At 36.8% G+C, this 144179-nt stretch overlaps 9 protein-coding genes across 13 annotated transcripts; 2 read left to right on the plus strand and 7 right to left on the minus strand.

Annotated features, from left to right (window-relative positions):
- Positions 1-12250: 12250 nt before the first annotated feature.
- On the plus strand, positions 12251-47728 carry LOC128021229 (Kv channel-interacting protein 1). 3 transcript variants are annotated; one of them, XM_052608284.1, is made up of 8 exons: positions 12251-13018; positions 44373-44497; positions 45229-45298; positions 45412-45482; positions 45575-45682; positions 45761-45865; positions 46253-46315; positions 46651-47728. In XM_052608284.1, exons 1-8 carry the CDS (start codon positions 12931-12933, stop codon positions 46696-46698), a joined length of 678 nt encoding a protein of 225 aa, XP_052464244.1. In that variant the 5' UTR covers positions 12251-12930; the 3' UTR covers positions 46699-47728. The 3 variants fall into 3 exon arrangements, with proteins under 3 accessions (XP_052464244.1, XP_052464246.1, XP_052464245.1); XM_052608286.1 differs by lacking the exon at positions 12251-13018 and adding an exon at positions 31079-31315; XM_052608285.1 differs by lacking the exon at positions 12251-13018 and adding an exon at positions 35670-35906.
- A 465-nt stretch (positions 47729-48193) lies between these two features.
- LOC128021228 (nucleophosmin) lies at positions 48194-52495 on the plus strand. Of its 2 annotated transcripts, none has more exons than XM_052608283.1 (10): positions 48194-48344; positions 49712-49791; positions 49884-50003; positions 50104-50197; positions 50298-50404; positions 50493-50560; positions 50671-50746; positions 50838-51032; positions 51237-51311; positions 51747-52495. In XM_052608283.1, exons 1-10 carry the CDS (start codon positions 48305-48307, stop codon positions 51786-51788), a joined length of 897 nt encoding a protein of 298 aa, XP_052464243.1. In that variant the 5' UTR covers positions 48194-48304; the 3' UTR covers positions 51789-52495. The 2 variants fall into 2 exon arrangements, with proteins under 2 accessions (XP_052464243.1, XP_052464242.1); XM_052608282.1 differs by having other exon boundaries at positions 48195-48344; positions 50832-51032.
- A 3251-nt stretch (positions 52496-55746) lies between these two features.
- Positions 55747-60622, minus strand: LOC128021230 (T-cell leukemia homeobox protein 3-like). The gene is made up of 3 exons (XM_052608287.1): positions 59965-60622; positions 57700-57937; positions 55747-56860 (listed from the first exon to the last, which is right to left on the minus strand). The coding sequence occupies exons 1-3, from the start codon at positions 60407-60409 to the stop codon at positions 56647-56649; spliced, it is 897 nt and encodes a 298-aa protein (XP_052464247.1). The 5' UTR covers positions 60410-60622; the 3' UTR covers positions 55747-56646.
- A 14633-nt stretch (positions 60623-75255) lies between these two features.
- On the minus strand, positions 75256-78822 carry ugt5g2 (UDP glucuronosyltransferase 5 family, polypeptide G2). Its single transcript, XM_052608288.1, has 3 exons — positions 78734-78822; positions 78417-78552; positions 75256-77603 (listed from the first exon to the last, which is right to left on the minus strand). The coding sequence occupies exons 2-3, from the start codon at positions 78537-78539 to the stop codon at positions 76035-76037; spliced, it is 1692 nt and encodes a 563-aa protein (XP_052464248.1). The 5' UTR covers positions 78540-78552; positions 78734-78822; the 3' UTR covers positions 75256-76034.
- A 314-nt stretch (positions 78823-79136) lies between these two features.
- Positions 79137-81340, minus strand: LOC128021689 (placenta-specific gene 8 protein-like). 2 transcript variants are annotated; one of them, XM_052608995.1, is made up of 4 exons: positions 81308-81321; positions 80100-80196; positions 79624-79811; positions 79137-79538 (listed from the first exon to the last, which is right to left on the minus strand). In XM_052608995.1, exons 2-4 carry the CDS (start codon positions 80179-80181, stop codon positions 79293-79295), a joined length of 516 nt encoding a protein of 171 aa, XP_052464955.1. In that variant the 5' UTR covers positions 80182-80196; positions 81308-81321; the 3' UTR covers positions 79137-79292. The 2 variants fall into 2 exon arrangements, with proteins under 2 accessions (XP_052464955.1, XP_052464956.1); XM_052608996.1 differs by having other exon boundaries at positions 79138-79538; positions 80100-80191; positions 81308-81340.
- A 623-nt stretch (positions 81341-81963) lies between these two features.
- On the minus strand, positions 81964-82840 carry LOC128021706 (placenta-specific gene 8 protein-like). Its single transcript, XM_052609004.1, has 3 exons — positions 82735-82840; positions 82468-82655; positions 81964-82390 (listed from the first exon to the last, which is right to left on the minus strand). The coding sequence occupies exons 1-3, from the start codon at positions 82826-82828 to the stop codon at positions 82130-82132; spliced, it is 543 nt and encodes a 180-aa protein (XP_052464964.1). The 5' UTR covers positions 82829-82840; the 3' UTR covers positions 81964-82129.
- Positions 82841-86180: 3340 nt separating this feature from the next.
- On the minus strand, positions 86181-88993 carry LOC128021670 (cornifelin homolog B-like). Its single transcript, XM_052608983.1, has 4 exons — positions 88926-88993; positions 87735-87848; positions 87248-87402; positions 86181-86944 (listed from the first exon to the last, which is right to left on the minus strand). Exons 2-4 carry the CDS (start codon positions 87838-87840, stop codon positions 86822-86824), a joined length of 384 nt encoding a protein of 127 aa, XP_052464943.1. The 5' UTR covers positions 87841-87848; positions 88926-88993; the 3' UTR covers positions 86181-86821.
- A 5367-nt stretch (positions 88994-94360) lies between these two features.
- LOC128021232 (claudin-7-B) lies at positions 94361-98597 on the minus strand. The gene is made up of 4 exons (XM_052608289.1): positions 98149-98597; positions 96078-96242; positions 95681-95765; positions 94361-95539 (listed from the first exon to the last, which is right to left on the minus strand). Exons 1-4 carry the CDS (start codon positions 98369-98371, stop codon positions 95380-95382), a joined length of 633 nt encoding a protein of 210 aa, XP_052464249.1. The 5' UTR covers positions 98372-98597; the 3' UTR covers positions 94361-95379.
- Positions 98598-107019: 8422 nt separating this feature from the next.
- On the minus strand, positions 107020-138526 carry LOC128021233 (fibroblast growth factor 11-like). Its single transcript, XM_052608290.1, has 5 exons — positions 137983-138526; positions 121376-121486; positions 118462-118565; positions 110152-110350; positions 107020-109166 (listed from the first exon to the last, which is right to left on the minus strand). Exons 1-5 carry the CDS (start codon positions 138173-138175, stop codon positions 109033-109035), a joined length of 741 nt encoding a protein of 246 aa, XP_052464250.1. The 5' UTR covers positions 138176-138526; the 3' UTR covers positions 107020-109032.
- Between the last annotated feature and the right edge of the window lie 5653 nt (positions 138527-144179).

The raw sequence follows: 144179 nt of genomic DNA on the forward strand, positions 1-144179 counted from the left end.
CTTGATTGACAGGTTTCCGTGTAGACGTTGGAAATTCAAATGCTAAAGGAATTGCGATTCCATTTGAGTTTTGGCAGTTTACATGCACAGTGCAGAGAGAGTGAAAAGGCCAATGTGGTAATTAATATTGCTATTTAAATATGACAGGCTCATAGCTTGTAAGATGTGGAAACACAATTGCAAACAGACTTTGCATTTCCATTTTAAATTTTGCAGACACTGTGTGTTCGCTTAAACGAAAATGCAAACGGTAATGCACGATTTGCATTTGCGTTTGGATTATGTCACATTTTATTCCATATCACTGCTTGGATAAAAGCGTCTGCTAAATGCATAAATGTAAATGTAATGGTACACTAAAACCAATAGATGGCAGTATAACCTTAAAGGGGGGGTGAAATGCTCGTTTTCACTCAATATCCTGTTAATCTTGAGTACCTATTCATAACTCCAAAAAGTCTTTAGTTTTATTATAATTATAAGAGAAAGATAGTCTGTACCGATTTTTCCCGGAAAAACACGGCCGGCTGGAGGCGTGACGTGTGGGCGGAGCTAAAGAATCAAGAGCGCCAGTACGCGTTTGCGTTGAGAGCGTTTGGAAACTGTGACATTACCGTGAGGGAAAAGCCATCATCCAAAACAAACCATGGCTTACAGTCAGATTCAGCCGTTTATTTATGATCCAGAATCAGATCCCGAGGCTGAAACTGAACGAGAGCAGCAGCAGCAATGACTCGATCCGAGTGGGGCTCGAACCCGGGTCTCCGGCATGGGAGGGGACGCACTAACAAGGGGGGAGAGATATTTTAAGCAGTTTTACTACGGTTCCAACACACGATCGTGACCCTTTTTCGTTGGGATTGCATCATCCTTAAGAAATAAATGATACGCAGATCCGTCATCAAACTGGGCCTTGTTTGTAAAACAAGCATCTTCGAAATGCAGGGAACAAACAAAAACACTTGCACAACTCCGTTGATGCTCTGTAAAAATAAACTCCACTGGTCCCTTAATGCTGTTTTTTTTTTTGGTAATCTGTGCAGGGTTGTCTTGCCCTGGCAACCAAAAACACACTTCTTTTGTGACTTTTCGCGACGCTCTCGCTCTGATCAGTGAAGTCTGTTGTGCTCTCAATGCTCTGCTATACGGGAGCGCGCGCTCTTCCGGCAAAAGTGCCCTAGGACCCATATAAGGAAATTCCGCTCCATCTAACGTCACACAGAGCCATACTCTAAAAAAAAACTTTCCGAAACTTGTGACAAATCGGAAGAAGTATTTTGGGAACAAAAATACTCCTTCAAACGTACAACTTAATTTTTGAAACTTTGTCCATGTTTAGCATGGGAATCCAACTCTTTAACAGTGTAAAAAACTCAGTATGCATGAAACAGCATCCCCCCCCCCCCCCCCTTTAAGTCTGATTACACTGAAGTCACTTTTGTCCAAATTCAGAGTATTCGTAATGCAAGGAACATACATATCAATGCCAGAATATTAAGATTGAGTTTTGAGGGCTCTCCAGTTTCTGGAGGTGAAAAGAGTGCCCAAGTATGATCCGTTAAGTTCTTTACAGAAAACAGTTCTTATCACACTGATTTACATTAGTTTAAGAAAAAAAATGCTTAAAAAAATTAGATGTTTAGGAAAAATAAATAAATAAATAAATAATAAATACATAAAGAAATAAAAATATTGGTTCTTTACACTTTTATTATTAGATATAATAATATACTATAGTATATAATAATATACTATAATATACTATAAATTATTCACATGTATGGTCATGTATCATTTCATTTTCAATTTTGTGAATTAATTGTTGTCATGTGCCGTCAATTTATTTTATTTTATTTTATTTTATTTATTTTTTGCATGTGAGGTCACACAAAGTTCAGTAAAAGCCAGTTTCCAGAATGTAACTTTTATACAAGTCCCTTAATTAGATTTGTTAAAGTAATAGTACCCTACAACCAACAGGTGGCAGTACAGCTTTATCCTGACTCTCTGGCTTCATAAAACTGAAGTCAAAACACATCCAGTTAGTATGTAAAATAGCATTTCCATGTATAAAATTAGAACTAGAATATTTTAACACAAATTTGTAGCATTCAGATATTTGCTTATTAGCTTTTACAATACACTTTCATGGCCACTCATTCGTTTCAGGGTAGCTCGGTGCTTTCCTTCCACAGTCAAATGTAGCAGGTTTAAAAGTTTAAGTCTCTTCTCTCTCTTCTGTAATTAGACCTGAATGCATAATTACCATTCATCCAATCACATTAAAGTAAATGCAAACTTTTATAACAAAATGTACCTCGTGAGGTTTGGGCAGCTATTAGTTCTTTGATCTTCTGTCACCTTTTACAGTTTAAGTTCAGTAACAGCTGCTCAACATCATTAGCCTTTATTCACCCAACTATGAGGGTCAGAGAAGGAGGGCTGTGTTTGTCTGAGGTCTGGTATGGTACTGCTTCGTGTGCAAGCACAGAGTCCTAAATAAATGATTATTACCAACAGCACTGAGTCCCGGCACAACACAAAGCTCCAGCAATTACCTCCCTCCACACACAGGAAAAGAAAATGGAGCATGGAATTCACAATCAGTGCAGGTGCGACTAAAACATGCAGTTGTATATATGCACAACATAAGCATGCAACTGTTATGACCATAGCTTCATGAAATATTGAATTTAGCTATTCGTCTACAACTGAGAAATGAAGCAAACGGAGAGAGAGAGAGAGAGAGAGAGAGAGAGAGAGAGAGAGAGAGAGAGAGAGAGAGATCGACTGTGCTTCATTGATTTTGTGTGCAGTGTTGTTACAGAAATCAAAGGAAAAGTCAGCACAAAGTTTTCTTGAGGAAGGTACGCTATTTATGCTCTTGGTTTTAGGGAGTAATGGAATTATCTTCCAGGATCAATTAAGATATAGAGCTCTGGTAAAATGAACCTCCACAATGGACTCCAAAATAAAAAGAAGTAATAGTAAATCTAGCAAAGTTTTACTTATTTTTTTTATTTAATTTTTTTGTTTATACAAAGTACAATGTACTTTAACTATTGATTGTTTCTTATACAATGACTTTGGGTGTGCAGGCAAATTTGACATCTTTCTCTCTTCTGATTACTGTAGTCAAACTTTCTTTCTTTCTTTTGTAAGGGCATATAATAATATAAGGGCATATACTATTCATAGATTTTCTTTTCTTTCACTGTTTGTTATAGTTTGTTCACCACTATAGAAGTTTACTCAACTATGACAATTTCGGCTTTTGAGAGCCCAGAAATGTGAAAAGTGTCCACAGTTGAATAGAAATAACATGATGTCATCATTTAAGAATTTTTGTTCCACAGCTGACTTTCATTTATATGTGGAACATAAAAGAAGATCCTCATTAACTTTCATTACATTGAAAAGAGCAGTCAGGGTACAAAAGAAAATGCATACAGGTTTGGAACACCATGAGTAAATGATGACAGAATTCCATAATTGGATTAACTGAATGGTTTTGTATTTCTGTTTCTATTAAATACATAAATACACAATAATGATAATAATAATAAAAATCCTATTATTTTTGTGGCTGCTTTGCTTTTCCCCCAGCATTTTAGACTCATGTCAGGGAGAGCTCTCAACATGTTTTTTTTTGGTGTGTTTTTCTTGTACATGAACACTAAGAGTACTGTGTGGATTACTTTTCTTTTTCAGAAGATGAGCTATGACAGTCAAAACCAAATATTAACAAGAAGGGGTATGTAAAAAAGAGAGTGAGTTACTGAAAATGTCCTTTGCCCAGTGAGATATGAAACACTGTGGTCTAAATATGTCTGTCTCCTTCAGTTACATAACTATGTACTACATACCTTTAACCCAAACACTTACAATTCTCTCTTGAATCCCCCTGCCCTTGAACCTCACAGCAATGATTTTCATGTAGATTTCCTTATGCCAGCATCTCCATTGCTTACTTTTAGTCTTTCATATTTAATGATCGTAAAACTGTGCTCTATATTGCACACAAGGGTAAAACTTTGATGGATTCACCGTTTCTGTTATGAATGTGCAAAATGTGCTGATATAAGGGGTCACATGATTCGAAGGTCCAATCATCAGAGAGTTTCAAGGAGCACTTCTACTGCAATATTCAAGTAACACAAACTATGAGTTCCATAAATGCTGTCAGTACATTTTTTAAATAAATAATAAAATTAACAATAAAATTAACAAAATAACCGACAAACTGGAAAACACCAGAAAAATGCAAATCAAATAAGACCAGCAACCAGAAAAAAAAATCACCATGGTGAAAGAGAAAAGAAGATTAAGACAGAAAGAGTCCAGAGGGATTCATTCTGGATTTGGATGGTCAGAGTGGTGATGAAAAGCAGCATGATTAAAACACATTATCTCCTTTCTCAAGGGAAACATGAAGAAAACAATTACCTACATGTGAATATGAGTGAAACAAGCAAAACGTTATGTCTGTTACTCGTAATGAAAGATGAGCTCTAGAAGCCTGTTTTTTTTTTTCTTAACTGGGTGGGGGAAAAAAAGAAAAGAAAAGAAGAATCCTGCACAGTGGATTGCACGTGTCTTGGAATTGTTTGTATTGTATGAAAAGAAAATAAAGAGGAGGAGAGAGAGGAAAAGAGGGAGCAAGGAGAGGGAAGGGAGCAGTATCACATGGTTTCATTCAGGGGCATGCATGCGAGTCAGGATCTAGAAGACAGTGTCTATTTTTACTTCGGGTGACATCAGGTTTAGCACTCTGTTTCGTCCAGCGCACAAGGAAAAAATGGATACATGTTGCATTTCCATCATCTTCCCCAATCCTTGTATTTTGTGAGCCATGGAGACCATGATATGCTAGAATTTTCTTCAGGTATTGTTGCCCATGCTTCCTGAATCACAATGTCACACTGATTTCGATGGGTTAACCATTGTTCAAGCAAGCCGTTGCCTAAAGATGCTTGATCCTTAACTAAATAAAATAGGTTTATGAACATGTCTGGGCCATTATGGACCATGTTGGAACAACTCTTGGCTTTAAAGGAATAGCTCACCAAAAATGAAAATGTACTCATTTTCAGTCCATCCAAGATTAGTTTTTGTTTCTTCATCAGAACAGATTTGGTGAAATTTGGCATTACATCACTTGCTCACCAGTGTTGGGGAAAGTTACTTTTAAAAGTGATACATTACAATATTGCATTACTCCCTAAAAAAGTAATTACTTATGTTACTAATCAGTTTTTATTTTTTTTTTATTTTTTTGCAAGTGGAATGAATTAATGCACATTCTAGAACTACATCATGTTCATACAGTGCACACAACGCCTCTGTACTTCCGATTGCTCTCAATATGGGGACAGGAGACTTGTCAGTCAATAAAAAGGAAAACAAACTAACCGGCTTTACTTTTTTGAACAAATAACTCACATATTTTCCATTTAAATGAAAAAGTAATGCCTTACTTTACTAGTTACTTGAAAAAAGTAATCTTAGTATGTAGCTCACGTTGTAATGCATGACCCCCAACACTGTTGCTTAGCAATAGATGCTCTGTAGTGAATGGGTGCCGTCAGAATGTAAGTTCAATCAGCTGAGAAACACATCACATTAATCCACAAGCTGTGTGTTTGTAATAAACAAATCCGTCATTAAGAGGTTTTTAACTTAACAAACCTGTCCATAATATTGCTTTCTTCAGTGAATCAGGAGAGAAATATGCACAGATCAAGCACCATTTACAAGTGAGAAATAAATATGTAAGTGGATTTTGATGTGAGAGGACAACAGAGGATTTACTTTTTTTAACTGGAGGAAGCATTATTCTGGATTATGAACTCATATTCTGGGCCGAATCAATGGTTTAAAGTTAAAATATCATGATGGATTTTTTGTTTGTTTGTTTGTTTTTGTCTTACAAACACAGCTTTTCACCTCACAAGACATTAACTTAAAGTCTGTGCAGTCATGTGGATTATTGTGATGTTTTTATCAGCCATTTGGCTTCTCATTCTGATGGCACCCATTCCCTGCAAAGTATCCATTGGTGAGCAAGTGATTTAATGCAAAATTTCACTAAATCTGTTTCAAGAAGTTTTGCTTCCTTTCTTTTCTGCTCCACTGTAAGCCTGTACTTGTTCATTTAAAAGTGTTAGGGGTCTTGACAAAATCTGAACTTACATTAAGTAGTCACAGGAGATCATTTGAAACACGTTAATTGCCTAAACTGGTTAAAAAGATGTAAATCATAGCAGTGGTTCTAAAATAAGCAATTTGAGCCCTTCAGACCTTCACCATAGCACTCTCAGCTAACGGCATGCATTGCTCTGTTGAGCGTTCACTTGGTCCGTATCTTCCTGTCAGTTTGAAACCTTCTTGCAGTTCGCTTTTGAGATGTGGTGCCACAACTGTCTGGCAACTGCTATCTGTCACCTATCAAACACACTTGAATCACACATGCTTTGTCCATTATCACATAAAATGTCTGTCCTATGTGCATCTATAATTGTCTGGATTGGCTCAGCTACCAAGTCAGACATCCACAGACTACAACGGACAGTGAGGACTGCTGAGAGGATCATTGGTTCCCTTTCCCGAACCTCCATTATCTTTACACTTCCAGATTGATGAAAAGGGCTAAGAAAAAAACACCCAGCCCACTCTCTCTTTGAACTGTTGCCTTCTGGTTGGCGCTACAGAGCACTGACCACCAGAACAGCCAGGCATAAGAACAGTTTTTCTTTTTGTTTTTGTTTTTTTACCGCAGGCAATATTCAGCCTGAACAATTAAAATGTTCACAACTACACACTTTCCATCATAGCTCACACTTTTTATACATAGTATCTGGAAACTGTATATTGTAAACTACATAATCGGTACACTTATCGGTAAATAACATATCTGTACATTAATTTAAACAATAATATGTTTTTTCTCTGTATTTCAATTCCATATATAGTGCATTATTTATTTTTCAGCTTTTCTTATATTATTGTTATTTCATCTTCACTATGTAATTCTATGTATGTCTTCACTATAATGTATGTTTGCACTATGTGTGTAATTTCTTCTGCACTGGAAGCTCTTGTTGCCAAGTCCAGTTCCTTGTGTGTAAACATATTTGGTAATAAAGCACCTTCTGGGTCTGATTCTGATTCAGTGACTGCATTTTCAGGTATAGCAGGATAGAGGAGGGGTAGGGAACTGTAATATATAATGTGTCATAGAGCTTTATCATTCTGGCTTGTGAGTGCAAATTAGTCTTGCTTTATAACATTATATCCCAATGTATTATCTCTCTTCATAAATTACACTACATTTATGTCATACCACTACCTCATTTTATCATATTAACTCTCTCTAGATCATTAACTTTCTCCCATGAACTAACTGAAGTGAATTAGAAGCCATTGGTATTCCGAAGGTATCAACACTGCAAAAATACTTTTTTTTCTTCTTCTTCTTTTTTTTTCAGTAAAAAATAAAATATTATTATAAAAATTTTGAAGCAATACGTATTTACTCAAAAAGCACAAAAAAGTGTACACAAATAATTTCAGATAATATATCTGATTAATTATTTATAATTATATTTGCAAATCAGTTTGTATTTCTTTTCTCATTTGTTTTTGTTTTTTCAAACAAACTTTGTCTTGCACAAAATATTGATGCTTAAAACTAGAAAAAAAAAGTTGATTTGATGTTTTTGTTGACCGTTTACAGACACCCGTCCCGGACAAATAGAGAGAAAGACAGCCTGCTAGTTGCTAGTGTATTCTGGGCATATGCAAATTTCATTTACCAAAAGCAGCATAGCTAAACCATTAAAGAGTGTAAACTCTTGAACTAGAATGATGCCTTATTTTTCTGTTTTTGTTTCTGAAGATAAACTTAATAGATGAGTAGACTGATGTATCTGTAATTTCATGGGTTTTGCTGGATCTACTGCTTGTATCTAAATCGGAACACAGAAAATGTTCAGCAGTTCTGTCTCACGGATGATATTGTAGGTTTGGCAGGTAGCCTGTATCAATCAAAGTCATCACTTTTGTAGATTTTTTGCATGACCTTGCTAAGTATTTTAAAGAGTTTTATTCAGATAGATTTAGTATGTTAATTATAAATTAAAAAAGTAAGAAGTCTAGGAGTCTAGTTCAGAGTTGTGGGATTGAACAGGTGCAGGGGAGCTACAGAGGAGTCTGAAGGTTAATTCAACAGTGCCGAGTGCAGTTCTTTGCCCTAAGCATGTGTGCGTGTATCACTGAGTGTTTGTGTGTAAGTGTGAGTCGTGGCAGCTTCATTAAAGGGTTAGCAGTAAAAATAGCCTGAGATGTGTGTGCTCAGACAGTGTGATATAATGGCAACTGAATCGCTGGTGTGAGTCTATGTGTGGCAAAGAACATTTTGAGGTGCTCAGGCTTTGTGGGATAGATTGGGATGTGATGGCATTTTTTTAATGGGCACACTGGAGCATAGTTAGCTGTATGCAAACCAAAAGTCCTTGGAGGAACTCTGTGTTTGGAAAGAAGCATAAATATTCAAGCAGAATTTTTGTTCCCTTTTTTACTGTGTGTGTGTGTGTGTGTATATATATATATATATATATATATATATATATATATATATATATATATATATATATATATATATATATATATATATATATACAGTCTATGAGCATTATATATAATTGTATGAATATTTTATGATTATAATTATTTATCTAGTATTTATTATTTAATACAGACATGAGATTGAGCAGTTTACACAAAAAAGTAATACAAAATAAAATAAATAATAAAATAAATATTTCTCTCTCTCTGCATATATAATTTTACTATTATTACTCAATGCAAACACATGACACTAAGCATTTTACAACAAAAAATAAATATAAAAACAAATATTATATCTTATTTTATTTTTATTTATTATTATTTGTGTGTGTCTATATATATATATATATATATATATATATATATATTTTTTTTACTCTGTATCATTCGAATATACAATTTTATTAAAATTATGATTTATTTTCCTGGTTGATATATCAGCCTCACTAATCATTATGTATCCAAATATAGAGGAAAGAACACAATATGAATAAATAAGCATGCATTAAGCACTTATCTAAACATGCATGTACATATGCAATATGCTTTTTTTCTGAATATGTCATTTATGACTCTTCAAATGCACTTTGACTAAATACATTACTTTATCTGCATCTGTGCTAATAAAAGATTCACTTTCTTACAGAAGCAGAACTGAAATATAAAAGGAAATCTAGACGCTGAAGTCTATCTCTATTCTATTATATCGGTTATGTAAATCTTCTAATCAATAAAAGCAAAACTCTCACTCTGTCTTGCTTGCTCTCTATCCACTTTGCACTTCCACCCACACAGTCCAAAAATATTTCAATATGCAACGCAGGACATAAAAGGGCTTTTCTGAGCATGTCTAATAGAATAAGAAGCATCTGCTCTGGGGACATGCTAAACCTAACCTTTACAAACTTCCCACTGGCAGAAATAATTCAAATAAAGAAACAAATATTCAATTATCACTTTATACTGCTATATTTAAAGCCATATTTAAAAATACTAAATAAATAAAATAAAGTGTTGCATTATGCCTAAAGGTAAATTCTATCTCCAGAGATTGTTGTTTTCTAAAAGCTCTCAGCTATTTCATTGCAGTATAACCAGATGTGCCTTCAAAAACTGTTATAGTTGTTGGTTAGATATAACTAATGTGGATGTCATTGCACAGTTTGTTTGGACTCATATTGAGATCTCTTACTTTGACTGCAGACTTTGGTATCTTGGCACATCTGAGCACAGTTTGAGACATTGTTGAATTCTTTTCTGGGACATTAGTGGAGTCACATGTGAGATTATGGGTGTATTTTTCAAATCTTCACATACGTCTTTGCATTGCATCTTTCCGTCATATTTGCATTTAACTTTATCTATCTCATTCCTCCGGCATCATCCTGCCATCTATCACAGCTGTCACTTCTCATTACCTCTTCCCTCTTTCTCTCTCACTTTCCTCTACTTCTGTCTGACTATTTTGGGTTCCCCTCAGCCAGGGCTAGAATGATAAATGAGGGCGAGAGATTGGAGTGGGCTGTGTGAGAGAGTTTAGGGGTGGAAACAATGATATTTCAAAGAAGTAATATTATACCTAACAGCACAGTATTGATATTCTGTTTAGTTACTATTATCACATTAATATTTGTTTTTGTTTTTTTTTGTGGGGTAACTGACTGATATTAAGTCTCTAAGAAGCCAAAATGTTAAACATTTTAGATGGTTTAGATTATTAGGCTTGTTTAGGTCAAAATTGTTCTAGAACAGAGACTGTAATTGAACAGAATCTAGTATTATAGAGCAGAAAAAATATGTATTTAATAGAATACAATATTTGACAGTATCTACATTATTTTTTTAAGCAATACCAGGTGTAGCTGTTTGTCACGGCAACACCATTGTGCAAGGCTTTCAATGTCATTTGCTCACATTTATATTAGTTGTACAAAAACAGTCTGTTACCCTGCTTAATCCATACTACAGTATTTTAAATAATTACTGTAATCATAAAGATGCAAATATGAAGATGCAATAGAATAGAATAGAATAGAATAGAATATGATATTAGAGAATAGAGATTATAATAGGTTATACAACAAAAACTTTAATTGAGTAGAATATACTAGTATAGTGCAAAGCAGAACACAATAGAGTACAATGGAATAGATTATTATATATTATTTAATACAAACATGAGATTGAGCAGTATATATATATATATATATATATATATATATATATATATATATATATATATATATATATATATATATATATATATATATATATATATGTATGTATATATAAATTACAGAGAATTAAGACAAAATAGGAGCAAAGACCAAGTTGTTTAAAAAAAAAACTCACACAAAGCTCCACCATAACACCGAATTCAAGTCGAAAGAAGATCATCCATATCTCTAAAATAATGAAAATTCTAGATTTGAAAGAATTGAAAAAAAAAAAACACAATCAAAAAGCATAATAGAAACAGTCTCACCAAAACACAAAAATAAATGATGTAAATCAGTAAACAAAGGCTCAAGTCTAGAACAGAGATACAGTGTCTCTCTGCAGACAGAAGGGGCAATCATGACCGTGACCAAGCCACAGTTGTCCGATTTTTTTAGTCTGTTTACCATTGTGCTGTTGCTTTAATCGTCTCTGCTAAAGCTTTTTAAAAGCAACATCGTCTAAATCCATCATAGAAATCTGATCCTGCTCTATATTGAGAGACGTTTGCTCCCCAGCTGTAACAGGGTTACTGCTATCTCGCGATTCATTCACCAGAACCTGCACCAGAACCCTCATCTACCACGGCAGACCCGTGTCTTTCTGTGTCACCTACAGCATTCTCTCTCTCATCAGGCATATCAGTCTATCAGCATTACGTCTGTAATTATTTTGTCAACTATGGTCTTTGGTACCAATTTCTAAGTCATGTGCATCAACAGAAGCAGCCAAAGCAACAATAACATTAACATAACTGATTTTTATCCGGCTCATTTTATCTACCTGGACAAGTGAAAATAAAGTGACCTGTTTCGCCACAAGCAAAACATTTCATGTCGTTTGTTGTGACAAAAATTACATAGTTAAAGTCATCCTGATGAAAATTTAAAGACAAATCCAATTCATCCAAATTGTCTTCATATAGACATAATGCCTAAAAGACACAACATGCTTCATTAACTGGAACTTGCACCCAATTGGAATCATCTGGATCGGAGAAACACGTTTGCCTTATCGAGAAAGCATTCCAGTCAAAACCTCATTGAAGATAAAAGGTGGCACATTAGACAAAGTTACTCTTTTCGATGGAGTAGAGAGAGGGAAGCATTGGGGTGAAATTTCCATTGATCACTACACCTCTGTCTTTAGAAACACTACAATAGCATTGTTCATACGGGATGCAGACAGTATGTTTTCAGTATGAATCATTTGACAATAAACACAAAAGGAAAGAAAAGGATTAAAATAAAGTATACCACTCGTACCTGCACATGCCAAACGCTTGCACTCAACTGTCCCCTACTCACTCAACACATGCGCACAGAGAGAGACAGAAAGAGAGAGAGAGAGAGAGAGAGAGAAAGTCTTCTGTTTTATGCTGCAGGGATCTGTCCAGTAGCACAGAGCAGTTGGAAACGCTGCAGCAGACCACAGACTTCTCGCCACAACACCACACAACACACACTCACACACGCATGCACACACATACAACTAGAGGATGAGAGAGGCAGAGGTGTAACCAGGAGAAGCACCGTCAAGACAAAGGAAAGCCACTCTTTTGTCTCCATGGACACTCAACTTCCTCCAAGCAGTTCTTAGTCCGTGTAGCGCAGTAGTGGGATCTTGCCATCCACTTAATAATTCATCAGGTCGGTCTCTGAGCTTTGAGCCTGCAGCGCTCACCAACTTTACCTTCTCTAACTTTTGCACAGCAGCAGACGGCTGTTTCAGCAATTCTCCTTTTATATTTGAAACTGTTGGCACAGAGGCAGAGGAAAACAGGTTTAAGGGCTTTGTGTGCATCTTATGTGTGTTTGTGAGTGTGTGTATGAGGAGAGTGGGTGAAAGGTGTGTGTGTGTTGTCTGGACTGAGGGCATCCTGCTCATCTCATTCTTGGACTTGGGACCCATTGTTAAAACCGCAGCTCTTGTGGGACTGAACGAGCAAGAGGCTGTGTGAGAAGCACTCTGGAGGCCACGGAGAGGCTCGTATGGAACGTACATCGCGTCTTTGAGTACCGCTGGTGAAAGCAGTGTTTAGGCTGTTGAAGGGGCAGACTGTGCACCCTTGGATTCTCAGTCATCATGGCTGGCTGTTCCAGCCGCTGCAGACAGGGTGTGCTAAAGCTCATTCAGTCCCTTCAGAGGCTTGTCTCGGGAACTCTCAGCAAAGGTAAGACACCTGCATTAATATCAAATTCAAAGAAAAAAAGGAGACAAGACTGTTTAAAATAGTAAAGTACAGTTAAAGTGGGACAAATTATGAAGTTTTTTTCATTTTTATTATTATTATTATTATTGTTTTTTTATTTGTAAGAATTTTTTATGAATTCTATATTTAATAACATTTTAACTTTTAATATTCACAATAAAATAGTTTTAATGTTATATTCAATATAAAGGTTTTTTATATTATATTTATTATAAAGTTTTTTTAAAATATTGCTTTAAGTAATGTTTTCATTTTTGCATGATATTTAATATAAAGATTTTATCTTAAGATCATTTTCAATATCATGTTTAAAATATTATATTTATTGTAAAGTATATGTTATTAATGGCAATACTTTTTTATTTGTAATATTATATTAACTATGAAAATAATAAAAAATATATTTTATACAATGATTTTATATATGTTATAAATTATTTGTGTTTAATATTTATTTATTATATATGTATTATATGTAATATATTTATAAATTTAATATTTAAAGGATTAGTTCACCCCAAAAATGAAAATTCTGTCATTACTTACCCTCATATTGTTCCAAACCTGTAAGACCTTTGTTCATCTTCAGAACACAAATTAAGATATTTTTGATGAAATCCGAGAGGTTTCCCTACATGTTTGGATTGACAAGACGAGTAATTAATGACATAATTTTTGTTATAGTATTTAGTTAATATAAAGATTTCATGTTAATTAATGTTATGTTAATAAGTCTCTTGACTGACTTGGACTCGGACATGTTTTGTAATTGTGAGGGAATTTTCTGACAACTAAGTTGAATCATATTGTATCATTTATTATTTTATTCCATTTTATTTTATCAATATAAAGTTATCCATATAAAGTTTTTATATATTTAATATAAGGTATTTTATATAAATTTTATATTCATAAGTGTTTTTTTTATATTCTATTAACTATAAAAGCATTTTTATATATTTATATTTAATACATGTATTCTATAATATATTTAATTTAAAGTTTGTTTTAATAATATTTTTATTTGTATATTTGTTTTTATTCACAACAGTTGATTTTAATATTTTAAGTTTATATTTAATGCAAAGTATTTGTTTTTAATTTTTCTTCATTTTTCCTTTGTATAGTGTAGAGGAGAAATGTAGCTATTTAAAATGGTATAGGGACATGAGCCATTTGGCATCATATTTTAAAACAACGCCAATCACAAAACATTTGATAGTGTCCCAGTTTACCTGTTTTCACATTGATTGTTTTTACTTATTTGTCTGTTGTTTCTATTTTGATATTTCAACCTTTGTATCATATTAGTGCCAAATAGTAAGTCAATATTAGGATGGAGTTCCAATGGTTCACTCTTTCACGCTTCACCTGGAATCTTTCATCAGCACACATTTATACTTCCATGCAACTCCTATAGAAAATCCTTTTTATCATTCTGTTTTCTTTTTTCTTTGTTTCTCGAGTACCATCGCACTGTGTCAGCAGAAAAATCACTGCATGGTTTATCTCAATGCCGACGGGGCCCGTGGAGATTCTGGCACCAAGCAGTGGCTGTTTATTTGCTGTCATTGAGTGCGGAGAGCCGGAACCTCACCGCGCACTGCATGATGAACCCCAGTTATCTCACGACTACTTCATTATATCTTCCTCACAGATAGATAGTCTTTCTATACACAGGGGAGTAGGAAGTTAATTCAAAGAGGATATTGAGGATTTGAAGCCACAGCATATAATCTAAACAAGTTCCTTGACCACTATAGAAGCATAGTAAGAAAATCAGACCAGAGAGCACTAAAGCTGTGAAAGGAAGCTGTGACTCAAATATTTTGTATTTGTGTGCTCTGAGCTTATCTTAGTGTTATCTTATGCTGTGTGAATAAAAATAAATAAATACTATTCTTCATTGATTAAATTAGAATAGTTTTGAAACTAAAACACAATGAAAGAATCTTTAATGGATTAAAATAGAATACTTAGCAAGATACAGCAAAGTAAAATTGGATATAAATATAATAAATAGATTTTTTTTTTTCAGAATATAATACAATAGAACAGAAACTTCAACAGAACAATGTAATTACATTTTAGCTCAATAGAATAGCTTTTCTATAGAACAGAATATAATCAGTATATCAGGCTGTTCTATTCTTCTCTATACAGAAGAACGAAATGGAATCTTCAATAGAATAGAATCTTTATCAGAACAGAGCTTAAAATAGATGTACAGAATCAAATATTTAGCAGCACAAAATATTGATAGGATTTTAAATAGAACAGTACAAAATTATTTTATTCCAAAGAATAAAAAAAGAAAAAAAACAAGTCAGAATTGTGCAATAAATATTCGAATTATTTCTTTTTTCTTGAAAAATGATGAGAATCAGGGAAATGTAAAATCTTAAATCTGAGATTTTGGTCAGAATTGGTCAGAATTGCGACACATAAATCTATTTTATGACTTTTTTTTCTCATAATTCTGAGTTTATATCTCACAATTCTTAACACTGCAGGAATATTGCAGTAAGAAATACTGTTGCCCATGAACAACCAATCAGAAGCTTTTTTGTTACCAATAGCAACCTTCAGTGCACGTGAAAAGGCCAGTCAAACACATGGCAGGGTGTAAGTGTTTTTTTTAAGTGCAGGGTGTGTGTGTGTGTATGTGTGTGTGTGTGTGTGTGTGTGTGTGTATGTGTGACTATGAGTGACAATGCGTGACAACATGCCTACTCGTGTTACTGCAGTTTTATGTTTTAATAGAATGAGCATCTGGGGGAAAGAGAAAGAGCATTTGACATTTTAAAAGAGTACAAGGTCGATCAATCCTTCCAACTTCCCTTGACATGCTGCAAATTTTCCCTGTTCTCTGTAGAAGAAATGTAGCACACATGAGAGAGTACAGTAAATCCTTACAACAGCTGACGTGAACCCTTGTGATTGGAGGAATCAATACTGATGCAGATGCACTTGGAGTTTTGTACCAGGTTGAGTGTTTATATGCCAAAGAGCATTAGAAAAATAGGAATGACATACCTATACTTACAATATACCATGCAATCTGTTTTAATTCCTAAAATTAAAAATGTAAAATTCTGTCAACATTAACTGAACTTCATGTTCCAAAATTGTCTTCCTCTTTTTTCTTTTTTCTTTTTTCGCATTAAAGGCCATAGAATCAGTGCAGATGATTTTGGTTGTCACTTCACCTTTTCTCTTCTTCGGCTCAGCACATAGTTCGGTAATTTGAACTTCTCTGCATGTCCAAACACCATGACCAGAGGCGCCTAATAAGCATTGCTTATAATAAGTGGACATGGCAACCCAATGTCTTCCAAACATAAACATTATGGAGCCAAAAGAGTCACAATAAAGATAAATGCACACACTACATTCACATATGCACACATAGGATTCATACATGCACACACATAATTCATAAATACACACACAGGATAAACAAATGCGCACAAAATTCACAAATGCACGCACAAAATTTTAAAAGCACAGAGGATACAAAATTCAGAAATGCACACACAATTCAGAAATGCAAACAACATTTACAAATGCACCCAAGATTCACAAATGCACAGGACAAGATTCAGAAATGTATTTCTGATGCACACACACATATATCTTGATTTACAAACTGCTTGCAGTCTGTGAACTTCACTGCTCTTGTGTGTGAATTTTGAGACTCCCCTGACTTGGCTTGACATACAACTGCCTTTTCAAACAGGGAATGAATATCTCCCTTGTTTTAGCCAATCACAAGAATGCACCCCACGTGGGGGGTTGTTTACTTATAAGCCAATCAGCGAACGAATCATTTTCCTCAGCGAACAACTCACTTACCTCACGCAGCGAACGACTCACTTTCCTCAGCAAACGACTCACTTACCTCACGCAGCCGGACACCCACTTTGCGCAGCAGGAGACTCACTTTCCTCTCACAGCGGACCACTGACTCTGTCTTCATGTAGGGACCGAATATTATAATTAAAGTGACTTCTATATTGCATCTAAAAGAATATTTAGATAAATTTAAATATTCAAAAAGTTGTACATTTTTTTTTATTTTTTTTTTTTACTTTCATTAAAATATTTCAATAAAATGAAATAATTGCCTATTGAAAATTTATGAATCCATGGTTAACTTTTTTTCTGCAGTCACTGGGCTATATGTATTGAGACATTTTTTAATTAATATTTTGTAAAAAATAATAAAAAATAAACCTGAATTGTAATCTAAACATCTGTATTTTCATACAATTTCATAAATAAGTAGGCTATAATATGCCACACCACATGCATATCGTGCTGTGTGAACGCGTTCATGTGATTGGCATATAAGTAAACAATCCCCCACGTGGAGTGCGTTCTTGTGATTGGCTAAAATAAGGGAGATATCTGATTGGTTGCAGATCATTCCCTGTTTTAAAAAAAAAAGTAATTGTGTCTCGAGCCAAGTCAGGGGAGTCTCAAAATTCACACACAAATGCAGTGAAGTTCACAGACCGCAAGCGGTTTGTAAATCAAGATATGTGTGTGCATCAGAAATAAATTTCTGTATCTTGGGTGCATTTGTAAATGTTATTTGCATTTCTGAATTGTGTGTGCATTTCTGAATTTCGTGTGCATTTGTGAATTTTGTATGCATTTGTGAATCTTCTGTGCTTTTTAAATTTTGTATGTGCATTTGTAAATTTTGTGTGCATTTGTATATCCTGTGTGTGTATTTATGAATCATGTGTGTGCATATGTGAATGTAGTGTGTGCATTTATCTTTACCTATTGAGACTCTTTTTGCTCCATAGTAATATGTCTACAGCTAATATCTGTGTATCTGTAAGCTACTGAAAGCACACATGAAAACATGGAACACGCTAGTCATGTATGTGTAGAACAATGTATCATGTGACAGACATGGTTTAGTTCACACATTACAAGTTTGAGTTCAATTATAGAATGGGGTTGCACTGTGTACTGTATTGTGCTGCTGTGTGGGCACGGCCAGAGACAAAATTCCACTGCGTCTTCACCTTTAATCGATTTTGATGAATTATATCACATCTGAAGGCTGATGCTGTGTTCACAGTCCAATTGCCCTGAGGACTCTAAACAGAACATTTTCAGAACAGACCAAGATGTACACACACACACACTCACACACACTTAGTAAAAAACAAAGAGATTTGGGAGAATGACTCAGTTATTCAGTGTCTCATTACAGTAAAGGGATAGTTCCAGTGTTGTAGTCGAGACCAGCTCATTCGAGTCCGAGTCCAGATCGAGTCCAGAGAGGGTCGAGTCCGAGTCAAGACCGAGTTCAGAAAGGGTCGAGTCCGAGTCAAGACCGAGTTCAGAAAGGGTCGAGTCCGAGTCAAGACCGAGACCAGAGAGATTGGGTCTGAGACAAGACCTAAAGAAATCTTCAAGAGTATGTCAAATGTTTGGTGGAAACAATAAAGGTTAAAAGGGCCACATAGTATGTGGTGTAAATGTAATTTTATTAGTATTATGAAGTGTTACTTGTCAATATTAAGTGCTCATTTTCACATAACATCGTTGTACCACTATACACATCCATATAACCTTTCTAGTACACATAATATTACTGTACGACTCTATATTGTAATTCTACATAACACTTCTAGTACAAGTAACATTACTGTACCACTATACCTGTAAATGTTCAACTGTAACAGCTTTTACATAACTTTTAACCCTGAAGCTTAACTAATGACTGCTAATATCCTTACAATGTCTTGGATTATGTGCACTTTAGATGTTGTGAAGATTACAGATGGGCATAATTACTTTTCAAAAAAATAAGTGAGGAGACCATCCAGCTACCCAACCACGCACGATGTGGTCTCATGATCAATCCACCCCAACTAAAAACTCTCTCTACTGGCGCAGAGGAAGCGGGGACTGACAACAGTTACCATTTCATCACTTTCTGTAACAGCAACGGATAATCTAATGCTAATTTCCCTGGATGGTGCGTTTTAATGCAGGGTAAAATACACACTAGTCGAAGTTTTTTTAGTTACGGAGGCAGGAGGGTAACTTAAGGCCGGTGACACACTGGCTGCGTGGCGTCTCTGCTGCGTGCTAGAAGCGTGGTGGCTGCTTCGCGTTTTCTGTGTCTTTACACACCAGAAGCGTGCCTGCACGCGGCGCTTGGCGCGCTGCTGCGGCTGTAGGTGACATAGAGGGAGGCCGCCAAAAAACCAGGCTCTTTATTTTTTTTATTACAATATCAAATTTATTTTTTTATTTTTTTTACACACCTACTGATAAGACACCGTCAACAGTATTGACGGCAAAATAGAGTATGTTTGACAGGTGCAATATTTGAAAATCGATCATTATTAATTTATTTTTAAAATTACATTTATATCTGAATTTATGTCAACCTATAGACTTTCAAATATCAAAATGTCATGAATTAATATGTATTTGTGTACAAAATGACATATAAACATATTTTCCTAGTATATTTTGCCTGGAAACGCTTCCAACATGCACGCGTGTCGCGTGAAAAATAGGCGTCGGTTCTATTTCTAGCATGCACGGGTTTTCCGCGCGTCTCACGCAGGCAGTCTGCAAGATCTAACCTGTTAACATGGGAGCCGAATTAAAAACAGACACGCCACGCAGTTGAGGCGCTTGCGCCACGCATCCAGTGTGTTGCTGGCCTAACGTCTCACGTCAAAAGAAAATCACCAGTCATTGGATGTGTCAATCATACATCAATTTAAATAAACATTAACATACAGTAATAATCATGAAATATTTGGATTGGGACTCGAGTGGACTCGGGCATAAGTCCGATTCCTAATATGTTCGAGTCCGAGTCAATACCGAGTCAAAATGCACACGAGTCCATGACAAGACCGAGACCATTAAAATACGGTCTCGAGACCGAGTCCAAGACCGAGTCCGAGTCTCGAGTACTCAACACTGGATAGTTCACCCCCCAAAAAAGAACATTTCTGGCATTATTGACTCTCATGTTGTTTCTAACTTGTAAGGCTTTCATTCTTCTGTGAAACACAAAAAGGTGAATTTTTGATGGATATCTTGCAAAGCTCTTTTCATCATAATGAAAATGAAATGGGGGTTGGATTTGTCATGCTCCAAAATGAAAACAAAGCACCATAAATGTGTCATGATAAGATATCCCAAGTCTTCTGAAAAGATACAATAATTTTGCTTGAGAAAATAAACAAATAAACTGAAATGAGGACTAAGATTAGTCAGAGTACTTTATTATGCAGTGCTCTAATATGATATATTTTTTATTTACTTATTTCCAGAAAAGTTTTTCCTCCCCCATCTGATTTCAGTCAAACTCTTTAGTTGACAATAGTTTGTTACCATCTGTCTGATGCCAGTGCAATTTAATTCTCCCACACTCTTTCCCTCCTTCGCACATTTTCTCTTTCTATTTTACCTCCTCCTCTGTCATTCGCTGAATTTCAGTCTCTTTTCAGACTCTGGCGTTTTCTCAATGATTCTGTTTCGGTTTAGCTTCAGCAGCTCTGGAGGTGCCAAATGTTTCTCAACATCATCTTATCTAAATGTAACATTAGATGTGGAACATTCACAACATCCCCAGTACATTCAGACCTGTTCACGTCCTCCTCCTCCACCTCGGCCTCCAGTTCCTGCTGAGCTGTTGATAATGTGTGTGTGTGTGTGTGAGGTTCATAATACCTTGCGGCAACAACACAGGCAATTCCAGCAGGACACAACCTCTAATAAATTTCCTTTTATTTAAAGAAGGCTAAAGTAATTAAACATTTATTAAACTTATTAAACGAATGTTAAACACTCTTACATCCCAATGACCTTGGGATGACCTTGGGGAAATATGCCTGAATTTGCATGTGTTTGTACGTGTGTGTGGGAGAATGAATGTTGGAAAAAAACATTGCAGTCTGGAGCAGTTTTGTGTGTGTGTGTGTGTGTGTGTGTGTAATCTGTATTTTTTACTTTCTAGTTTACTTAGTAACACAAAAGGAGATGTGTTGAAGAATGATCAAGCTACCTTTTTCCATTTTGTTTCGTCCTCAAGAGGATATTTTTAGAAATATTTGCATGCAAATTATGTCTCACCATGGAGAACAGAGAGTTTATTTAGCTGGACTCTTCCTATAATGTAGTTTGCTCAGACAATGTTCATTTAATGTTCAATGCACCATGTTTCATCTTAACTGAACAAAACCTGGTTTCTGACCATCTTTCTGACTGCAGGCTTTGCACAAGCAATGTGAGGTTTGCATGCATGTGCAACCATGGTTACCTCGGTTGATGTTAACAGAGGCCCTTTAATTGACTTTTAATGGAAAGATAAGCTGGAACCAGGAGAGATGAGAGCGGAACAACACTGCATGTGTATGAGAGCAGAGTCCACCTGACTGTAGTGTCCCAGAGGTGTGTTTGAGTCTGTGTGAGTTTGAGGAGAGATAGGCAGCCTCACAGACACACACCCAGCCGCAGAGGCATTCAGCACTCTTCAAGGGTCACACATGCACATTGGCACACACTTGGATGCACTTGTTTCAGAAACACCTGGACTGAACTTTCTCTAGAGATAGCAGTCAGCTTTTTCTTAACGTACGTATGACCTCTCTCTCTTTTTTGCCGTCCTTTCTGTCCTTTTTTCTTTTACACAAACACACACACACACACACACACACACACACAAATAGAAACCTTTAGCTATGAACACACGTCTCCTTTTTCCCTTTTTTCATCTCTCTCTCTCTCTTGGGCTAAACATGAAGAACTTGCTGCTGGCTGGTTGGTTTAGATTTATATATACTTACACTGCCTCATTAATAAATAAATAAATGATATTTGTGTGCAAAAACAGCAAAAATATGTTCACCAGCTGGATACCTTTATCATGGTAAGCAGAATTCACAATGCCAATGTTTAAAAGATTATGGTAAACCAATAAGCGTAAAGTTTGCAAGACATGAAAATGTTTGGAGTCAGTAATTATTAGATAATCGAGTGAATATGCATTAAATTGATCAAAAGTGACAATAAAGCAAAAAAAAAAAAAAGTTATTTTAAAATTTCTATTCATCAAGGAATCATGGTTTCAACAAAATATTAAGCAGCACAGCTATTTTCCACCTTGATAAATAAGAATCGTTTCTTGAGCATGATTCCAAAAGATCATGTGATGCTGAAATTTCAGCTTTACCATTACATCGCTAAATTATGTTTTAAAATATATTAAAATATAAAGAAGCCATTTAAATGTAAAAAATATATATAATAATAATATTATATATATATATATATATATATATATATATATATATATATATATATATATATATATATATATATATATATATATATATATATATATATATATATATATATATATATATATATATATATATAATTACTTTATTTAAAAAAATCTAATTTGCAATTTTCATCTATTATTTTTATATGGACATCCTCAAAAGTACAATTTAGCTTTAAGGTACTTTTTTTTTTTTTTTTTTTTTTTTTCAAATTTGTTAAAAATTACAAACAAACATACACCCATTCTTTTAAAGTAAAATAAGTTAATATGAGACTCTCAAGACAATCCACTTAGACTAAAGACTAAGAAACAGCAGTTAAATGCTGCCTGTCCAGATGTCGTGCTGCAGAGGCCAGATGTTAGACTCGGAAGACGGAGACTCTGTCTGGTTGGTGGCAGATTTTCTCTTCCCTGCAGAGTGAACATAAACATCTACTACGATACTCTAACTCATGTTATCCCTTTCCTTCTGCCTCTCTGCCTTTCCCTTGCTCTCTCTCTCTCTCCTTTTAACAGCAGATCGAAGCTGACAGTGCACGTCTCCACCTTTAATTTTTAAATCACTTGTCCTGTTTTACGTAATCTACTTCCTCCTCCAGTTTATTTTTATCCCCAGCGTCCCTATCCATCTATAGCACTCTTCCCCTCCATCTCTTTCCTCCTTTACCCATCTTTCCTCCATTTTCAGGACACTTACCACATTCACTTTATTTTCTCTCTTTCTCTTCTCTTTTTTTTTTCCATCCATCTATCATTTCCTTCTCTCTTGTCATATGCGCGCTGACCCAAAGCTTGAGAGCGGGTCGATGTTGCACAGCTCTTACTGAGGCAATCATTGTCGGCTCGAATTTGCTCGCTGAGGAGTTTACAAGCCTCCGAAACAAACATTACAAATCATTTAGTTATGAGACCAATGCATTATATCAGAATAGCAGAATAAGCACCATTCACACTGACAGCGAATATGTCTCTGCTAGTCACTGTACTCTCACTAGTGGGCTTTCTAGCAATATTTCAGGCAGGACAGGGCCTGTTTAAAGTGGCTCCCCAACTTGCATTTTGTTTGCAATGAGTAGTTTACAATTGATGTTAATAACTTCAAACCAATAGATTATTGTTATCATTATTGCCAGGTTTCACTGAAAATTGTTGGCTTTGTTGCCTCAAATCAATGCCAGTGTAAATGCCCTTACTTGGTACTTTGGATGTGGCATTTTATATGATTTCACTGAAACCGTGATGAAGGACATCTGCTGAAATACTAACAGTATGGGTAAAATAATGAAAATAATAATAATAAAATATACAATAAAAAACTAACAACTGTAACAAAACTGTAGACTATTGAGATCTCTGACACTAAGTCAGGTCGATGATCATGCAGTGAATGTAAAGAAGCTCTTGGGTTACATTGGAAAAGCATGACAGCTTATTGGCAGTATTTACTGGACAGATGCATTTATAGTTTATGTCAATATGTAGCCTACACTTACAGCTGCACAGCATGACTGTCTGACAGCAGAGGCTCCGAAGTAGATTATGTGTAAAATGCTGCCCTCTTCTGGTTAATTTTTAAATTAGCCTTTTAAAAAAAAAAAAGCTTGTCTGGTTTGCCACGTAATCACTCCGTCTGGCATATTTCATAATAGCATAATTGGGTTTTTATTTTTATTTTATTTTTTAAATAAACTTTCCATTCCAAATTCCACCCTCTCACTGGGCGCAGGTGTCCTTGTGGGGACATTATAGGCCTACATCAAACTTGTTTATGCTATATCTGTCATATTCATGGAAGCTACCCAAAGTTCTCTGGTTCACCCAAATTTACTGGTACTGTCCAGTGGAAAGCACCTGAGACTCGTGTACTGAGACATCCAATATTGAAACAATCATTATATTGATCAGTCTATTGATTATTGCTGTAGTCATACATCATACTTTTGAATAAACTAATACAAAATATGAAAGTATCAGTGGCTGGGATAGACGTTCAGTAACATCATCACTTAAAATGGCACAATCTACTGTAATCCTGTTTATGTGAACTGAGCCTGCTCCCAAGCAGGTAACCACCAGAAATGAGTAACCACAAGATGGCAGTATATCCAAAATAAATGCACTTGTGCTAAATCTCACGAGCTGTATTAGGCTACAGTTAAAACACATTTCTTGAAACCGCCACTCATTTTTTTGAGTACAGTACAATATAGCAAACAACAACAACAACAAAAAATTATTCTGCTCCAGTATCCTGTTTTTGGTCTGGAACAGGCCAAAGAACCTCTTCAACATCACAGGATCATGGACTTGGACAGGCAGCAGGGGTAAATTCCTCTCGCATGCCTGATGTTCTTGTGTCATTGTTCATAAACAAGAGAGAGAAAATGCTTAGTCATGTTGTCAGTATAACACTGCACTCTGTTAGTATTACCTGATGTAAACTGTGACAATAGTTTAAATGACAGTTACCATATTGGAATGCAGAAGGCTGCACTTCTTATGCCATATATCCATTTAAAAAGTACTAATATGTACATTACTGTATGTGGGTTATTGATTAAAAAAGAATGGATATGATTCATGAGATATACCTTTAAGCTATTTCAGAGAACTATATAATACATTTTAAGCAACATGACAAAAGCAAATAGGAAATCATAGACAAATGTGCATAATCAGTTGCATGAATAAGCAATCACAACTTGATCACAAGATCAAAACTTTTTAGGATGTGCACAAGGGACTAAATAAAGTGGAGGTTGAAAAGGTAGTTTTGAGAATTTAATTTCTGATTCGAGAAATGCACCAAAGCCACTGAGAGAAACTGTAAGCTGACTCTGGCCCTTTATCCATCGAAGGTTCTGATTGGTGTGTGATCAGTTTTGACTCCTAGTGTTTCCACTTGGGTAATTGGGTGGTGCTTTTTAAAAAATGGCGTTATGGTTTTCAAACTTTAGTTCGAAAGCCTGGTTATAGTGTTTTAGCAATTGAGAAAAACTGTAATAGTTGCTGATATGAACAGCTCATTCCTCTCACACGTGCAGAACACACGTGTTAGTTTGCCGTCAGCTGTAGTTTGTGTGGTGTGTTCCAGAGTAGCTTTTTGGTCTGAAGCTGCCAACGCGAGGTGACAACACCGTCACTTTTGTTACAACTAGTTCTTTGAAGTCGGCTTGGTGTGTCCCAGCCTTAAGTCACCACAGGCCAGATCTTCCGTGGTAGTCTAGCAATTCTACACAAGATTCTTTTCCACTCTTCTTTTGCTGTTCTTTTGAGCTTTCCAACTAATTATGGGGACCACAGGGTATCTCAAATTACTGAAGGTTGAACTCTGTCTTGACTCTGTCCTTCCATGCACAAGAACATGGTCAGCTCTGATTTAATCTGAAATTACTGTTTTTGGTCTTGCTCTTACCCATCCTCCTCTTCCTCCACCTCATATACACTGTCTTCTGGACCTCTGAGACTGATGAATGCACCCACGCCATCTGTGCACATTGAACTGGCTTATATTTTGTACCTTCACATAGATATACCATGAAATCTGATAATGTGTGTTTATGAATTACACGGACTGGGAGCACGGCGTGATAAAAATAATGACATAGCTGGTCTCATGGTTCCTTCGCATGCCATCAGATTACGAGCTTGACAAATTCAAGTGGTCGACTTCATATTGCTTTCATATGCATTTTTTAACTACCTCATTTCTATTTTTATTCCTATTGACGATCATTCTGCTAGCACGTGAAGGCAGCATCAGTGGAAACAGGCATAGACATTATCCTTAAAAAAGTGCCAAGAAGCTCTTCCGGAAAACAACAAATGAGGGGAGCTGACATTCAGGTGCTGAACTCCGGCGCTGAACTGACCCTCATTTTGATGCATTCTGGCATAAAATGATTAGCACAAACATATAGGACTTTTTAATGTTTTTTTTTTTTTTTTACAAAAATGTTTGTTGATGCATCCCATCACATGACACTTTTAATACCTCTTTGGTGCTGCTATTGTATCTCCAGCAGCTACAGCAAGAAAACAGTAATGGCGGACTGCTGTTTCTCACTCAGGGCTGGGTCTATGCTAATACGGCAGAGATCATCACAAATGGGTTGGACTTTTCCCTAGTATGAAGTTAATATATGGAGAAATTTGGAACCGCTTGTTTGGAATGACTGTTTATGATTTATTGGGATTAATAAAAAATGAGTGGGTGGATTTTTACTATTTTACCACAAAACTGTGCTCAAACACATTTTCAAAGGGATTTTTGCATAATAGGCCACATGTAATGCCTCTGTAAGCATTCCGAATGTGGCTGGCAAAATAAGATATGACAAGGAAAATATATCTGAAGCCAACAGCCTCAACAAATTGCCTACAAGGCAAAAATGTGTAACAGCTATTCATAAAGAAAATGACTTAAAGTAAGAAACCTGAAAAACTCTCCACAATGGGATATTCAGGTCCGTAAGTAGATTTTTCCATAGCATAAACAGCATGTCATGTATTTGTAGCATTTGTAATCGCATCACACTTGCAAATCATACTGCAGTCCTTACGTGGTCACGAGGGACTGTGTTTATACAGTCAACAGCAGGCCTGAAGCAGAAGCTGACTGTGAACTGTGGGTATATGAGGGGGCACAGGCTGATGATCTACCCCAGGCAGTAACTCACATACTGTGAGCTGCAGCTGCCGCTGTCGAGCGACTGATACATTAGCTTTGTAAAATATATAATGAGCTAAATAACCTCAGTTTAACAACATCAAGCTGGTACAGTGCTTTAACTCTTTTCTTTCTTGTTAGTGTTACAGTGTGGAGTATAGCACATAGATACCCAGAGGAAAATTTGCCTGCAACTAAGAGGTTGCTCTTTCACAGCTTAGGAGACTTAATCGAGTACTCAGTAATGTTTCATTTAAGTATCGATTCTGGCTCAGATGTTTTATCTAATCCTTAGGAGAAATACAAATTGAAATAAATGATACAATTACCATACAGAAAGAGTTTAGTGCTATAAAAGTAATGTGAATAGTATTGGATTTCTGGAAAAAAAAAAAATTACTATATATATATATTATAATTGTTATTATTATTATTTATTTATTTTTTAAAGAAAGTTCATAATGAGATTTGCAGTGTCACAACAGACACTTTTGTGAGAACGACTCACAAAAACACAAACATTCGCATGACATCAATGTGACAGAATTCTTTTTATGTATTCTAAACTCTTTTCAACTGCGAAGAACTGGCAAACCAATAAAATGTGCACTTTTTGTCACAAACTGCTCCTGTTACAGAAAAAACTATGCAGCAGTAAATAGCAGAGGAAGAATCCGGAACTGGCTCTAGTCTCTGGTGTTATTTGATAAACACAGTAACAAATAGAAAAATCTGATCGGCTGTTTGAAAACATACGGTTTCACTTTATTCTCAGCGACAAGCAGGTGACAAATTCTGTGTGAAAATTGGACAGAATTTTCACACCAAACATTAGTCTTGCTGTGAACAGGCCTTGATACTGATCTTATTACCCTTTAAAAAAAGGGGTACAAAAATGTGTAGCATGCCAGGTGGAAATTGGGAAGTTTGGGTTGAAGATTAAGAAAGTAAAGAAGAAGAAGAATGTGATTGGCAGATGAAAGGACATGGAATGATGTGCAAGCACATTTCTGAGATGTGTTTCAGTGATCAGCTCTTGACAGAACAAGGCTTTACTCAAAATCAGCAGCTCAATCTTTCTTTCCCATCAGTATTTCCCACTATTTCCTTTTTCTTTTGCTTCACGTTCATCCACTTCTATCTGTCTGTCACACATTTCCTCCGCACGCAGAGAGGAATGACAGAAGAGAAGAGAGATTTGTGAAAATCAAGGATACAAGCCTCGTCCTCACAATTCCTTGCCGTCCTCACATCATCCCTGTTCTTTCTATCCTCTTCTAAGCCTTTTTTTCTGTTTTTCACTCCCCCTCTTGAACACATGCTTCAGCTCTGCTTTGTGTTTATCCAGAGTTGTTTCCAGCCCAAGGATTTTATGCTTTTAAAGCTCTCTTTTTAATAGCCCAAACACTTGTATTTTAATAGCAGGGGGTAATTGAATCTCTAGTCTTTTCCCTCTGTGTGTGAATGAGTCAATATGGAGTGCTGCGCTAAAAGATATCAATGTTTAAGTGGCCCAGATAGATAAGAGTCCAGCATGTTCTAGAAAGCGAGCGAAAGCTCTTTGGTTAAAGTGATTATCTTAATCCTCACACTGCGACACTCTGACCACTGATAGAGCCCATAAACCCGTGTATTTGAGCGAGAAAACCAATCGTTCAGTCAAATTTATATCTTAAAAATATTTAACACTTCAACATGAACATATGTAGAGATAAATATGAATCAATGCAATAATTAATAACATACATTTAAATCAACAACTTTCACCATTCAAAAGTTCATGGTCTGTGAGACTTTTGTGTGTGTGTGTGTGTTTATATTTTTATTAATACTAATTAATTCTAATAAATTATTTTATTCAACAAGGGCACAATAAGTAAATCAAAATGCTGTTCTTTTAAACCTTCTATTTGTCATTTATTTTTGCAAAAGTATTAAGCAGTACAACTGTTTTCAAGATTGATAATAAAACGAAATGTTTCTTGAGCACCAAATCATCATATTATACAGAATTTACACTGCAAAGGTGGCGCAGAAGCTCCTCTGAAAGTGGCTTTACACAGACTGTTTATGCTGCTTAGAGGTGGCATAAACTCATTTACACAGCAAATGAACCTTTATAAAGTACTTTAATACTAGTGATGAAGGTGGGTCAGGGCAGCAATAATTTAGCCTGGCTTTTTACACACACTTCTGAGCATATGTAGTGCAGCCTTAACCCAAAAATTATTTACTCACTCTTAAGCCATCCTAGGTGTATATGGCATTCTTCTTTCAGATGAATACAATCAGAGTTACATTAAATAATGTTCAGGCTAATCCATGCATTATAATGGGTTTGATGGGAGTCCAAAAAATTGCATCCATCCATTATAAAAGAAGTCCACACTGCTCCGAAGGGTTAATAAATGCCTTCTGAAGTGAAGCGATGCGTTTCTGTAAGAAAATATCCATATTTAAAATATCCAAACTTTATGAAACTTAATCTCTAGCTTCCGCTAACTGTTGTATGTTCATGAGGGTGTAGGTGTAACCCTCATGAACAGTAGGTGTAAGCTCCACTGAGAATATGATAGTCTCCCAAGAAAAAAGATTTGTTTAGCAAAATAATTCCTTTGTCCTCTTGGCTTATATTGAAAGACATTTTTCTTTACAAATCCTCGTTTTGTATTTCTAATTTGTGGCCGGGGTTTTGTTTTGCTTTCCATTTGCGCTTTAATCAAATGCAGAGAGTGTTCAAATAGGTATAATTTATTTTTTAAACCACTTAATTCTTAATTTCTCAACATTTAGAATAATATTTGTAAATACATTATTTTGTTTAAACTGCATGGAAGACCACCAACACGAGCCACAGGGCAAGCTAGCAAATTGAGGTAAGACAGGTTAAATAAGGAATAATTGATGACAGGCCAATGGTGTAGCAATTCAGCCCTGGGCCTATATTCAAAAAAATTGTAAGCAACTTTGTGCTTTTATACTACAAAGTCTCAGTCTTTAAACATCAAACAATAAACATGTTTTTACGCTTTTTAATGTGTGAAATATTTTTCCTCAGTTCAAGCTGCATGAATTAATGATATTTTCCTCTTCAGTGAAATAAACATGAATATTTGAATCCATGTTGAAAAACAACAACAACAACAAAAAAAACAATTTAATACAAAATAATGTCCCATAAATCGATTAATCAGAGTTTTTTTTTAAAAGTCAAAAGAATGACAGATGCCACAGTTTTTTTTTTTTTTTTTTGGAGGAGTAGGCCTATAGGTGAAATTTTCACATTAACTCCACACAATATTACATGATTTTACTATGGTAATTTATACTTTATTCTTAAAGGTTAATCTTATTTTTATTTTGTTTTTTATTTTATGCTGCCATATAGGCTACTGAATGCAAACACAATTTTGTTTGCATTCTTACTTAACTAGTCTAACCTCAATTCGCAAGCTTGCCCCGTGGCTCGTGTTGGTGGTCTGCCATGCAGTTCAAAAAGCAAACAAACAAACAAAATTTATAAACTGATGTTTTCTGAGTAAATGTTGCAAAACTCACCATCTCTTCATTGGACATTCGCTCATTTCAATTAAAAGTTCCCCCAGCTCGGTAGGCCCCCAAACTTCCCGTGCATATATGCACCTGCATATGAATTTGGGGTGGGGCAAAATGTTTGATCAACCAATAGTAGATAATGTTTAGGAAACCTGTTTGGAAATCATGTCTTATTTTTATCTTCATTGATGCTAATGCCACAGAATGACACTTCACTTTTAAAATCTCTGACTGAAGAAGATCTTCTTTTTATACCTGCTATAGACCAAGTCTGATATTGTTTTCACGAGTCTGCTCTTACACCACTGGATAGACCTATTAACTACGCAGTTTTATCACTCCCTCATTCTCGACTAAATGAACCACTCACCATCCCTCTCCCTGTCCCTCCCTCTCTTTCCATGTCCCTCTCATCCCCCAATAAAAGCTCAGGAAATGATGAGAAGCCTTCAGAATCCACATGATAGACAGGCAGAACGCAAAGGAAAGAGAGAGAGAAAGAGCAAGAGCTAAGTAACCAGCAAACCTGAGAGTAAAAGAGAGTTGAAACATCAAGAGATAAAGACAGGGACCAGTGCTTCTTTCAAGCCAAGATCTAAAGTGAGGAAAGTGTAAAAGTGAAGAACTCTATTGAAGATGGGTGTAGTGTTCGGGACCTTCTCTATGCACACCAAACAGGTCACCTTCAGAACAGGTAGGATCCAATGTACATATTATCCAGCTTTTAATACTTTCATTAATATGTTTTTTGTAAAATTAGGCTATTTTTTTGTGAGAATGAAGGAGTGAAGGATGGGTAGATGAGAAGATCAAGATAATATATTACTTTTTTTTTTTTATTCACGCATCACTCTTGTTCTACTTAATGTGTAAATTGAATGTCTCTAGGTGTGTGTTTAACCTAGAATATTTGGACAGCAAAATTGCAACAGAATGCCACTTGAAGTTGGCTAAAAACTTCTATTGGGGTTGTATTACAAATATGTATATCTCAAAGCGCTAACAAATAGTAATTTTAATTAGCCTGTAATTTAGTTTCGATGAAGTCAATGTTTAGTATGTGCATGTGTGAAGGAAGAAGTGAATGTGTTGGCTAGCATGGGCTCCATAAAAGGCATAATGGGTTATGAAAGTATTACATGCCCATTTATTCCAAAATTATTACCTCCTGTAACGCTCAGAGTTAGAGCTGAGAGCACGGAGGAGGCAATTTGAAGGATTTGAAAAGTGGAACGATCAGGCTGCAAGTATGTGATAAGAAAATGCATAAATAGAGGAAAAAGAGAAGGCGGTTTGTTAGTGATTATTTATGCCTTGAAGGTTAATTAACGTGTTCTCCATGCAAATTTACCATTTCTGATTCTCCACAGCTTTTATGTGCTACAGAATATGCTAAAACAATACTGCAACAAATCAACACAACATCAACACCACCGCACTCACATGTGGTGGCATGTGTTCTTACTCGCTCATAAGAGCAAAAGAGGGAGCCATATTTCATGTGCACACATATATACACACGGGAGACCTGAAGAAAGATTATGGAGCCAAGAGGATTACGAGTTCTGGGCAGGAAGACAGAAAGCTTGTTTGAAGTCTTCACTAAAATCCCCAGGAGTTACAGGAGTTGCCTTTGAGTTTATAACTAGAGATACAAACTGTGTGTCGGCTTTGGCACTCAGCCCTGACGGGTTAGAAATTCTTCTGTATTTCTGAAGAGCATTGCTTCAGGTCCATGAGTTGGGGATAAAACAAATATGAGGATGATAACTAGGAGATTTCAGTTTGAACTCAAGTGTATCTCTAGGAATGGCATATAAAGCCCAGCAGCTGTACTGTTTCATTACTAGATTTGTATTTGTGAATTTGTTGAACTCACAGGTTTAACTCACTAAGTAAAAGCTGTACATGGTGGACTTTCCTTTTAGATGCCTTGCAAACAGCCTAGTGATGTTGAAGACTTATGTCTAATCATTGGTTAAAGACTATTCTAATCAAAACAACACAAAGAGCTCAATAATTGACACACAAGGCATGATAATTTTAACAATTAGCGGGTAATACAATTTTGTTTTTTTGCATAAAAGAGGGCATTACAAAATGAATTCCATATTTCACAAAACAAGTTACTAAACAATAAATAAATAAAGCTTTCAAATAGAGAAAACCTGAAGTCTAATTAGTTATTCATGACATGGTACAAGAAAAATAAATTAAATTAAATTAAATTAAATTAAATTAAATTAAATTAAATTAAATTAAATTAAATTAAATTAAATTAAATTAAATTAAATTAAATTAAATTAAATTAAATTAAATTAAATACATATCTGTGATCAATACTTGAGAAATAAATGATTAGCATAAACAAACCCAAATTATATGTAATTCCACATGCTTTAATCAATTTATATGCATGGTTTATATTGGTTGTATTTTATTAATTTTAAGCTACCATGCTAAGCACTATAAAAACAAAACAATATTATAACAAATAATAGTTATGTTAATATTTAAATATTCATATATGTTAATGTTAATGTCAATATTAATATATGTTAACATTTTCAACTCATACTTTTTATAAAAGTTGAAAGTTTTCCGTATTTTTTTTTTTTTTTTAAATATCAAAAGATCAGCAGCTTAAAAAATACAATTACAACACTACCAAATATTATATATATATTTGTTAAGAAATGCTGTGCAGAAACAATGGCGATCTGCACACACAGGAATAGAAGAGATTAATTATTAATAAATCCCAACATACATAATCCAAATGCTATTTTTTTTTTTTATTACCGCACTGCTGTTAAAATTCTGTTATGCCATTTCTTCCTGTACCAAAGTTGCAAAACTTTATTCAACAATATCACCATGACTATAGGTTCTCAGTGATACAAGGTTTCAGGCTGTCATTCAAACCGCTGAATATTTTTTCAAATGTAAGTCAATCATCTGTAACCATCCAACGGTTGAACCATCTCCCAAATGCATTAGCAGATTCAGTGAGGCGTCTGCAAAGCAACGTCTAACGCAGACTGAGCAAGAAAAGAGGCTTACACCTGCCTGCGTGGATTTCATGCATGCCAGTCGTTTGCTGGATATCATTGTTTCTCTTCCAAGGACGAATGCCAAAGTGAGAAAAGCATTACAAACGTCTTACATCAAAAAAAAAAAAAAAAAAAAGTGTTCTGAGGAAATTTGAATGTTGATACCAACATCTTTATCCTGTGTAAAGCAGATGGTTCAACTTCAGGGTGTTGTGTTTTGTGCAGACCGGGTTGTAGTGATGAAGTGCAGATTGCTGGATATCTTGGCCTGATATTCAGGTCAGTCCTGCTGGATTTGCGTAACACAGAGCAGTGCGGGTTGATATTATGTAATTACTCATTACCTCCAACTTCTCTCCACACTCTGAGCCCAAAGCTCGTCCGTCTGAAGTCTCATCTTTTTTGGATTATTAATAAGGTTTCAGACCTGCTGTTTTGATACTCAGACATCTACCGACGGCAATATGTTTTCCGCTGTTTTTCTTTCTGTTTCCCCTTTCTGTTTACTTGATCTCTGTTTCCATCTCTTTAATCTGAAAAGTTTGTGGGGTCAGTTCCCCACTAATGAGAGAGAATACATAAACAAACAAGAGTATATGGGTCACTTATAAAGCATTAAAATGGTATATGTACAGTGCACAAACTCAAATTTAGAGTACTTGATCCATGAAATATTCTTATCTGAGTCACTAATTTTCAAACAAACACACGCACAAAGGCCCATAACTGGAAATGAACAGTGGAAGGTGAAACAAACCACTCACAGTCAGATCACAGCTCATTTGACGTATCTAGATTAGGTTGCGCCTGCAATATGGGGACTAAATGTGTCCAGAAATGTAGTAAAATCATCAGCACTGGGTTCCCAGCAAGTGGTACACTGAAAAACGTTTGTAATCTTTCTACAGAAAAAGGCTAAAAATGCTACAATAAAAACCTGTTAATTAGTTAATTGTACATATTCACTGTATTGGTTATATGTAATATTACTGTAAAATTATGTAATTTTACAGCACAAAACTATAAAATATATGTTTTTCACAATGTATTTATTTATTTATTTTTAATTACCATATAATTTATGGTGAAAAACAGTAAAAGGGCATTCAAATTTTAAAATTAAATTTTTCTTACTTTTTGTTCAGTTTTGTGACATTTTCAGTTTTTTACTTAATATTTATTGTTTGTAATATTGTTTTACCTAATATTGTATTGTTTGTGAGATATATGATTATAACATAGAAAGGCACCAATATTACACCCTAATATATGCTAAACATCACTAAATTTTTAGGGTCAATTTCTGGCAACCATAGCTATTTTACTATAAACTGAACAGGATTTTTATTTCTTTGTATAAACAAAAACACATTCTTCAAATTATCTTTTGTTTTTTTTTACAGAAAAAAAAAACCCACACGTGTGAGTATTAAATAATGGTCATTCTTGAGTGAATGATCCCTTTAAAATGAGGTTTAGGTGTAAGGTTAGAGCAGGGATAGGCAACGTTGGTCCTGCTGTCCTGTAGAGTTTAGCATCAGCACTCCAGGACCGACGTTACCTATCCCTGGGTTAGAGGACACAAAACATAATTTGTCTAATATAAGAACAACAAAAATCAGTTGAACATCCCCACCATGATAGAACAACAAATGCCTGTGCATTTAAGAGCAGCAGAGTGTGAACTAAAGTCACTATCCATCTTGCTATATTCAGTTTGTTTGGAAATTTGCAATTCCATAAGGAGCAGATCTGCTTGTGTGTGTGTGTGTGTGTGTGCGTGTGTGTGTGTGTGTGTGTGTGTGTGTGTTTGCGTGTGTGCAACACAGAGAGGAGCATTTAATCCAATACATTTCCTTACTGTTTCCCATCATGTTGATCCGCCTGCACAGCAACAGTTCCTGACACTGAATAACAAACGGGACCATGGAGAAACAGCAAGAGCATAAGCCAAAGAAAGAGAAATGAAGAGAGAGAGAGAGAGAGATTTGTGGGAGGGGCATCAAGGAAGGAACCATATGCTTTTAGCAAGAAAAAATTCCAGCTTGTCTTTATTCGCTGAGAAGTTAGAGGAGAGTGGAGAGGAAAACAAGAGCAGGGGCTTCAATAAAGAAACACAGACTGGCAGACTCAACGCTTATTAGCTTGAGCACGCGTGTCTCTGCAGTGACAACATGGGAGCAGTAGTGGGCACATTGACTTTGCAGACAAGACAAAGACAGCCATCCAGAGGTATGTTAACTAATGGCAGATTATCCAAATTGTACTCAACAATGCATAATTGTTAAATGGTTCTGCAATGGAGAAAGACTGGAAGAGTTTTGAAGAATCAATGACAACACTGAATCAATTACACAATGGCTAACTTAGTCGCTGAAAGAGCTCTTAGAGAAAAGAATGAGTGTCCTATTTGTGTTCAAAGACAGATAACACTTTAAAAAGATGAGATTTATGTACAGACAATGTTAAACTAAAGAGCTGAGAGAGGATAGAACGGATGCGAGGTTGAGAAGATATGCAGTTGACAGGCAACACATCACGGTCTGCTGTTTACAAATGATGGTTTAACCTCATCCCTCGCAGATAAACATCATCGACAGTGTGGGTGTGTGTGGCATGTTTGTACATGAGCGGGTGTTTTAACACTCTGCTCACATATCAGGCTCCGTACTGTTCACATGCGCCATGGTGTAGTTGTCATGGAGACAGCTTTCTAATGCTTGGCACAGCAGATGATGGAATGCTATGATCGACATGAAGCAAGGGCAGCATTATACACAGGAATATTATACAGCACTGCTACTGTTCTCGATCCATTCACATATCACACGTTTATTCATGATTACATTTGAGCATTTATTCATTCAGTCAAGCACTAAATTAGAGGCCATCAGCATTTCAAATTGAAGGGACAATCTAAAAAACACTGGAACTCTGTCCTGCTTATACATTTAAATATAAATTATTGCATTATTATTATTTATTTACAGAATACCTAATTTATGAAGAGCTAAATAATAATTCTTCCAAAAATTATTTCAATTTTATATTTCACCTTTATGTCATTGTGATGTTCTTTTGTGAAACGCAAAAAAAAAAAAATATATATATATATATATATATATATATATATATATATATATATATATATATATATATATATATATATATATATATATATATATATATATATATATATATATATATATATATATATCGTAAAATGTCCAAGCTGCTCTTTTACATACAATGCTGGTGAGCAGCTCCAAAAACTAAAAAGCTGCTCCACAAATAAGAAGTGTCCATACGATGAACCTGAAAGCATTTTAATATAAATTCAAATATTAAAGCAAAAAAAAAATGAATTAATAATAATTTGAAGTACAGATATAAAATAATTGTTAACTAAAAGCCAAGACTTGAAAGTGTTTTAAAGCTTCCAGACGGAGGAAATGATAGAACAATAAATATAACTTATTTAGATAAAATGTAAACACATTTCTCTGAAATGCATTACCTGCCTTTTGATAATTTTTCAGTAAATTCCACTTCATGTCATTTCTATTCAACCTTCTGCAATCAATTCAGTTCTGATTTATAATCATGAATTGAATTCTCATGAATTTAAATTCTGCACAATCACTTGCGAAGAAGAGTAAGAAGAGTAAATTATTTGAATGAACAGAAATGCAATTTTGGGGGTGAATTATTCTTCTACAATCTCCTAAAATTGTCTAAAGCAAAATTAAATTACTTAATAAATTTCTGCCATCTGGCAGATGGTCTTCTGTTCCCTTTGCTCCAGCCAAACAGTTTACCGTATGACAAATGCTTTGAGACATTAGGCTCCAAGCAAACCATTTCACCATTCAAAGATCAGTGATCCAAGACGTTTGACTGGTCCGGAGGCCTTTGCTTGGATTCTCAGCTCTATATGTGTGGAGTGTGACTCCAGTCCCAACCCCAGTCCTAATGAGAGCAGAGTTTAGAGCTGTAGTAACAAGTGATCTGCACTGCCTTACAGCAGCTGCTCATGAATATTCATCCTGCTGTTTAACTATTTCCTTGCAATTTGTCGCTGCTCTCTGACATCTTCCCCTATAAATCTATCAGATCACTGAGGTCAAGTACTCCCTGTGGTTAAATGTGGGCGGCTTGCTTTGGTAAACTACGTTTTAGAAGGATATAGATTGTTGAGTTTGACGTCAAGGGCTGGCTTCAAATGACACGGTCTTCTTATACGTACTGTCATGGTGGTGCTGAACTGCAATTTATTATTTTCTTCTACTTGTCTTTTACTGAGAATAAATGGTAGTAACATTGATAAACTCGACCTGATTGTTTATACTCGGCTCATTAAAAATATGTATAAATAGATACATAACTAGAAAATAAAACTAAATAAAACACTCTCCAGTCATAATTACTGGTTTTCATTTCAACCAGTGTTAAAGTGTGCCATTAAATCCAGCTACATTTCAATCGGTGATCTCTGCACTGATAATAACATCAGAGGAAGCAAAATAATAGTTGAATACATGAATCTTACAAGAGCTAAAACGATTTTTAATTTAAGCAATAACTAGTCAGAAACTGTACTGCAATTGCATCTAGCTAACACATTTAATCTGCAGTGATTTTCCTAATGAGTTCAGTAGGTACATAATCAATCTCAGTTTTAAAATCTGTAAAGACAAGGCTGACAAGAAGACGTGTGCTGTTGTTGTTTTTTGACTTTCCTCCATCTCTGTGCTAGAGGAAGCAGTCTAATGGCACTAATAGCTGTTTAAATAGAGGATGTGTCTTTAAAGTTAATTTTAGTGTGTTCCTACTTCCGCTGTTTTCAAGGATTTTGTAGCTTTTTTAAGCATTAAAGAGGAAGAGATAGAAATAGATGGAAGGAGATAGTTTCAGCATGATGTGCTCTGTTACTCTTCCACTCTACCAGTTATTTTTTTTGTTTTGTTTTTTTATGTAATGACATTTTACTCCTCCATTCTCTAATGATCCTTATCATAATCCTTCTTCTTCTGATAATTAAAACTACTTTCTTAGGTGTGTTCCCCATCATTTTCTCTCACCTTCCCTTTTCATTCTCACTATTACATCAGTTTGTATGTGTTAAAAAGAACATTAAATCTGTGAGAGAGGTGATAATTAAGAGTGATGAGATGAGGTTGCTGCCCTGTTGAGTTCTTGCATTAGCAGAAGCATCTCTTCCAGTCATTCCAGTGAGATCTATCCATTACATTCTCATCACAGTTATCAGACAGATCATACAATATCTGGGAGTTGTTCAAAATACATTGCTAATGGATGCAGTTTGCTTTGTTGTTATAATTCAGTTCAGCTTATTTTGTCAAGCTTGTTAAAATGGTTTGCAGTCTTTCCAAAGAGACAGAATTTGTTTGATTTGTCTGACAGAGATTAAGACTGAAGCAGAACTGGCCAAGAAATAAGGAGGATGTTGTAGAATCTGAAGAAATGAAGAAAACACTGATATTTGACTGTGGAGAGTTGTGTTTTAGATGGCATTACAGTGATGTTTTGAAAGAATTTGTGTCATCATTTACTCACCTTCATGTTGTTCTAAACCTGTGTTACTTCCCTTTCTCTGTGGAACACAAAATAAGATGCTTATCAGAATGATATTGTTGCTCTTTTCAATACAATGAAAGCAAATAGTGACCAGCAGCTATTAAACTCTTAAACTCATTAATAAAGCAGTCTATACAATTAATGCACTATTTTAACATAACTGTAAAATATTAATTTTATAGTCAATACATCAATATTATTACAAATTAAAAATACCTGCTTTGCATTTCAATGTTTTATATAACATGTTTTATTCCTGTGATGTCAAAGCTGAATTTTCACCAGCAATTACTCCAGCCTGAGTTACATGATCAAAGTGTGATGCTTAATAAACGTTTTATATTATTATGGTGAAAACAGTTGTGCTGCTTAATATTTTAGTAGAAAATGTACTTTTTTTCAGAAATCTTTGATTAATAAAATGCCCAGCATTACTTGTTATGATTTTAAAGCAAATCAAGATCAATTAAATGGGACCTTGCTGAATAAATGTATTACTTTTCTTTAAAGGTGCCATCTGTAATGTTTGGCAAAAAAAAAAAAAAATCAAGTCATACTCCACATTCCATAACAGATGGGGGCAGTATGCCTCAATAAAGTGAATTGGTCTACTCTAGAGTAACAAACGAGAAACGGCATAGTCTCTATGCTCCGCCCCTACTTTCACAACAACACTACAGCCATAGCCGAAGCCTAACTGTGCGTTCACACCAGGCGGCAAGGAACTCGACCGGAAGTTGAAGTCGGGTGGGGGCTGCCATCTTTTAGCAGAACTTCACTTGCGTTAGCATTCCCATTGACTCCCATTCATTTTGGCGTCACTTTGACAGCGAATAACTTTACATCTGAGGCGTTTAAAGACTCCGTTTGTCCATTATTTATTTCTAAAGATACACGACAATGTATAAAGGGCTCCATTACCTTCTATGTTACATTATGGCCCCGTATAAACAGTTTTTGGAAAAAATAGGCTAACGATTGCGTCATAACCACTCGACTCTCTGTCGCATTACCGTACAGACAGGAGGAGAATCTCGCAGGCATTTAACTTAATATTGCGTACTGGCGTTACATTTTAAAATACTATACAAAATAATTAATCAGAATACTTACTCCTGCTCACTCACGCCAAAGAACTCCCCGCTCAAGCTCGCCGTCTCTGCAAGATTAACAATGGCAGTTTGCACGCACAGCTACTTAGAAGATTTACATCTGTCAGACAGGTTGCTGACGTCGTCAAGCTTCGTTTGAGTCTGAGCGTCAGAAACGGAAGTGCTAAAAAACGCTAAAAATGGGCTTCACTTGTCTCAATTGAGTTCCAATGGGGTCGCTGTGTCCATTTCTTTTACTGTCTATGGTTCACACCGCCGGCGTCGAGAGCGTCAGAAATCGCTCTTGCCGCTCTGCTCATGACGCTGCAGAAAGATTTGTGAGCGCTCAGATGATCTAACGTAGATCGAATGCTTATTTTGTATTTAAAGCGGCCACAAAGCAAACAAGCTTGTTGATCTCGTGCAGACTAACCACAAGGAGTTATAAGTTAACCTCATTATATATTGTTGTGGACGAAATATTAGGATCCTTTACTTAAAATGAACAATCTCAGACACCTTAGTCCACGTATCACTTTTAATTTATTTTTTATGTTCCTGTACGCAAACAGGGACACATCATAGATTAATACAAACGCTAAACAGCAATAATCAACCTGTCCTTTATTCTGCTTGGGAAATAATGTGCCAACTCTCAAGCATTCAGCGTGAGACACACGCAATTGACTCTTTTCACACGCTTTCACGCCACACATTTTTTTTCACGCACAGAAAAACCACGAAGCAAAGAGGACACGGAGACCAACATACTAGACAGAGCAGGTTAGTTATGATATAATAAAATGGGTAATGTTAAGTTATAGCTAGCTAATTATCAAATGCAGCTACGGTTAGCCATCGCTAACATTAGCACGTTTATCGAACAGCCTTCGATACATTGCTATGTTATAACTTCCCAAAAACAAAAACACAAACATATAAAACAAACTTCTAGCGAAATACTAACAGCATCTAACTTACTGTTAGAAATGTTGCAAGTTCGGAGTCGAGCCTCATTTCTTTATGGTCCATCAGTTGTCTCCAGTGATGGGAAGCAGTGCCGATGTTTACTCTGGTTCGGCTCCTTTGTTTATTGGATTTGATTTGTGATTCCGAGCGTGGTTGTTTCCCTGTAGCGGGTGGTGGTGGTAGGGGTCTCTTGCCAAGGGCTTGAGACATCATTTCTCTCTCTTCCCTGGACTGAAATGAAGTAGGGAGCTGTACTTTCCACATGATTGATATCAGGTTCAAGTACACGCCCACAAGCCGTGCGAGTTATTCGTGTATTGCAGGTTGGCTGGTGGTTATGTTGCCCGCATACCGCCTCCCATGGCTGAAACTGGTATTACGACACCTGTCGGGCCGCGGCTAGTAATGCTAATGCTAATTAAGGTTGATATCTCTGCAGCACTATAACTTGACATTTTTTTTATGACATCATCGCCCTTATTTCTTCTCATTCTTTTGATGCGTGTAGGTCATGTTATGGATATTTTTACCTCAATTTTTGCATATAGCACCTTTAAATATCAACTTTTTAATAGTAGTGCATGTTATATTTTGAAAGCTGATGTCCAAAATCTACAAACCTGCATTGTCAATCAGTTTCACCAGAAATATCATGCGGGTGAAATTTTGCTGATGAAAAGCATAATGGTTTCTCAGCCACAAATTACCAACCAGCATAAGACAGCCTGATAGGACCCCAGACATTCATACTAAGCAGGTCTTTAGCTGGGAAAATCTGCTAAACATGACGAAATCTGTTGTTTTCCATAAAATCCGGAAATGGCTAATGAGGTCATTCTTTATCTTCTTGTGTGACTGTGTTGGTGCTTTTGTGTCTTCAGAAAATGCTGAGCACTATAGGAAATAAAGAATGAATAAAACTCATTAGTGGCTGAGAGTTGTTTTGCTGGCTCTGCTATACATCATAAAGCTGATGTGACCATATGTTGATTGCAAGGGGAAATTTGAGGTAATAGTTTGGCATTGAAAGTTTAATTCAAAATAGTTCAATCTTTTCACCAACAAATGGTTTAACCACAATATGGTCCAAATCCCTCATTAATTTAGGCACACGCCCCTAACATTAGCAGCCAATCTTTTATAGGTAGCCACACACACCCCAAAGTCACAATATTGGTAGAGTCAAAGGTGACACAATCAATTCCTCAAACGAATCAAGCTTTTGAAAGCTGCACTATGATCATACTCTTCAGGGAAATGAGCCTACGGATAGCTTTCTTACAGTTCCCTCTGCACACTTAATCAATGTAACAAAATGAGAAAGTATTTTAACATCTCGAATATTATAAACCTTTACCCGTTATGTTTATGGGTATATATGCACATGTGTGTTAGAGGATATATGGGAGGTTGTATGAAAACCAGGGCATTTATAAAGGGCTGGAGCATTTATATTGAGATGCAATGGCTCTCCAGTGTTTTGAGAAAGATGAAGGACTTCCCTCAAGCCACCCATGGCCATTTTCATTCATTTTACTGATTTCCCCCATCACCCCATCTGCCTCTCTGCCCACAACCAATCATTCTGCAGGAGCTGACACAGCAGCAGCAGAAGCAAGGCCTGCAGGGGGCGAGTGCACAGGTGTGAGCCTGTGTGTGTGTGTGTGCATCTCGAAACACATGTCATCCAAGTTTCTTTCCTACCAAAGTGAAAGTCTTTGAAGTGGAGGGGTACATTGTGGGTTTGCCCCGAGCACAGTTTCTGGTTTTGCAAAGGGAAACGGTGTGTGTTTCTAATCACCACTGACATTCATGCTTCCATAATCTCACCAGCTACATCTGAGAAGAATTTTATTATGCGGTCAAATTTATGGTTGTTCAACGCATTTTGAAGGGGAAAATCCTTTCATTAGGAATCCACACAATCAGGAATTTTGTCTGAGAGTAAATGATTTAGCAGCAGATTTTCCATCAGGTTCAGGATGGTCACATGGATTCTCATGCTGACCAACTGAAAGCTTCTTTGTTTGAAAGTGACTTTTGTGTGACCTGTGCTTCATACATTAATACCCTATTGACTATAGACAATGGACCTTTTTCACCTGCAAATTTCTGACCACACCTTTAGACATTGTACTGTCATCTATGAATGTGGAGCAGCATGATGGTCTCTGAATTTGATGCAAATTAGATTACATTATAATGTAAAATGTGTTACTATGCATTACTAAGGATTTTCTCTGTGATTAAATCTTTCTAATTTGTATTTACAATTTTTCAATGTTTATGGCGGTTTTTTTTTTTTTTTTTTTTTTTTTTGGCTTTTTCTGCTTATTTATCCTTGCAGCTACTTATTCTCCCGTTGTCTCCAGTTGTAAAGCACAAAGTGTTCCATTGTTTAATATTCATCAAACAACACTACGCTACTGGCATATTTACAGAGGTGGCAGCCAGTTAGCATGAGGATTCTTTCCAACACTTAGGAAATGACTGGCATACAAAAAAAAAAGAAAGAAAAAAAATTGTGTGAAAGTACTTTTCTTTTTTTCTTTTTTTTATTGAGTATTATGTACTTTTGAGTGAACATTGGTAAAATTACCCACAAACAAGTATTTTTTTTTAAAGGCCAGTCATTTTCAGGGTTATTTATTTATGTATTTATATAGCACCATGGGGTAATTACTGTATAAGCACCTCTGATTTGGAGTCATTTAATTTCAGATTTTTTTTTGTTTAAATCAAATCTTGGTGAAGTAGGGCATGATACAGGATGTATCCGTGGCACCATGCTTTATTGGGACATATAATTGCATATCATCTGCGTAGCATTGGAAAGCAATGTCATATGCATAATTTGACCCAGAGGTGTAAGAAAAGGAAAACTATTAAGGTTAATGTGTAAAAATAATTTCTCTTAAGAAACTTGAGGAGGAGCATCCGAGAATAAGTTTTTATTTACTGTACAGTGAAAGAGCAACTTCTGAGCAAGCAGTGGTCATTTCTCAGCCTGAAACTGACGTTGCTTTCTTTTTCTCTCTAGATAATATAGATGATGAATTAGAGATGACAATGGTCTCCCATCGGCCGGAGGGTCTTGAGCAGCTTGAGGCGCAGACAAACTTCACCAAACAAGAGCTACAAGTTCTTTACAGAGGCTTCAAAAATGTACGCTGCGCGGTATTTCTCATCCTTTGCATCACTCCCACATCTGCACATTTACTTTACACAAATATCTTTTGACACATTTTGGAATCTGATAAGAAGCTTATAGTGTTTATGCAATGCATCCTTGTGCCTCAATAACTTCTCTTATGAATCATCACATCTCATCTGCATATACTGTCCCCGTGGTTCTGTTTGCTGTGTCTCATCTGTCTTGAAAGCTCTTATTATTCCTCTATGCATTATCCAACGTGTCACTAATCACTGTGTGCTAGCCTCAAGCAACAGTCAGCTATTTCACAATACCAGCATTCACACTCTATTAAACACACATAAACAGTAAGGCTTGACAACCCACATAAATCTGTTAAAAAGCTTTACCAAAAACACTGTGTAGTATTTTATGGCAATGTTTCTCAACCCTTTTTTGTTCAAGCATTGAAGCCCATCATATTTTTCACCATTCTCATGAAAATAAAATCTGTTACATAACTGCAGGTGTTTTTTGTTGTTGTTTTTTTTGTATTTTTTAAATGTGTAATAATAATAAATGTATAAAGATCACATTTATAATTATAATAAAAAATATTCTATTTTATTATTTAACTAATCCAATTATATCTACTAAGGGCCTGTGGCGCTTCATTTATTATATCATATTTGCATGTGCAAGACTCAGTCTCAAGTCAATAATATGTTTATAATTTTAATAATGTGTTTTCTTTTCCTTTCAGGAGTGTCCAAGTGGAGTGGTGAATGAGGAGACATTTAAACACATTTATGCACAGTTTTTTCCACATGGAGGTACTTAAAAAAAGAGAAATCCTTAAATATGACATGCTTCTTTAAAGTACAACAGCTACATTTTAGAGAATTAAAGTGTTTAATGCTTCCATCTGTTGTCATTGCTGTACCAGATGCCAGCACATATGCACATTATCTCTTCAATGCGTTTGACACCAGAAATAATGGATCCATAAAGTTTGAGGTATGAACAATGTGCTGTTCTGGCAATATATATATATATATATATATTAGTGACATTACACACAGGATTTATTTTCTGTCTCTCTCTCTCAGGACTTTGTGATGGGACTATCTACACTACTGCGGGGGACGGTCAGAGAGAAACTAGAATGGACGTTTCATCTCTATGACATTAACAAAGATGGACTTATCAATAAGGAGGTATATCATATTTAAATAGGCAGCAATAATTAACACAACTTAATTCAATAACCCACTCAGTCTTCATGTACCTCCCAGGAAATGACAGAGATAGTGAGGGCCATCTATGACATGATGGGGAAGTACACGTATCCGGCTCTAAAAGGGGATGTACCAAAACAGCATGTGGATGCCTTCTTTGAGGTCAGTATTTAGGAATTAATTATTTACTTCATGTTAAATAAAAGTTTAAGTTTTGCAACAAAATGAAAAAAATTAAAATTAAAAATTAACTCTCTCTCACACACACACACACACACACACACACACACAATATTTCCATTATACTCAATTAAATTGGTGTTATTATAATGTGTTATTGTGTTGAATGTGTTATTATAATGTGGTTCAAAATATACTTATGTTTATTGATTTATACATTTCTTTTAATTTTGTGATAAATCATTTGCTCACGATAACATATTTACTTATGTTACGTTCCTCCATAGCAATTATCCATGTGTGATTTTTACAGACAAAAAAAAAAAAAAAAAGTCAGCGCAACCCTAATCAATTTTCTCTCTCCTACAGAAAATGGACAAAAACAAAGATGGAGTTGTAACATTAGAAGAGTTCGTCCTTGCCTGTCAGGAGGTTTGTTCATACACATGCTGGAATTTATTTATCTTTGCCTTATTCTTATGGCATCCGGTCACTATTTGACATTTATTTCTGCTAGAATAGTAATCTTAAACTTGCAAAATGACTCATGGCTCAAAAACAGCATTAGTTAGCCTACTTGAAAAAGCCACATACTGTATGATTATAAACGAAAGAAAGAAAGAAAGAAAGAAAGAAAGAAAGAAAGAAAGAAAGAAACAGTCCTCTGCAATGGTCATATAATAGGATCAAGTGTGAAAAGGTTATACTGCCGCAGTGTGGTCAAACTAATGAATTACATCTAAAAAATTCTTATTTTTTTTCACCAGGATGAAAACATGATGAGATCCATACAGCTCTTTGAAAATGTGATGTAGAGAAGAAGAAAAGAACACGCAAGAATGCAAGAGGGATTTTACGTTTAAATATATATTTGCTATATTTCACTGAACTGAGTTCTGGGGGAATGATGGCCAGAGAGGGATGAGAGTCTGCTTTGTTTTTCTCTCTCTGTTCAGTTTTTGTAACATATTCCATGTTTTTTCTTGCTGGCGTTGTGGGAAATTGCCATCACAGAATCCACTTTAATCCAGCCATGGAATAATATGTTTGAAAGGCATTTCCTTAGTGGGTGGTGATGGTCAACGTCCGTCTTCCCTATACGAAAAAGAAAGCCACTCAAGCTTTTTTCATTTGCTTGACCCTAGATCTCAGGACTCTACATTTGTTGTACTGGAACTGCATTCAGGAGGAAATACAACCTTGCGTTCTTTGCCAAAAGAGCTTGCATGAGAAAAGCCAGCAGATTTGTTCCCCATGAGTTGCTTGAAAATAATGCTGGCCTTCAAAAAAATAAAATAATAATAATAATTTTATGATGTATTTATCTATGACATTGGGTTTAAAGGATACTTAATTGAATGTTGATTGTCTTGTGTTGTAACCGTTGTTTATTAGCAATTGCTGTTTCCAGTCCAACCGCTTAATGTACATTTCAGTACTTTCCAAGCCATTTTTGCCCACCAGATCTGAATGAATAAGGTGGGACAGAAAGTAAAAGTCTGTGTGTCTAAGTATGGAAGTAAGTCAGGAATATTTAGGAAACTACTAAATAACAACTGTATTCAAACCCAACAAATGACAATCTAGTCCCTGGATACCCTTCTGTCCCCAGATACCTCTGCATACTTTCAAGAAGGACAAATAGAAGAAAGGAAAAGGAAAAATAATTATGTATGGGTCAGTGTCAGTCGGAAGACATATAAGCTATTTATATACTTGCAAGTATGGTGCCACATGAAGAAATGTCCGATGAGGCAGATATAAACTGTGAAAACAAAGTATTAGAAATATGCTGTGCAATTCATATCTCAGTCAAAACCGATTAAAAACATTTGTGGAATAACATTCAGTTGTGTTTTCTTATTTTATTGTGTATACTCTGAAGATTTTGGGTCATTCGTTAGGGCTATTATTTTTCCTAGGTGCTGGTAGAGTATATGAAGGGCACCACTTTATTGTGAATTATTATAATTTATTGATTGACATTTCAAATTCATTTTGTTTAATGTTAATCATTTATGTAAACGTTTTATTAAAATGTTTCACAACTTGCTTCAGAGACAACAGAAGAAAAAAAAAAAAATATATATATATATATATATCTCCTAATAAAACCACGGTACTTGAATAGTATTTTTGTTTTACTTCGAACAATAATGTTTACAGCGCATTTCTTTTATCACTGCACACAATTCGCGAGAGGAATACATTTAATTTAAATCTTCCAACACGCTTATTAGCCGGATGACTGTCAAGCTCTACTTGTATCTCAATGCAGCCCCAGCCTCCGTGAAATGGAGCGGATTCATTGGCTGAGCAGAAGGACCGTCCTAGTAATGGGCGTGACATACTGTATCCATCCTGCTCTCGAGCGCGCGGCACTGTTCAGTCTACTTACAGCCACTCATATAGCCTACAGAGATGGATCTCGAACAAATGGGACCCCAAACCTTCCTGTACGGTATGTGATGCTAGAAATACTTACCTTGATCTGTTCTTGTCATATAGTCTATTAGATCCCACGTATTGTACGTAAACGTGGCAAAATGCACTTGTAAGAGCATGGCGTAATGTAGCTTGCCAACCAGCCCAAGTTATAATTTCAGGTTTAACTTGCTTAAAAACACATGTTGAGGTGGTAACTAGTATAAATGCATTGTAATATAGCTATTAAATGGCCGTATGTGGAGTGACATTCAACTACAGCACGTGTAGAGCATGAATTCACACTAGCTAATCGGTTAGCACTACCGTTAGATCGGGGTAAATTAACCAACCCTGCTCCTGGAGATCGACTGTCCTACAAAGATAAGCTCCAATCCTAATCAAACACACCTGAAGCAACTAATTACGGTCTTCAGGATCAGTTAAAAATTAAAGTCGGGTGTGTTTGATTAGGGTTGGAGCTAAACTTTGCAGGACAGTCGATCGGCAGGAGCAGGGTTGGTTGCCCCTGCTAGATTATACACATAGTGGCAGTTAGCAATTAAGCTGACAGCTATTTGTGTTCGTTCTAGCCTTTATGGTCAAATTCATAATAAACGTATTGGATAGGTTATTAATAAAATGACTCTTTCACAGTTCGTGTCTCCCTTCACGCGCTCTCTAAACACGTGTGCTAGCGCTCCAAAATGGCGTCACTGTGCTCCACGTGTTAGATGAGACAATGCATCAAGTGTCGGAATCTCGTTTTCTAGCATTTCACTTAAAACTGTATTCTTCATTATTTGTCATAAATCAATGGAATGTTATTGGATACTTTTTCTAATTGTCGTTTTCCTAACAAACCCAGGTTATTTTCTCTAATTATACCAACGCTAATGGCCTCTGAAACCATTGGTATCCTTGTTCTCCATCATCGAAGTTACTTGCTTACAATGGAAACTCGGCCCTGGTTTAAAATTCGTCTGCATTGTCGGACCTTAAACAGTACATTAAAATTTCAACCTGTAGAGCATCTCACAAACCTTGCCACGTGAAACCATGACTGTGTTTTGTTGCATTAGAATGTCGTTTTAAATTTAGTTTTTAAAAAAACGATGCAGTGAAATGAAGGCTATAAAATTATTTAAATTAATCGGTACAGGAAACCGGGCACTCTTATGATTCATTCACGAATCGGATTGAATCGAGCGGTTCACTGACTCGTTTATAAACCATAGTCTGTATTGTGGACCACGTGCCAAAGTAAATGAATCACTTCATTGGTTTGAAGAGAGATTTGCTTGAGAATATAAGCTTACAGAAGTAAGTTAAATTTCTAATTAAAGGAGGGATCTTAATGCTTTTTTTATTTTATTTTTTTATAAACTTTGTTCGTTTTTACAGGTTGTGAGCTCAAAGCAGGCAAAGAGGTCAGTTTTAATCCGGAAGATGACGATTGTGATCATCAGTTATCAGTCAGAATGGTAAGTGGCCTTTTTTAAACAGTCCACCGATTTTCAGTAACTTGTAAATTTCAAATTTGTTGTTTCATATTGTTTATCTGTTATTGTTGCAGGTCTGCGTTGACCCCAAAACAAAAGATGAACTGAACGTCGTGGAGATCGAAGGGGAAGATTCAGAGGGTCAGAAGGTCAAGGCAGTTCTGGCCACGCTCAAGCCGTCCTCTCTCCCCAGTGTAAGTACAATGTCCATCCAGTAAGCAGTGTCATTTCACACATCTTTTGGGTAAACTTGAGTTGATCTCAATGAATTGCTCTTGGTGATTTTCACTAAAGGTGTGTTTGGGTGGATTTGAGATCACTCCACCTGTTGTGTTCCGTCTACGCTCTGGTTCCGGTCCGGTTCACATTAGTGGACAGCATCTCGTCAGTGAGTATTTCATTAAAAAAAAAATAATAATAATAATGGAAAACTGCTTCAGGAATTTTCAGGAAGCTTCATATTTATTTTTTTATATTTTTTTTTTCAGTCATGGGAGGAGACCAGTCCTTTGATGAAGACGAGGAGGAGGAAGAAGAGGAGGAGACACTGACCACAGCTAAGAAGAGGCCAGCGTTGGCGTCTCAGAATCCTTCAGTAAGTTCTGGAATGAATTAGGATCTTATAATTGAGATATATGTATGTGTAATTTGTGGCTCATTTTCTAATCGGCTTTATCTCATAGAAAAAAATGAAGTTGGAAGCAGAAGAGGAGGAGGAGGAGGATGATGATGATGACGATGATGATGATGAGTAAGTATAGTCTTTGCCATTGATGTAAGGTCATACGTATTTATTGTTTTAGAAATAGTATATTTTTTTTAAAATAAGAAATTAAATAATATTTCCATTTTACCTTCCAGGGATGACGATGATGATGAGGAGGAGGATGGTGAAGATGATGAGGAGGAGGAAAGTGAAGAAGAAACTCCTGTAAAGGTAAAAGCAGTTAATCAGGCCCTGCATCTTGTAGGATGTTTAAAAGTGTGATCAGAAATGCTTATTGTCCCGATTGTTCTTTGAGGAAAAGAAGGCACCATCCAAACCACAGACCCCTGCACAGAACGGAAAAGGACCCAAGGCCAATACGCCTGCTAAACAGAACAAGACTCCTGAAAAGAACAAAAAGGATGACAAAAAAGCACAGTCACCCAAAACGCCACAGACGCCACGGGTTTTCACTGTCCCAGAGATCAAATCCAAGATGATGGCGAGTGTAGAAAAGGTATGCTTCCTTAGCATCCTCTCTGCATACAGAGTCACAATGAGTTATTGTGTTTATTAAGAAACCATTATCATTCTGTGCTTTGGGTATTATGGGAAAAGGTTGGTTAGTGCATGATATTTATGAAAATAAAGAAAAATAGCACTCTAACCCCTTTCTCTCTCTCTCTCTCTCTCTCTCTCTCTCTCTCTCTCTCTCTCTCAGGGTGTAGCATTGCCAAAATTACAGCCGAAGTTTGAGAACTATGTAAAGAACGGCTTCAGAGTCACAGATGCAAAGGTATGTGCACTGCTATTGTGCTTATGTTGTTTTGATGTAGATATTTGTGTCAACAACAAATAAGAATGTCCAAGACTGATTGGTAATTTTTTATATATATATATATATATATATATATATATATATATATATATATATATATATATATATATATATATATATATATATATATATATATAGATTTGCCATTTAGTAATTTTTGTAATATTTATTAAGTTTTACATAAATGCTTCATTGCTTTTCATCTAAGAATTGAGAAAAGTTGACTTTCATAGTTTTTTTTTTTTTTTTTTTTCAAATGTTAAAAAATAAATTAAAGTAAAAAATTTAATTACCGAAGAGGTGTATTCAAGTCGTTGTATGCTTAAATTAATGATAATAAGTTCCTATCATGAAAGAAGGTCTTACCTGTTCTTCTGTTTTGTTTCTCCCAAGGTAATCGAGGAGCTCTGGAAATGGAGACAGAGTGTCAAATAAAAGAACTAAAACCCCTTTTATCTTGCTTAAATTATTAGGCACCCTTTTTTTTACCCTTTTTTTTTTTTTTTTTTTTTGAGCATGATTTTACTTTTTGGTTAACTTCAATTTTTGTCCAAAATATTCCTCAGTTTTTATCTAAATCCGTGCCATTCTTTGAAAAGAGAGTCTCAGAACTTGACCTTTTTCATCCTTTGCAATCTGGCCTCCCTCACCCCTGTGGTGTTGTCATGTGCAGGGAGTGTGGCCTTCATTTGGTGGCTTGTTGACTACCCGTCCATGGTTTCTTTAAAATGACATTGAAATGTGTATGGCATTCTGATTAGAGATGTGCATGAGAATCAATTTACTGAAATCATCTTAACGTGATTTGTAATGCAGGATTCATGGGTTTCAGAATAGTATCAGTGATGAATTCCAGTATGTCAGCAGTTCACGTTGTAATTGCCAATATCAGTATACTGTAAAATGCTTTGTAATTGCCAATATCAGTATACTGTAAAATGCTTGAATGTGGGATGTATTAAATGTTTGGGATTGATTAGTCAACTGTAAGAAATCCGAATGTCAACAATGAATACTGAAGTTAATATGACAGTCTGTGCAGCTAAATCTAATCTCTGGACTGCAATTCAGATGTGGTTCACTTTTTTGATGACCTTAAATCTGTTTAAATACAAATAAAGTTTATATTTCACAAGTGTTAACCCAATTTAATGTGGCTCTTAAAATTCCACTTGGAGAAGTCAGGACTGTTTTGATGGGTTTCCCCAAGGTTTGTTATATGCTTGACTGTGACATCTATGTCTAATAGTTTCTTAGCTAGTCTGACTCTGAACACTAATGACTGAATAAATATTTTTTTTTATGTACCCAATGTAAAGTTATGACCAGCCTTGAAGAAGAAATTAGATTACTTACTAGTAAGACTAGTGTAAGCATTATGCACCTTGAATTGTATGATCACTCAAAATTATTACCAGGTAAATACAATGAGATTCCAGAATAATATTAAACCATACAACTGACACAAAAAGTGAACGAATAATTCAAGTCTTCCAATTGGAGGGAACGTGTGAATGAAAAGATTGGATGTACTTAAAAGAATGAGAGAGCAATAATAAGGGTACATATTAAATATTAGTTTATTATTTGTATAGAGCTTTTCATGAAAATGAAAGCTTCACAGAAAATCAAAGTTTCTAAGTGATTTTCTTATTGCAGATCTGTACCAACAACAAAAAAAATGCAGTCAGTGGCATGTATTCTAACAAACGGTGAACATTATTAAGAGCAATGATTGTATGTTGTGATCAAACTTTCAGGATTTCAATTTATTCGTTCTTATGTTGGTACCGGGTGGCATCATCTGAGGTGGATGGAATCTTCTCTTCTCAGGTGTTTGGTCATCTTAGATTTTCATAAGAGCTGGATCCAGACTGAAGCTTGTGTCATTCGAAGTTACCTCAGCGTTGTTTAAACCAAGCAAGGAATGATAATGTGCATTTGAACATATAATTGGAGTACAAGGTTATTAGATGTGTTATGTCAATGCTTGGCTATATGTGTCTTTAATCTAGACAACATATTTTGTGACTGCTATTATTGTTTTAAACAATGTGCAGTACAATGTGTTAACATCTCAAAAATTTTGTTTGGGTTTCATGACCTCTTAAACAGAGAAAGAGAATGCATCTGAACCTGAACACTATCTGGAAGCTATTCCAGAGTTTGGGAGCTAAATGTGAAAAATGATCTACCTGTTTAGTGGTTGCCTTCCTACTATATACTATCAAGTCCAGAGATTTGTAACCTTAAGGAGCATGATGGATTGTAGCGTGACTGAAGACTGGTTAGGTATGCAGCAGCTAAACCATTTAGGGCCCCATAAGTAAGTAGTGATATTTTGTAACTTATACGTAACTTAATAGGTAGCCAGTGCATATATTGTATTTAACAGGAGAAAATTAATAGGAGAAATCCAATTTAAAAGGAGAAAAATATTGGTCTTCCAGTCTTTTACATTTGTAACACATTCTGTTATCTTAGATAACTTGGAAGTTTTATCTGGTCTTGTTAAAATATATAGTTAAGTATTATCAGCATAGCAATGGAAACTAATCCCATATTTTCTAATAGTATTATCAAGGGGCAACATGTATATTGAAAATAGCAGAAGGCATATATCAGATCCTTGTGGCACTCCATACTTTACTGGCGTTAATTTTTCACCAATTTAGACCCTGTTTAAATAAAGTGGTAATGGTCAGACTGGTATAAACCAGGGGTCTCCAAAATGGGTCCTGGAGGGCCAGTGTCTTTAGCTCCAAGCCTATTAAACACACCTGAACTAACTAATTAAGGTCTTAAGGCAAGCTGGAAACTTCCAGGCGGTTGTGTTGAGGCAAGTTAGAGCTAAATTCTGCAGGACACCGGCCCTCCAGGACTGAGGTAGGAGACCCCTGAACTAAACCTTCTTAAAGCACGGCCTTGAATACACAAATCGCTTTGTAATCTATCTATGATATGAGTATGTCATGATCTGTATTGTCGAACACAGCACTTAGATCAAGTTAAACCAGTAATGAGATGCTGCCTTGATCTGAAGCAAGAAGCAAGTAATTTGTAATTTTAACAAAATTGAATTCTGAATGAAATTCTTCATAGATTTATTTTTTATTTATTTAATTATTTAGCAGGAAGGAGCACAATTGAGCAGACAACTTTTTTTTCCTACAATTTGAGACAAAGAAAGAAGATTTGAAATAGGTCTGTAATTTGCCAGTTCACTGGGATCTAGTAGTAGTTTCTTAATAAGTGGCTTAATAACCGCCAGCTTGAAGGGTTTTGGGACGTGGCCTAAAGATAACGAGGAGTTAATCATATTGAGAAGCTTTTTTTTTCCGCGGCTACGGGTTAAAACTCTTTTATTAATGTAGTGGGCACGGGATATAATAAAGATATTGTTTACAACATGATTATTTGTTAATCTAGGCACTGTGCTAAATAAAAACCTTGAATAGGTTTGGTTGTTTTCTATGAGTTTGCAGATATGCTCGGACTTGGCAGCTTTTAGAGCAGCGTCTAGCTAGACATATAGCGTTGTGTTTTTTTATTTATTTTTTTTTATATATATTTTTTTTACCATTTTAACCAAATTGGATAATTTTCTGCAGTTATAAGTTAAATATATGTTTAATACATGTTCAGACGTTTCATATATAGGCCAATTACATTTCACGTTATAAGTTTGCGGATGCAGACTGACATAGACTTTCACGTAATAGCCAGCAGAGGGCAGTAAAACACCGCCTTTTGCCAAACAATTTGTAGTTGAGCAACTATAGATGTAATGTCATGGCTGTAGACCTGGAAAGGAGCCAGGAATACTTCCTGTGTAAATTATCTTGAGCATTGAGTCTATATCACTGAAGGCTTTCTCAAATGACCCCGACTCAACTGTTCTCCAGTCAAAGAGGCCCTGGCACAGGTCATTACTAACCATCTGTCCATAAAGAGCTGTGGCGGAACTCCACAGGTTCACCGTGCAGAGGCTTCGACAGCATTATTATCTAACGAGTCTGTTAAATCACTTTATAATGGACACCCCTCCATTTACCCCCCATCCAGGCCTTTAAAACAGGTCAGTTCCTGAGAGTCAGCACTTTGGGAGGAGGGAGTTGGTTGCAGAGGGCATACAGGCTTTTTTATGGTCCCACAGGATCCTGCATTTATCTGCTTGAGGACATAAGTGCTTCTTTGCTGTGGCAGGCATAATCGACTGCAAGCAACTTCCAGGGCTCAGTTATTTGTCGATCAAATTGTGTAGAACAATATTAGGGCATCTGAAAGCAACGCATTACTCAGAAGAGTGCAGCTTAGGGAATTGGAAAATGCCTCTTCTAAAAAATAAAATAAAAAAAACATTAGGGGACTAGCAAATTAAGCAAAACACATCTTTTGTGTTAATGCCAAAACAGATTGTTTATTACTTTTTTGTATGCTATTTACATATTTATCAAATACAAAGTATAATACAGAGTTTGGGATGCCACAGCACACCTACAACACATGGCATCTAACAAACCCTTGTTTCATCTGAAATCGTTCTTTCCGTCTGACACACAACATTCAACCATGGAAGCATGATTCTGAGGAGTTTCTGAGCGCAATTCGGAATCACTGCTGAATAAATCCACCCAATAAAATAAATTGCAACCACTCTGTATAACCTCATACACCTGTCTTCTGGACGTTTCATGTGATTCCTCAACTAGTTGGGATGTAATTTCATAAAAAATGATGAAATATTCATTTACTATCCAGCCTGATAAAACAATAACTTATATCGATGACAGAAAAGTGTTTATTTGTGCGTTTGTGTCCTTTTTTTCCTCACAAATGGTCAGATTGGGGGCATTTTAGGTCGTGGAATTCACGTTATGAATAATTAATTCATTGTTACTTCCATCTTCTGCATTAATCCTGTGTTTTACAGCTCTGAGTGGTGGAGAGATTACAGAGGGGCAGAAGGACAAATGAAAGGATGGAGGAGAAGATCAGTGGATCTGTATAAAAGGGTCAGCTGAGAGGGCCTGTTCCCTTGTCAATGAAACTGACCCTAATGGGGATAAAAAAAAATCTCTGTACGCACAGACACGCCACAAAAAAAGGATATTCTGCAGAGGCTCATACGATGCTGAACTTTTTACTTATATGGGTTTGCTCATTGGTTCAGTATTAGTTCCTCACTTTTTTTGTGGAATGAAATAGTCTTTTAGGAAGGAGATAAGGTCAACCAACATCCCAGTCCATCAAAAAAGAACGAGAATGTCCTTTGCTTCTCGAGTTGTGGTACTCATACGAGCGCAGTCACTCCCCCGAGCTTGCCGCTCTCTTCACTCGCCCAAGGCTGTAGGTTCTGCAGGGCGAACAGTGATGAGTTGTGGATGCAGAGCGGGTCTGTTGGAACTGATTCAGTCAAAGACTTCTGGAAGGCATCGTGCTGGAGTTGAATCATCAGTCGGTTGGCCTGCTGTCGCTCTGCCTCCCTCTCTTCTGCCGTCTGCCGCCTGACATGAGATGGAGGGAAAAGATGGAGAAAATTAGAGGAGTAGAGGTTTTCATTTGCCACAAACTTGATCATGTGAACGTTTACTACAGATATTCAGTTATATATGATATTACAGGGTGAAAGATAGTCAAAGACCCAACATTAAGCATTTAAGACCACAACAAGATATGAAGATCTTTGAGGAACAAACCAGCATATGGATTTGAATATAATTTTGTCATATGCACATGCAGCTGAGATGTTTGTTGAGATGTGATTGATTAATCAACCGTACCAAAAGGTAAATTTTTATTTAAACATTACATTTGTGTAATGTGCGAGCAGCCCCTCCTTTTCTACAAAGTGCGGCATGTCATTAGTGCCTTTGCCTAATTAATAATTCATATTTCATCTTGACAACACCATTATTTTCCCATTAATTCTTACAGGTATTATGGCCCTTAGTAGGTCAAATCTGAGAAGTGATTTCAGGTCATTACAGACATTAATGTGGTTAGTCTACATACATACACACAAACACACACACACACACACACACACACACACACACACACATACACACATACTATGTCCAGTATTGAATTTTTATTACATAAATCATTCACATAATTCCTGTTTTCAGTGACTCTGCCTAAAACCACGTGACAGCAGTAAAATAATCAGTACACCTATTTCACAGTAAGTGTTATTGGACACTTTCAATGTCCAGACAAATGTTTAGAAAAAGTGTGTATTGTCTAGTGAAATTGTGCTTTTATGCCTTTACTCCTCATATCTGATCTGAGTTTTTCACACCCATTTCTACATCTTACATTAATATATCTCAATATGCCTCACCTCCATTTGGTCCTGCGGTTTTGAAACCAGGTTTTGACCTGAGCGTCTGTCATCTTCAGAGTTTTGGCCAAAGCTGCTCGTTCAGCGCTGGCCAGGTATTTTTGTCTGTGGAAGCGCTTCTCCAGCTCACAGATCTGCACTCGGGAGAAAGACGTACGAGGCTTCTTTCTCTTAGGTGGTGTGCGGTTCTGGTACGGGTGACCAATACGCCGAGCCACAGTGAAAGGCGTCAGGGCTGCTGTGAAATGTGAATAAAGAGAGAAAAGCCAGTGAGAGGTAAGGCAAGTCAGGAAGAGTCTGACAATCAGCTTACTGACCTCCTTAACACACTAAATCATTTTTCTCAGTAGACAAAAAGCAAAATTGGAACCTGCCTTTTCAAGATTGAAAATATTTTTTGTTGCCTTTTAGTAAAGTAATTTTTTAGATACAAGATATGACACAATATCATTGTTGTTTTGTTGTATTAGTTTATATATTTGAAATGCATTAAAAAAAATTCTAACAATGACTGTTAGGAAGCAAAATAGTTTTTTTGCACATTAAATAAGCTTTCGCTTAAAGGTTTGTGTAATTGTGTGCTGCATAAATCAGCCTAAGTTTCTGACTCTTGCTGAGTCAAAGGGAAACTGTGTTCCTCATCATTATAAATTACTGTATGCCTTCATGCACTATACCTTTTAGACTTTATATTATTGATTGATAAATACTAAAAACCCTCGTAAATAGATGGATTGCTGATGCTCTTAGGATTTGTTGAGAGGCCTGTTACTCAGGTTACATATAGGCTGTACAATAAAATCACACAAAACTTATCTTATTAATGTTGCATCAAATACAAACAGCAGCTGTTCTTCTAATGAAAGTAATAACCTATATTGTTAATTTATTTATTAGCTAAAACGCACAGAGAAGCAGAGAGCGCCTGTTACCGCAGCTATATGGCAATAATTAAAGCTGGTGAAATATTGATATGTCTTTCTAATGGCATAGCGTTCGCCATTTACCCCAGAATAAAGAAAGCGGGTGATCTATGTGATAGGCCTGAACTGTAAGAGTTTACATTCACATGCAAAAGAGCGGTTAAACTAAATATAACAATACTCATTTATTCATGTATTTCTGTCGCACGCTAGGTCTATGTTCAGTACTTATTTGAAAAAACAAAAACGAATGCCCGCGTAGTTAATTAAAATTAAACTAATTAAAACGAATTCAAATGTTTATTATTTTAAGTCAATGATTTTAATGATTAGATAATTATTAAGATATGTGTTCAAATTTGTCAAATAAGCTTAAATGATATTGCAAAATCTAGCAAAAAAAATAAAAAATAAAAATACATATAATAATAATAATAATAATCTTTTTGTTTGTGTGGTTAACAGACACGTTGACCTATAAGCTGAACATCTTGAGGTGTTGACTTTCTCTCGCTCTCTTAATTTAATTTCGCCCATAACCGGTACAGGTGTATCACGCTCTTCAAGGTCAAATAAAACTAAAACGAGCTCTTCTGTAGCATCCATTCATCTGCCGCCTCTTTATGGAAAGAGCAGGATCAAGTTTCCCAGACAGACTGTCTAATATTTACTGTATTGAAACCTCCATCAATTCATCCATCTGATTCTTTTACAAGCAAACATGCAACAGCATCACAGTTTGCACAACTAAAATGGCAAATGATGAAGAGTGCATCTGTGCTGTTTTTGAGTATGCTAATAGCCTACATTTCTATTGCGATAACGACTTTAAAAAGCCTTCGTCGTTTTTAAATGCAGAATATTTAAGTAATTCGTACTTCGTTCATCTCAATATGGACTACAATAAAATACATTTTCTAATTGTTTAAATGCACTTTAATGATAAAGCATCAGATAATACCTTAGGCCTAAAGTTACTGATAAAGCATGTTATTAGGCTATAGCGTGTCACCAACAATAGCTTAAGTACTTTTTTGTTTTAGTTCTTGTCTCATAATAATGCCGTGCTATATATAGGCTATATATATATATATATATATATATATATATATATATATATATATATATATATATATATATATATATATATATATATATATAAAATGAGAAGAAGAAAATTCTGCTATGTTGTTAGGCTATTATCAGGCTATAAAACACAAATTGTGAACTTGAGTGATTTGTGCAGTCAATTCACCATTTCCTGATTCTGATTACTTCAACCATGAGGATTTTGTTAGAAAAACGAAAATAACAGATCGAAACAATAGGAGTATTTGTTTACCTGCAAATCTGTCTTTTGCGAATCGCTGGCTGCTCTCCATCCAGGGAAAACTGAGGCTCCCAAGTCCGGGTACCGCGCTGGCCATGGGTGGAGGCACGGCCGCGGTCAGGGGCCTGTGAGCCGGGACCCTAATCACTCCTCCGGGTGCAAGGGTCAAGTTCACTCCGTACGGACTGGACTCCTCATATGGAGCCGCGATACCGTGAAAAGTGCCTGTTAGCGTAGTGTACGGCGTTGCGCTCGCTCCCGTTGGGCTGCCGAGATGGTAACTTCCTCCGCTCGCGCTGCTGCTGTTGCTCTCGGAATTATTCCTGCTCGAGTTCTGCTGTGATTCTTGATCGGTGCCGCTGAGAATCTGGTCAATGCCGAAGCTGATGGGTTCATGTTGGGTTGGTTGTGATGTTTGACTGGTGCCACCTGGGCTGGAGCTTGGGGCTCGGTCCATCCTCACCACCCGAACCTTTCCAGTGGGTTTATTCCACAGACAATTTCGTATTGCCCTGGAATCGCAAAATGGAAAACTCTATCTCTATCAGTAAAGGGAATCCCTCGTAATATATACTTTATGATGTATTACTCCTCGAGATTCAGTTCTTGACTTAGGATGGCTTGGACGCATTCGACTGTGGGTAAAAAGTTTTTGGCACGAGGACTTGGCAGATTTCTGGCATTCTCTCTCTCTCAACTGGATCCCTGCGCGGAACTCGTTGGGCTCTACTCTTCTCTGATTGGGTAGTGCTCAGTCTCCCTCTCCTTATTGGCTTTCATTTCGTTACAAGTCACAAAACATAACGCGTTTTGACATCATTCTTTAAAATGCAGATAGTTTAGTCTCCCATTTCTGTATTGGTCAAGTATCTCTTTATTATGGACATGCTGACATCAGCATGCATCAGTGGCTTTTTAAATTCTTGAGTATTTAATAGAGATTCTACCGTGACCCTGTGGAAAATAAAGTACTCGTCAATTGTAATTTTTTAACTTTTGTGTAGAAAAAGAAGTTTGTAGGGTAGTTTCAGATCAGATGAGATGAGGAAAGTATAATTTGATGACTTAAATGTTTCAATAATATTTCTGGTTTCTATAAACTAAGCTATATTAAAACCAGGAACACTTATCAATTCACGCTTTAAAAAAAAAAAAAAAAATCATAAAATCGAATTTTTATGTCGCCTCCAGTAATCAGAGGAGTGCATTTGACCTCAAAGCTGCCCTCTACTTTTTTTTTTTTTTTTTTGTTACTTTTTTTTTCTAATATGTCAGTCAACTTTAGACACTTTCGCTGCTTTATTACACGAAGATAAAACTAATTTAATATCCTTTTCGTTTATTTTGACCATGGGGCAGCTGGAATGTATTTCCAACTACACCACATCAAGATAAAAGACTTTAAGTAATGATAATTATATTAATGATAATACTACTACTACTACTAATAATAAAAATAGCTGTTCACTTTTTAGTCGCTGATAAATTGAAATTCTGATTTATTTTATAAATCATGTTAATTGCAGCGCTTTCTAACCCGTTGAGAAGATTTAAAAAGAAATAGACTGAAAATTATTCACTGAAGAATGGTTCATTCATGTCCGATATAGCATTTGACAATACGGATGAGACTAAAATTTACAAGTTAGGCTACTACTGTTATAATGCAGACAACAGCTTTACTTTTTAAATTTGTTCTTAGAGCCACGTAAATCATTTTGTTTCTGTTAAATATTTTCTGAAACCTTACTGGAATTAGTCCTTTAGAATTTATAATGCAGGTGGACCCAGGATCGTTTCAGTGACTTTTAGCTGCTCTTTAGTTACTGCATCCGGAAACCCCTAAAGGAGCCTGCACTGGCGCTTGGAGAGCTGCACACCCTTGTGAGTGTTGGGACACCCGATCTTATGACAGCGCATCTAAGTGGTTTCTTGTAATCTGTCACACAAAAATGATTATGCTCTTTTGGCCTGGCCGCCGCGTTTGATTAGCTTCAGGGAGTGGGAGCTGGTGTGGAGCAAATCCGTTTACTTTGAAGTAGTTGATATTTTAATAGACCATTAGTGAGTGCTGACGCTAAAAAGCCTCGTTCCCCCGGGAGCTCGGCCCTTGTCCAGTGGCTGAAGACGCTTACGTCACTCCCGTGGTGCTTGTCGCTGACCCATGGTCACTGTTTCGCTCTGTTTTCATCTCGATAGATAGATAGATAGATAGATAGATAGATAGATAGATAGATAGATAGATAGATAGATAGATAGATAGATAGATAGATAGATAGATAGATAGATAGATAGATTATTATTATTATTATTATTATTATTATTATTATGTGCAATACAAATAATATATAGATTTTTATGTTTCAAATGCGCTTTAAATGTGAAATTGTATATTTTTTGAACATCGATGAAAAGGTCTAATAGGTTCTGGTCAGCTAACTATAATTTAACCTTTTCGTTTGGGGGGTTATGAAATGCACTCATAAACATCCTGCTTGAGGGACACAAACGGTTTCACCTGGCAGGGCGCCGGAGGAGAACTCGGACCCACTTTCTTATCTTTGACCCGTGCAAACAATTTAGCAGCCGAGAATCAATAGATTGATGAAAACCGAATTAAAAGCGTGAAATCCCTCTAAATACAGGAATGGCTGGCGAATTGTTGGAGTAATTACCGGGATCTGCATATGAGCGGGCGCGCGTGCCACCCTGCCCCCGGCGCTGTTTTTATTGCGCGTGTCTGCCGTTATCAATTCTGCCGAACATTTTAAATGGGAGTCTGGCAGCCCGCAGTATAAAAGCGCTCAGATAATATGCAAAAAGACGACGCTGCTTTTGAATAATAAATGCCGCACTTATATAGCGGCTTTAAAACACCTATGATGCTACGATATGAAAAGACCATGATAAGTAATAGTGCATTTAAAAAGGATCTAGTATGTTTTTATTACTATATTTTAAAAAGCATAGAGAGAGAGAGACGGCGGGAAGGAAATGGGCTGAATGAGGAGGGGCTGGGAGCCAGAGAGATATCTGTATTATTGCAATAAAAGCCAAGAAAAAGTGAAAGGCGCCGAAATTCCCTCCCAGCGAAATACCCTGCTTAATGAAAGTTTAGAGTCTCTCTCTATCTCTATGCCCATGAAATATTCACTCAAATGTTATATAAAGCTCAGCACCTAATGTCCTTTATGGCTTTTCTTTGTTTTTCAGCTTGTTGTTCTTGCTTATTATTCTTGGGCTTGTAATAGAACTCCTTTTAATTTAGTTTACATGGTGTGTCATGTACTTCTCTTTCTTTATTTCTTTCTTTCTTTCTTTCTTTCTTTCTTTCTTGATAGGACAGTTGATTCAGTATATATGTGCATCACCCTCTTGAATTAACGTGTACGCTTTTCTGTAGAACATCTAGTTTTTAACCCCTCCTGTCTGTTACTTACATTTCTAAGATATTTAAACGTACGATTGGGTGAAAAATTTTACTGATGAAGAATGTCAATTTAAGCATTAGAACCTACTGATCAAGATGATACTAGTTATGTGTTATAAGATCTTGCCAACATTGTGAGCGTTATAGCAGCAGGCACTAGTTGTTATGTTTAGGCATTTGAATTGTTGATTCAAATTTTAATTGCTGTTCAGAATTTAACCTTTAAAAAAAATTTTTTTTTTACCATTTTAAATGAAAATTCTAGAAATAATTATGATGGGTTCTGATGGGAATGGCATGATCATTATTATTTGTATTATTTTACTTACAAGTAAATTGGAATGCCACATCACTAGATTAATTTACACAATTATACATTTAAGTATTATAATTAGTTTGCTTGCAACAGCAATATTTGTACCTGTCTTTAATTTATACAGGTTAGACAGTTACAGACTACTTCAGTTTGTAGAAGATAAATATGGAATATTATAAAATGTTTGAGACCTATAGCACACACACACACACACACACAGTTGCAAGTAACAAGTAACTTACAAAGGTTGACTAACGCTTCCCTTTCCTGTCTCCCCTAACTGATTCATATCAAGTAGTTTTCAATATTATCCAATTAAATGCTATTCGGGTTTTTCTCCTGAGTACAGATATATACATATTTACTGTATTTGTCCCCACAAATATCCAACCAACAGATTTACAGTTTCGCAACATGATCAAATGCCCCTGTGAGCAGTTTCTACACTGAGATCAGTTAAACAAAAGAACATTGTAATTTTAGCAGTCTGCATGTTGAAATATACAAGACAGATTTATGAAAAATACAGTCAGACATGTGTTTTTAGATACCAGAGCTTTGACTTTGTATACTGCGTCTAGAACTTCTTTTTCTTATTGTTCTTATTCAGCATACAATCAACTATAGTTATTATTCTTGGTCTTTCATTGCTTTTTATTGCTGTTGTTTTTATTGTTTTTTTTTATTAGTAATAAGAATCTATTTATCTGCATTCTCTATATGAAGTATTAGAAAGCAGCTAAATCAGGAAAGACCCCCTACTGTGGGACAGTGTAAACAGAAGCAGGTGTGTGTGTGTGTGTCTGGGTGAGGGGGAGCACTGCCACAGGCTTTTGCCTTTACAGATCTCTAAAACTGCCCCTGATTGAGGAACCTGAAAAAAAAGAGCAATAGAGAGAGAGAGAACATGCAACGCACAGCTGTTTAAGACAATAGAGCAGGCTTTAGTGTAACCTGCTCACTGGGAGCATTTCAGCAACAAAGAGCCAAAGAGGAGTTGCCCCAGGGAGGAAATGGATAGCCTCTCTCTCCCCCTCCTCTTGCAGAGCTCTCTCGCTCACTCACTTTGGTTCACACAGACTCACAAGTGCATCTCTGGGCCTCATTATTGCTCAGTGTTCAGATGAGCTATGCTCTATTGAATGGAGAGATGGACAGAGTTTAACACACTACGCTGTGGAGAAATGAGACGCAATCGGAAGTGCTCCTCTGGATGTGCATTTGACTGGACGCTGTTTGATGTGATGCAAAGACTGTGGTCTTGTAAATGCTTCACTATGGCCATTTATTATTTCCACATTCTGTCTGCCTTGATGAGCTTTATCAGTAACACAAAACAGTACTGCCTATAGGTTCCCCCAACTCATGGAAAATAATCCACAAACTAAACCAGTTTTATTTAATATTAAATAGTAAAATATTGAATTATTATTATTATTATTATTATTATTATTATACATATATGTATTATTACATTTGATAAGGAAAAAACATTATTTATACTATACAATTTATATATTAGTATAAAATGATATAATATATTATGGTTTGATATTCATATTTAATTTAAAACATTATTTTAATCTCAAGGGGTTTATCTGAAGAAAAAACAGGTTGCATTTGTTGCAAAATGAGATGTCAATATTTGTATTGTTGATGTTGTTGTCATTATTATCATTATTTTGTAACTTTCTTTTGCAATTTAACATTAACATATTTTATAGTATCTAATGTTTTCATAACATTTTAATATTTACATCTGTTTATTTATTTATTTGCATTTATCATAGATTGAAATAACATGATATTCATATTCTTAGTCAGTGGGGACCAAAACAACAACGGTCTGCACTGACTTTCTTTTATATGGACAACAAACACTTTTTATAATAGACATTATTATATAATATTAAAATATACATTTTATAACAATTTACATTTTAATGAAGGCATACAAGTTTTCTTTCTATTATTATTATATAGTAAAATATTGTATTATTATTATTATTATTATTATTATTATTATTATTATTAATAATAATATTATACATTTATTATTAATTTATAATATGCATTATTCAATTTTTTATAATATTATAGTGTTTTTATGCTTTAATATGAAGATATTTTATAGTAATAAATGCATTTAATTTAGTATCATTTTAATCTTGAAATGAAATCTTAACATTTCTACAATTATTATAATTATCATATAACATTATTTTGCCATTTAACATCAATATATGTAATAACATCTAATATTTGAATGTAACTGTAAAATTTAGATTTGTTAAATCTTTTATTTAAGAGTATTTTGTTATTTATTCAGTATTTATTTTACATTTAAATAACATTGTATTCTCAATCAATCAAATGAACATCAGTGGCAGTCGTTGGAGGATCACAGAATGTAATATAAAACATAACCAAATCAGACCCCATACAGAATCCATTGCTCTAGCTGGTTTGCAGGTAAAACCATCATGAAAACGGGCAGATGTGATCGCTGTACATGGAAAGCAGACTGTCACTGTGTGTGCCGGAGGGGATGGCAAATCTGTGGCATGTGGAGAGCAGAACCGCTCCTCTGATGGTTGAGTGCGTGGCTCTGTTTCACTTTAATAGTAGATGAGAAGACGCAGATGAGTTGGGGGGTGCATGTTTGAAAGGGGCAACTGCAGGAACCATTGCAAAAAGGCCTGGAGAATAACTTTTGTTGGGACACTTGTAATTATTACTTCTTAAACACCTTCAGTTGAATTATTTGCTTAATTATGCTTCATGTACATCTTCATATGTGTCTGTGTGTGCTTGTGCATTGATACAGTGAGCCTACATGTGTGTGTTTTGCGCGTGTGTGGCGTCAGTGTCAGCCTCGCTGTGAATCGTGTCAGAGGCACTCAATAAAAGGCGATTATGCAGTGTGTCGCTGTGCCTCTCTTTGTCTTCCTAACGACTGCCTTTTGACCTTCTCACCCTGCCTGCTGCCTGCCGGCGGGAGGGGAGGGAGCGTGGACCAGCTGCCACCAGTCTTACTGCCCCTCTCGCTGGCAGAGGCCTCAACTACAGCCCCTGCTCCTCCCAGCACGCTGGGCCCTCAGGGTGGAGCAAGCTGTTGAGCCACCAGTCTCCCTGCAGTCCCACCTGCCCTACACACATTTATACATACACACACACCGTCTCTCAGCATAGCCCAAGGCATCGCTGTCTCCTCCTATGTCTCATCCATCTCCGCTCGTGCACTTCCAGTCCGTTCATTTCATGTTTCGTCACTTTCGGGGGGGTTAGTTTTAGTCCTGTTTTCTTTTTAATAGCAATTGTTGTTTTCCCTCCAAGCTGTTTTCGTCTGTTTACAGAGTTAACTGTCAGTTTGAAGTTACATTAGGTGGTGACAGAAACTTGTAGCACAGTTTATGGACTCTTCTACCGGTTTGATTATGTTTATAGGATCTTCTGTTAATGTTGTTTGCTGTCTCGAGTATGTGTGTGCTGACATCCAACACGAGGCTGTTGTGAGATTTAAGGGATAACTGCTAGTTGTGGACACTGAAAAACAATGGCAACGTTTTATGGTGAGGTTCAGTTAGGGAGTGTTAGCATTAGCATTCGATAGCCTATCATCAATAAATATCCTGTTTTAACAGTTTTTTTTTAGTATACGTTTACGTTAATTCATTATAGTTTTTTCACGTTTCTTCATCCTATGAATTTTCAATTATACAAGTAAAAATTCATTAATATTAATAAACAATAATAAATGTATTGTTAGTTTGTGTGTTTCAAAGTTGTACATTAAAGATTATTGGAGTAAGTTTTACCAGAAAATAGTGTAAAAACTAGCATATTCTGTGTAAAATAGTTTTCCCAAAAGTTCATTTACTCACCATCATCTCGTTCCAAAATGATATGACTTTCTTTCTTCTGTGGAATGCAAAAGAAGATATTTTGGGAAACAGTTTTTACTTATACAAAGAATGTCAGTGGGGTCCAAAACAACAATGAACCCAAACTGACTTTCATTGTATGGACAACAAACACAAAATAAAGGCATACAGGTTTGATTATTATATCATGTATGATAACGTCCATGTTGAACGCGGGTGTATTCAATAAGAGGAAAACTGTGATTAATTCCTCATTATTACTTTATTTCTAAATTAAAAATGTACGCTTCACAGTTAGTTTTAGAAGTATCCCCCAATGCTCTTGCAAACCAGCAGCACTCATGAGCTACAGCAATGGACACACACACACACACACACACACACACACACACACACACACACACACACGCACACAGACACACACACACACAGAGACACACAGACACACACACACACACACACACACAGAGGGTTCTTTCTGCTCTTTTCTTTCTGACATATCCATGATGGATGACTTTCAAACACACACTTTATGAGCTGAGCATTCATCTGGATTCACAGCATCCACAACCAGATTTATGGGACGTGAGTGTGTGCGTGCGAGTGTGTGTGCACGCGCGTGTGTGAACCGAATGTGAAAAAAAAAAACACAGAGCGACAGAGAGGCATGTGACAGAGAGGCACGAGGTGCAGAAAAATTGCATAGAGCTTTTTTTTTTAACGATTGTGTTGTCTTCTTTGACTGAAATCCCACGTATAACTTTCAATCGGATTTTTTTCTTTATTTTTTTTTCTTTTAATGCAAAAAATAAAATAAAATACAATTCAGAAGCTTTCCACGCGGTGCATTCAAAATGTCCCACAGGTGACCGGCGAGCCTCAGGTGTCAATCAAAGCTTGTGGGCGGGGCTCCATGTGGCCAGAACAGTTCGTAATGAAGGGGTCCTGCAAGTTGACATAAGTTTGGGACAGGACTATCAGGACAAGGGTTTGGAATTTAGTTATTCTCTCTCTCTCTCTCCCTCTCCATCTCCTTCTCCTCCTGTCTCTCTCTCCCTCCTCCCCACTTTTCAGAGCGATTAACGCCCGGAGGATAAGACAATAAATCCTGGCCGCGCCGAATGAACGCCATTCATCATATTCATTTTCCTGTCAATACAATTATGAAAAGCCTCTGGCCTTTCTCTCTTTCTCTGGAACTCAATTCTGCTCAGGGAAAACGCAATTAGTGTGAGAGTAGGAGAAGGCTATCTTCAACTCTCTCTCCTCGATTCATCCCTTTCTCCATCCCTCTGCTCCTTCAACTTTTCCCGTTTCGTTATTCGAGGTGAGGCGAGAAGGTTGCGCGGTCCGCGCCGCTCGGAGTTGAAAAGTTGCCTTCTCCGTCCATCTGCTCCATGCGGTCGGTAGCTGGACCGCAGACTGACACCTGCTGGTCAGCGTCTCTGTCGCAGACGCTATTGATTTATCATTATATGTGTTTATAAAACACTTTTCGGGCCGACTGCTTATTGCTTGCGTGTGTGTGTTCAAAAAAGAGTGCAGGAGTCTTGTTGATGATGCATGCTTTTATAGTACACACTGTATCATACTGTACCTCGCTTGATGTATAGAGTTTGCGCGAGAGGAAAATACATTTCCATTGCCGCGAGTATGCGCGTTATTCCAGCGCAATAATTTGTTTCAGTGTAATGGTTCTATTTGAGTTAGAGACGTTGACAGTGCAAACCATAATACTGTACTGTGAATATATCAGGGTGTTTTATGACATGCTAAAATATCATTTACACTCGCTGAGCAGCACAGAGGAATAGATTAGCTGAAAAAGATTGGGGAAAATATCAAATCTTTTTTTTTTTTTTTTTTTTTTTTGCTATTGTTATACGGAGAGAGAGGGATGTGGACAGGGATGTGGGCAGGGGGAAGGAGTGCACAGGTGAATGAGAACATCAGGGAGAGATAGAGCCACTTTATGAACGCACGAGAGAGAAGAGGAGAGCAATAAGGTGAGTAACCAACCCTGCGGCCCTATGCTGCCAGACTATTTAAAAGTTATTAACACACATCTTTAAAAGGTAGAGCGAGAGAGGAAAAAGAGATAGGGTCAGGAAGAAGTTATTCTGTTAGAAGAGGATCCGCACGGATGGATGGAAGACTGAATGGACAAGTGCGTTAGATGAGAGAGAGAGAGAGAGAGAGCGAGAGAGCGAGAGAGAGACATGCCAGGTGTGGGTCTCCCCCCGTCCGCCCACCCCCCCTCCTGGTGCTAATTGATTCTGGCTGCTCTGTGCTGATTAGTGTGAGGACTCATGGGGTCTGAAGGCTTAAGCCAGCTGTCCCAGAGCAGTGTGTACCCCACCACTCACCTGCGGCACTGACGCCCCCTACTGGAGCAGCAGGGTACTCTCGCATTACAGGGGAGGGGAGGGAGTGGACAGGAGATACAACTCGCTTAATGTCATTTTGATTGCTTTCAGATGCTGTATGCAGAGTAATTAGTTAATAGGTAATTAGTAATTATTGTGTACTTGGCAGATTAAGTGTTTGAAGCTGCGATGTGCTGATGTGATGCTCTCGGTGGTGAAGCACCATGTCTGCACATCCTGAAGTCTAAACAGACCGTACAGCTCGTGTCTTATTCACTTTGCTATATCCTTACCCACTTTCAGAGTGAATAAAAAAGTTTTACGGTAATTGTTAGAAGTTTAAGTCATTTTCAGGATGTAAATTTGTTTGAATGTCTGGCAGAAGTGTCTTTTGTATAAAGACAATCAGTGAACACATAGTGTTTAAACAAACCTGTTTTGTGATATAGGCCTACTTGTGAAATGTAAAGCACTAAAAAAATTACAATAGCACTGGAGCAGCTACTGTTGCTGTGGTTACCGATTTCTGCTAGCAAAGGCCGAAATGATGCTGAAATATCTGTTATATATATATAACATATATATATATATTATAATTAATTTATGCTAAACAACTTATAGTAATAAAGCAGCACTAATTGCAATATCAATAAAGATAAGTTTAAGCATGAATATTTAAAGATTACTTTTCAAAGAACAAATTTGTTGCATTACATCTTTACTGAAGCTGAATTCAGTTCCCTCAATGAATATCTTCTGTGCATGTAACATTTGTAAAAAAAAATTAAAACAAATAATTAATTTTATTAATATTATATATATATATATATATATATATATATATATATATATATATATATATATATATATATATATATATATATATATATATATATAATTACGTCCTGCTCTTCCCTTTCAGGATAATTAGTACTATTTATAATATTTTTAGTCTAGGTCTATTAGATAAACAAGTTAAATTAAGAATCTGTAGGGAAGGTTTTTAATTTCTGTTTTTTTTTTTTTTGTCAGATAGCCTATATGAGGTGTGTTGGTAGATTTGAAAAAATAACAAAGGAAAGGAAGATAAATTGTAAATGAAGAGCTGAATAAGTGTAAATGTTGAATGAGATCTAAAGAGAGTTAAAATATGTTTTTCCATTCATATTTTCATCTCTCCCAGGTAACTGGCAACCTACCATAAATTTTCATCTTCAGCTGTTTGAAGTGTGGGTGTATACAGATTGAATATTTGTTAATGTTTGCCTGCTATGATTAAGAGACAAAGTTGTGTGTCTGTGTACCTTTCTTTGTGTGTGCATAAGTATGTGTGTGAGTGCTTATGTTTGTGTGTGTGTGTTTGGTAATTGGCTGTATATTAAAGATAGTTGTGATCCTGCCCTCTCTAACACAGCAATAAAGCTCACTTAGAGTGTTTTATTAAAAACAGCCAGCGAGAGGGGGGAGACGGAGGGATGGGGCAGTAGAGACGTAACAACACAAAAATATTGGACTTTTTCCTGTATCATTTTTTGTCTTTAAAAAGTCCAAATGACCACTCAAATTGGGTAGTGCATCATTTTCTGTCATGCAGCTGAAAGCGTTGCAGACAGTTCTAATTCATCATTTTGGTGATTTAATAGCTGAGAAATATATTAAAATAATAAAATGTGGGCTGAAATGCCCTGGATTTGCAGTGATAAATAGCCCTCTCTGGCCTGATCGGATTAGTTGCACTAACAGATATATTGCGGTCAGGATTCACGCAGGCACGCACGATTGTTTTCCAATAAAAAGTTGCATATTAAATTCCAACACAGAAAAGGAGGGGAGAGACCCCTTCTATCTACAAACCCTCCAGAAAAAGAGATAGAGGGGAAAATGAGAGAGATGAATGTAGAGAGGGAATAAGGGATTTTAAGTGTTACACCGATACCATCCAGAGATATATTGCCAGAGCCGAACCACCACAACCGATAAGTAAGCTACTTAAACTTATTTATCTGGACATTTATAGCAAATTCTCACACATGCATAATTCCTCATGCTCGCAGAGTCATATTAGCATGCTCACAAGCTCATAAACTTTCATTTCAACTCTCTCTCGCTCCCTCCCTCCTTCCGTATCCCTGAGGAAAGCATTCGGAGTCTCATTGTCCTTCGACTCATCAGGAAGTGCTTGGTTGTAATTAATTAGCTCATTTGTTTATGCAAATGTCTGCAATTAAGTCATATTGTTTGTTAAAGAGATAATTTTCTAAATAAAAAAAAAAAGATGTCCCGTATCTGAGAGCAAATGATGTTTGTCTAATTAAGCACATTAGTCCAAATTTGTAATTAACAGTGCATAATTAGGTGGGAAGATATCCTGTTTATGCGTGACGTCATCAGGGGTGCAAATGCACAGAACAGGAGTCTGACGGACGGATGTGCAGACTGAATCGCAGACGGATAGGAGAAAAAAAAAACAGACAACAAGGATAAAAATTTATGTTTTACATTTAATCTAATGTTTTCCAATGCAATCAACGTCTGCATTTGCTGTGATCAGCACCCAAAATGTGTGTGTATTTATTTATGTGTGTGGGTGTGTATAGTGTGAAACACGATGGAGGGAAGGTGTTCGGGGTCAAAGCGGTTGAAGATTAAAGGGTTAAATCTCTTTCATTATTACTCCCCAAATCGACCTGGGGGGATGCAACGAGAACTGATTAAAAAGGAGGAATGAGAAAGCTAAAGAGAGATGAAGATAGAGGGTAGAGAAAGAGAGAGACCTCAAAACAGTCCGATATAAATCATAACAATCATAACCTTAGGGCACGTCATGATAAAGAAGAGAAGGAAAGAGATAGCGAGAGAGAAAGAAAAGTGAGGGACACTACAAACACAACCACAATGTACAGCCACAGGAATTGTTGTGATGTTTATTTGTTCAAATGCGAGGGCTTGCATATTATGATTATTGTTAAGGTTGTTTACGGTGCATATGAATTGTGAAGGCCCAAATGTGTGGACTTAATACAATTATTTGTTTGTTTTTCCTTTGCAAATGCAAGGCACGACTAGAGCATTCAAGAAGGATTCAAAAGAAAAGTAGCCTGTGTGACTCTAAGTCTTTTGAAATCATACTTTGTGTGAGAAACAGATCTCAATTTCAGTTATTTGCTAGAAATCTTTAAGAATTCATTAATATTTTTTTATTCATATTCAAATCAATCACTCTAAAAAGAGGTAATTTACATATTTCTAACCATTTTATCCCGAAGAAACATTTCATTATGAAATGTTTTTGTGTGTGTGTTTTGTTTGTATGTTTGTTAATGTTTTTTTTTTTTTTTTTTCAGATTTATTTATTTATTTTTAGTCTGTAACTGTCAAAAATGTATTCAATGCCACCTCTTCATTTTATTTAATTTTATTAAATTTTATATCAACATCTATCTACCCAGACTGTCAAAGCCCTCTAAACAGGTATTTGATATCCTTCTTGTTTGGGGAACCCACCTTGGTTGAAAGAAACTTTCAATGAACAGTTCCTAAAACAGCCATTTATTTATTTAATAATTTTAATAAGTGATTTTAATAATCTGACTGAAGAACTGAATGCAATGGAAAGTTTCCACGGATGTTAAAAGTTCTTAATGAAACCAAAGATCCCAATGAAGAACCTTTATTTTTTTAGAGTGTAAGTGTGGTCAACTCTGTTCAGTTGAGGATACTTCTCTCCTCTTCTCCACTAAGCAGGCAAATGACAGAAATATTACATTTATGATCCATATTGCTTGAAATATTGTAGGAAATCCCATGACTATCCCATGTCTCTGTGATGCAGTACCTGGTATGGAATTTGTTTTCTTCTAAAGAGTGTTCCTTTGAGTCTACTCCTTTCATTGAATCGTTTCAGATTCCTTTCACAAACGCAGACTGAATGATCTGTTAATGAATCACATTCATTTGGTTCAAGTTGAACTCACTCACTCATTAATTCACTGCAGCGGTCTCTCCTCTCACTGGAGAGGAACATTATCAGTTTGTTCCTCGCTCACATTCCTGCTATGGCTTCAGAAGATATATTTTTAAATTTGGTTTTATGATGCTGTGCATTTATTATTTTTGCTATATGATGTACATGTAGGCGTATGTTCTCTGTATGTACGCTATATGCACACATGAAAGTAGGCCTTGTGTGTTCATGTTTTTATGCATTAAGGGGGATACTTGGGGGCTGAAATGAGTAGTCTATCTCTTTTGGGAAGGAAAGTGCCTCTGAAGAGATTTTCGCCAGACCAGCCCATGTCCCAAACAAGCCACAAATGAACAAATAACACACAAGAATGTTGCATTGTGCGTTAGAAGAAAATCCCGTACCACAATGAAAGGGGAGCGGCGGAGTAACACCGCGGTTTACTGAGGATGACGGGACATATAGTGGAAAAGCAGAAGATATTGAAAGCTGGTGATCATTTGTTCTCGTGCGACTAGAGACTGACTAACCGCTTCTCCATTATGAGTGACCAGGGGGAGGGCGAAAGACAATGCCATCTCTTTGTAATTGGTTTTTAGTTTTAATTTCTTTGTGTTTAACACAAATAGGATGGTTCTATTAATGTTAAGTAGGCTTGTGTAATAAGTTTCTATGACCTGCAGGAATTCCTAATCATTAATTCAAGCAAAAGCCTAATGACCTTCTAATCTGTAGCACTTATGAAGAACATTAGTCTCTTTCTCTCCCTCTCTCTCTCTATCTCTCTCTCTCTTGCTAAGAAAGGCTAATTAAAATAGCCATTTGGCAGCCTAGCGTCCTAATTGCTATTCCCATCATTGCTGGTCGATTGGGAGGAGATAGAGAGATAGAGGTGGGGAGAGAGTGAGGAAAAGAAAAGATGAGTGAAAATAAGATTGATAATGAGATAACGAGTCATTAGTAGCATACATTAGCGAATACAGCCCAGGCTTAATGTCCCCTCAATCAGTTAGAGCTGTCTTCTTTTTATCATTCTGTCCCTGCATGTGCTTCCAGTCATCTCCTGCCTCATATCTGGAGAAAAGGACGTCCTCCTCTGGCTGGTGAAGAGAAAGTGCTGTGACACGCAGCATTTTGGTCAGGTTTGTGATTATCATTTTTGCTTTAAAGAAACCGTGGCTTTTTGATGTATGGTTTATAAAAAAAGCACCAGGCTGATGTAAAATAATACCATCTGATTTTGGATTGCTGAACTGAGTCCAGGCAATACTTTGAATATATCCATTGCGCCATCTTCTGGTGATCTGCAGCATTATAAATGCGTGTTAAAATGAAACCTGGACTCGGATAAGAGCGTTTATTTTGAGCATTTGTTATACATTACATTGTTAATTAGCCATGTTTTACACAACGGAAATGTGGATGCTTACAATCAGATTGTTTCATTGCTGGAGATACAAATGATTAGATGCTCTGTAAGCTTTCAACCCAGTTTTGAACCTGCAGGTCACTTCCTGAACAGACTGAGTAGTTTATGCAATGTGGCTTAAATCATTCACATCTTGCTAAGAGTTACATCATACTAGAATACTGACCACCAGCTGTTTGTCACTGGTGACTCACTCTTTTCTCTCTATCTCTCTTTCTGCAAATGCACTTAAATGCATTGTGTGCAAAAAGGGGATTACTCCTCAAAGATTCCAGGAAGGGATCTGCACCTAATCACCAACATACAGTTCAGTTGGCAGGGAATTGCAAGAGCTCAAAAAGTGGAGGAGAGACTTAAAGGTAAAAAAAAGAAAGAAAGAAAGAAAATAGTACCGTGTCAGAGCTGTGAAATGGGGGCAATTATTTTATACGAAAAGTTTTTAATCTTTAGTCATTTTGTTATGTGCTTGAATATTTTTTTATTTTTTTACATTTCTTTACAGCTTTAATTATTATTATTATTTTTTATTTTTGTACTTTATTACATTTAGTTGCCAAGGCAACATTTCTAAGCTTTTCATTTAATAGATATATTGTATTTATTTTCAGAATTATTTAAGTTTCCAAAAGCAATTTTAATACTTTTAGTTAACAATAACACTAGGGGAAGCATATTGAAGAAAAACAAATTAAACTATATTCTTTTGCTTGCTCTTGTTTTTGGAATGGGAATATTATTGCTCTCTTTCAAAGCGTTAATGGTCTCTTTCAGCCTCTTACTGCCTTCCTTTATAGCTTTTTTGTTGCCATCTCTCACTGCCTTGTTTGCCTCTCTTTTCCGTCTTCGTATCCATATTGTGACAACCCCCAGAGTCAGCAGAAGTATGATGAGAACCAATGCAGCTACATCTAGACAGTAGTAGGAGAACACAGACATGTTGTAGGCCTCAGCACGTAAGTGGGGTGCACCTTTATTGCGCAGGACAAACTCGATCCAGTACACTGCTTTGTCGAGAGGATGCAGAGGCCGGTCTTGATGTAAACTGGAGAGCTTCTGCATGTTCTGACGATACGTTGGGTTCTCTAAGATATCTCTCAAAGCTTCAAGAAACTCTTCTGTAGTACAAGTAGCTGCCTCCAGCATCCGTGCCGCCCCTCTTGCCTGAAGACGTACAATGTTATCTAGCTGGTCAAATAGCAAAGGGAGTCCCAGAACTGGCACCCCATGATAAATGGCTTCGTATAGACCATTTGTACCCCCATGAGCCACGAAAGCACGGGTCTTTGGATGGCCCAGCAAGTCGTTCTGAGGTATCCAATTAAGCAGCAGGGTGTTATTGCCCAACGATGAAGGTCTTTCTCCAATAAACCTCCACACCACCTTCTGTGGCATGCGAGCGAAAGCGGTGGCAATGGCATCCATGACCTCTCTGGGCAATCCTGCAATCAGTGTTCCCAAAGACATCACGACCACCCCATGGTCTCCTGAGCTCTGCATAAACTCCTCCAGCTCTGCAGGGAGAGGCTTGGCCGGACGACACTGGAAGCCGCCAATGTAGATGAGGTTTGGCATGGAGGGTCGTGGGAACTCGAACACGAAGTCTACACGGACAAGCCACAGCTCCGCCGAACGTTGCATGGCTAGGAGGTCAGCGCCAGGAGGGAAGTAGTTGAGCAACAAGCTGGAGTACATGGGGATCACCATCCAGCGCTCTTGAATGAGGTTCAACCCATAATGTAGAAGGTTGCGGGTTCTTTCTAACAAACCCATTCGGTCCGTCAGGCCTGAGCCAGGGACAGGCACGTAGGATATGGGAGAAGGTGCGATGGAGAAGTGGCCTTCTCTGAAACTCATCCAACGGACGTTGTAGACCATTGGAAGTTGGAGGTAATGTGCCAGAATGACCCCACCAGGCATGGCAGGGTCAGTGAGCATCAAGTCATAGTTCGCCATCTTTATTTGTGTCATCAGATCTTTGTTCTCCAGCATGGTGGTGAGCATGGCACAGTTTGCCGTGTGAGCAACATTTATGATACCAATGAATTCTGACATCTGGACCAGCAGTCCCGTCATTGGGGCCTTCCTGCGGGCCTCAAGAATCCTTTGTACTGTGTTCTCGAACAGGTCCAGGCCTATGTAATTCTTTTTAAGCTTCACTGTAATTGAGGTGAAGTAAGGTGAATTCTCCTGAATGAACCAGCTGTCCGTAATGCGAATCACACTCAGCTCATGTCCATGAGAGTGCAGCTTCTTCACCAGCACCTAGAGAGCAGAAATACAGTTTACTTAGGTTTTAAGCAAGCTGAATTGATTTTCTATTTGGCAAGCATGTTTATTTTATATTTTTAAAACAACAAAATAAATTGTTTTATCTCCATCACATGGAAGCCTGTTTTCCCCCGACATTTTTCAATTGTGACTTTACATCTGATTTAAAAATTGTGACTTCAAAATTTTGCAGTTGATTGTTTTATTATTGCAACTTTCTCACTAATGCAACTTCATTTATCTTAAAGGAATAGTTCAAAATTGAAAATTAATATGCATGTTAGATAGCCTGAGGGTGAGTAATGTTTCAGCAAACTTTCATTTTTTGGGTGAACTATTCTTTTGCATTACTGTGGAGGGGGAGGTGTGGTTTAGCGAAGTCTGCGACGGGAGAGCGAGTGAAGAGACGATCGGCGGTAAGAAATTATTAACAGCTGGATCTCGTTGCAGTGATTGGCGTGGGGAACCAGCATTTAACGGCGCGACAGCCGCCACAAGACGAGAGAGACGGGGACTCGTGAGTGTGTGAAGCGGAGGAGACGCAGTAGTGAAGCCACAGTACATTTATAGAGACGCGCACCTGCCGCGCTGGTTTATTTTGTTGTTTGTTTCTTTTATATAAAAGAATAAAGTCTCTCACGAGCCCTTACGCTGACTCTGGTCTCCTTCCTCTACCCTGATCGAACAGCATTACAATTACCTTTTTGTTTTTACTTTGAGCTGAAAACAGGCTTCCACACCAGCAACAGTGAACTTTGCTGAAATAGTGCAATCTTTTTTTTAAAACCTGCATATTTAAATCAGTACCTCCATGTTCACCCAGTGACTGCCATCAACGGGGAAAACCAGTATCTTATCTCCATTATAACCACAGGGTAAAGAAAGAAGGAGGGATATCCAAAGGAAGATGAGGGAAATGTATCCACACATTTCTCTTTTTTCGCTATCTCAGAATAACAAAAATAATCAGCAAGAAAATCCCTTTAAATTGCTTTCCAGTGCAAGAAACTTTTACACAACATTTAAAATGGACTAAAATGTTCTCTTATGTATAAGTAAATATATACATATATATTGTATAAAGTTAAATGCCACTGTAGAAATAGTTTGTTTAGGTCACATACCTCAGTTGAGTCTTTTAGTTTCAGTCCCACAAAAATGTTGCTACATAAAAGAAAAAGCTTACACAGTCTCTACAGAGATTAGCTTCCCATAATTCCTCTTTTATTTTGTTGTGAAACATCTCTTATCCCCAGTTTTTCCTGGCCAGCAGGATTTTCAAAATGAACTGTGCTGTGTTAACAAATGTTGAATTGCATACCCAAACGCATTCACATTTTAAAGTAAAAGTAATATATATTACATCTTCACTTATACAATTCAATTTAGTTTCCAGAAATCTCATTTTATTACCGTTTTTGAAGCACATCGCATGCATTTATTCCTGTAAACAGTTTTCGTCAAATATGAGTTGTGTTCACTTACTCACAGACAAGATCACTTTAAAATATTTAATCAAGAATCATCAGAGAATAAAGAAAGATGCAGGTATTTTCCAAATACACACATTAATTCCATTCACACATTAATTATGCAGGTTGTATTACACTATTGATCAATTAGTATAGTCTACTGTATATATTCATGTTATAATCATTATTTAAATGAGTAGCAGTATTTCTATTAAATATTTGTTTTAGCGGTTGGTGCCATGTGGACTGCAGGAGCAAATGTTGCATCACCGATCACTCCAACCTGCTGCTGTGTCGAGATGACGTGTGTGGAGGTAGCCATCGGATAGTGCTGCATCACCGGATATGTGTTCAGTACAGTGACCGTTTGCTTGCGTGCTTTGATTTCTCTACTCATCTGACACCACGAACACCAGATACAACAGCAAGTCACCATGATGTCCTCACAGATACTGCCCTGATGCAACACATACAAACAAATGATTGTTTTGTAGCCCTCTTCGATTTTGTCTTTCACTGGCAGAGGGAAAGGAAAAACTCACCCCAATATCGTATTTGTGGCGAACTGCCACCCTCATTCCAAGAGACACAGGCGGGACACATACTGGAACCCCAAAAGCCGCCATGATACCTGGGCCGAATATGTCCAGCAGAGGCAGACAGGTGGTCTCCCCAAAATTCCCAGTAGTGGTGCAGGTAAAGCAAGGGAAGCACCAGAACCCATAGCAGCCTGAGGGCCAAAAAATGTTTTAACACTTTATTTTAAGGACTAATTCTCACTGGTTGCTTATTAGGATGCATATTTCGGGCACATTAGAACTTAGAAAGCCAATATTAACGCCTTATTCTAAATTATCACATTTTAGATCCATTAAACACCCATACCTAAACTTAACAACTAACTGTTAATAAGCAGCAATTAGGAGTTTGTTCAGGGGGATATCTTAGTTAATAGTGGATTTCTGTTCTCTAATAAATAAATAAAATTTTTTATTGTAAGGCATTTAAGCATACTTACAAGAATTCATGTCCTCGCAACAGTCACATATTCCTGAATTCCAGCCGCTCTTTTGAGGTGTCTGCACAATCACAGTCGTCATTGTGATTCGACTTTTCTGATATGAAAGGATGACAAAGTAAGGAAACTGATTCTAGTGATATATATTCATTTTAAACTACCATCTTAATTTGAACTTAAATGTTTACTGAAAATATGTACTTTTAACAGAATCTTACAAAAAGAAAGAAAAAAAAATATATATAACTCATTACATGAAATTTGAGACTTAAATCAAATTGGATAGTTTTTCTAGGAAAGCTTAGTTTGTAAAGAATTTTGTTATATTTTGTATAATCTAACGAGTTACAAACAGTACTTGGTTATTATTCTTTTAATAAAAGTAATTCTTTTTTCATACAACATGTGTGTGTGTGTGTGTGTTAATTCATCCTCTAAAGCAAACACAGTATCTACTGTAAAAAAAAAAATATATATATATATATATATATATATATATATATATCACAATCGATCCAAAAATGTTTGTTACCAAAAGTTTCCACTAGCTAACCAAATTATTTTACTTTCAGTTCAAAACCAATTATAGAGCTTTTCTCTGATGTAGTTGCCAATAATGCCTAAACCGGTTCCTCTGGGTTTGGTTTGGTTTTCTTCACAGCTTATGAGGACAGTGAATGTCCATGAATCCAGAACAAAGTTTATAAACACATCAAAACTACCAATTCCAAACAAAGAGTCACAATTATTTTGAGTTGTGATCTTAGTGTAATCACTAAACCTTTCATTCAAAGAGGATTTCATTAAAGGTTTTTTTGTTTTAAGTTATAGTATTATTCAAAAGAACATAGAATTAAAACACAATTATAAATAGAACTTGTAATTTAATCTTACAAAACAATACAAACAAAAAAAAGAGTCAACTATTCATTCATAAATATTCCATTTTGTGTAGCCTGCAGTTCTGTGTACATTCTGAAAACAAAATAAGACTATTTTTCATATTTATCACACAGATGATTTACTCTTCTGTAACTAATAAATCAGTGAACATAAATGGAGTTAATGTAGCATTTAGCATCCAAGTAGTAGACAAACATTTTGACATGTCACCTCATCACATTTTGACAGAGCGTAACTATACTTTTCATTGCTGAGGGAAAAAAATATATATACATATGTACATATATAAGAAATTGCTTACTTACTCTTTCTAGCACTCCTTTTTCTGTTGTAAGAAAGCAAAAGTGAGTGTATTTATACATCTGAGATTTCAAAGAAAACAAAAAAAGGTGTGATTAATTAGTCACACGTACACACCCGCACAAGAGCCGCACACATGCGCACAAAAGAAGATAAAATAAAAATAATTCCAGCTAAACCTGAAGTCATATCTAAAGAAGTAGGTTTGTAGGTCTGAGCAGAGAAAAAGGTCTGTCTGATTCAACATGAACGGATGTGATGGAATCTCTCCACTTCTTTCTCATTGAATTCTACAAAAGAGACAGAAAATCACACTGTTCCACATATACCCACATATACTGCAATGACAAATGATGATAGTGTCCAAAACATAACAGTATAAGAACAATAAACACCTTTAATTCACAATTATAATGAGCATTGTATATAAACTCTGAAGAGAATTTAGTTTCTATTTGGCAAAATAATTTTACTTTAAACAAATTGTACTTTTTCTTCAAAGTTGTGCTCACGTCTGCTATGTAAGACTCAAAGTTATTAACAGACAAAATCACTTTAAAATACTTCAGTGTTGAAGAAAACAAGACTTCTATAACAATTTACTCAGTTTTTATTCAATCATAAAAAAACAACAACATTTGAATAAGTCTGAAACCCTAAATCAAACAAGAAAAAATAAAAACATATAAAATATATTTTCCAAATGCGGCCAATTCATTCCATTCACACAAAATCATTAATATTGATTAAACAGGTTAGCTATTACACTGTGGATCACTTATGACATTACTAGTGCGAGATGCATGTGGCAGGCCTGAGGTGAACATCTACATAGCACCTGGCGGGACACCAGGCTTTATTTGTACCATCTGGACTGCAGGACCAGGTCCTACCGGTGGGGTGCAGATCACTGTCGGCTGCTGCATAGTGACAACTTGTGGGTTGACTCCCATTGGAACTGGTTGCATCAAAGGATTTCTTTGCAATACTCTGACATCTTTTTTGCGTGCTTTGATTTCTCTACTCATCTGACACCAAGAACACCACATACAACAGCAAGTCACCATGATGTCCTCACAGATACTGCCCTGTTGCAACACATACAAACAAATTATAGTTTTGCTGCTGTCTTTCTTGTATCGGTAAAGGGACAGGAAAAACTCACCCCAATTTGATACTTGTAGCGCACCGCCACCCTCATTGCCAGACCCACAGGTGGAACGCATACTCCAATTCCAAACGCGGCCATGAGAGCTGGGCCTAGTATATCCAATAGAGGGAGACAGGTGCTCTCTCCAAAATCCGCTGTGGTGGTGCAGGTAAAGCAAGGAAAGCACCAGTACGCATAGCAGCCTGAGGAACAAAAATGCACATAATGTATATATATATATGGATCTGTAATATTTATCATAAGGCCTTTAAGCATACTTACAAGAATTCAAGTCCTGGCCGCAGTCACAAATTCCTGAATTCCAAGCTTCCATCCCAGTCTTGCCGAGAGGCTGCTGCACAACTACAGTCGCCATAATGACTTGATCTTACTGGAATGGAAAGATGACAAGAATTTTAAGATTTCACTGATCATAGTGATATAAGTTAATTTAAACTACTCTCTGATTAAAATACTGAAGCCTGAGTAAATAGTTACTGAAAACCGTCACTGTACTGTAAACTGGACTTCACTTTCACTGATGATCACACTTATTTAAAGAATTTAAAGAATTGTGTTACATTTTTTTTTTATATTGTAATGAGTTATGTACAGTCTACTGAATTGAGTTTAGTAATGCGAGGAATTCTAGTTTCATACAAATTCAAAAGAATGTATGCATTGCGGTCACCTTTTTCAACAGTGCTTAGAATTAAACGGTTCTAAATGGTTCTAACAACCCTGTTTGGCAAGTTCAGAGTTGGAAAACATTTGAGGTAATACCGTTTACAGATGATTTGCAAATGAGTCCGTTCTGACTTATATATAGTTTTCACCACAAATATAATAAAGAGAGCATTTAGCATCCGAGTAGTAGACAAACATTTCAATAGAGGAAACTTTAAAATGCAAAAAAATAATAATAATTCTAAAAGTTCTCACCTGTTTTTGCAACCCTTGTCAAATTTTAAAAAGACAGTTTAAATTATACATTTGGTTTAACTGCTGAAAAAAAGAGAGAACAAAATAAGGAATGGCTTACTTACTCTTTCTAGTGCAGCTGATCCTTTTCTGTAAAAGAAAGTAAAAATGGATGTATTTATATATACAAGATTTCTTTACTGAAAAAAACTAAAACAAAAACAAAAAAATCCGAAGCATAAAAAATATGCAGCTAAACTGGAAAACATGTCCAGTAAAGTGAGTAAATGCAAACAGGGGATGTATTGTCTGTGATTAAAATCTCTCCTCCCCTCGCTCTTTGCATTCTTACAAGAGACAGAAAATCGACAGATCGTGACACAGAGCTTAATGAAGGTGAATGAGCTACAATGACAAATAATCTTAAACTATAGGGCTTCATGTGTATAAAATCGACCAAAGATCATAAAACCGTTTTACACCACAGACTGAACAAAGGTGAGTGACGTGACATTCAGCCAAGTATGGTGACCCATACTCAGAATTTGTGCTCTGCATTTAACCCATCCGAAATGCACACACACAGAGCAGTGAACACACACACACACACACACACACACACACTGTGAACACACACCCGGAGCAGTGGGCAGCCATTTATGCTGCGGCGCCCGGGGAGCAGTGTGGGGTTCAGTGCCTTGCTCAAGGGCACCTCAGTCGTGGTATTAAAGGTGGAGAGAGAACTGTACGTTTAAGCATTAAGCATTGTTCAACAAAGTATTAATAGTTGTGTAAACATTGTCATTCTAACAGTTGTCTGAAGTTTTAATTTATTGTAATCCATTACATACCTTTCTATCAACGTTATCTGACATTATCAAGATGAATTTGTTAACTTTTCTTGACATATTTTGTTACAATTATCTAAAGCACAGCAAAAAAAAAAAAAAAAAAACTGATAATGTGAGAAATTCGTTTTAGTTCATTTAGTTCAATTCATTTAGTTTTGACTGTATATTTAATTTTTACATTGAAGATTATGCCGTGATATTTTACATTTAATTATTCGTTTTCTGTTCCTGGACACCTACAAACTTGAAAAACAATGGTTTGTGAAAAAAAAAAAAAACACACACAACAATAAAAAGAATGAACATACAAATTAAATAAATTAAAGTTTCAAACAGGGCCCACCAATACAATCTGCACTGGGGCCCAGCAAACTCCAGCTACGGCCCTGTTAATATCATAAGCATTGTCACTTCTGTCCAATCATACAAGGAAGTAAGAAGAAGGAAGAAGAAGGTTTGGTTTGTTAGTCTCGGTATTTAACACCCACTTGATTTAATTAAAAGTATACCTGGCAAAATGTCATTATGGCCTGTAGTACACGTTTCACCAGTACTCTTTAGCATAATTGCGACAGAGTGTTTCTAATTATGACTTTAAAAAAAGGAAAAGAAAAAAAATGTTTTATGTGTAACTTTTAATTCTTTTATTTTTTTAGTCTGTCTTTATTTCTTATTTTAAACTGATCTATGAGGATAGTTTCTTGTCTTTTCTTTTTTTTTACTAGGCTTTCAAACTGATTACAACACTCAGCGCTAGAGAAGAGGGGAAGAAATTTTTTGTGTGTGTGCTGAATTCCTTGATGCCATTTTTTTCTGTTTGTTTGTTGTTGGTTTTTTGCAAGTATGTTGTTTTGCAAGTATGCTGTCACTTGACAGATGTGGTTTGTTGTGTGCGTGTCTTTTTTTAATCTTTAAAAAATGTCCAGCAGGGGGACACAAAGCAGAAAACATACATGCATTGTAGCTGCTAAATGTGAAAATGCCAACACCCACGTAAAGATCATTCCCTTTTTAATGAAGCATGCTGTAAAACATCTTGTCCAGGCCTTATCATTTCCAGGATGAACTAATGCAATGCTCTTCTTGCTGGACTTCCATCATGAACAATCAAACTTTTCCAAATGATTTAGAATGTAGCGGCACAAATGGTCTACAACAAGCCAAAAAGATCCTGTTACACCTCTCTTTATCGCCTTCAAGTTCAAGACATTGATGCTTGCATATAGAACAGCCACAGGCTCAGCACCCATACTTCCACTCACATCCCCTCCAAATGTCTGAGATCCACTAGTGAGTGACGCCTCGTGGTACCATCACATGGCTCAAAATCACTTTCCAGAACATTCTCGTTCACCATTCCTGGCCGGTGGAATGAGCTTACCCCCCCTATACTGAAGTGACAGCTGAAAACTCATCTCTTTTGTCACTATCTGACTTACTACTATATAAAATTAATAAAATCTTCTCTTTTCTTTCATCTTTTACTGTCTAAATTGTACATATTTGAAAAATGCTTGAAACTTGGTACGACTAGCACTTCCTGTGTCTATTTGCTTCTTTAAGATGCATCACTTGATGTTTTCCTCAGTTGGACAATTGGAAGTCGCTTTGGATACGATTGTCTGGTAAATAATAAATGTAAATGTAAACGTCAAAATAGATTAAAAAAATAATTATGAATACTGAAAGATAAAATTCAAAGGTAATATTCATAACTCCTAATATGTTTATAATGTCCTTCATTATTTATCATAAACATTTAGAATGAAAGTTATATCCTAATAAGGATGCAATGAGTAATAAGAAAGTATTTTACTGCATCAACAAAGTCGCATAAAAACAGGAAAATATAGATTACAGGAATTTTACAAGAATATCTTCATGCAAATAACAGACACAAACCACCTTTCCAGAGACATGAAGTGGAAAGTGGAAAAAAAAAGATCAATAATTTATTGCAACAACAAGTGAAAGATACAAGTGAAAGATATGAAAGATTTTCAGTCTTAAAATAAAGGCAATCACAAGAAAAACAAACATGCGAAGCAATACACATTTCATACTTTTTGCTTTTTTTTTAAACTTTATGTATTGCTTAAATTAAATTAAATCCTGGTGACAAAAGTGTTTATCCCAAGCCATTGTATGCGTTTCTGTATTGTTTTAATGAGCTTTACAAGACAAAAACAGAAACATTTTAAAAGTTGTATGTTTTTACCAATGATGTTGAGTACTTTCAATATTGTCACAAATATACAACACTATCACATCTATCTAGATATGTCAAACACTAATTTAGTTGATCACACTTTTCATGCCATTGATGATGCTGATTAGAAACGGAGTAACAGACATTAAAGATACACAACAAAACAGACATTGCACTTAATAGAAAGAAATACAAAGAAAATAAACATCCTTGAATTTCATCACATATTACTTCAAGAACTGACAGAAAATCATTGTTATAATAAGCATCTTAGTATAAGTGCATATAAAAGTGATTCAGTTGGTGGGATATATTAATAAACATATCTGCCTTTCATTGTGTCAGGATTATTATCATTTACGCACCAGCACAGCTCCTTCAAAACACATTACAAATTCCTGGCACCAACAAGAGTGATTGGTAGGTTTCGTGCCTTCATCTCTCGTGACATCTGACACCAGACACAAGCTCTGCAGAATGTGGCCACCAAGCAGTCATTACACATGGTACCCTGCAAATCAACACAAAAATATATTGGCTATATTACATCGGCCGCCATCGCTATGAAACTGTTCACACATTATCCAATAGCTATAGAAAAAAAAAAAAAAATACTGTAATTTTAGTATGAAATTTGTTAAATTACTCTGATTTAAAACACATTTGAATCACTGTGCTTGAGGGAGTAAACATTTGCAAGAATTTACTTTTGCTTCAAACAACCCTTAATTTACCGACATATAGTACGTGTGACAACTAGCCCCGGTCTCCCCTAAAAGTGCAGTAAATGTTGTTTTTGACAGACGATTCTTACCTTTATGCCATAACGCTGGCGCATTGAGACCCTCATGGACATGGTTATGGGTGGAATGATACCACAGAAATCCAGCAGGGGGAGACATAAACACTCACCGTATTTCTTTGCTTTTATACACGTGAAACACGCGAAACACCAGTAAGCAAAGCAACCTGTTTGCAGAGAGGGACGCAATAATAATACATTATTTATTATAAAGTTTTTCATGGATCATAGGACATTCTTCATAATTCAATGCTTTGGATATGTATTAGTCTGGATGTTAAAGATTTGAGCAGGTAAATTCAAATTCTGAATCCGAAACTGATTCAGGCGAACTGTCTCTTTAACTTTAAGATGTCTCTGATCAATGACAGGAGCGAGTAGGAAATACTGATCAAAAGATATATTGTGTTCCACAGAAATAAGGTGAGTCATGACATGAGGGTTAGTAAATAATGACAAAATATAATTTCCCTTGTCTTTGATTCCAAATGTAACTTACATTCAGGCACGTCATCACAGCAGTCACAGACCCGTGACCCCCACTGATCAGAATCTCTAGAGATCATAACAGGCTGGGGCTGCATGACTACCATTTGATTCGACATGCTTACACCTAAACATTTACAACAGGCAGAGAAGCAGGATATGTTTTCAACATTCCAAATGTCACCAGTATGAACTTTTTGTGTTTATTAGTCCCCTTATTAGTTGACCACTGGCTCATGTGTTCTGTTCATTACCCTCTGTATTTAAGGTCTCTCTTTAGTTCAGTCTCTTGTGTGCTATTGCTGTTTCTCAATGTTTGTTTCATCCCTGCTTGTGTCTGGATTAACTGTTATTTTGTGGATTTTTGGATTAGAAAACATTTTTGGATTATCTTCTTTTTTGTGTGCCTTGTATTACCCACACACACTGCGTGACAGAAAAGATGCTAATGCTTTTTTCTATTTATATTATATATAGCCTACACAGTAACTCATATACTACTGTTTAATATTTTTGCTGAAAAAGTATTATACCTTTTTTTCAATATTTTGTGACATAATAATATATGTATATGTAATAATACATTTACTGTCACAAATTTGTATTTGAGGTAAGACTCTACTTACTCTACTTTGTTACTCTACTTTTGGTAGAGAAACTAAATTTTCAAAAAATGTAATTAAATTTTTTTAAAGTATATATATATTGCATATATATTAATCAGCTTTTTTTCAACTTGAAAATAAATAATGTTTTTTGAGTAGCACATTAACATATTAAAATGATTTCTGACGGATCATGTGACACTGAAGACGGGAGCACTGGATATATATATATATATATATATATATATATATATATATATATATATATATATATATATATATATATATATATATATATATATAAATATATACACACACACACACACACACACACACACACTGAAAGCATATTTAAATAAATAGCAATTTAAATAAATAATGACATGTAAAATATATTATTTTTTATTATTCATGTTTTCCTCATATAAGAGATTACATTTTTAAATTGAAAGTGTTTACAGCTTTATGTAGCATTGAGATCTCACAAGTGTCACATTAAAATCTGATACAAAAGGTTAAATAATAATCTTAAAAATACAGATAAGATTGAAGAAAAGATCTTCTGATCCTGCATATCTTTGTAGAAAATCTAAACTCACCTCTGTGTTGACTGGTCCAACCTAATGCAAAGTATCTGCTGTTTCTAAATATGTGATCACAATCGTGCCTTTATACAGAGTACAAGACTATATATATATAAGAAGAAGAAGAAAAAAAAAAAACATTGGCTCTCAAGGAAACCTCCTTAACCAGTTCGACCCGTTTCACAGCAGCATCTTTCAAGAAAAAAAAAAAAAAGAACAAGCATTACACTTAAAAAGAAACACACACACACACACACACAAAACAGGGTGGAGAACAAGACTGCATTGCTCCATTGCATATGAAGAATCCAGACATGCTTCAAGTATGAAAATACATACAATAGGTCATCATGAAACTTGTGACATGAATGCCTACACTCTCAGAAAAAAAAAGTACAAAAGCTGTCACTGGGTTGGTACCATTCCAGAAGCATATTAGTATCTCATTGTTAGTACCTTATTAATATATATTAGTACCAGGTATTAGTACCTAAAGTATACATATTAGTATGTATATTAGTAATTACATATTAGTAATACATATCAGCCCAAGTGACAGCTTCTGATCCTTTCTTAGAGTGAACAAAGCAATTATTCAAAACCACAGAATAAAAACAGCCTCAAAGAAGTTAAAAATATATCCAGAATGTAAATGTCAAAGGCCGTCATTTGGAGAAAATAGTCAAGCTACATCTCTAACAGAAAAAATCTAAAGACTTCCTCACTGAGATTCATATTCAGAGTTCATGTCAGATGAAAGCTGTTCGAATTTCAATTTCAATTTCATTTTTTTTTTTTTTTTTTTTTGACAGGCTTCTGAACGTTCTCTGCTGAGGTAAAGAAATGTTGTTAGAGAATCTTGCAGAGCAGCATCCATTAAATATTTCCCTCAAGTGCCTCTCACTCATTAAAAATGCAATATATTAAGGATGGACCCAGTAACATGCTGAAACTCTTATCTTCACATCATGCAGAAAAATGTGAAGGATGGTGACAGTCATTGCGCAGCTTTTGACAGAGGCTTTTGTTTCAAGTGTTTTAACAGTTTCCTTAGACTCATATGAAAATATCTGAAGTATTTTGCCGGTTATATGAGTTCACATGGACATTAGTCAAGGTAGGTCAACAATAATGTAAATCTTTCATTCCTGCTTATGTTCTTCCTTGTTAGTTTGGTTTCTGTCCTCTTCCTATTGGCCTTTTCATTCTGAGTCATGTGATGCATCATCTTTAGTTGTTTCACATTATGTATTTACTGAAAGCATGACTTAAAGATGCACAGGATGAGCTGTGTCCCCTTCAGTAATCTCAGAGACAGATTGTGATTGAAGATGAGCAGAGCTACAACTTTCTCTACGGATTTATTAGTTTGGTTCCTGGATTAAAGTCAGTAAATTGTAAACAGAAGTCATAACAGAAGGGGGTGGGTGTATTGGGATATCCCTGAGTCACCAAATCCTCTTCCTGTCTCCGCTGAAATGTTTGACAGACAACAACCCTAGTGTGAAAGTCCTATTGGAATTCCTATTCAAATTCGGAACCCGTCATGAAGGATCATTATGTGTTTTGCTTCAAACAATTTCAACATTAACACAAAACAATAAGCAGGTCTTACAAACTAGTTCCAAAAAGGATAAAATGTCCCCATAGTACTTGGCTACAATGTACAAATAAATAAATACACAAATGATAGATAGATAGATGATACTTCTGATACTCTAAACCCGGATTTTGTTTTAAATAAGCATTTCTATTAGTCATTATTAATAATTACTTATTAGAATATTTACAGAAAATTACACAAGCAACTAACCAAATCCTAACCATAAAGTAATTACTTGTTGTTAATTATTATTACTCAGTGTTTGCATATTTGTGTTATAACATTGCCAATGACATCTTGAAATGTAAACATATATAAATATATACTAGATAGATAGCCTACTATACCAACATATTATAATCATAATATATAATTATCTTTCTTTCTTTGCCCTTTTCATTTTTAAATAAATATCTACAGTAGAGTTAAAACTACCTTATTTAAAATCTGGCATTTGTTTCTTAAATGATTCTTATTCATTCCTGACTAGTTGCATAATTCAGTATAAATCCTGTATATGGGGATTTGATTAGGGATTCAATGGAATTAGAAGGGCAGTAATATTCTCTCGTGATCGTGTTTAGTTGAAAAAAAAAAATCATTCAAGAAGCGTGAGTGATTGACTATTGTGATGCTCAGAAAGAGCCATCCGGTCCACCGCATCCTTTGACTGGAAGACACCGAGCACGAGGACGGTCATTACCGGGGGATGCTGGTCAAGAGCAGTTAATCCTGCAGTTTTCCGCCTTAATAACGAAGTGGATTAAAACACAAGCTCCCTTGCAGAGACAACGACAAACTGCTAACACTGAGCAAACTGACACACCGGCCAACATATACACTGAAAATAACTCTTATATCCTCGCTACGTGCGTTTCGTCGTCCTCTACAGTTCTGAATGCTGTACTGTTGCGGTGGAAGGGAGAAGGTGGAGACGGAGCACACGGGCGCGGAGGAGGCGTTGATGAGCAGCGGGGAAGCGGACACCGTCACCGCTGGAAACCGGGAAGAGACTCCAGCTGCAGGGATGTTTGACACAGAGGACATGCCCGATCTCCTGCCTCCATCGGAGCAACTTCAACCGGGTCCTCGTGACTCGGTGTGTCAGATGCAGCATTTGCGGGTTGAGTTCAACAGTGACTGCTTGAGCCCCGATTCCCCTCAACGGAGGATAGGCCAGAGGGCCCCCAAACTCGGACTGATCGGACGGTCAAAGAGAGGTCAGTAGGCTAATATTTTTTTCTTTCTGATTTTGTAAGGTAAATAACCGATTTTTAACCCACGTTTGTAGAGATATCAGCGGTGGTTTTTACCCTTAACCGAAACAAAAAATTAAGGCACCCCATGGACTAAAAAAAAAATAATAATAATAATAAAAACATTTGATGCTAATGTTTCTAAAGCTACATATACTATACAAAATCATATAGGGTAACAGGGTTGACAGTTTCATATTTCTCTTGTGCTCTAAAGTCCATGTAACTGTGATGTTTATTAAGCAGGGCATTCTTGATATTTCTACAAATACCCAGTTCCCAAAAATAACTCGGACAAAGTCATAGATGTAGATTGTAGAATATCTCCTACTAACAAACTTGAAAATATAAGATAAAAAGGAGACCGTTTGTAATAATTGCTATAATAACTTATGGAATTACACATTTAATAGAATATTTAAATATTAAATAAGGTTAAACGTGGTTCATTCATGTTATTCTATACTGATTTACTTAAACTCTGCACAGAGTCACTAAAGCATGACCCACATTTTCATCTCTGTTGAAAGTAAGATGTGAATTTTATTTTATAGTTGTCGTAGAGGACGAAGATCTTGATGACATCATGAACAACAATGACGGACCACTACCTGTCCCTCTCAGCAATGAGCCGTCCTGAGGCTCTCTAGATTGGTAATATTCTGGACCAGCTATTCATGAATGTGCCCTTCTGCCACGGGACAGTCGGGATACTTTCAGCAGGAGAAAAGTCGAACCCCTCTCCCAGTATCAGATTCACACAAGATCTGCATGCGTTTCAGCTGTAGTTTACTAGTCGCATGGCAGCAGCTGTCAGCCTTCAACAGGCCACACAGGTGATTTGTTGTGTAGTAGCTTTAGACCAGAGCTCTGTGTGTGACACTCGTGCCTCCCAGAGGGAGAAATGTGCATATGTAGGCTGATTAACATATTTCTGACCAAAGGCAAAGACCAGCCACTGTAGATCACTCTTTCCAGGCTTGTGCTGTTATAAAGATGTTGCCTTTCAGTATATTTATTTAAGCATTTGGCAAGAAGAACAGCACAATGCTCATGTGTTTTACTTTCTCTCAGAACTCTGGAAATGTACAGTATGCTGCTTCTTAAAGCCATGATTGTAACCTATCGTCCATGACAATATTCAAATGTCAACTAAAACTGGTATTTCTGAAATTGTATTAACACAAACTACAAGTATATATAGGTTAAAAGGATCATTAGTTTCGTGATTGCTGTGGGTTTAGAACTAAACCTCTTTGATTACTTTTTTTTTTGTATATAATCTTAAATCATTTTACACCTCGTGGCTGAGAATTACTTTCCGAAAGGCTTCGCATCTCTAGCTGGTTAATGTGCTTTTACGCCTCATGAAACATTGCACGTTTCTATTAGTTATAAATGTTAAAAGCTTTGCACTTGCTTGAATATTGCCATGATAAGTTATTTTTGATGAAGTAACAAGCTTATATGATTAGTTGGCTAAAGAATTTATATTGTTTTACGTGTTGCTTGCATTTCATATCTAAGCACTTGAAAAAAGAGAGACCTGCCAAAAAGAATAAATGTGCACAGTTTGACATAATAAATGACAAATTTACAGCTTGGCTTCATTGTATTGCACTGTTTTGGGGCAAAGTGTTAAACTGTTACATCTTTGTCCACTAGATGGCTGCAAAACTTTTTACAAAAAAATTTCAATTTTCGCTTTTAAGCTTTTTGGCTATGGTAATTGTTCAATTTATTGCATTTGCAAACATTAATCTGCATCGTCTACATACTTGCAAACTGCCTCAAAATCTACATGTTTAACGTTTGAAAAACCCTGAAAACTTAGAAGCGGGTTAAGTTTTTAAGGAATTTATATGACGTTCATCTCAAGGAATCCAAATAGTTATTGGCTCCATTATAATGCCTAGATCTTGAAAACATTATAATTATATATGACTTTAATTAAATTCTCACACTGTATTGTTACTGTGGTTATTTTCTCAGGTGAATCCAATTTGTGTTGGCAAGTGTTAATAGGGGTCTATAACTAAAAGGAAACTTTTGTTGTGACTGAAACTATTGTGGAGTGTACTTAAAAGTATAGCGATGCCTATTTACCTGTAAAAGGATAAAACTACCAGTCTTTTATTTCTACTTTCTTCAGTTCGGCTTAGCCTGAATGAACAGGACCCACTCATCACGTTTGACCGATTAGACACACAGTTAACAGGAAATGATCTCTGAGTGGCAGTAGAGAGACTACCACATTTGGTCTCAAATTTCTAGGAGAAACATAAATCCCCTTTGTAAACAATCATTTTTATAGACAAATGATAACTTATGTGAAAATGGCTGTTCCTAGTAATTGATACCCAATGCATATGCTGCTGATCCAGTCCATGATTCTACTTGGTGACCTATTTTCCTTTTACTCATATTCTCCCATTACAGGATTATTTACATTGACACATTCACAGCGTTAGGCAGAAACCACAGATTATGATGAAACGGGCGTCAGAAGACCATGCCACTCACCAAATCACTAATGGCTAAACAGCCACAGATTTCATTAGGCACATACAAAGAACATGACAATGGCCAGGTCTTGTTTTAAAAAATTTATTTACATTGCATTTCTTGTATTGCAAGCTGAACAGTCAAAAACATTTTTAAAAAGTTAAATATTTGCATAAGCTGGTTACAAATATAATACAACTATTCTAAATAGACTTGAGGGCAACCCACCTCAAGTGGTCCGAGCAAAAAGACACATTGTTGTAGAAGGGCATAAAAAAAACAAATTATTCACATGACCCTTGGATTGTAACCAGCTGTGATAAGTGAACAAATATCTACAGCCTTTTCTCTTGACCAATAAATGGTGTGAATAAAACAATAAAAGGAATGTCAAAAGATGTGTAACATTAGCTTCATAATAATGAGGACACAGAGGAGCCGAAGCATAAAAACAACTGAAAGGTTTCACTATGCATAAATAAGTCCTTCCTTTGATCAAAAAAAAAAAAAAAAATATATATATATAATGATAATGTGGCTCTATAAAACAAACTATTCAGCATGTTGGCATTGGATCTTAAAAAAAAAAAAAAAAACATTTATATTTAAGTTGTTCTCCTGCACCTCAGTGTAAAGCACAAATCAAATGTGTATGCACAAAGAAAGCAAGGCAGATGAGGTCAGGACATGGCTTTACAGTAGAGATTCAGTGTTAATAATCAGCGGTATGAGAGACGATTTTTCCCTGAGCATGCCTCTTTCTTTCAGGTTCACTAAACATGGCAGTCTTATGAAATGAGGAACACACTGGGGAAGAACACCCCTCTTTCCAAACTCTCACGAGTAAGATGATTTATAAGTGGAAAAAACAGACTAGTTGTTTATCAAAAGAAAGAAAATGCAAATTACTTCTTTTCTGACGTGGGCTGCTATCAGGTAAAATGTTCCCAAGGACACTGATCTTAGCTCTTTGTTCTATTCCAAGTCAAACACAACAAAAGAAATTAAAATCTAAACAGATCTAAGATCAGCTGAATAGGGAAACTTCTACAGATGCGCTGCGATTCATTATGATCTTCTTCAGCTTGTGAACAACTGGCATGTTTCAGACGTACTCCCTGCCGCTGCTGCTGGGGGCTTTGGAGGACTTGGGGTACCTGGGAGATGGTTTACCCTTTGGGCAGGAGGCAGCCAACATGCCTCCACCCATTATGTCCAGGAATGCACCTGCCCAGGCAATGAAAATAGCCGCACCAAATTCATACCTATAGAAATATAATAATATTATAATATGAGCTTTGACTTCCCTTCTTGGTAACAAGAGGAAGTTAACCTATAAAATAGTGAAGCATATGGATAAATGCCTAAACAATTTGCTTATGGTCATCAACCACATTTGAACTTACTTCGTATTGACAGGTGTGAAGGGGTTGTAGAAGTCCCGGACAATTTGATTAGTAAACCAGCCACAGGCGACAATGCTGCAGAGGGCTGAGGAATTGGAAGAGAAGCGATAAATTAGTTACTTATGAAAAAATCTAAAATTCCAAACGTGTTTTTGACCTTTCCGGTCCACAAAGTGGGAGAGAACTTTTTAGTCCATGCAGTACAGCATGGATTGCTAACCTGGCATGATTTCTTTTAACCTGGGCACTGAAATCTGTATTTTTACAGAAATGTATTATGATACGTAATTTTTATTACACACCCATACATATTTTGGGGGTACACACTTTTTTGTGTGCTGAGAAATTGCTGCATTACAAAATCAGCATTAAACTAATGATATTAAAGTAAACATACCTCCAACAATGAGGATTATACCGCCTGTCATGGCAATGCGGGCCTTTTTGACCTTGTCATTACCACCACAGTTAGTACACTTCATGCCCATGCTGGCTACACCCAGGCCTGCTACTGTGAGAAGGATCGCGACAATCATCAAGGCGCGAGTTGCCTGGAGAGCACCTAAAAGAGGGGGAGCATAAAGAATGAGTGAGATACACAGAGACAAGGTAAATAATTTGGTCTCAGTGGTGTACATTTGTGACAGGGACTTCCAGAAGCTTATTCCCTTTATTTATCACGGTTAAACTCAGTTCAACACGAGCAAGAACTTAATAGTGAATCAGAAAGATTATAGACAGACTAAATGGTTCTGAATTGACTTAATTATCTACAGGCTTTCGGTTTAGTTTTTTTTCCCCCTCTAACTCAAAAAAAAAAAAAAAAAAAAAAAAAAAAGCCATTCCCCCTGCTACACCTGCAGTCAGGTGCGACAGAGACCGGTTCCAGGAAGCCTCTTCTGAGAGCCCAGTGAGATTGTACATCTGTTAGCAGCGATTTGCTCTTTAGCTTTGGATAAAGAACAGGTTTAACCAGTCACGGGAACTTAGATATTGCCGATCTAACTTATTTCTTTTTTTTTTCCTTTGTGCATTTGGTTTGGCTTTCAAAATAAAAATAAAAATAAAAATAATAATAATAATCCTACAGATATCCATACAAAATGGCTTCCTGGTGGAGTTACATCACCTTGCCTGCTTTTCCCCCCACTTTGCTTTGTTTCCTGTTAAATCTCATGGTTTATCACTAACAGAAATACAGAAAGCTATTAAACCGGCTATATCAAACTTTTGTGTGCATAACAAAAACTTGATGATAGGAGTTTGTTTTACACAAGCTAAATCAAAATGACTGATATGGTATATAGCCATTCAACTGTTTTCCATCAGTCTCAGGTGTTGAAAGTGAAGCGGGGATGAAATAAGGTAAATAAACATCACATAAGGAGCAAAGTCTCAACTATTATTATAAAAATTGACTGTTTGAGTTCAAAAAGCTTCATTGTCCATGTTTAGGTGCTTTCACAAAGGAGTTTTCTCCTAGTTGTATTTTAATAAGCTGTTGGCAAAATACAGAAGTCATTCGAAGACAATGCCGGACTCCCCCACTCGATAGAGGAGCACCGTGTTCCCGCGAGTGGAGGAAGGGTGGGAGTCACGTCCGTGTAATCATTACTTTGAGTAAAAGCGTAACCCAACTGTATCACCCAACAACAATCTAGCATCGTCCCAGTCTCAAAGTTCACACTTATGTTAAAACGGTTTACGTTGTGTGCTTATCATCATGAATAATCTCCTATTTTGGCAACTCTGGCTTGACGCCCTTCACCGAATACACATTCCTGAGGGGCTGCTCTTTTCACCACCTTTGAGCTTCCTTTGACTCAAAACAAATTAAATACAGGTCACACAAATTTTGTAATCAGGCCACAGCCAAATGTATTTGTTTTGTACTTTACATCGAAAGACAGAAAAAAACATGTTTATATGAGGGTACTCGTGGAACAACAGTGTTAGTCATTGTTGTAACACTAGATGAGGGTTACCGCGCAATGGCTGTAGGGCATGCTAACAAAAAACTAAATAGCCTTCAAGTAGACTACGTAGAAGACAAACAGAACAACAGTTTGAATTATGATTAGCACCTTACATTTAATTTTTTTTTAAATTAAAATAAATTAATAGTTTTTGTGTGTTAAAGCAGTTATTTTGGTTTAATAATTTGCTCTGCTAATAAAGCGGAGATTAAACAAATAAATCAGACCAGTGGCTTGGCACAATTCAACTCCACTCGTTTAATGATCATCACCTTGTAGAGAAGTGATCATATGCCAGCAGCCTAAGCTCAATTGAGCGCGCATGCGCGTTTACAGGTGTAGCTTTCACTAAGCAACAGCTTTCAGCAGTTTAAAACCAAAGCTGATGTAAACAAATAGTCAAGTGTAAATTAAAGTACTTTTTAAGTACAGCCAGCGGAATTGTCAATATTAACACCCTTTGTAAAATACAGGCAGTTTGTACCAACTTACCATCGAGTTGTAGGATAGAGTCGTACACCTTGCACTGCATTTGTCCGGTGCTCTGGAAAGCGCAAGACATCCAAAGACCTTGATACATCGCTATCGCTGTGATAATATTGTCTCCAACGTACGCAGACATCTTCCATTGGGGTAAGATTGTGCCAACAATGAGTCCAATCAAACCCAGTAGCGATAGCATAAATCCCAGGAGCTGCAGACCTTTATTTGCCATCTTCTCACAAGTAACTTAAAAAACTATATCTGAAAGCAGCTGTTCAGCAAAGAACTATAATGCTTCTCCGAATGAGCTCGGTTTTCGTAATCCTCCGACGTTAAATGTATTAGAAAAATTAAAATATTTGTCTTCAAAAAGAACGTTATAAGATCCGTTAGAGACGTTACGGATGGCCGGACTCGAGACACCTGTTGAGTGAAGCCGCACCTTGAATATGAAATGAGCTGCTGATTTGAGCTTTTAGAGTCTCATCCTCTTTGTAGGCGGAGACTTCACGAGTTTCGTCTTCGGTTCAGCTCTGTTTGTTGTAGAGGTCGGGGGGGGGGGGGGGGGGGGGGGGGTTCGTGACGACGTGACGTCACTGGTTATCTCAAATCACAGCTTGGTCGTCATTCTTTCATGTAGGCTAGTACAATCTAGCATCTTACATGTTTCTAAACGGAATGTCAAGGTGTCTGGTTCTTTAGAAAAATAATGTGACTCTGCCTGAACATGCCTAAATATGTGGGCTACATCATAAAAAGCTTGCCTTTTGTATTCCTCATGAACGTGTACATAATGACCTGATGAAAAACTGACAGCACTGTAGGTGTTACTAGTTATATTTTATACAAAACCAACCATTTATTTATTTTTGAACCATATGGGGGTGTGGTGTCATTGATTATATATATATATATATATATATATATATATATATATATATATATATATATATATATAGTTGATTATTAATGCTTTTATTCTGCTTTTATTTAATATAATATGTTTCTCTTCAGGTTTATACATCAATACTACTCTTTTGGTTAGTATATGTTGTTAATTTCTAGATTTGAATTTGATTTTTTGATTTGACTTAGTATAATGACAGTATAAAACTAAATTATTTAATTTACCATATTTTAAAACTAATCTAACAGCTCCCAAACAATATTGTGCCTGTGTGAATCATGCTCATTTATACTAACACAGGTCTCACATGTGGCTTTTGAGTTTCCTGTATTGCTCTCTGTGGTTATTATTCATTTAATAATTCCTCTTAATAATTCCTCAATCTAATAGGTGGCGTAAGATTGTCATGGCTTTCTTACTGTGTCTGGAAATTCTTTTAAGATTTGGGTTTCAGAAGGATGACTCAGTTGCTTTTGTGACACAATACCACAACCATTTGCTCAAACACTGAAACCCAAAAACAAAAATATGTCAACACAGTGGGTTTTTTTTTCTTATGAAATGTGTAGGCTATATATAACTCTTTTTATTTATTTTTTGTCCCACACCCTGAGGGTTCCTGTATACCAGTTTAAAAACCCAGTCACCCCAACACACTTCAAGTTTTTGAACAGTTTTCATATTCAGAGTTCCTTTGTGTTGTTCTGACATGTCTTCACTGTTTTAGAAAACTGGTAGTGTTTTTTTAGTAACTGCTCTGAAGCTCCATAGTCCTACTCTCCTCTTTTATGTAATTTCCATGGAAGTGAATGCACTTAAGGACAACTTTTAATTGCTGTTTGTCTAGCCACATTATCACAAACATACAGAAAAAAGAGAATGTCTTTAGGTTTCAGTCAGGAAAAAAAAAATCTAATATGATTCATATACAAAAAATCATGTACAAGTGTGTACAAATGGATGTACACTTCCTTGTTTCAGTATTTAAAACAGTTCACTAAAATATTATTTGCCTCTGACCTCACGTGGGGGTGGGGGGTGCACCGGTACTGGTTAGACAGGTTCAGAGCACTCTGAGCATTTCCTGGAATCCAATCCAAACACATTCTTGCATACAACATACAAGATCTCTGTTTCACATTTCCCTCCAAACACACAATCCAATATAGGCCCACACATCCATCTATCGCATCTCTTTTCACTATGTTTTGTTTCAGTGAGACATTTCACACACTCCACCGGTCACTCTCTCAGACAGCATGAGAAAATGTATTTTATTCCTAAAGTTTTGTGCGAGTTCAAACCTCCTAAATATCTTAATTATGGCAGTACAGTAATCAACTTGTTTCTCGCTGTGCTTTTTCCCGAGCAGAGATGTTAATGTCACCTCTATGTTTCGGGGGTGGTGGAGAGGCTAAAGAATGAGGTCTTATTAGACCCAGCCCATAACTTTAGAGGTTAGAGTCCAAAGTTAAGTACTTCAAACAGTCTACTAACAGCTGGAAGGAAATGGGATCAGTATCAATTGCGAAGCTAGTAAATCAACAACCATGTTTTGCTATATGTAGTTTAATTAGCTCTGGGGTGTTTGCATACATATATATCTTGCAGTATGTAGCACTGTTATCACTTTGATCTTAACCACCGTTCCTATGGAGATGAGTTTCATGGAAACTCGTCTCACTCTCGCATTCTCTGTGTTTGGTCATACAAGCAGTTTCTACTTACTACCGCCCTCTATTGGAGAAACAAAATACCGCTAGTGTTCAGTTCAGCCACTAGGGGGGAGTCATTGCCTTTTACTGTAGCGCACAGTCCAGGGGCGGAGAGCTCGGATATTTAATGTTGTGCTCCTTCCTTTATCGGCTAAATTGATGCTGGTCTGTTTTTCTCTTTGTTATTCCTTCTTAACAATAACGTCTATTTACATCCTAATGAGAACAAGAAGATGAGACAGAGAGAATGAGAGAATAAAGAACAGGAGAGAGTGTGATTGGGAATGAGATAAAAGTGAAATCAATGGTGATGTTAGGGCCTCACTTGGAAGGATAATCGATGACATTAGGTTAAATACTGTGTGTGTGTGTGAGTGTGTGTGTGTGTGTGTGTGTGTGTGCTTAAGAGGCACAGTTGATAAGTCTGAGATCAATATAGTATAAAGATGCTACTATTTTCATAATGTAATAGATTTTCTTTCATTATAAATTATATTGTGAGCATAGGAGTTTAAATTTAATTTGGTTTGTCTCTCTTTTTCTTTATTAGACAGCAGCACTCATGCTGAGTGCTTATTTCAGAACTATCCTAAAAACATTAATAATGATAACAACAATAATAGTAAAATGTCCTTTTTTGCAAAGACATTGTCCATTAAAACATAACGCAATGAAGTTACCTTTTCAAGAAGGTAGAGGAATTATGAAAAAAATAAAAATAAAAAAACTATGTAAAAAATTAATTTAAATGAATACAGTACATTGTGCCCTATTTTCCTCCATCCATATTTTTAAATGAATGAATCATAATCCAGTTGTTGTTGTTCTTGTTGTTGTTTATTTACCTAGGATAATAATCATTTTACACCATTCAGAAAATCTTAGCATAATTCAGTTTTATTTTGTGTAGCCAATTTATGCAGTTTTTCATTTCTGAAGTTGTCATTTCTGTGAGCATGTGACCTAACATAACAGAATTAAGTATCAAACTAAGTATTACCGTTTTTATCTTTCGATTTGACACTTTTCTCCAAATAATTGCTCTCAAAGCGATTAACATAGCCATCTCAACACAAACCTATCTTAACAGAGCAGTTCAACTTTATTGCAAAATGAAGCATGCACTGCAATTTTTTTCTAGTAATGTATTTATTTAAAGTACATACGGTATTAACATCAACTCTTTAGGTGTTTTCTCTGTTGACGAATATGCTGTATAGCACCTTTAAAGAATAGGTGCTATATACTGTAGCACTTAAAGTGGTTCACCTATAATTATGAGCCAATGAACTAGTTTAGCACCATATTATTTTTGTACCCACTCCACAACCTTTAATAGACTTACGCCTGAAAATATACCATGTGCATTTGATATGACAAATTAAAGAGTTTTGTTTGTTGCGTTCGAACACATGGAACATAAATGTTTATGATTTTTTGTAAATCAATAAAAGGAGCTCTGACTGCTTTTTTTCAGATATTTGAAAGTATTGGTTGGTTATATTAACTAATATGAAAACATTTGAGGGCACTGCAAATTGTGAACTGTTTTCAGAATATTGACCTGAGTTTGGAGAAATGTGTCAAATCGATTGAGAAAAACTGTAAAAGTAATTTATAAAAGTAACACACCATACTCCTAATAAAGGTTAAAAAAGGGGGGTTGGGGGGGTCATAGCGGTGCGATAAGAACAATATCGGTTTCCCCCAAAAAATGTTAAGTGAGTAATTCTTAATAGAACCATATCGCCATGTGAATAACTTTTTTTTTCACATTAAAGAACTGGTTGTGCAATTGTGGATGTTAAGTTCCATGGATGTTACAGGTTCTTTACGAAACCATCAACACAAATAAAGAACCTTTATTCACACAGGTATTGTGGGTAATCAGTGCACGTCATAAAGACTGCTGACTCGGGTTTCACTTGCGTTGTGGATGCAGTGTCTCCTTCATCCACTAGAAAGCAGTATAAAACAGGTATTGAACTGTTGCAATCTCATACTCCAAAGACCTTGACGATCAGTTGAAGTGGTGCAATCTGGGGAGAGTCTGGAGATGTGTTCAGGAGGCCTCGGGTCAGACCTCAGGGAAGAGTTTAAATAGTGTGTACGATGTCAGGTTCGAATGAACACAGCATACAGAACGAGAAGCTTTAAGAAGATGCCATGTTGAATCAAAATCATCATCAGAAAGATCATAGAGGCTTGTAAAGGTACACAGTTGTGTCTGTGAAAGTATATGCTTGCCAGTGTGTATGTGTGCATGTAGAGACTTGTTTCTGTATGCATTATAATTGCAGCCTCTGTGTGCGTGCGCGTGTGTGTGCGTGTGTGTGTGTGTGTGTGTGTGTGTAAGGTGAGATCAGGAAGGGAAGCCCCAGTCTAAACGCTGATCCCAGATGGCAAATGTAATGAGGAGCAGCATGCAGAGGAACGTTCTCTGACCCTGCCACCCTCACCTTCCTCTTCCCTTCCTCCCAAGGGAGACGTCCATGAATAATGCATGGATCAATTATTACTTCTAACATTTTGCTGTATTTTCTCCAGAGCACCGTGAACGCAGGCGGGATTGCAGAAGGGGGCCCAGCAATCTACTTTTATGTGGTCACTTGGAGGACTTACCATTAAAATTAAACCATGAAAAAAAAATTCTACTGAGCATTTGTTACCCTTGACAGATTTGTGCATTACTGTTGTGGTTTACCTTTATCGAGAGTTGCAGAGGCTTGCCGCAGGTGAGGGTCTGATACAACCATGACTCATAGTTTCTCTGATGCTTTCAAATTCAGCCTGCGGGGGACTCAAAACTAAGTTCTGTTGCGGTTTTGTTAGTGGGTGTGTAAAGTGCTGTCAAATCAGATGTATTTGTGATGTAATGGGGTATTTTTTACTGCTGCCAGTATCTTACGGAAGCCCAGATATGATTTATAAAAAGGTTGCGTGAAATTCTCTTGCTCTTTTCTTTTAGTTTTGAGGTAGCAGGCTACTGCTGCATTATGAATGAATTACAAATACCTTTGTGATTCTTCATAGACATAAACAGAGAGAAGTAGTTCCGGCTACGATGTTCCTCCGCAAGACGCAAGCAGTTCTGTTTATTAAACGCTAGAGTGTCAAAAGTTACCGACTGCAGCTTTAACCCACATACTGTCATTATCTCCGATAAGTAATCTGCCTTCAAAATATTTCTGAAAATCCTTGCAGCAGGAGTCCTGATCTAGAATTAGGACTAAGAATTACATGGATCTGAATTACGTTTTGCCCTCCCACGCTGAAATCCAGACCTTGTTCTCCGTTCTATTTTATCATATTAATCCATCAACTGCAGCTAATTCTCAGCTATATAGAAGAAGCTTGTTTTAAGAGTTTGTTGGGTCTGTAAAGACGTTCAAGACAATTATCTTGTCTTGCCTGAATAGTCTGGAAGATGATCTACGATTTTAAAATAAGTCTGCATGCGAGAGTGAGAGTGGGCTTTGGTTTATATTCCCCCCTGCGGTATTAATTTTGTTCCTCATCTGATAAACGAGACTTCCTATTGACATAATTGACATAATGCAGATGTTCGTAGGTGGCCAGTTAGAGGATTAGTCAAGGTCTGGTGACATAAAATGAACAAGTTAAATAAACCAGGAGCAGCAATCACAAAAAACACATTATACACAACGTAGTCCATCACACATCTTACAATAATACAAATATAACTGTTTATTCAATAATATGTAATAATATAACACACCCCTGTCCTCCTCCAAATCCAGACATTTATAATTTCACTGGAAACTTACACAGGATGGCAAGGTGGAGGCCAGGAGATGGGGCTAAGGAGATCCTGTGCTCTGTAACAGGAGGTCCTTTCCGAGAATTTCCTAAGTGGGATGCATGCAATAGAGTCCCATTACTCTCCCCGGTGTGTTGGATTTCAGAGCAGCAAGTCCGTCATGCTGGTTAGTGGCGCTTGGCCAGATGACCCAGGCTTTTAGTCTATGGTCAGTCTCCACGAAGGCTCATACTGTTTCGTAGGACAGGTGTGTGTGTAGCTCCGCCTCCAGTGACTGTCAGCCAATGAGCCTGTTCCTGCATTCACTGTAAGATCCAGCACGGGGCTTATTCCAGGAAGCTATGTTCTGTTTGGCAGTTACTGCCACACTCAAGCAAGCCCTGGCTATTGGAAGACTTTGCTTTGTTGGAAGACAAGAGGACAGGAAAGAAAAGGACTGGCTTGTTTACTTATTCGTTTCATTTGGAAGACCTGTTTAGAAAAAGGTGCGATGGCTTTTAGGTTTCAATTTGAGTGTTTTTTAGTTTTTTTTTGCTTAAATCTCAAATCATGCATTTAAGTGTGGGTGAGTAATTCTAAAAAAGTCTAATTAGTCCATTAATGGCACAGCTTCATGAAAAACAACAACAACAACACATAAAAACAAGTTTGCACAAGAGAAAATATAGCAGTAAAAGAAATCAATCAAACAAATTTTTAAAAGGTTTCAGATTCATACGTACATATTTCCCACTAAATACAAAAGCAAATTTCAAGGAAGTACCCATCAGTTCTTCAAAATGACACTTTTACTATGGGTAAAATGGCCTTCATTTGCAATTAATATTACAATTTGATAAAAACAAAATAAACTCAAATCTGTACATGTCCATAGTCCTTATGGCTCACAACATTTTTTTGCAAAACCAGGGAGTCCATCTCCTCAAAAGCAGCCACTTACAGTACAGTTATATATTTTTTTCATTGCATTTAATATAACTTTTTAAAAATTATTTGATTTATGTACACATTTTGTTCTGTTTTATTCCTCTGAGATAGTATGAAATCCATTTTCTGTCAGAAAAATACAGCATGAAAAGTTCATAAGTGTTCCCCTTGATCATCTCACATTTTTTTTGCATGCTTGAATTGAGGGCAAATGAAACAGAGGGTGGACTCAATGAGTCCTTGAGAACTTGCCCTGATTTAAAAGAGAGAGCGAGAGTCGGTTTAAGATTTGATACCATAAAACTAGCAACTTCACAGCAAAACCAGGTCTGGAAAGAAGTGAGAGCGAGCGAGCGAGCAATGCCCATTTGAAAATACCAAAATTGGGTTTACGATCTGAACATCACTTTGTCTCAATGTCGTCTCCTCCTCCACTGCGTTCTCACCGATTGGATAAAGTCCCCCCCGCCTCCCAAAAAAACCCTCTCAGTTCATCGTCTGCTAATGTCTTTGGGTCTCTTGGTTGCACAGGGAAATTATTGCTCACAGCGCTGGGCTATTGCATTCCAGTTTGGCTTTTATTGAGTCAATCGATCGTTACTTCGCTCTATCTCTCTCTCTCTCTCTCTCTCTCTCTCCCTCCCTCACACACATACACATACACACACAGAGCTGGAGGGAAGGTTAATAGCCACTGGACACACAGGAAAAGGTTTGGGGAGATTGCTCAGGAAATGGAGCATGACTTTGGAGCTCGTGAGGGTGTGTGTGTGTGTGTGCCACCCACGTTCGTCCTTGTGTTCATAACATCTCCTTCGGACCAGGTAGATATACGGCACATAAGTGTCCCCCTTCCCCCATTCTCAGAGGGCCCTGTTCCGTACCTTCCGCTCAATCAGCAAGAATTCATATCTAATTCAAAGAACAGGATATCAGTTTCATCATTAGTGCTGAAGCACATGCTCTCCTCCAAGAATCCAACTTAATGATCTTCTGGTTTTGCTCCTTATAATCTAATGCCTCTAAAGCCGTCTTCCACTCGACCAGCTAACTTCAATCACAGAGCTGCCCTCAGGATTTTCACAGAATCGTCTTCATCCCAACTCTCGTCTTGCATAACCAAACTTTTTCTAGACTTGCTCATGCTACACATTACAATTTCTTTTAAAGGAATGTTCCAGGCTTGATACAAGCTAAGCTCAATCGACAGCACTTGTGGCATTATGTTGATTAACACAAAAATCGATTTGAAAAGAATCACTAACAATGAAAGTGAAGAGGGCAAATCTATAAACTTTAAAATACTCACTGCTTTACTAAAAAAGCCATACAATATAAAATATAGCATGTTAATATGATTTTAGTGTAAAAAAAAAGGTTGCTAACTTTTTCAGTATAAAGATATATTAAATTTTACTTGCCATGACAACGAAACAGTTAAAACCTTAACGATTATAAAACAAAAAGGTAATTTAACAGCATGACAGCTTTAATAAATAGAACAATAAATGTGTTTTCTAAAATTAAAACCTTCAAATATTTGCTTGAAAATCAAAAAACTTGTCCTATTCTTATTCATTTCAAGTGCATCACTGTAACCTAGACTTTTTTTTTTTTTTTTTGAAGAAAATGAGGAACAAGTTTAAATGCTTTTTCGATGTAATCAACATTATGTCACATCTGCTGTTGACTCAGTTGAACCTGGAATATTCCTTTAATGTTCGACTTGCTAACAACTTTCATCAAGACACATACACTTGCCATGCTTCAACATGCTAAAAACATTCTGCAACATGCGCAAACCTTCACCAACATCCACAATACATTCGGCTGACTTTCTGTTGCATTGATTTAATATTGTTAGTCAAAGTTTGATTAATTTGATGTATTTATATATTTATTTATTTTGCTGTTCTGGTGTTTGGGGCACAGCTCAAGGACATTAAATCCATGCGAACCATAATAAGAATCAACAAATGATCTTTCTCAGACAGAACAACAGCAAAACCAAAGTTGTGAACCTATCATACCCATAGCCACTCAGGTTGTGCCTTCTACAGGCCCAGTGGCTGCTATTGGCCAACAAATTCATGATGTCATAATCAATGAGGAGATCACTTCCCTTTCGTAGGACAAACAGGCACCTTTTAGAAGATGGTTGACCAATGTTTTACTCAAACACACACATTGCAAACAACTTGCATAATGTGGTGTGTGTAGACTGATAAGATGCCTTTAGAATTATGAAGAGATCCTGGATGTCACAGCACTTCCTCTTGGCTATGTGTCAGTTATGAAACCTGGAGAGGGTAATCAGTCAACATTTCCAGGCAGATTAAAATGCCCAGATTTGACCAAACTGTTAAAATTATGAACTGTGGTGTGCAAGCCAATGCATTTACACGTGTGCCCAGACAGCCACACACACATAAATGAATAATGGAAGCAGATGTTCATTTCACATCATTCTGTCTCTTTCACACTCTAATACTCACGTCTAAATGCACACAAACACTGCGTCATTGATCGGCTCGCCGCAAATTTAAATTTGCATATTAAAATCTCTCATCTGAACTGCTTGAACAAGCAGAACGTCCCCTGGAAAAGGAGTAAATAATTCAAGCAATCATTGCTGGACTCCATGTAATCTCCATCAAACAACTATCAAACAATTGCCCCATATCTCCACTCGTTTTCAAATGATATGGGTGCCGCTTCGAGCCCACTGGCTATTAAACATGAATATCGTCGTCCCAAGAGAATTTAGTTCTTTTTTTTTTTTTTTACAGCCTGCAGGTGTAGCCACAATTAAACCAAAAACAGATGGGTTTGGGTTGTGAAGAATATCAGACAGTGGAAGTGGAACTACAAAGTTATGTTTAATTAAAAATCACAAATTCTGCACAACACCATTGGCTTCCCTGGCAGCAGCCCAGCAGAAATCAATCTACACCTGCTGAACAATAGACCTGGATCCTTCTTGAATGGTCCAATAAAAACTAATTTTACTGCACTCCTTCCAATAGTTCTGACTCGCACAGAGCAGACATTGGCAAACTGATGGCAGGGAAAAAATGAACCAGCGAGGGTCTCATCTGCTGAAATCATTATGATGATATTGGATAATAACCTCTCTCTCTCTCGCTCTCATTCCTACACCAAAAGTCTTCTCTCAAACAAAAAGAAACCATAGGGAAAGAAAGTCAATTGAATTCTTCAGTTAGGATGGATATTGTTTGCATTTTTTTGTCTCACATCCTGAGAGAACTTAAGTAGGGCAATGAGGGGGCAAAGAAACATGTTTTTGCAGAGGATTAAGGGATCATATGGGGGGTCAGGTGCCATGTCGGGTCACTGGAAATATATAGGAGCTGGTTCGTCGGTCGAGCGGCAAGGATTCTCCGCTCATTGCAGTGAGCCAGGGACTGCTGTCTGATCTCGCCCCATTAAAAACCCACAGATGGCAGCCACTTACACAGCTCTTCCTGTCCCCATTGCATGAAGGAAAATGGAGTTCTCAGTGTCAGTGTAGTTCCTCACCCTCCCTGTGTGCGCCCCCTGTGCTATGAAGCATCAGCTCTAGGGGCTTCTTTCCTGCTGTTCTTGTGAGAAGGGGAGTCTGAAGTCTTTACAGTTTTGCGTGGAGGGCTCTGCTCCGCTACAAGCTCATGCAGTGAAGGTTCCTTGTACATGGCCACTGTGGGAACAAGAAGAACAAAGACAGATATGATTTAAAACAACAACAGAGAAACTAAAATTGGTGCAATGTAAATCTTAAAGAATCTGCCATTGAAGACCCATGCCGGTTGACCACTAATATGAACAACGGGAAGGGTCAATAGTTGGTACAATCTAGATATTATCTGGTTTAAACTAGTTGAAGCTGGATGTTAGCTGGTCTGTGCAAGCTAGTTATTGACTTGTTTTAGCTGATGCACGCTAGTTGTTAGCTGATCTAAGATGGTCATTAGCTGGTCCAAGCTGGTTATTATCTGGTTAAAGCTATTTGAAGCTATATATTAGCTGATCTATGCTAGAGCAAACTAGTTATTTGCTAGTAATTTAATTAAATTAATTTAAATTAAGCTAGTGGGTGTTCTAGGCTAGTGCTGTCTGGTTATTATTTGGTCAAAGTTAGTGCAAGCAGGTCAATAGCTGGTCCAAGCTGGTGAAATTTGATAATTTGCTGGTCCAAGCATGTTATTAACTGCTATAAACTGGTTATTGGTTGGTTTAAACTGGTGCAAAAGGGTTAGCTGATCTAAGATGGTCATTAGCTAGCACAAGATGGTATATGTGGTCAAAGCTGGTATTTATCTGGTATGAGTTAGTGTGAGCTGGTTATTATCTGGTCAAATATACTACAAGCTGGTTACTAGCTGGTTTATGCTAATGTAAAATGGTTATGATCTGGTCTAAACTAGCTGGTTATTGGCTGGTCATTGGCTGGTCATTATAGCCTGATTGTTATTATAAACCATACTGACAACATTAGCTGGTTTGTTGCTGGTCCAAACTGGTCTGTTAGCTTATCACCTGCATGGACCAGCTATTGACAAGCTTAAACCTAGAAACTAAAACATTATATTATATCTTCCATCTGGGAATTTTCCATGTGAGTCTTTGCTAATCTGTATCTGCATCTGAATATGTTATAATATAAGTTTAAAATCAGATCTGACCTTCGATAACTTTAGGTAGGAAGTGTGCAGCCCCTTTGGTCTTCTTCACGCGGTTGCCCTTCATCACTTGGCCATCTCGATTGATGCCGATGTACCACGAGCGTCCTGACTGGCTTTGGCGGTACAGCATGGAGGAGTACGTCACGTAGTAGTTCTCAAACACACTCTCTTTGAATTTGCACTCTGGGTTGAAATTCTCCTGCCAAATAATGAAAAAGACAAATATGCTAATAAGCACAGACATCTGAAATGCATGCGCATAGATATATGTGAATGCAAAAGATGAAAAAAGTTAACATTTTGCCCACAGACATGTAAATAAATAAATGTCGTACTTTTGTACAATGATTAGTTAGATTAGATTAGTCTGCATCTGTTGAGAGTAAGAAGAAATCCCATCATGGTGTTTCTTTGAAAGCAATGTTTTATGAAGAGCAGGAGGTAGATTATTCTACTCATAAACTGCATTCATTTGCATGGCTAATGAACTTAATGCTGTCCCTAAAGATACTCTGAGAGCTCCACTCAACATACATACCGGCATGCAAATGTAAATGTACACACTTGAAAGCATTACCCACAAATCTATAGATACTCAAAATGTCGCGGCATGAGATGACGAAAAACACATTCCGCTTTCAACCTAAACCTTTTATTTAGGTCATTCTGAACAAACCTGCCCGTTCCCATTCATTTCCCTTTCACTTAAAGCCATTCCCACCAATCCAAGCCACTGTAGCTGGGTGACTGTAACCAGGAGCAACATGTATACATCTTTCTTAGTCTGCATCAGGGTCCCCGTCCTGTCAGAGAGCAGACCAAATCAGCAGGATTGATTTACTGAGGGTAGCCAAGCAGAAACGGCTGACTGAAGTGTTTCTGCAAACCACTGGAGATTTGGATTGACTGATGAAAGGAGAAACATTGAAGACGCTGGGGGCTGGAAGGGGACGAAAGGGTTACAGGAGTTTTTCTTGCCCAATATTAACCAGCTCAGCTTGAGTGAAAACCAGCGAATACGAAAATTTCTGCCTGTCTGCTTTTAGTCTATGCAACGTTCAGGTTTTTTTCTTAAATTTGTCTTCATCAGCTCTCTCATTTTTATTTTCTTTCACTCATTTTATGCCACCCTCCCTTCCACTTGGCCTATGCATCAAACTAAGCAGCTTTTGCCTCGCGTATTTGATATCCTCAAAATCTCACAGACAAAGGAGATCAATAGATGATCAGCCTCATGGAATGCTAATAACAATCTAATCGCATGAATCTAGTTAGCATGGCCACTGTGAAGGACAACGTCACCTCCAATCTCACATTTTCAAGTTCATTCCTCCTATATATGACCCCAAAGTTGACCTTTCAAACCATACGTCACATAATAGCTTGTGGTGGTACCATCTTTTTAATAAATACACATTTTGAACACAACTGTGAAAAAGGGATCGCTGAGTGTATAAATATAAATGTTTGTAGAGCAGATGCAATCGTTTTTTTTTTTTTTTTACTAACTTGAAATGTGTCTCCTCATTCACTTCACGCTTCAGTGGGGATCTGCAGGTAACAGGAAGCGCTCACTGCAAGTGAGCTTACTAGCACACCACACTTACTAGCAAACATGCAGACTCAACAAAACATACTGTATATCCACACACTCAGCAGCCACCACAGGATCTGAGCTATGACGTCCCCATCCAAGATGTTCTGCAAGCTTCTTCTTACAGCCGTTGGTTCAGAGAGCATGAAATTGACAGACGGAGGGTGTGGGATCTGACTGCTGTGCTGGTTCTGTCTCTCGTCAAAGTGGAGTTAATGGCCTTGTTACTGCCACATGGCAAATGCAAAAACACTTCACGTGGGGGCACTTTACAATGCCTGCTACTAAAAGCAGTCTGCAATGTTCCACAAGGCTTGTCGCCCATCACAAAAACTTCAACAGATGAGGCATTTAAAAGTCACGTTAAACTGCCAACGACAACAAAAGCATCAGATACAACACTTTTTAGACTCTCTTAAATGTTTGTAAGAGAGCATAACACTATCTTGTTATAGAGGCTTCAGTCTTGCAGCACAGCATTTTTGAAATTTTCTTGAAATTTTGAGACCACCGTGATCTCTATGTCCATCACATTCTCAGCAGGACTTTCTGGAAATGTAACACGATGCTGAAGACAACGTTGAATAACTGATACCATTTATGCTATTTCAAAGACACATATTATATTTTCTTCAGAGAAACTGTATTAGTCCCAAATCCATGACTACAACGATAGGCGTTATACCGAGACAGGATGTAGACTGAGAAATATGCCCTTCATCACAAGATCATGGGAAACACACAAAGCAAGCATCTCTGCCACAAAGGAACACTGGGATGCCAAAGTTACGAATCAAGCTATAAGTGACGAGTGGCATCCTTTCTGGGAGTGAAGAAGGCCTTTTTAAAAAATAAAATGAATGAGGACCCAGCAGCTAAGGAATTAACCCACAAGTGATAATCTTCACAAATGAACACAGCTTTTGATAATTTTGTAGGTTAAATACATTCACCAGAAGTAATAGGCTATAAACAAACTACTACACCATGATTTTAACATCACCATCACTAAACGTCTGACAACTCTTTTTTTCTGAGTTTGAATAGTTGATTACAAACACAGTGAGGCTGTGAAAGCATACTAGTGAGTAGTTAAACCCTCACTTTTTGCTTTCTACAGCAGATCTGATGCTCTCTGACTGAAAGTGGCCCCAATAGTGCCATAGTCTGTCTGTATATGTCATTTGTGGCCCATGATCATATATAAACATAAAGCTTCTTAATGGGGCTTACGTTTCATCAGCAAACGCTTGTGTGTGTGCTGCCCAATATGTTTATGCCTCAGTTAATCCTTTCTCTTGAGTTCATATGTGTACATATATGTAATGTCATGCCACTTATATGTACATAAGTGGGAAGAATAATTTGCCTATGTTTGTGCGTTCAGCAGATGTTCAGTGGCATACAACATTACATAAGTCTATAAAGCATGCAGGGCTGCATTAGGAAACATCAGTGGATGGATGAAACGAATGCAGTCGAGGTCATAATCCATTTATGCTTTATGCCATTTATGGTTCTGCAGCTGGCGAGGTTGGGCGGGGCTATTCCATATCACTGATGGCATTTATCTTTGTTTTGAGTGATGAATGGTGGGTCCCAGTCAATAAGATTCATGTTATGGAATGTTAGATGGCATCTCCTGTTTTAAAGAACGACCTGGAACAGCGCTGACAACCAGGAAGTATTACTAATAAGCAAGTGGCAGAGTAATGGAATCTCATTTTTATTCGCATGAAAAGTGTGAGTCTAGCACACTTCCATTTAACAATATCAAGGTGCTGACAGCATCTAAAATGTAAACTGTCAACTTTAGAGATGTACAAACTGTTACAAATCTTAAAAATCCATTAAATGTGTTTAACACCATTATATTGATTTGTTAAACCATTTACCAAATTTGACTTTGCACTTTTTGGCCTCTAAATAAAGTCTTTTTTGTAAGAAATCTTCTACCATTATGTGTGCAAGCTCCTCTCCTTGTTGAAGTTCACTAAATTTCATATTTGATATTTTACATATTAGTATCTATCAAAATGCTGAAAAATCCCTAGGAATACTAATAAGATCACCTTGGGCAAAGACAGAGAGACCACGGAATAACAAGACTCAGTTGAAGGGTACTAGGGTTCATAAGGGGGCTTATGGGAAATGGAGGCAGCTTAAAATGCCGCAGAGGGTTTATGGGGATGAACAGCTACAATCTGCAGTTCATTACCCGCAAGAGGAAAAGAGAAGATTACTGAATCACTTACACTTCTGTTTCTCTCCGACTTTCTCTCCCTGTCAGCTTGTGAGGGAGCGCTGGGAATGAGGTGTGTTTGGAAGCAATTGCATGTTCTAGTTTGGATTCATATCAGTAAGTCTCTGGCTTTTCATTTACCTTCAGAAATTGCAGGTGTCTCTTTAAGTCTGCAGTGTGATGAGTGTGATTGCATCTCAGCGATGGGAGCATTCTGAATCTCAATGCTATCTGTGAAGAAGGGAGTCTAGAAACCATTTATCAAACTTGAGATAAAGGCACCACAACACATATTCTACACATCTTGTCTGAGGTCACACAATCACACACACCCACACATGCACATATTGTGCTCAGACAATGCCATTATACCTCAAGTTATCTGGTGGAAACTTTGTAGTAGTTTTAAATTGAAGCCTGTGTCTCCTGAATAAAGGCTGATCATGGCAACTGGCCCAAAGCTATTTCTGTCAAGAGCCTTACAACTATGTCAGCGCCACCCAATCCCCATATCTTTCTCATGCTCTCTTTCTCACCCTCTCTCACTCAGCCCAAGGGGGTTTTTCCAGAGCCTACTGTCTATAAAATGGGTCAGGACGGAACTGGGCTCTATTTTTATCTGGAAACCATTTTCTTAACTCCACAAAAGGTATCTCACAGATCTTGATAACACACAACACACAACCTCCTCTACCATAGACCAATAGTGTGGAGGTTCCCTCAGCAGTGCGTTCTCCATTGCTCTCCAGGGCTACCATGCCAATGCGTGCACACACGCACACACACACACACACACACACACACACACACACACACACACACACACACACACACACACACACACACACACACACACACACACACACACACACACACACACACACACACACACACAGTGTTGTTCCAAACATTGGATATTTCTGAGCTGCTCTTTTTAATGCAACACAAATGGGCAGTGCTTTATACTGTAAAACAAACTAAAAAAGACTATATATACAGTATAAAAGTAGCATCCAGAAAAGTCCAGAAAAGAGAAGTTCAAACATAAAAAATAGCTCCAGATATTTATGACAGAATGTTTTTGACCAATGAATTTCCAGAACTTAATAAAAAAGTAAATAAAATAAAGGTTCTTTATTTGTATCCATTCATGGTTACATGAAACTGTCGATTGCACAGACTCATAGTGGAAAAAGATTATTTAGATCAATAAAATGTTCTTCAAAAGAAAGAAATAAAAAAATGGTTCTTTCACTTAAAGGTTCTTTGGAGAACCAAAAAGGATTCTTTTTATGGCACTGTTGTAAAAAAAAAAAAACCCTCTGGAACCTTTATTTTTAAGAGTGTGAGGGTACCAAAATTCATTGTGATAAATCGTTCAGGCTATTTTGGGAACCATTTAACCAATTAACAGAAAATAATCAAAGAACGATTACATTGCCAAACAAGTTTTGCTGAACACAAGAGAAAATTTAGCTTCAGAAATATTTTGGAGCACTTTTTCCATGGCTTTTAATATTTCATTAAATGACTTTCCCAGACATTTTCAATTTTTCTTGAAGAACTTGATCAGGCCTTCCAAATGTTATTTTTGGCTGTTAAGAGTATTAATAAATAACAAATTAGGATAACATTACCATAAAACATCTGTTTCTTGCAGACAACATCCAGCATTAAATATAAAAAGGAGAGTACTTTAAGAGAGCAGTAAAAAGTTAATGTTTTTATTTTATAGTCATGCCATATTCAAAAGGCATATTGTCATTGTCAATAATTTTGTAGATTTTAACCTTTTAAATCATGCAGCTAAATTGTCCGTTCTAGATCCGATGGTGCATTATGAACCTTTATGGTCATTACAGGCTTTGCACCAAACGCAGCATGAGGACATGATGAATGTCTACCCGAGGGGATGTATGAAATCCATTATGTGGCAGAAAAGCACAATCCCTGTGGCAGTTTGTCTAATTTACGTGGGTTTATTAAAATGAGATACTTACAGAGCTTGACAATGTAGTCACATTTTATGAATGACCTTCTCTTTAACTGCAGTGAGGAAAAAGGGGAGGGAACCGGGAGCATGCAGAGGAAAAAAATGCCCCTGGGAGTGAGGTGTTTCCCCATTGGCTGTGTCCTTCAAATCTCACATATTTATCTGTTCATTCACACACACTATTTCTAAGCCTATGGTTATCAAATACACACTTGCATATAAATCCTATGCTTATACAATCTTATGCACAGACTGGTGATATAACAAAACCCTGAAATAATTTCCATGATTTCCTGTACCCAGATGCCAGTTAAGCAGCATTGTAAACATGGATATCATTCCCAAATTAATCTGCTTACGTAACCTCTCTGACATTGATTAAAATAAACCATCCCTTTGCACACAATTTACCCAAGAATTCAATGTAGTGTTCTTCGAAAAAATAATGTTTGCTTGAGTGCTAAGGACTGAAATAGGGCACAGAAAGGACAAATTCAGACGGTTAAAATGCAAGGAAAGGACAGAGCTAAGGACGAGTCCGAATGAAAGGAAATCGTGAAAATGACAGGAAAGGTTGGACTGACCAGACCTAAGACATAAAAAGATGAGGGGATGAGGGACAGTTTTAGGATAATAGACACAGGACAGGATGTCGCAAAGCGTCGGTAAGCAACGCAGGCTCTGAATGAAAGACAGCTGCTTCTGAACCAAATGCCGCTCTCCACTTCTGAGAAGAAAATCCCCTCTTTTCTCAGTTCACAGAGGCAGGAAACAAAAGCTGTCTCATCCCCCATTCTAATCGGCAGCTCTGGGATGCATGCTCACATGCACATACAAGCAGCCTAACAAACACACACTCAATATCTCTCTCTGCGAGCTGTCTCATTACTCTCTCTGTTCTCTTTATCCTTCTCTAGCCGTGACACTGTCTAAATATCTGCTCCAGCTTGCCTGCTAATGCTGCTGCTTTCCACTCTACTCCACATCAAGCACAATTTGGGTAATTGGTCACACTGCATGGGTTAATCCTTTATTATTGTTTTTTTATTTTTATGGGAAAACTTGACCATGACCTTTGGGAATTGTAACAGCACATATCCAGTATGGTTATAGGGCCTCTAGTACATTTAACACAGGATTCATATGTTTCCAGAACCACATGAGATTTCTAAAATCCTTTAAGAATGTATATAATATACACTCACCTAAAGGATTATTAGGAACACCACACTAATACTGTTTTTGACCCCCTTTTGCCTTCAGAATTGGCTTAATTCTACGTGGCATTGATTCAACAAGGTGCTAAAAGCATTCTTTAGAAATGTTGGCCCATATTGATAGGAGAGCATCTTGCAGTTGATGGAGATTTGTGAGATGCACATCCATGGCACGAAGCTCCAGTTCCACCACATCCCAAAGATGCACTATTGGGTTGAGATCTGGTGACTGTGGGGACCATTTTAGTACAGTGAACTCATTGTCATGGTTTTAACGAGTGGTTCTTTCAGTCAAAGTTGCTCTTCAAACAGCTTGAATCAGTTGGCCCTTTCTCAACTGAAGAAGATGTTTTCTTAAATTGCTGGTGTGTTTTTTTTTTTCTATTTGCATGTTTATTGAAGTTGCAGTGCATTGAGCTCTCTCGGCCACCATACTTTTCCCTTGTAATAGTAATACTAACAATAATAATTTATCTCTCCTAGTTCATTTTAATTAATGCATTAACAAATGAGACTTTAAAAAAATGTCTTAATAAGTTGCAGCTTAGGGGCCCAATGTGTGCAGGGGCCTCGGACTGGCAGGTCTATTTTTTTATTATTAAAAATGTTCTTCAGTTCAAACTAAAAAGAACCTTACTGGTCCATAAGAAACACCAAAGGAGTATTCTTTGCATTGCCTCTGACAAAATTAATGTCCTGTACTGTAGAATGCATGCTTAGCACCGCCGAATGTATGCGCGATAGATCAAATAAATGCAGCCTTGTTGAGCATAAGAGACTTCTTTAAAAAAAAGTTTAGCTCAAACCTGCTCCAACACACCTGGGCATTTTTAGTCTTCATAAAGACCTTGATTTCCTGGCTTAGGTGTGTTAATTAAACTTTATTAAGGCAAACTCTGCAAACTCTGGAAACAGAATTGAACATTTATGATATAGCCAGAGAAGTTCAGCACCACGGAGAGCGGCCTGACAATTCAGCACCCCGGAGAGCATCCAAGAACATCACAGCTAGGTACTAAATGGGTAATTTAATGCCATAACAAAGTCTGGCTAATTCAAGTTATGCCATCCTCTTCACACCAGTCTGTTTGACCAAACAATTTATATTAAGTATAATAATTATATATAATAATTATTTACCCCTTAAAAGCTGCACATCGGCAATTATCTCTGAATCATTATTACACAGGCACATGGAGCACTCCAGCATAATGATTCTAATAATAATAATCATCAATCCTTAAAAGAGAATTCAGTCACTTACGGAGGTGTAGAGGTATCCCTCGCTGTTCATACCCAGGTAGAAGCCAGTCTTCGCTCCCTGAATTGCCACTATCCGCAGACCCACAGGAATCAAGTTGAACTGTGCTAAAGGATAAAATCAGAGAAAGTTATGCTCAGAGTAATAGATCAAACACTCAATGAAAAAACAAAACCAGTGTCAGAGAGAATCGAAAATGCAGGTAAAACCAGTGTTTGGTTGCTTCAGTTGTAAATCATACTGTATTTTCCTTTTTAAGTAGGCGGTTCTTGGGTAGAATAAGCTGCAATACGACCAGACCTTTTGCCTGGAGTCAAAAATCTGGCTTTGAGAGAATAGGGACAATTTGACATAATAAACAGGATAACAGAGATGAAGACCAGAGCAACACATAAGAGTGGATGTAAAACTGACAGGGATGGAAAAGATAATGGCATGAGATGGGGGAAGGTATACAAGAGGGACTATCTGTCCTACTTCTGTTCTCCTTGGTAGAAAGATGGATTGTGTTTGATATGGATCATTCAAGGAACATCACAGAGTTAATGCTTCTGAGAGATAGCAGAAGATAAAACCAGGCAATGAGAGCGAGAGAGATATTCCCTCACAGGCTGAGGAACACTGGCTAAATATATCTGCATTTAGTCTTCAGTGAGATTTCCTGCTGTAGTTTGACAGATATATGACTGTATCTAATTGGTGTCGGATAGTATCGTAACAATTTAGCATCATCAAATTCACCTCATTGGGTGCGAAGTGTTAAGAATTCACGTCAGACCTCCCTGTCACAATGTTCATGGGACGCCGCAGTCGTATGGTTATTTAATATGTATGACAGTCATTTCAGTAGACAAGCATGACATGTAAGCTAATTCTTGACAACCCAGGCTGGAATGTGCTACACTTGTGCACCCTGACAACTGCCATCCCAATAAAATACTTCTCAATCTGTTACTCACACACTCAAAAAAAAAAAAAAAACCTCACATAGAGCTACAAAAGGCACAAGAACTCATGACGCTTCACATGTCAGCTCTCCTTGGCATGTTTTCCTCTCTCCTTCAATGTCTCTTCCCCTTTATGAACAGCATGTTATGGTGACTCAACATAAAATACAACATCGTACCACTGAGGCCTCAGGCTGAACCTGTACAAAAGAACTGACTTCCAGAAATGCACAAATGTGTCACGATATCAAAATCTAGGCTTGACTCCAGAATACATGCATGTTCTACACTGTTAAAAGTAAATATTTGTTTAATGGTTCTTTGGATCGTTTAAGGTGCATTCATGAATTAACTGCTAGAGTTTGTGATAATGTTGGTTGCTAATAGTAATAAAATCCCATGTCTTTCACTCTCTGCATTCCCATTGGTGGCCACTGCATTGCATAACTGCTCATTTACATACAGTAAAACTCTGTTCAACTTTGTTGCATCACCAGTGGTTGCATGTAAGCCTGAAAATGCAACTCTAATTAAAAATGAATTAATTCTGAGCAACCATTTAACAATGAATTCATATACAAATTCTATACTTTTTTTTCTAAATTAGTTACAAATAAAACATTAAAAACTAGAAATGTATCTTTTTAACTGCTACAAGTGTATGTAGGCATCATAAATTGTAATGTAAAATATGAAAAGTGGATATTCCTTTGGAAGATTTGCTGAATATTATATTATTTAAGTGTTATTACATTATTAGTGATGTTCAAGAATATAACTTGAGTGTTAGATGATGGTAATTTAAATTTAATTAAATGTTTAATATAAGTCGATTCTGATAAAAAATGTATAATAATAATAATAATAATAATAATAATAATAATAATAATAATAATAATAATAATAAAATCAGCTGATAATTGATATACTGTACAGCTCTAGACAGGCTGTAATACCCAGCTCAGTTCTACTTTGAATCATTATGTTTAAGACTTAAGGGTGCAGGATATTGACAAAAAGATAGATTTTTATTTATTTATTTATTTATTTAGAGGGGGATTTGTTGATAATTAGACCATACTTTGGTCAGTGTGTTTTTGTGAAGCCGCATCTGAAGTGACATGTAGGCCCTGTCCCAAATGGCGCACTTCCCTTTCGGTCTCGTGGACTTAAATTGCATGGTCTCACCTCAGTCTCATTCAGCATTTTAACACTTTGAAGTGTGCTCAGTCTTCCACAAATCCCGCATAGATGCAGGCTCCGCACACTTTACCCACCCAGGAATCCTTGCAAAATGCCAGTCAAACAACGGATGGGAGGAGATTTCGCTCAAGAGCAATTAATGACATGGCTGAGAAGAAAATATTGAAGTGTAGGTATCATTACAGTTTTTATGAACTAGGTGAACATTTTACCAATTGTTACCTACAGTTCATACAAACATTATGGTCATCAACCAGTGGTTGATATCTCAAACATAATAATAGCGAGTTGAATAATACGATCGCATTATGATTAATTAAATAAATAGGACCAAATGTCAGGGCTTTACTGAGTCATATGTAAACCTAGTATTTATATTTAAACCTGTAAATTAATCTGAAACTCACGCAGTTTTATTATGTGTTAAAATTGTTATCTTATTTCAAATGGAACATTATGTATTATTACAACTGTATACATTATTTAAATAAGCATGTATATATTGTCTTATGCCCAGAAGGCATAATCAAAAGCAACCAGACCAGACCGTTATTTCCGGCGTGATGATCAAGTCTGTCCCAAAAATACCTCTTAGTAACGAAACACCACTGTGTGTTTCTGACAGATATTTTGTTTTATGTCCGTCTAGCAGTCACAGGCACGGACACAAACAGACACACCTCAATAGTTTCTACATCTGACCAACCAGAGGTCACACACTGCGCCTGTCAGTTGTGAATAACGAGTGAGAAAGAACACGTGCTTACAGAAGCAGCTGCTCTCTTCCCTTGTGCCGTCCATGGTGCCATCCGGCAGCATCTGCAGGTAGTATCCGTGCTGGCTGTACAGACGGGTGACGATGCCTTTTAGCTGAGGATCTGCAAAGACAAAAATACAAATCACAAGCACACAACGTTAGTCCGTGAAGAAAACATCCCAGCTTGACCTATACAGGTACAGCATCATTAAAAATTACACAGAGTCTATTCATTAACAGCAGTTATGCTGCACAGGTCATGTTGCCATGTTGTGCACATGTTTTTGAGACAGGGTCTGTTCTTCATACATTGCTAACTCCGTTAACTGGATTTGATAGCTGATGATTTGGCATGATCTTTGATTATTTGGTTCTTCAAAGCTCATCCTGGACTTGCTGTCAAAGCAACAGGTCCATAAACCATAAATCTTAAACCTGCCCAGGAACAGGCTTATTTCATGTAAACAGGATTAGATTGCATCTTTTTAAGTGGAATTGATATTTAAAATCTGTCCGCGCCAATGATACTTTATTACAAAAGTACCCTACTAATCCGGGGACAATAATTTTAAATAAAATAATTAAAAAAAATTGATTTGAAAATAATATTATAATGTTGTGTAATCTATATTACTATAAACGCAGCCAGTTAGAGGCTTTACATTTATTTGTGATAACATAACTACTTTATAATTGTATTAGAGTCTTACATGTACAGTTATTCTGGGTCATGCATTAATTTGAGTGCTAATAATACTGTTTTGGCTAATAAAACATGAAATCCTTGGTTTAATAAACCTATTTATTTTTACATAAACTCAGGACAACAGTTTACAACAAGAAAAATTTTAACAACAAGAGGTGTTATTGGTTTAAAATTATACAACATAATATAATATACAAAATGTACTGCAACACTTTCTGGTAGTCAAACCTTTTGTGGAACATGTATTTCAACACATTAACTATTAATACCTGTGGTTACTCTGCTAGAACACCTTGAGGGGAACTGATTTCATATGTCCATTAAAAATCACAGTTTTGCACCCAGACCAACCATTAGAGAACAACTGGACTAATTTAGCATCGCTATCCAGAGCGTAGCTGTTTCTTCCTCACATGAAGTTGCCTCAGAGACCTGAAGGGTCAGATCAGAATAGACCACCTTTCTCAGGCCTCACATATCATTTAGATAATGCATTATTCATGAACACTTAGCATTCACAATGCACTTGACATTTAAACTTGCTCATGTATAACTTCTTGAAGGCAGTATTTGCTCTCTTAGTCCCTGTGACCATTTTACTTTGAACGCTTCATCGTCCATCCCATAATGTTTTATTGGCGTTCACCTAATCTTTCTTTTTAGAGAAGCTTTGGTCTCTACAGGACTTTTGCAAATAAAATGTGTTTGCTACTCTATAAAAAATTTACTCGCAAGTTTATTTATGAGACTAGAGATTTTAGAAACAAGTGAAAGGGATGCTAAACCGAAAGTTGCTTGTGAACAGACTAGTTCTAATAAAATAGATGCGGTAGTGACCATGCTAAGAACAGTTTCTTAGGAACAGCTGATTTGTCCCCTACAGTGAAATTCAAATGAAAGAAATCTCTCAAGGAAAAGGGTAATTTAAAAGCGATTATCTGGAGGAGTAGGCTGGCTTATTATGAGCTTCCGCTGTGAAAGATATGAGTTAAAGGTTTGTATTGTATAAATGTCAGGCCGGTGGGTTAAAAAGACAGTCAGTCTCAAATGTGCATGCTTCCTCATGTCAAACTCAAAATGAACTGAGAACTGCTTTGTTTTTATTAATGGTTGGTTGTGTGATCCAATCACAAGTGGATATGAAGATCTTTTCTCGTTTGTACAGTGAGTGTGTGTTCTTATGTGTGTGTCATTTCTCTTTGTTGTCACGTCACCTTTAGCAGTGGAGAGAACTGTGGTGGAATCTGCTGAACTTTTCCTAAGACCTGGTAAAAGCTTGTATTGATTTCACCCATGTATATCCTGATATACTGTAAATTCCACTGACACAGAGGCTGCAAAGCTCAGGTTTGTGTGTGTTTCTGATTGTGTATGTGCTAGTTTTGTTGTTGCTGTTTTATCTCTGGTCTGAGATCAGTAAGAAGTGTTGATAGGAACAGGAAATTATTCTTTATTCAAGTACACATGGGAAGCTAAATGTAATAAATGGGGCAAATGTAAAACAATACTGTCTATACAGCATCTGAAAACCATAAAAAATAAATGTTTCCAGGCCAGTTGTAATGTGACTTTTATAAAAAAAATAATTAAAATAAATTGTTAAATGCCTGTCAGTTTTAATAAATGTCGAAGCCCGGGACAAAACTACCCCTTTTTTATGATATGTCACACATTTATGTTAAAAACATAAAAGGAGCCAAAACAAATAACCAAGTACATAAGGAAAAGGCTCTTTTTTCTGTTTTACAAATGGATAAGCATAAGTGAATACACCTGCATTACATTACACAACGTATATTAATTATTCATGCATGTTACCTAGGAGATAGTAAATTAGTATGAAGCAAACCGCAAAGGGTGAGTCATTAGCTTTTACACTAGCTGACTATAAGCTCTGTAAAATATAACAAATAATACTAATATAATTACTTTGCAACAACTTTGCAATACCATTTGCTACAAAATATCAAAGAGTTGCTTTCCATTCTCTTTCATCTGGAAATATCAACCTCCCAATTCTGAGTGTCCCATTAATTTGCTCGGTCATTTACATGACATGAAATTCACGATGACAATATTTCTGATTAATTTCCCTTGGTCTCTTACTCATTCTCCAGCATCTCTCCTACAATTACCCATATGGTGTAATAATATAATGCATTATCCAACCAAAAGGGGAAGCAAGTGATTATTTGCAAGCGAGGTGGGGGAAGGAATGCATATGACATAATTTCATTAGAGAAGATGGCTCTATACATATTGGACAGGCATAAAGTATACACTGACAGCCTCATTTGATAGACAGCTGAAGCATGACAGGGCTAATCAGAATCACAGCACTCCTCCAATGGAATGCGACACTGATGATTCACTCTAGAGTATCAATATAAAGCACTGGGTTGCAAACACCATCCCACGCTACTGTTAAAGAGCGGGAAACTGCGGCTATCGTGCCTCTTCAACACCACATCCAAAAACCAGCATGACACAGCAAAGCGACAGAAAACACAAATACGCATGCCAACATGGTGTTTAGCAGCATTTAATGCAGCATGACATTTTGTTCTAATTTAGTCCTGCGTAGGAACACAAGTAACTGGTGGGTTGCTCTCAGTATCTATTGAGAGTGTTTAGATTTGCATAGTTAGTCACCATGCCATTTACTTGAGAGTAGTTTTTCACATGGGATTTATGCGTATAGATGATTGGCTAACCAGGTATTGTTAAGCTCTATATTTATATGCAATTGCCTTGTTGAGTTTCTAATAAAAATGAAAATGGAAAGGAATGAAACTAATGACATAGAGAGAAAAAGAAGAGAAAGAGATTTGAAGTGCTATTCTGGGAACTGGATTACAAAGAACTGTATGAGAAAGAGATCCCCGTCCCCCCGGGTGCTGTTTATCCAGTGGAGGTGAGGTGTGTGTGGGGAGTGGAAGTGCGCAGTGTCCAGTTCCAGGCTGATACAGATGGTAATTTTGTCAGAGATCACTGAGCTGCTGCCAACTCCACGCTGGAGATACAGCAAGTGACGGTTGGAGTGCCGTGCCGAATCTTGCCTGTGAGGACCAGCCACCAGCTTTTATTCTCTCTCTCTCATTCAGACTCACATGCATTAGATGAAATACTGTTTGCCAGGATTTAGCAAAGTGACTGTGCGCTGCTACGGCAAAAAACAAATGCTTGAATTCTGTTTATCTTTGATTTATTTCATCTGTCATTATTTATCTTTCAGCTTCTCATCTCCTCACAGTTATCTTGGAGTTCCAAACCCATATGATTTTCTTTCTTTCGTGGAACAAGAAAGGAGAAATTCTGAAGAATTGAATTAGTCGCTCTTTTACCATTACAAAGACAGCATGTTAGGGCTTTCAAGGATGCAAAAATACCATAAAAAATAAAAACAGGGAGCTACAATACTTGCAAATTCTTTTGAAACTATATGATTTGTCCACGAATCTATGAATAAAATAGTGAATACAAATAAATAATTAAATAATTATGGAGAAATGCATTTTCTGTATTAACTATGTAGTCTTATGAACCAGTCAAGCATCATTACAGTACATTTGCTCCAGTGCAAATCAATATTACTAACAATTAATTTCATTAACATCATTTGTCTGTTGACTCAACTAATTAAATTGGCAAAGAGTTAAAGTAAAGGGATAAATAATAAGAGCTCTTGAAAAAGTGGAACTTTCTTGAGATTGCAAGATACCAAAGGAACAAATCTGTTTTCACCAGTGATGAACTCTTCAAAGCTCACTTCACATTCAGCTCATCATACAGTGAGGCACTTTACAGTTGCACCACAGCAGACATCAGGAATAAAGCAACTGAGAGGTTAGTTTATGATGGTTATTGATTTAACAGGACAGGAACGATCATTAAATGTTAACAGGTTTAAAACTTTAACATTTTCATCATGTCTTCTGTTCAAACAAGCTTGTGTTTGTATTGAGCTTTTTTTCTTTTTTTAGGATTAAACATTTTGAGGTTACCATACAGGCTGTGTGGAATATGAGTGGTTTCCAGAGTACATTTTGATTGTTTTATTTCTTTAAGGCAAAGGTTATCCACTTTATCGATAGTCCAGAGGAGCAGTGTTGCTTACGTCAAATTATCAATACTGTTTGTGCCATTTTTTTTTACCCATAAAAGAAAATATTTGCAATTCTTCATGTTCTCTTTCTTTTCATCTCTGCACCAATCGTGCAGTGATCCCCTTTTCACCACAGCTTTTCTCTAATTTAATCTAATGCATCAATGACTTTTAATTAGTATGATTGGTTGAGGGATTCTCTTACAGTTACATGGCCTTTATGAGGGTGACAAACATTAGAAAAATAAACAGCAAACATACAACATATAAAGCAACAATCCTCACTAAAGCAGAAATCCTCTGTATACAACCAACCCCACGGGGAGAAGAATTAAGCAATGTTTGCGTTAATAGTAAAGCATTGATATTCCCTACACTAGAGACAGTGATGCAAATGCAGTAATGATATTCATGTTCCTGCTGATGCTTTCCAGCGTTGTCCCTTGCCTATCTTTTGCCCTCTTGCCATATCACCACACACACTGTAATATGGGACTCTTGTATGGAGCGGGATGTCCTCTTCAGCCAGCTGTATTCAGAGCTCTGGCTGTTCATTTAAAATGCAGCAGTGCCCATCGCAGTTCTTCAAAGTCAGACAGAAAATGAAATGCAATAACCAAGATGAAGCCACTATGTGTTTGTTCAATTATGTGTGCGTGGTTTGATTGGTCACACTGTAACAGAACCAAAAGTTGCACCATATTTTCCTGTTGGTGTTCACAGGATCGATAGAGGTTAACTGTCAAGTAATCTTACATTCATGTTCAAGGAATTTGTATTTGTGTGTGTGCTTTTTTGTGTGTATGTGTAGGGGAGGCTCAGGGCAGAGTGTCTGGTACGTTATTGCTGAGATGCCAGCTTACCCAGTAATGATAAGAGAGTGCAGAATAATTACAGGCGCTGCTTCAGCAAGCAGCCAAGGGCATCTGTGACTCCCCACGCTGACTGAGGCCAAACTTCCAGGGCTTCCCTCAACCTTTATTAGGACTCCCCACCAGTCCACTCTCTCTCTGCTGTCTCTCCTTCTCTGCAGCTCTTGGCGGTTTTCCCTCGCTTATCGCTCACATTTCTCGTTCTTCTTTTCCCTCTCTTGTTTCGTCCTCTTTCATCAGATCTTTACTCTTGGTCTGTTCTTTTTCTTATCTTACCCCATTTCTTATTTCTCTATTGCAGGGGTTTTCAATGTCTTAAACCGTGGGCCTCCCCATAAACACCCCCTCCAGTTTCTACAAGAGATGCCAGTGCATCATATTACGTAAAAGGATTGGAAAAGAAATCACAGCAGACCCAATTTACTTATACTTCTATATATAAAAAACACTGACTTGCTTTAACACACATCCATTAAAGAGCCAGTAATATGAAAATTCTAAGCTTCCTATCACTGTTTATAAATCCTGTACAATAGGTTTAAATCCATCCAAGGTTAAAAAACATTGTCATTTTGTCAAAATATAATTTTAAAATTACCTCAATTCTCAGAGATCCCCAAACGGTTCACGCGAAGCTGTTCAAAAGATTCAGTTTCTTTAAACCCCACCTTTCGATAGCATACTGTGTTCTGATTGGTCAACTGACATAGTCAGTTTTGATTGGTCGTTCGGCACACACCTCCACGGTAAACTATGCGTTAGCATCTTTTTGGGGTGAATTATGTCTTATTCCTCTCATCGCGAAGCAAACAGTAAAATAAAAAACTTGAACAGTCTTGCTGCTTTTTCTTCTGTGTGGGTGTATTCAAGCCGCGCACTTCAGTTTGAATCTGAATAGCGTGTTCAGCGCGGGGGCGTGGTCACATTAGATATAATGAAGGGAGACGTGACATTGCGTTGTTTTCATATGGATTATTTTATCACAGAATATCTGTTATCAGCACTTGTTACACTTCATTTTAATGATGTGTTTGTAAATGAAGGTCAGCGCAGACAAAGGCTGCAGACAGCACACATACTGATAAGACGCTCGGGAGAAAACAAACACATAACTTCATAATCATACTTCGCGTTGTGATTCGGAGATGCTCGTTGGTCTAAATAAAGTTGGTAATGAACCCTCTTTTATGGCCAAACGCTTTGAAAATCCCGCTGTACTCACCGAGATTAGAAAAGCAGTCATCAGTGAAATGTTGTGAACACAACAAAAGGGATTTGTTGTACTGCTCTGGTATTGTGGTAAAAATGAATTTTAGCCATTGGTTCTTCTGATCTTCATTCTTTGGCAGTGAAACTAAAACAAACTTGCCTTTACAATTAAAAACACACTGTCTCCTCAACATGATGCTCTCACACCACCCAGAGCGTCTGTGTGGGGGGATGGGGCAGCTCAGAGTTCTGTTTCTCCTAAGACGGTAGGCGGAGATTATTATGCAAAGTGTTCCTAGTGACGTACATAGAGATGGGCAAAAGATTTGAAATCTATAACGACTTGTTTCAGCGATTCAGAGTCGACTCCTTACTTTAGAAGCCAATAACTTTATAAATCGTGTACTTTTTGGTTTAATCACTTTGCACATTTTTTACACTGATGGACATCTACATCATATATTATAATACAGGTAATTTTTGATTTCCCATCTGTGTGGCTCTTTAACGCTTTTCAAAAACAATTACATTTACATTGCACTATTTCTTTCACAAGTCCCAAATAGGTGCACGTTATGTGTTTATGGGTATTAATATTTTGGAGATCAATAATCCAATATTCAGTCTTTCTTCTTTCTTTATTGTTTGACATGGCCTTGTCATCATTGTGTGACCTCAAGTGACCGTCCAATGAGATGACAACCATATCTATTCATATCTATATCAGCTATTGTCTATTTTGAATTGACAAAATGAGAGATTGAAAGGATAAATGATGACTAGCATTTTTTTAATAATGTGGGGCAGGCTGTTGAATGTACAAAACTTGGATGAAAGGAGATTTTACAAGCTGGTTTGTATCCGGTACTTGTAGTGGCGGATGTGTGATATGTAACTATAAAGCAATCTGACTCTCTGGGATGACAGCCCAACAGTAATGGAGCTTTGCCCACTCACGACGTCAACACCAGCACTTAAGCGCTCAGAAATTACTGAAGTAAATGTCTACCTTTTCTGTCTGCTGCTCCTTATCCTCTGCCCCTTCTAAAACAAACACACACACTTCTTTTGTGTGTCTCCCTCTTGTTATAGGTCAAACTCAATCTGTCCTTGTCAGGTTTAATCAAAGTATCCACAAATTCAATTTCAGCTGCTGTGTGAGAGAGCCTAATAAGGCGTTCTTTGTCATTCGCAATGTCATTAGGCAGTGGGACGACAGGGCATGGGGGTGTTTCCGATTCTGATGCATTTACTCATGGTTTCAGGGTAAATAAAGCCCAGGTGTTCTCTGTCAGTACCTAAAGGTGCCAAAATTCCTTTACTCTCTGAGACATGATTTGTGAGACATGAACAGTAATATTATGACTCTCTTATAGCAATTTCTCATTCTACATTTATATGTGCAAGTGTGCATCAAAACGTCACATTGCAAAAATGTGTTGTTTCCCAAAAGAAATATACTTTAAACAAGATTAATATATAAAGTTGAAGTCTGTTAATAACTGTTTTCAGAGAATTACATTTATTTTCTGTTTTACTGGTTTCAAGCACATAAACATAAACATTGTTAATTTTAGGTTTAAAGGAACTGCCAAAGAGGTAAGATAAAATAAATACATTTTAGATATTTTATATTAGGTATTTTTTTACTGAACACAAGTGATCAATACTTCTTATTCTACCATTAGAGTAAATTATATCATTTGTATTACTGTAATTAATATACTAGGATATCACACCTGAAGATTGCAAAGACTTTGAAACGAGGAAAAAGTGTACTGTAGCTTCCATTTTGTTTTTATGCAGTTATGTTGCTACAGCATTGTTTCCTTCATAAAAAATACTACTTAGTTTTGCTTTTCCTGTCTTTAAAAGGTTATTTTTTATATTATTTTTTCATAAAGGTCCTTTTAGGTGACAGCAGGCTGTGCTAGAACTGAATAGCTCCATATAGATAAAGCATTCTTTCTTCTTTTCTTACAAAGCTCTGCTTACTCCACTAATTTTTGCCTCAAATACCAAATTTAGCATTCTAAAGGTACATTTCCATCTCTGTTTCATGCCAATTTTTGAGCCTCATTTCCTTTTATAGTGATTTTATTTTATTATTTTATTTTTTTGGTAAATGGAATCAATTATGTCTGATGAATTTGATACATGGCTCTTTGGTCCAGCATGAATTCGCTAGTGGCATTTATCTCAGTGATGCCTTTTTTTGCTTGTTTGTTTGTTTTCTCTCTCGTTCAGGCAAAATTAGTCCTAATCTGATCTCTTCCAAAATGATGAAACTTTTCTACAATCCGCTTCTACAAGTCCAGCACTCCAACCCAGAGGCATCACTGAATAAACCTTCAAAACAAAAGCATCAGTCCCTTCAGCTTTAATTATCTTTTCATCTGGAATTAAATTCTTGTTAGATTTTGAAACACTTCTCAATCTTTCGTTGTGTAACGGCATAAGCTGGTGTTTGTCTGTTTGGTGCCCTCATTATCAACAAAAGAGTCTGGGAAACTGGTTTGGCTGCTGTAGCAGCCGCAAAACTAATCGGATAATCATTTCATACAGATGGTAGTGAGCAGTGATTGCTGCAGCTGAGATTTTTCCAAACTGGAGCTGAACAGGAAGACTTTTTGGAGTGTTAGTGTCATTGTGGAAAAGTCCATAATATATACATATATATATATATATATATATATATATATATATATATATATATATATATATATATATATATATAGTTCATGTATTATAAAACTAAGTCTAAAATCTGAATTACTGGTGACCCATCTGCAACCTGTCAAATACAGAATGCGCTAATTATTCAATTAAGAGTTTGTAAAGGGGAAACTCCAAACTCTCAGATCATTTTTGTGGGCCTCATGGCGAAGGATAGAACAGATTAATGCTGTTACCTTTGAGAATGCCTCGGCTAATGTTAACATCAATAAAACATGCACAGTATGGTCACATATTGGTTCTTTCCTGTCACATTATTAGACTCTTTCAGATGGTCAATCACAAATCGTCCCCCTGGCCCTGACATGGTGATCAATAGAGTTAACACTCCAGTAACATGATGCCTTTATTTCTTACATTTCTGTCATATTTAATTTTCTCGTCCAATATTTATATTCACATCTCTAGGATTGTCCAGAGGGACGTGAGAGAGGCAACTGCACAGTACATCTTTAGTTCATTTGTTGACTAACAAAATCATTAATGAACTACATCTTAATTCAATTATTACTTGAACAAGTGCTGTTGTGAGCTCAGAGAGAGAACAAAAACATCATTGATGTACCAGCAGCTTGATAATCAATACTGTACATCACCTTCTTATAATAATACATAATATATATATATATATATATATATATATATATATATATATATATATATATATATATATATATATATATATATATATAAACACAAAAGGAATTGTTTCTTTTTTTGTTTTTAACATGCTCCTGATACAGACATAGAGAACTGGAAAAAAAAATAAACATTTAAATAGTAAGACTTAACAATAAATAATGTGTGAATGATTCTAGAACATTAGATTGATTTATGTACAGATTTGTGATTTGTTTTTTTGTTTGTTTTTTTGTTTTTTTACTCTATATAGAACTGTATAGATAAAGAGATATGCATATGTATTTAATACAGTAATTAAAGATTTAGAATGAATTTCAGAAATGAATTACTGATCACATATGTTATCTGTTTAAGCTGGAGATGGCATGGGGGAAACTGTTTTTATGCCTAGATGTTCTAGTAGTGCACTGAGATCTGTAGCGTCTGCCTGAGGGGAGAACTGCAAACATGTTGAGTCCGGGGTGAGAGGGGTCTGTGATGATGTTACCTGCCCGTTTCTTCACTCTGGAGTTGTACAAGTCCTGAAGCCTGGGTGGGTGCACACCAATGATCCTCTCTGCTGTCCTAACAGTCCATACAGTCTTCTTAAATCTGATTTGCTGGGTGACCCGAACCAGACAGTTAAAGAAGAGCACAGAACCGATTCAACAACAGCTGAGTAGAACTGTGTTATCTGTGCCTGTGGCAGGTTGAACTTTTACAGCTGATGAAAGAAGTACAATCTCTGCTGGGTCTTTTTCACAATGGAGTCAATGTGAATGTCCCACTTCAGGTCCTGAGAGATGGTTGTGCCCAGGAACCTGAATGACTCCAGTGCAGCCACAGTGCTGTCCATGATGGTGAGTGGAGGGAGAGCAGGGGGTTTTCTCCTGAAGTCCACGATCATCTCCACTGTTTTGAGCGTGTTGAGCTCCAGGTTGTTGTGACTGCACCAGACAGCCAACTGCTCAGAACTGAACTGGATGATGACGGTGAAGAAAAGTGAACTGGACGATGAAATCATTGAATCAACAATGAACTGAATTTGAACAATGAACTGACGAATAAACCGACTTTTCGCTTTTTCTCTTGTATTATCAGCACAAGTTTTCCCTGTTTAACACTGTAAACATGCTTTGACACAATCTATTTTGTATAAATTACTATATAAATAAATAAAGTTTTCGTGGCCACAGAACATACTTTCTTACAGTACTAGAGCATTACAGCATATAACAAGATTGGATCGTCTGTTGGATTAAAGGGGTCAAATGATGCAATTTTAAGATTTGCATAACGTCACCCAAAGTTCACACGTTCACACAAAGAAAGAAGGCTTAACTTAGATTCTCGTTGTAGTGTTGTTGCCTCTGCCACCATGTTGTGGAGACGCTGTATTTGTATGCTGTAAAAGCGAAACTACTTTGTTTGGGCTTCAAAAAAGAGGACACAACTAGAAACCAGCGGTTAAGTTGTATTTGCAACACTGTTCCAGAACAACTCAACCCAAATATTCAGATGTGTGCAGCGGATTTTACGGAGGATTGTTTCCTGAATCGAGGAAGGCTGTACACAAAGGCTGTTTCTATAAGGTGGTGCAATTCCAACTTTGCAAGGACAGTTTGACAATGAGCTTTGTAGAAATAGACACGTTTCCGAAAGGCCGGGCATAGAGGAGCAACAATAATGTACAGTAAATGGAAAATAATGTTGTTGTTTTTTTTGTTTTTTTTTTCTGAAACCGCATATAAACATGGCATTACATGAAATACACAAAATAATGCTCTTCTTTTCAAAGTCATATGACCCCTTTAAATAGTCTGATTTATCCAGGTGTTACAGCGGTAATCAATAGCTTGTTTGTTGAACTTAAGCATAGCATTAAGAACTTGAACCCTGAATGCTCTTTTTTAAAATAAGAGACATTTTTTTAACCATGTTTTAAAATAAGAAAACAAACAAAAACTTCATGCAGTAAAAGCACAGGCTGACAATTTTAATTTAACATAATCTCTGCCAGAACTTTTGCTTAGTCATCAGTGATTTTCTCTCTTCCTCTGAATTCCCTCTGCACGTCCTTCTGTCTTTTGCAGTGACTCGCTTTTCCTCCTTTATCTCCTCTCCTTCCTCTCCTCCACCTCTTCCATCTCTCCTTTACTTTTTTCCTGTCTGCATTACTATCTCTTCCCCTCTCTCTTTCACTCACTCTTTCTTTCTGACCCCTGGCACTCTCAATACTCGGATGAGAGGCTACCTAACACTGTGCCGTGTGATCAGAAACGCATTTCTGAAACGCATACATTTTTACAAAGCTTGTCCTTCTGATTGGCCAGCTATCCAGTGCCTTGTGATTCGCTGAACCTCAAGCATGTGACGGAAATGTTACGCCCCTTAACATACTGTAATGCCATGTGTCCCGGTGAGATGAGATAAAACCAATTAAAACCCATTACAAATGAGGTTTTTGTTGCATCCAGTGGGGATATAATTACTGATTATAATGACTTACATGTATTTTTAACATGTTGTGTTGCATATCGCGCCACGTAAACATAAAACCATGTCTGCATTTGTGATCTGAGAAAGGACGAACAACAAGCACTACACTACACTGCTCAAAACTCACGTTTGAATAGTAAGTGGCAATTTTTTTAAATATGAAAACATACTTACAGTCTGTGAATCAGGATCACCAGACTATTCTTGCAAAGTTGGAATTGCCCCACTTTATACAAACAGCCTTAGTGCACAGACAGCATAGGCTACTCTCCCAGGTTAAGGAAACAGTTCTCCATAAAATGTGCTGCACACATTCAAATACTTGGGTTGAACTGTTCTGGAACAGTGTTGTAAATACAACTTAACCACTGATTTGTAGTTGTGTCCTCTTTTGGAAGGCCATACAAAGTAGATTCGCTTTCACAACGAAACATACACGACATGACACCCCACCACATGGTTGCGGCAGCAGCAACACACAGCAGAGTCAAAGTTACGACCTTCTTTCTTTGCGTAAACATTTGGCAGTGTTAGCCAAATCTTCCCACACAGTGACGTAGATATTTGGGCATGTGTTCAAGTGAGGTGTTTTAAGAGGGCATGGACAACTTAAAACTTTTTTAAAGAATATTTTTTTGGGTTAGAGATTTTAGTCCTTGTAACTTTAGGGATCTTATCTGTGCACAAACAGCGTATAACACTCCTAAGAGAAAGGAAAACTTGAAATTGCATCATATGATGCTATTAAAAGAAAATGTACATTATAGGCTGCTTGCACCCTGAACATTGCCTGTGCTGGTCTAAGATCTATTCAGAATTTACACATAAACAAGTGTACTACTGTATGTAGCATCAGCAATTTTTCCCCCATGAACCTACACTGCTGTGGCTAGGTAAGCGCCCAAATTTGTCACGTTTTGGCAACTTAAGTTCACCCGCAGTGCTATGGATTGAATTTTGAAGAAACAAACACTGTCACAATTTTAGGTATTCAGAAGGACTTCCTCGCTAAACAGTACCAGCAAAAATTATTAGGCCGTATTAACCATCCAAACCTTGCCTCCTGGTAGTTAAGTACTAAATCAGCACTGATTAGAATAAACTTGTCTAGACAATCATGGTGATTTAAAATCTTTGCAGCAGGGTTAGATGCAAGTGTTTGTATAAGGAAAGACCTGAAGTAGAAATATCACCTATTCTAGCAATGCAATGTTATATGTCATTTCCTGATCCAGTTTTTGTGTTTACATGTGCAGAAATATATTTGCATTTCAGTATGTCTCTAAATCACAATATGCTACTATGGTACTGTGATACTATATCAAAGGATTGTAAATATTACAGAATATGGTCCCAGGACAGGCTATCAGTGTTACTTAAGTATCATAAAAGTGCATGCACACTTACTCTCCCTTTCACATTCATTTCTGTTCATACTAATATTTCTTCTGATGATTGCGGTGTGGCGCATTTCATGTTCATTGGTGAAAGAGGCAGATTAATATCCCTGACAATAATCATTTTAGTTTACATACAAAACACCCACTCTCTCTCGCACACTCTCAAACACTCACACACTCCCTCACTGACTTATCTCTGTAACCCTTCTCGGTTTTCAGTTTTTTGGCAGGAATCACTAAATCATGACATCGGTAGTGGACTCTTTAAAATAAAACATACTACATTATAGGCTGCTTGCACCCTTTACATTGCCTGTGCTGGTCTAAGATCTAAACAGAATGTACACATAAACAAGTGTACTATGTAGCAAAATAATTTTTTCTTGCTGCTTTGCTTGTAATAAACGCTTCTCTCTCGCTGGGTCTCTCTCCTCCTCTATAAGGAGATTTGTTGTTAAATAAAGCCAAACTCCCTACAGAAGCCAAGTGCTCCATAAAACTGTAAAGCTGTAAAAAAGCCTCTTTTATTAAGAGAACAGGGTATGTGTGTGTGGTTTACGTTTCTATACCATCTCCACCTTGCGTGAAATTGGGCACTGGGTAAAAGGAGAGGGTGATCATTGATTAATCAGTATACGTTAATGAGCTGCATCGATCGAGAGACCAGTAGACTCAGCGCCGACCTCAGAGGGTGTGAGACCACGACGCCATCTTAGAGCTGCAAGGGAACCCGTCCTAAACCAGAGACTTAGGGAGACAGGTGTGAAGGGTGTTGTGGGTACAGCAGGGGCTTGACATTGTTATGATGGATGTATATGGATCATTGACCTGACTATGCAGCAGTAATCCCATGAACCAACACTGCTGTGGCTAGGTGACGCCCATGGCGTCAAGTTTTGGCCACTTGAGTTCACACACAGTGCTATTGATTGAAATTTGAAGCACAACTCGAACGTCACAACTTGAGGTATTCAGAAGAACTTCCCCCCTAAAAAGTACCAGCAAGGGCTAACAGGCCGTATTAACCATCCAAACCTTGACTCCTGATAGAAAAGCACTAAATCAGCACTAACTAGAATAAATTTGTCTAGACAAGCAAGGGGGATTCAAATCTTGGTAGCAGGGTTAGATGTAAGTGTTAGTATAAGGAAATTATTCAGAAATATCACCTATGCTAGCAATGCAATATTATATGTCATTTCCTGAGCCGGTTTTTGTGTGTTTGCTTGTGTGGAATATATTTGCATTTCAGTATGTCTCTATAAATCACATTATGATAATGGTACTATATTAAAGGATTGTAAATATTACAGAATATTGTCCCAGGAGCAGGACAGGCTATCAGTGTTTCTTAAGTACCATAAAAATACATGCACACGTACTCTCTCTTTCACATTCATTTCTGTTTAGACCCATATTTTTTCTGATGATTGCAGTGTGGTACATTTCATGTTCATTGGTGAGAGAGGCAGATAAAGAGGCAGATTAATATCCCTGACTATAATCATTCTCGTTTACATACAAAACACCCACTCTCTCTCGCACTCACACACTCCCTCACTGAATTATCTCTTTATCCCTTCTCGCTCTCATTTTGTTTTTACATTGACAGTTCTTTTATTTATTATGCTGTTATTTAGTTTAGAAGGCTGTGGTGTTAATTGCACAATGTCATAAGCATTAAGTCCTCCATCTTTACCCGAAGATATTACGAAAGTCACAACCAATGGCAGCGACACAAAACAAAGTTGTTTTTCTTTCAATATAACTGGTAGATTATTTTAGAGCTGTGGACACTGGTGTTTAGCATTTTTGCCCTGTAGGTTGGCATAACAATCACAAAGCTTCTGTCTCCGTATCAGTGCTGTAATCAGAGAGTTTTTTTTTTTTTTTTTGGCCACTGGCAAGGTTACCGGAACTAAAACATGGCCGGAGTCCAACTTCCAATTTCGTGGCACCACTGAGTAACAAGCTTTTCTGAAACACAGTGGAAATTAGATACGAATATGCATACATGCTTGCCCATGTGTGAACACAGAAGTGATGATGTGTCTCGGGGTAATAATTAGCATTCTAATGGCAGGTCTTAGTGCAACCCAGAATAGCCTGTTCTTGTGGGACACTTTGAAAGACTGTAAATCAAACCTTATAAAGGGCTTGCCTTTTCCGGTTCTGTTCATAACATAAAATAGCCTTCAAACCCTTTCCTTTCTTATAAAAGTCTGAATAAATCCCATAACGCTGCAACTTACTGAGCATAGTGGTGTTCTCCTTTATGTGACCTACATGTATGAAGCATTGCTTCACAGAGACAACTGTATTTCAAACCAGTCTGTAGGTCAAATCCTTTTTCGTTCTGCTGTTTTGCATGAAAGTGTTTACCTTTTGTTTTCTTAAGTTGGCGAATTTGGTTCCACCAGTTAAAAGTGGTTAAAAAATCATTGTAATAAATGTTATAAATGAACCTACCTGGTCTTTTTTCTGTTCTTCCTCTGCGGCCGCCACATAACCGTACTTTTGATATGAGAACAAGAATTTGTTTCTGGCAAAGGGACTTGTTGCTCTTGGGGCATGGCTTGCGTTTGTTGGCTATCGGCCGGTTGGCTTGGTCCTCCTTGACTGCCCGTTTTTGTCTGATGAGAGAACTGGCAAGAGCTGCCATCTTCCCCCCCTCCCTCTCACCTTTGGGAGGGGGGTCTCTGTTTGCTTAAGAGACCCTCTCTGGATGCTCTTGTCTTTTTACCAGCAGCACAAAAAGATAAAAGTCAGGGGTCAAACCTTGCACGGTGAGCCAAGAATTCAGATAGGTTCCTCACGTGTCCACGTGTTTCCCTCCAGTAAGGTAAGAGGTTAAGTTCTGTTCCACTCACAACCTGTCCATGGTTTGTCCTTCATTATGTTTGTTTCACTAAATGCATATTGACACCACAGCAAATCCATAAAATGAAAATCGACGCGGTCACATCTCCACAAAAAGATACTGGAAAAGGCTGACAAAGTCATTGTTGCGACATTGCCGACATATTTGCCCCCCCCCTTACATTCCCCTGCCCTTGTTCCTAAAGATAAAAACACTAAACAAAGCTAAAGTTTAGCACACAGAAACGATGAGCTTTCTCACCCACACATGGCTGGTCCCTGTGGAAAGTTCTTCACTCACCAGCAGCAGAATTATTTGACTCAAATCAGGAACAGATCCTGTCAGAAACGAGCAGATGGTCAGCCTGTAGTCCCTATGGCTAACTTTAGTTGTGCTGAGGGGAAAAAATAAAAATATAATAATCTGGAGCGGTAATCCAGTGCTCCCACGTCCAGAGGCACTTGTGCTTCAGCTGCTGGGATGAACAAACCCTAGAGTCGCAGGACGGGAGCCGGCAAAAGAAGAATGGACTCCGAGAAATTTCCCTTCTGCCTCTTCTGGCACACGCTATCTCTCCCCACAGCCGTACATTGCCCCCCCACCCCCCACCCCAAAAACAGCAAGCGTGTGTGTATGTGGGTGTGTGCGCAAATCCAGCGGCTACCACCAGTAAAGGTGACATTCATGAGCGAACAAGTGAGGGAGGGAGAGCGAGCACAGTCGAGTGAGGGAAAGAGAGCGAGTGAGTGTAAAAGAGAGTAGGAGAAGAACAAGTATATGATGAATGAGAACAATGGAGAGGAGAAAACAGACAGATGAAGGGAGAGAAAAAGAGGATGGGGAGAGATTTAACCCTACTGTTCTTCCTTGACTCTGCCGTGTCTGTCCTTGATGGGTAGACTGAAACAGAGACGGATAGAGAGAGTGAGAGACAGCGCTTTAGGTGCCAATGGTGACAGTTTTCAGTCACCTCAGGAAGAACATTGCAGTCATGCGTTCCGAGTCAGTTATTACTGCCAAATTCATACACTCGCACACACACATTTATCCCCCTCATCCATCTCTCTCTCTCTCTCTCTGATACATACATCCTCATGTACACAATCACTTTTAGGGGATTAGGATTGTACCACTTTTATTGGTTTAGCGTTCAGTTTCGTGCAGGCTGTGTGCTGGGAGTGCTTGACGTTTGCTGAAGGTGTAAAACTGAGGCAAACAGAAAGACTTTCTCGGTCTTATCTATCTTTTTTCTCCTATCATCTTTTTCCTCATTTACTTTATTGCTGTTCGACTCAAAGCATCTTTAACTCAGCCTCCTCCCCACCTCCCCACCTTTCATTCTTATTTCTGACATCACTGCGGTTTCGCTTTATCTCTGTGTATTTTCCAGTCTCTTGGCATTCTGCAAATACAGCATGTGAAATGAGCGGGACCTGAGGGGTGCTTTGCTTAAAGAGACAGACAGGCACTAAGAGTGTGTGTCAGGATGGGCAGCTGTCTCTTATTAATAGTGACACATTAGAGACGGAAATGGTCTTCGCCTGACCAGGACCCAATCCACAAACAAAGGTTCTATAATGCATATATACACATTCACATTCAAGCAGTACAGATTAATTAAATATGTTCATAACTTTAGTGTGAGATTTTAGAAGCCTGTCTTATTCATTAACACTTTCTAATCAGTCTAATCAGGTGTAAAATGTTTTTTTTTTTTTTTTATGTAAAAGTTTACTTTTTTACGATTTCCTGTCTGCGGGTGGTAAAGAAAAAGCAGACTTTTGTTTGGGAGATGTTTTTTTAAATGCTCTGTTTACAATGACAACAGTATTTCATCAAATGATAAAGAAGAACAATACAGCAGTGCATATACTGTAGACTAATGTGCAGTCAAGCACACTGCAGTAGTTTGACGTTTTAAAGAGCTGCTTCAGGTGTATGGTTCACACTGTTGGAGTGATCTGGTATAGTCTTTGCAAGCATGTCAGATTGAAGTAATTTGCTGCATCCTCTGATGGAGGAGATGGGTAATCACAGTGTGATTATTCATGTGTGTACAGATACTGTATGTAAATGTACGGTGGTGTTTTGGAGTAAGTTCAGCTTTGTTGGTCCTGGATTGACCATTGTGAGTAAGGATGTACTTAGTAATGCACAAAATTTTATTTTTGCCTATATCCGAAATGCCAATATTTTTCTAATCATTTTGGCTGATAGCTGTTGCCGATACTGATATTGTTCAAAATTTTTGTTTTGAAACCCTCCTGTGCAGAAATTATAAACAAATTATTTTACATTTTGGCCACTTTTTAGCAAAAACCTATTTGTTAGAACTTAAAACATTATTAAAGTTCCTTTTTTAATGAGATTAGATTGACACCATTGAAATTGTATTATTTATTACATAATAGATGTTCTAAAGCAAAAGAACTGTAAAGAAAATATTTAAGAGCTCCGTGTATTGACGTTTTTATAATCCATAATATATATATATATATATATATATATTACATATTTATCAATAAATCTTTATGTAGAAATTTATTTAATTTACAAGTGTAATTTTTTTTTTTTTTTTTTTGGTTATGTAAGGATCATGTGGATGTTTAAGAGGAGATGTGGAAATGTTTTTTGAGGGAAAAGCCCTGACCATGATCTCTGAGTCAAACTGTTTTGTGATTAGCATTGATTGTGTGGATATGCAATGCTCAGAAGTTTAAAATGTGCCTGGTGTAATTGAATCTGTCTTGGCTGTTTACCTTGTAGCGATAGCAAGATGCTTCCACAACATAAAAATGTGCAGCTCTTCAGCGCAACCTCAATAAATCAAGTATTCAAGAGGCCAGTCAGTCAATCAAATTTTATTTGGCATCCTCAGAGAAATCTGCTGTGGAAGCACCTAGAAAGTACCAGCTTGATTTACCTTTGGTTCAGAAATGCCGTTCCCTCAACAGACAAGGTCACAGTCTGTCAACTGCTGATTGTCAGATGACAAACAAGTTCCTGGCTCTTAAGAAAAGGGCAAATATTTTTATAATTTAATTAGTATTTTCTAGGAAAAAAGCCTTGAATGTCATCTCCTGCTCATAAGCTCTCTAAAGGTGACAGTGCAATCAAAGAAAGCACAGAAAATCATAAATTATTTTAAATTCCAGCTTTTATCAAGTATTGGCCTCAAGCCAGTTGCCAATTTGATTTCTCAGTAGATACACAAGGATAGCATCCAAGTCAGATCATTTTATTTAAAAGTTAATGTTTTATGGTTGTGTTCCTCTGTGGCACATGGATCATTCAGAGGGCATTTATGTTTTCATGATTTAATAACACTGATAACAGGATACTGAATAAATGCTTGAGAAAGTATGTGATTATTAGATTTTTGTTTATGGACCACATAATTTTATAAAAAAAATTTATTAAAAAAAACCCAGCCCCTGTCCCCATTCACTTTTAGTGTTTAGTTTCTGTCATGGCAGAGGATGTGTTTAACCTTCCCCTCTTCCCAAGCAAATACTTTCCACAAAGGTCTCCCTGACCTCCCTGACAAACACGGACAACCCTCCTCTCCTGTTTCCCCATGTGTCTGCACGGCTCAGCCCGACCTAGCTGGCCCAGTTCTGTCTTTATGTCTCCCCCAGTACCTTATCTCTCCTTCTGTCTGTCTCATCTTTTCTCTCGTTCTGTCTCTCTTCCTTATTCATCATTGCCCAAACAGATGAAAGGAAATATTCTTCCGTAATCCCCTTTTCCATTTTGTAAGCATTCAAAATATCTCTTGTACTTTTTTTTTCCAGTTTCAGAAATATATATAATTACCTTGACCTCTGGGTCAGAATCTCATTAGAGAATAGATTGATGGCATGCTTTTAATTTGCTATTACTTTACCCAGACAAGCTTGTAATTAGTCTTGAGTCCTAAATTTGCTTCACTGATTTTAATATCAATGATGTTTGTGTGGATTTGGGCAATGTGTGAATGATTCAGTCGAAAGTTTCATGCATATTTATGTGTGACTTGTAAATCATCCTCTCTTTCCATGACTCCTTAGTTGATAGTGGTTTAACCCACTGAAGTCGCTTAACGCGCATATGCGTTATGAGGTATTTTCTCCTGATTACCCCGAAAATAACTTAAATTACACTTTCAGTTTTGATCACACAGAAAAGAGAAATACATCAATTGAATCTGTAAAGCATCTACTTTTTTTGTATACAGACATAATAACCACAAAACTTTGTGCACTAAAAGGTGTGCTGTCTGCAGCCTTTGCGCTTATCTTCATTTACAAACTGTTTGCTCAGTGAATACTCAACGAAGAGACATAAGAGATGAAAACAACATGATGCCTGTTTTTCTTAGTTGAGCAAATGTGAACACATTTGAAATTCATCCATCACATTTGATAGTACTCTTTCGAAACAATATACTTTATGGTATGGTATTGACTATGGTATATAAAACATCTATTGACTATGGGTAGCAAATGTCTGTCCATTGGCCCCCAGACCTCCAATTATTACTGATTACTGATGATCAATGATGAATTACTGAAATGCTGTTGCATGCTGATAGGGAAGTCGTGGCCTAATGGTTAGAGGGTTGGACTCCCAATCGAAGGGTTGTGAGTTCTAGTCTCGGGCCGGATGGAATTGTGGGTGGGGGTAGTGCTGTTCTCTCTCTCCACCTTCAATACCACGACTTAGGTGCCCTTGAGAAAGGCACTGAACCCCCAACTGCTCCCCAGGCGCCGCAGCATAAATGGCTGCCCACTGCTCCGGGTGTGTGCTCACAGTGTGTGTGTGTGTGTGTTCACTGCTTTGTGTGTGTGCATTTCGGATGGGTTAAATGCAGAGCACAAATTCTGAGTATGGGTCACCATACTTGGCTGAATGTCACTTCACTTTTTTCACAATTATGCTGCACTAGCATTTTTTCAAAAATGTTTGTCACAGACATTAACTGTATTACTTTTAGCATAGTTTCCACCAAAATACCTTAGTTGCTATAGTAAAGGGATTACAGATATCTGTTTATAATAATGCCAGTCAGATACCAGATTATTTTCAGTTATCTCTTTATATATATATATATATAAAGCGGAGACCAGGACAACTAGAGCCCCAGATACAGATCCCCTGTAAAGACCTTGTCTCAGAGGAGCACCAGGACAAGACCACAGGAAACAGATGATTCTTCTGCACAATCTGACTTTGCTGCAGCCTGGAATTGAACTACTGGTTTCGTCTGGTCAGAGGAGAACTGGCCCCCCAACTGAGCCTGGTTTCTCCCAAGGTTTTTTTTTCTCCATTCTGTCACCGATAGAGTTTCGGTTCCTTGCCGCTGTCGCCTCTGGCTTGCTTAGTTGGGGTCACTTCATCTACAGCGATATCATTGACTTGATTGCAAATTAAAACAGACACTATTTCAACTGAACAGAGATGACATAACTGAATTCAATGATGAACTGCCTTTAACTATCATTTTGCATTATTGAGACACTGTTTTCCAGATGAATGTTGTTCAGTGCTTTGGCGCAATGTATTTTGTTTAAAGCACTATATAAATAAAGGTGATTGATATATATATATATATATATATATATATATATATATATATATATATATATATATATATATATATATATATATATATATATATATTATATATATATATATTTTTTTTTTTTTTCTTTTTTTTTTTTTTGATTGTGCAAAATGAAAGTTTTGCCATAGTGCTGTCTTATATAAAACCTGTTAATTTAAACGTTACCATGGGAGGCATGTTTTTTTTTTTTTTTTGTAATGA

Source organism: Carassius gibelio, chromosome A10 (assembly GCF_023724105.1).
Source record: "Carassius gibelio isolate Cgi1373 ecotype wild population from Czech Republic chromosome A10, carGib1.2-hapl.c, whole genome shotgun sequence".
NCBI lineage: Eukaryota > Metazoa > Chordata > Actinopteri > Cypriniformes > Cyprinidae > Carassius > Carassius gibelio.

Excerpts from the sequence above, each read along its gene's own strand:
- LOC128021706 (XM_052609004.1), bottom strand. The coding sequence starts at position 82,828 with ATGGCGACTGTAGTTGTGCAGCAGCCTCTCGGCAAGACTGGGATGGAA. Across the intron at positions 82,656-82,734 it reads CGGCCAGGACTTGAATTCTT|GCTGCTATGCGTACTGGTGC; the intron begins GTAAGTATGCTT and ends TTTGTTCCTCAG. Across the intron at positions 82,391-82,467 it reads GCTACAAGTATCAAATTGGG|GGCAGTATCTGTGAGGACAT; the intron begins GTGAGTTTTTCC and ends GTGTTGCAACAG.
- LOC128021233 (XM_052608290.1), bottom strand. The coding sequence starts at position 138,175 with ATGGCAGCTCTTGCCAGTTCTCTCATCAGACAAAAACGGGCAGTCAAG. Across the intron at positions 118,566-121,375 it reads GGAAGAGAGCAGCTGCTTCT|CACAGTTCAACTTGATTCCT; the intron begins GTAAGCACGTGT and ends TTTATCCTTTAG. Across the intron at positions 109,167-110,151 it reads CCTACCTAAAGTTATCGAAG|TGGCCATGTACAAGGAACCT; the intron begins GTCAGATCTGAT and ends TTGTTCCCACAG.
- LOC128021689 (XM_052608995.1), bottom strand. The coding sequence starts at position 80,181 with ATGACGACTGTGATTGTGCAGACACCTCAAAAGAGCGGCTGGAATTCA. Across the intron at positions 79,812-80,099 it reads TTGCGAGGACATGAATTCTT|GCTGCTATGGGTTCTGGTGC; the intron begins GTAAGTATGCTT and ends TTTGGCCCTCAG. Across the intron at positions 79,539-79,623 it reads GCCACAAATACGATATTGGG|GGCAGTATCTGTGAGGACAT; the intron begins GTGAGTTTTTCC and ends GTGTTGCATCAG.
- LOC128021230 (XM_052608287.1), bottom strand. The coding sequence starts at position 60,409 with ATGGACCGAGCCCCAAGCTCCAGCCCAGGTGGCACCAGTCAAACATCA. Across the intron at positions 57,938-59,964 it reads CGCAAAAGACAGATTTGCAG|CAGCCCTGACGCCTTTCACT; the intron begins GTAAACAAATAC and ends CACATTTCACAG. Across the intron at positions 56,861-57,699 it reads AACCGCAGGACCAAATGGAG|GCGGCAGACGGCAGAAGAGA; the intron begins GTGAGGCATATT and ends ATCTCATGTCAG.
- LOC128021232 (XM_052608289.1), bottom strand. The coding sequence starts at position 98,371 with ATGGCAAATAAAGGTCTGCAGCTCCTGGGATTTATGCTATCGCTACTG. Across the intron at positions 96,243-98,148 it reads CTCTATCCTACAACTCGATG|GTGCTCTCCAGGCAACTCGC; the intron begins GTAAGTTGGTAC and ends CCCCTCTTTTAG. Across the intron at positions 95,766-96,077 it reads TATAATCCTCATTGTTGGAG|CCCTCTGCAGCATTGTCGCC; the intron begins GTATGTTTACTT and ends CCAATTCCTCAG.
- LOC128021670 (XM_052608983.1), bottom strand. The coding sequence starts at position 87,840 with ATGTCGAATCAAATGGTAGTCATGCAGCCCCAGCCTGTTATGATCTCT. Across the intron at positions 87,403-87,734 it reads CTGTGATGACGTGCCTGAAT|GTTGCTTTGCTTACTGGTGT; the intron begins GTAAGTTACATT and ends CTCTGCAAACAG. Across the intron at positions 86,945-87,247 it reads GCCAGCGTTATGGCATAAAG|GGTACCATGTGTAATGACTG; the intron begins GTAAGAATCGTC and ends GTTGATTTGCAG.
- LOC128021229 (XM_052608284.1), top strand. The coding sequence starts at position 12,931 with ATGGCTGGCTGTTCCAGCCGCTGCAGACAGGGTGTGCTAAAGCTCATT. Across the intron at positions 44,498-45,228 it reads TTTACAGAGGCTTCAAAAAT|GAGTGTCCAAGTGGAGTGGT; the intron begins GTACGCTGCGCG and ends TTTTCCTTTCAG. Across the intron at positions 46,316-46,650 it reads TCGTCCTTGCCTGTCAGGAG|GATGAAAACATGATGAGATC; the intron begins GTTTGTTCATAC and ends TTTTTTCACCAG.
- LOC128021228 (XM_052608282.1), top strand. The coding sequence starts at position 48,305 with ATGGATCTCGAACAAATGGGACCCCAAACCTTCCTGTACG. Across the intron at positions 48,345-49,711 it reads ACCCCAAACCTTCCTGTACG|GTTGTGAGCTCAAAGCAGGC; the intron begins GTATGTGATGCT and ends TCGTTTTTACAG. Across the intron at positions 50,561-50,670 it reads GATGACGATGATGATGATGA|GGATGACGATGATGATGAGG; the intron begins GTAAGTATAGTC and ends TTTACCTTCCAG.
- ugt5g2 (XM_052608288.1), bottom strand. The coding sequence starts at position 78,539 with ATGTGTGGATACATTTCCCTCATCTTCCTTTGGATATCCCTCCTTCTT. Across the intron at positions 77,604-78,416 it reads GTCACTGGGTGAACATGGAG|GTGCTGGTGAAGAAGCTGCA; the intron begins GTACTGATTTAA and ends TCTGCTCTCTAG.